The 144179-nt window shown below is 39.0% G+C and overlaps 2 protein-coding genes across 3 annotated transcripts; both read right to left on the reverse strand.

The window, feature by feature from the left end:
- Positions 1-392: 392 nt before the first annotated feature.
- On the reverse strand, positions 393-19457 carry ulk1b (unc-51 like autophagy activating kinase 1). 2 transcript variants are annotated; one of them, XM_072371244.1, is made up of 27 exons: positions 18803-19457; positions 17667-17759; positions 17473-17514; positions 15211-15243; positions 14229-14265; positions 13439-13612; positions 12111-12184; positions 11740-11841; positions 9983-10041; positions 9527-9609; positions 9300-9350; positions 8986-9077; positions 8612-8774; positions 8308-8362; positions 8074-8160; positions 7545-7688; positions 7298-7446; positions 6620-6876; positions 6301-6506; positions 5904-6025; positions 5447-5572; positions 5004-5188; positions 4517-4701; positions 4045-4163; positions 3792-3949; positions 3408-3543; positions 393-3203 (listed from the first exon to the last, which is right to left on the reverse strand). In XM_072371244.1, the coding sequence occupies exons 1-27, from the start codon at positions 18890-18892 to the stop codon at positions 3148-3150; spliced, it is 3078 nt and encodes a 1025-aa protein (XP_072227345.1). In that variant the 5' UTR covers positions 18893-19457; the 3' UTR covers positions 393-3147. The 2 variants fall into 2 exon arrangements, with proteins under 2 accessions (XP_072227345.1, XP_072227344.1); XM_072371243.1 differs by having other exon boundaries at positions 7539-7688.
- A 7709-nt stretch (positions 19458-27166) lies between these two features.
- Positions 27167-113726, reverse strand: LOC140277401 (matrix metalloproteinase-17-like). The gene is made up of 10 exons (XM_072372404.1): positions 113336-113726; positions 69962-70094; positions 68878-69013; positions 57180-57466; positions 48095-48271; positions 47605-47707; positions 44300-44382; positions 41686-41838; positions 41350-41607; positions 27167-31170 (listed from the first exon to the last, which is right to left on the reverse strand). The coding sequence occupies exons 1-10, from the start codon at positions 113471-113473 to the stop codon at positions 30845-30847; spliced, it is 1794 nt and encodes a 597-aa protein (XP_072228505.1). The 5' UTR covers positions 113474-113726; the 3' UTR covers positions 27167-30844.
- Positions 113727-144179: the final 30453 nt, after the last annotated feature.

Genomic DNA, 144179 nt, shown 5'->3' on the forward strand with positions numbered 1-144179 from the left:
TGGATACATTTAAGAAACAAGCAAATTGTAGTAAATGGTGCATCTCCCCAAATATTTTAGTTTCAAATTTGGTTTGAAACAGCATTAGAATTTTGCCTACTAAGTTACTCAGTCATCACCAAGTCCTTTCATGTAACAAATGCTGCATCACATAATTTTGCCCCTCCACTCTATTTTGCTTTGGTTAATTGGTCTCCAGTGTTTCCAAAATGTTCCAAGAATTGATGCAACACTTGCTTTTATCATTTTCCAACTTTCTTCCAAAAGCTTTCTGGATTCTTCCTGAGGTACATTGGGCTTGGCAAGGTTATTAATGACGAAGTAGCTTAGTGAAACTTTTACCAAAACTGCCTAACTGACGGGACACGACAACAGAGGAAATTCACAACAAATGGTCTTTCCTTTCACTTTATTCATAATTCAGCTCCCACACAGTAAAGGCTACATCACACACAGGTACACTGGATAGTGCATCTGTTATGGATATGACAACATTAAACTGCTTTTGCAACAGTAGGAGGAGAAGATGGGTAAGTTTCTTTGGGAATGTACAGGTGGTATGCACAGTTCTCTCCATGCCTGCAGCTTTGTTATTACAATAACAATAACTTAATTTACAATATGAACAGGCAACGCAGAATTAGTCAGGTGAAAAAGGTCAAATAAAAACGTCCTGGTACGTTCTTACAAAACATACAAAAAGAACAGTCTGAATCAGAGTGATAAGTTGTTGTTATATCCAAATATTCATGACGACTATATTTGTTTCACTTCATCTTTGTGCGATACGTTGAACAGGTGCTAAATGCACATCCGAGGGTGTGCCACTGTTTTCTCAAATCTGTCACCCCCGACCCATCATGGCCCCTTTGACTCCTTTCGCAGAGAATCAGCATCAGGATGCCCAACAGCAACGATTGTATGGGACAATAAAAAGTGACACATGCATCAGTTTTATCTGCCACCTGCTTCTTTTTGAGACGCTATGCTCACTGAGCAGAGCAGCGTGCGGAGACAGAGAGCCTTATGGAATGAACTAACACTAGGAATGTACACTCAAAGACACAAATGTTTTTCCAGACAAAAGATAAAAAGGCAGCAAAGTAAATACAATATCTATTTCAATAACTCTTGCAATCTGTTCCGCTGACAGTACTAGTCTACGGGGCCATCGCTAAAACCCCCCTCAGCTCTCACATGTCCACGTCCAATTATAAAATATGCACTTATTCAACACTGAGTTAAAAAAAGAAACTGAAGGAGTTAGTTCAAGCACATTATTAGTGGGAATAGAAGTGGGTTACACTAAAAAGCATGAGATCTTCTGACAATGTTTGAGCTTTGTAAGTAAAAGTGGTAGCCTACCATACTTACTTTACTGGAGTTAAATAATCATCATTTTGCTACAGAGCCAGTTCTGTGCTGAACACATCCCCCTCCACGTTTACACATCAAACAACATCAAATTACACATCCAACCATGCACGCAAAATATGTGAAAGCAACAAGAAGAGGTTCAAATTTCCAATTGGTCCAAGCTCTGAAATCATTTTTTTTTTTGGTGGGTTTATGGCGAAGGCAAACGTCCACAACACAAACAATTCAGGTAGAACACACATTTTCAACTAGCACTGCAAATTAACACGTAACTTTTCAAAAGCAAACAATAGATGTAGCACAAAAAGATCAATGCAAAAATCTTTGTTTTTTTTCTTCCAGTAAATACTTCTTTTTTCTCTTTTTTCCCCCATTTCTTCTTCCAGAAAACTTTCGAAAGGTTTCATAGCTTATACCATCTCCTTGTCAACACCTGCGTCAAACGCACACTACTTTTTGACAGTAACTGCAACACAACTGAAACTGCACTAATAGCAAGTCAGCAGAACTCTCTAAAATAACACATCTACCAAAAAAACTAAAAAAACAACTGGATGAGTTGAGCATGATTGACTCTTTCTGTACAGTACTTAAACAGTGCAAAGACATTCAGACTTCAGCCTTCAGATCAGCTTCAATGTTAATCCTCTAACATTTAGTCTAATATCAACGTCGCTTCTCTCCTGACAGCCCTACATTCATATTTGATTATACTTGCTAAACACCAACATGATTGAAAGAGAAAATATGAAAGAAAAAACAGGGAATGCAATCATGAATCGAAATGACCAGCGACTGTGACACAGAAGGCTCTGCGTGCTGGAGGAATACATCACAGGTTGTTACAGCATTTCTTTTTTAAGCAATCGTGAATGGAAGATGCTGACAGATGACTTTCACTCCGACTTGAATGAAAAGCTACTGTATACAACTCAAGTTGCAGCGGGAGCTTTAGGTGTTCTTTGGACCCCCTTTCTTTTTTTTTTGCCTGTTCACTACCAGCAATGATTTTAAAAACTAGTCAAAATGATGTGAATCCCTTCCACACGACGTGGTGCCAATGACAGGATGTGGTTTTGATATTAAGCAAGTATAGAATCAGTAAAGTGTCAAACAGTTTTTCGTTGTAATCAGCGTATTAACATGCAGCGAATCTACATTAAAACACAAAAACCTAAAAAAAACCAACCATGAAAACAAAAAGAGGCGTAGGACACGACCGTGTGATGAGAATATCTGCAACCTGCCAATCCTCATCAGCGCACTGGGCAAGCAGCAGATTCTGCACTTATCCTCCAGCTTCTGATCTTGGTAAAATATTCAATGCCAGTTGCAAAGTGATAGCATGGATATTTGGCTTTTTTTAATTTTTTTTTTTTTAAAAGCTTTGTGTTCATGTTTTACTACAATGTAGGAATGTGACTACTTGGCAATAACTGCTCCTGCTTCTGTTACCCCTACAGTAGAGGGGCTAAAAATCCTCTTGGCTTTTTTAGTGTCAGGAGCAAAGTCGTCTTTAAGTCCAACACTGGTGACAAGTTTAATCACGAAGAAGTCACCGCCACATTTCATAACTGATGAACTGAAAGATTTTCAGAACACAAGACCCTCAGGTTTCAGCCTACATTTGAGCCTCGTGGTTGTCCTGCAAAAACGGAAGTGTTTCTAGCTGAAACCATGAGACGCGGGGGGAGGTTTGATTAGTCAGTAATGCACTGGGTGCGAATGATCGATGTCATATCCGCACTCTATGAAATGATGCTGGGACTCTCATACGCAGAGCCCTGACTGCAGAGCTGTGAGGCGGCGTTCAATGCACTCCTTACCTGCAGAGACAAAAGGAAGGAAGAGAAAGTCAGAGGTGGGTTCAACATAATGAGTCATCTCTGTGCTCCTCCAAGTCAGGCTTTTATATGAATCAAAATTAAATGAACCACTTCCTCTCCTAACGAATGCTTGATTGACATTTTGAGCCTTCAAGCTAAATGGTGGTGGCTGCTTGTGTTGAGCAGTAAACTGAGCAAACGTACATTTGCCAACACTGAGGATGTCATCCTTCTCAGTAAGCAGCAGAGAAAGGCCCTCCATAAGCAAGAGAGCTTTGTGGTAGCGCAGAACCGATGACTCTCCCTGGTGGAACATCTCATCCAGTGCGGCAGCCTGAACCTGACATCACAATAGGGAGTTAATGAAAGACTAATCTGCATTGATTAAAATAATAAAATAAATAATAATAAAATAAAAAAACTTGCCGCTGGTTCCTTTCCATTCCCCCTATCCTCAATGTTTTAAGAAAAACTCTACTGCATCCATCACACATGTATGTTTTCATGATGTACTGAATGCTAAGACACGACAAATGATTATCTCGTGGCTTGCCTCGCTTGGAAGCCTTTCTGTGTGTTTTGGCTTACCATCTGCACAGTGTGGCTGAAGAGCAGCCGCTCAGCTGTGATGGAAGTGATTTGGTCCATTAGACGGTGCTTCCTGGTGAAGAATTTCTCCAGACGTGAGCTGAGTGAGCGACAGGACGCCACACAGGACTTGTACAGCTCATTCAGCCGTCTCACTACTGTTTATCAACCGAATGGAAACAAAATGATGTGTCCATTACTAAATAGGCACATTGAAAAAGACTCCCCTGTTGCAAGATAAAAAGGCTCATACCTTGTTTGACAGTAGCAGATGGGTAGAGTTTGCCCTGCTTCACTCGCTCCATGGCTGTGTGTAAGGCAGTAGCCAAGAGTTCTGCAGTCTTAAGGTACAAGACCAGCTGTTCTGCGTCACTGAGGAGACAGTTATACACACACAAAGGAATTAATCATACATTGGCATTATTTTCATTCAAATTGGAAAGGCAGGTGTAACAACAATAGCAGAAAAAGTCTCTGCTGGACACAAAACACACAAGATTTGAGGGGTGACTCCTTAATCACTAACACTTTATCAAGATGTTTTGTGTCGATTTAATTTCAGCATTCCTTTTAGTGTTTCTCCAATTGGAAATGAATGGAAAAGCACTCAGTTTAAACCTCCGTTTGCTACCTGACACTTCAAGTCTGAAGAAACCAAACAACCACACTAGCTAAACAACGGCAGTGACATGCACAAACCTATCTGATGATACAGGTGACCCTACCTCCACTCTCGGCTCAGGGAGCTTATCTGATCCGCCACCAGGCTCTGCTGCTGAGGGACGGAGGGATGAGAAATGTCCCCCTGCCCCTCTGCCACCATTGCACCACGGGCTGCAGCCACCTCCATCAGACAATAGGCGAATTCCAAAGTGAAACGCAGGCGCTGCACAGTATCTGTATGTTCCTGCTAAACTCCGACAAAGGCAGACAGAGAGGCAGAGGGAGGCGATTTACAGATAGAATTTCAAACAGAAGACACAAATATTGTATAAAGTCAGGTCATTTGATACATTTCATTATTCCTTCTAATGCCTCAGGCTATTTGCCACATTGTGTTAAGCTCTTTTCTGTTTTTCCTCTCCACTGTCAACAATGTATGGATTTATGCTAGATAGTTTACGTTTCAAGATTACGTTAGAATTAACTCCTAAATAAGTTTTGAAGATGTCTCCTTCCTCACACTCCCTCCGTGGGAAACCTGCTCCTCACCTCCATCAGCGTCTCCTCAGGCAGTTCAGGCGCTTCAAAGGTGACGGGACCTCCCATGTTGGCTGTGATTGGATCAGAGAAACTGTAACGAGGACTGGGAGGGGCCTCGAAGCCATCCAGATAGGTGCCTGTCTGGGGGTAGCGGCAGGTGAAGGAGCCTGCAGGACTGACTGAACTGAAGGAGCCTGCATGAGTTACAAAAAGAGAAAAATATGACCAAAAAAACCCACACACATCGTATTTCCACAACTAACTTAAATTTGGACACTAACACTGTCCTTGGAAACATTAAATGTCCATATCACATGAAATAAAGATGTCTGTTCTATTAGGTAGTGTGTGATGTGTAGAGCATTAATAATGATGCCTACTTCAAACAGAAGGAGAGGGGAAGTAAAAACTTTTTACATGCATTTAGTTCTATTAAGATCTGTACGTGGTACCTGAGCATTTTCTCTGTCTGGAGTTCTGAGGTGGTGTGCTGCCACTTGGTGGAGAACCCACAGTGAAAACAACCTGTGCAGGGCTGCCGGAACTGGGCGCAAAGCCTGCTCCACCGCCAGGAGGCCCTAATTGGCAAACAAATAAATGTGAGAGAGAGATTTATTTTCTTGTCCCACAGATACTGCCAACTTTCATGACATTTTTGAGCTGTAAATACGTGGAATAATTGAGGTTACACCACTGGTTTAATAAAGAAAAAATAACATTATCTACCATAATCAACTGTAACTATAACAAAAAGATTCAATTGTTTGTTCTTAGCATTTGTGAGCATCATTTCAAACGGAAATGCCTACTTGTCGTCCAGGACTGCTGTAATATATCAGCTAAGAAGCATCCATAATAATAGGAGTAGAATATAAACCAGTGAAACCCTATGGAATGAAGCTGTCTAACCTGTTATGTCTATGGCTTTTTCGGACGTCAGGTTCTCTGTGCTGCCTCGATCACTCGCATGTCCACCTGCTCCAAATGCAGCCATCAGCAGCATGTCAGAGAGACGACCAGCACTCTGTGACCTGCACCAAATGGATGAGAAACAGCAACAAGGGCTATTCGTCATCTATAAACTTTATTATGCAAGTTCATATATTTTGTGGAAAAAACAGCTTCCCAGTTTATGAAACAAAAAGTACAGTGTAAAATAAAAATATGCAAGACATAAAAAACTTTAATATTTAATGCTTTGCTGGAAAAAAAAAGTTAATCTCTAGAGGCCTCTTCTCTGTTATACATCTGCAGCCATATAATTATTTCTGCAAATACCACAGTGAGGCAAATACAACAATCTAACCTTCCAAAAGTCTTCGTTTCATCATTCAGTCTATGGATGCAGTGGGCAGTGTGGGTGGCAGGTGTGGCCGCTTGCTGTCCAAGGTCTCTGAGCTCCCCTGGGGCAGTCCTGCTGCACGGCGAGCCAATGACCAAACCTTTCTGTGTAAGGAAAGTAACAAGGTTCGGAGAGCTCGGGGGTTTAGGGAATTCAAAGGGGGGAATGGTCTGAAGAAAGACAGAAAGGAGGGCAAGTTCCCCAAGGTTAGTTCAAACTGCTTGGTAGTACTTCTTGACCTGTGTTTAAAAAAAAAAAAAAGGGTCACACAGAGCTGACTTACCCTGGAGGGGGAGCCCAGGATAGTGGGAAGGGGGTTACGCTGCATAAGCTCACTAAGCCTGGGGGAAGAATGTAGGGGGCGGACAGTCATCAGCCCTGCTGAGGGGGCAGCCACTGGGTCTGAGTGCTGCTTCCTGATTTTGTGCCTGCCACCACCACCACCACACTCCAACAGACAGGGGGCACTGTGGAGCCGTGTGCCAAGTCCTGCAGGCTGTGGGTGTTGCTGAGAAGTTGGCCTCAGTTCAGTCTGCAGAGCTGCAAAGTAAAATAGGACAGCACATATTAAAAATAGTCCAGGTTTCTGACATTAGTCAGTGTTAGACAGCATAAAAAAACAATAAAGTCACCAGAGGGTAGCAAAAAAAAATGTTCAGAGAGTTAGATTACTGTGCACACAAGGTACATGCAACACTACAAACCAGGTTAACTAGCAGATGACTCTTTTAAATACAAACATACAAAAAGCAAGTCATATGTGAGAAACAACAGACTGCTGCAATTAGAATCCAATAGTTCCTGAACTGGATACCACAAACAGCAAATGTCTTTGAATGAAATATCTTACACAAATCAGTGATTTGTAATACAGGCTTATAAGTAGATTTCATTTTAATGGGTCACAAAGCAAAAGCTTGGGGGGGTAGTTTAAAAGAATGAAGATTAATCGCATAACTACCTTGAGGTGAGAGCTGGAATGGTCTGGCACCTCCCAGGGAGAGCCTGCGGGAGGTGGGGGTCGCTATCTGCCCGTACGGGGGTGAGGGTCCAGGTCTAGCGAAGCCCAGCACGCCGCCACTGCTGCAATGGCGCACCGGCGTTGACAGCCTAATGATGTGAGGATAATGCATGTGTCACTGCATTTTAATGAAGGAGTAGAAATGCGCATACAGACTACTATAGACGTGTAAGATACACACACGGACCGTGGCGAGCCATCCTGTTTGCTAGAATGAAGGTTCTGCTCCATACGGTGGTAGTTCTGGACCTGAGAGGGGACTGGGATAGGCAACGACCGATCATGGTTTCCATAGTTGCCACAATAATTACTTCCCGGAAACTCACTGGGCCTGACAACAACAGTGAGTTGAACAGAGAAAGCCAAGAGAACAGTAAGAAAAAAAAAGAAAAAAAAACTGTGCTGCACTCTTAATATAACTTAATTGATTCGAAAAAGCCTGCAAACATTTCAGAACTCATTTGAAAACACAACATAAAATATGAAAGAGATTTTCTCTCAGCTTGGGAAAGCACTGGAAGTATTGAGCTCTATGGAAATATTCAAAGCCATTCAATATGGTGCCGTTTTAAAAACATTTGAATTTAATTTTGACTTTAAATACACAAAATGAATCAATCTCACTTTTATTTATTTATTTTATTTCTGATCTACTCTCCCAGTAACTTTGGACATGACTGGTGTCTGCTTCTCCTTTACAAATAATCAGCCGTTACCTGACAGGACTTGGAGACGCGCTGTAAGAGGGTGAGTGCGGTGGCGTTTTGTCTTGACTGCAAAGACCAGCCGAAGCCAAAAGGGATCTGTTTAGAAATGGAGAAAAATAAATGGGTCACATAATCTTAAAAACTTAAAGACAAGAATCACTTATTTTAACTTATTTTAACAGAATTGGCAGTATTCAAACACATGTGTTGGTAACTGATAAATAACAAGTCCGTGCTTCTCACCCGCTGTTCATCAGGCTGTCCTGCAGCACTTTACTCTCACATGTCAGCTCACCTGCTGGAAAGCCAGAAAGGAAGAAAAAAAAAAAAAGAGCCAAATTAGAAGAGTATTAAAATCAATCATTTATACATTTCAGTATCCAATACACCAAAATGAATGGACATCCACACTTTGCAAAGCTTCACCACATTAAATTCTGAACTGCATAAAATGTATTTTGAATAAATGATGTACAAATTGACTTGAAATACATCAGCAGTGAATATGCTTCATCTCATGGTAAGAAATGGTAAAACGTTTTCTCACTGGTGAAGTGAGCAGGGACTATGACAAAGTCATCTGTGTCACAAGACGAGGAATTCTTGCTGCTTCCACCTCCTCCAGACGAGTCCTTGAGAAGAAAACCAGTGGCCTCCTGGGTCGGGGAGGCCAGAGCTTTGGCTCGCAAATGCTGAGTCTCGAGAGACTGCTGCAGTGATAGGGAGGAGAGTGATGCAGATAAATAAAAGATGCACAAGAGAATATATAAAATAGCAACCAGACAGGGACAGGTCTGACAGATGCGTACTTTAACATCCACTACAACTGCATACTGAAACACAGCCTCACAAATCAGGGGGCAAATGGCACAAAAAAAAAGAAAAAAAGAAAAGAGAAGCAGTGAAATAATGAATACGAACTGGTGGTGAAGCGAGGTGAGAAGTCGACGAGCTGCTACAAGAGCTGGCTGATGCAGAGCTGGGCAAACAGGTCATGGTCGCTGTAGGAGTGGCTGTAACAAAATGCAAGATGTTTGTTAGAAAACTTTTTAAAAAATGCAAGTGCATTCAGGTTACAAACAGTAAATGAGTGTAAATATACACAATCTAATACTGGATCTAATACTATATCTGGCGTCTTTATGTTGAAAGAGAGCAAAAAGTTGTGCCCCTCCTCTTGAGAAAGCAACACCAAACCGAGGTCTATTGAGAAGCGTAATATTTTTTTTACTTACTCTTTTTAACGGACGAGCTCGCCTCCAGGAAAGGATGACAAAAAAACTCACCTGCCAATAACATAGAAAGAATAATGACTATACGAGTACATGACTATGTAGTCTTCTTATCAAGGGGTCTTTTGCCTTTATAAAAGGACAATTTTATTACCAAAGGCCATCTATAAATTATTAAGATCACATGGTCGACTGTTTGATTAATTCCCCCCCGCTAGATGTTCACTGACCAAAGTCCATGCGGTCCTTGTGGTTACGCTGCAGCAGACCCAGCAGCAGGTGCCTCAGATGTTGTGAGGTCTCTCTGGGGATGCTGCAAACCAATATATTAGTTACTACCGACTAAGCACCACTTTTAATTGCATCTCATTTGCTCTAAAAGGAACTTACAGGAGCCAAACACTTTCTCAAAAATGTGGCTTCTTTCACAATTAACAAGGCTGTCTGTATTAGTCAAACAAGCTGTCATGTAAGGTCAGCTGTCATGAGACGTCTACGAATCAAGTAGCAGTCTGGTCTGATCTGCACCTTTAGCAGCACAACTCTGTTTTCTAGCAAGGAATTCTGTCCGAATAATCATGGTCAAAGCTTCACTTTCAGTTAATCAAATCACACATTAAAGACTTTCATTTCCCACGAAGAAACCTAAACAAAGCACAGAAATACATCTCACTGTAAGTCCTTACTTGGGGCTGAGGTTCTTGTTTTTTTCATAGAACAGCCGGAGGTCCTGAGGACTGCTGGCCTGAAAAAGGTCAAAGGTCAAAGTAGAAATCATGTAAATATCTGCAAGTGTAAATATCTGCAAGTGTAAACACACGCGTGGATAACAAGAACACAGTTTCCTTCTACTGTTGATTACCGTCGTTGTTACACCATATGTTGAATTTGAATTGTTGTGCAAAGAACACAAGTTTGAATAAAGCAACAAAATTGAGCTCATTTCAAAAGGATCAGAACACAAAAAATAAAAAAAGCAACTTTCAACAAGGCTTTTTTTTACATATACTTTATAGTTAAGAACTACTTGTTTTAAACACTGCTGTCCCACAGGGTTTCCTTTTATCTCTCCTTCTCTACTCCATGTAAAAAGTTTCATAAAACAGCAAAGAACCAGATCTGAAGCATGTCTCCAATCCACCAAGACCAAAATAACTGTCTGGGAGGGAGAAAGGAAATCAGACAGCAAGGAGCCTGTCTTCTAACCAATTATGATAGAACAGAAGGAAGTGATACAGGCCACAGATGAAATATCACCAGCAATAAACCCAGCTATGACATCTGGTAACACACAGGGAATGTGGTCTACATTTGATGTCTGCAATTCCAGAAATTAGCAATTGTTACAGTTCAAAAAGAACATCGGACTGAATCACCTTCATTTTTACACGACAAAACAAGTCAGCTGTCACTGTTTATCATTGTCACTGTGGCAGCAAGTGGACCTTTTTACTAAAATGCTCTTTCATTCAGGGTAATTCCAGATCTAAAGATGCATCTTGTTAGCTTTTTTTGGCTTGGCATTGGGGAGAAAGCTCCAACCATAACATAAAGCAAGACAACAATTTGTCTTGTCAACTTGATAAAATAACGCAAACTGTTTACAGCCATCATCTGTGAGCTTGGCACCATTCAACTGTGTGACTGTGTCAGGTTCAGTTCCAGGTCAGGCATTTTGTGTTTCTGGCTCAGGTCTCAGATTCAAATATTGGACGGGCTCAGACTAGTTCTGGGTAATCCTGTTTTCTGGTTCTTTTTTATAACCCACAGAGACTTCTACACTAGCTCTCCGCTGTGCGAAGAGACAAGATGAACAGGCTAGAAGGATCACTGGAAACAAAGAACTTGAAGGTCGATACAAATGGTTGATTGGCAGGAGGACAGCCCAGGTCACCCAGCTCCCTCACACATCAGTCCAGCTACTGGCATCTACCAGAAGATGGAAGGTCCCTTCCCAAGAGCACTGGGCTATCAACTGCACTCCATGCATTTCATGCACTTTGTGTGTTTCATGTATCCACATCTTATATCGTGCTTTCACTTTGCAGCACAAATGTCAATTTCATCTAAATATACTGAAGAATCAGGTTTTATCAGCTGATCATATACATTTCTCCTGAAACAGGCTGCACACTGACTGGATAAACGAGGGTTCAGGAAAGGATTCGGTTCAGGAAAGGTCAAATCAGTGATTAGGAACCCAGCAGAGAGGAAGTGAAGCATTGCTGTAACTGCCTGACAGAATGAAATGTAGCTGCCAAGTTAAGATTCTTGTTGTTTTGTGCCTGCTGGTCTGCCCTGCTGTTGCAGGACATTTGTACAGCTCGGGAAAGCTGACAGTTTTGGAGCAAGACAAGAGAAAAAGAAAATCTCTCCAATAGCTCTCAAAGGAAAAATGTTCATTTTACACGAATGCAGAGTTATAGAAAGTGGCTGTATTTACCTGAAAAGGAGCTTTTCCAGTCAAGCACTGAAACACTATGGTTCCGATACTCCACAGGTCAGCCTTGGCGTCGTAGTTCTGGGACATGATTACTTCAGGAGCCTGTTAATGAAAGGGAGTGAGACGTAACAATTATTGGGTACTTTCAAATCATTACCACAGTCCTGTGCCAGGGTTCTGTTGTTTTACAGACATTATTACTTTATATAAGAATGTATGAAACCAAAGACGGAAATAAATGGTCTTGGCCCCTTTTATTCTGTGATAACCTTTGATATGAGCGAAAACAAAGACATCTCCAGATAAAAAGCATTTCAGAATGCCTACACTTATTTGTTCCACATATCTACAATTGTACCAAATCTGTTTACCATGTACATGGGGGACCCGCAGAGTGTAGCCGCCATCATGTTGTTCTGAAGGTACCGGGCAAAACCAAAGTCCGCTGTCAAGAGAGGAAGAAGAAAGAGACGGTGAGCAGGGTATTTAGTGCAAGAGCTGATGTAGCGATCTTCTTACAGAAAAGAATAATGAACTGCTAGAGGAAATAATAAAACAAATAAACACACATGTGTATATATATGATCTGATTCTGAGACTCCAGAATTAGGTGACCTATGAAAGACACAAAAAAAAAACCAACTGCAGCAGCAATCAGGAGGTATAAGATCAGCCACAATGGTCACTCTCACAAAGCCATGAAAAAGAAAAAAAAAATGTAGACGAGAGCTACGAGAGTTAACGAGAGCTTCTGAGTTGACTTGAGGGTTATCAGTGAAAATCTGAGTTTCTATGACAGCTCAGACAGTATGAAGTCTATGGACAGTGTCCCCGCCCACCAAATGAAGGGCTGCCAAGTGCAAAAAGCTGTTTGGCGATGACATTTACAAATGGAACTGAATGTCTGAACTTTGAGATGTGACCCGGCCAAGTTTCTCGCTCTCTGTTTTTGGCCTTTTAAAGAAAAAGGTCACGTGACACAAGAAGAGCAAATGAAAAGTAAAATCTCTGAAGAGTGACGCAATATCTCTCCAGTAAGCTGTACAACACAGAGGAGTAAGTTGGTCAGAACATACGAGGTACTAAATGTTACTAAAAAGGTACTAAAAGTTTTCCGCTGTGTCACCCAACTTTTTTCATTTCACATCAGTTCAACCTTCTATGATCCCATACAATTTTTTTATTTGACCCAGGGGTGTACTCACTTCTGTTTTACACTGTCCTTAAACAGATTTTCAGATTATCTTGGTCATTTTTCAATATACTACATCACAGCTGAGAGTAAAAAAAAAAAGAAAAAATCTCATTTTAGATCCAATCTATATCAATTTCCTGTGACAAGTTCAGCTTCGTATTCGTGAAGCCATAATTTACTTTGGGCAAATCACTGTTAGATCCCACTGCGATAAAACTACGTGTTTTATTGATACTATAAGATTATCACGACTTTCAGACAGTTTTTGCTTCTCTAAGGGATTCATGCACTTTTCTCCTAAACCCAGCAGACTCCGACAAGCTCTGCTCTCTGTTATGTTTTCCCTTCATATCATTTCTGACTATCTTTGCATACCTGGTTACTCATTAATCATTAAAAAGCACATTTAAAGATAGGACAACAGTAAACTGATGATGACTGCTGCACAGACAATCTTGCCGCATGTCCCTGCTTGCTACTTGAGTCTCAACACAACAAACCTACCAATCTTGATGCAGGTGTTGTTAGAGTGAGACTTGCGCCCTGGTGGGTTGGAGAGCAGAATGTTCTGGGGTTTGAGGTCCCGGTGAATTATTCCTTTGGTCTGTAGGACCCTCATGGCCCCTGCTATCTGCTGCAGGAAAACCCGGATGGTGTCCTCACTCAGAGTGCCTTTGGCTGCAGGCAAAGAATCCGTAAATGTAGGAAAGGCTGATTAGCTCTGGGGAAACTTTGGTAAAAAAAACATAACAGACTGGTGACCTGAGCAGTCTTTTGGTCAGAGTCTAAACTAGCATTTCCCTTCAATAAATGATAGCTGGAAGAATAGAGGTTTTGCAGTTTGTGACTCTTGTATTCTCAAGTGCTAACTGCTTTAATCCAGTAATCCCACTTTGTCAGCTAAGGATATCAACCTTTGGGTCTTCTGAATAACATTATCTGCAGCACAAAACAACCATGAAACTACTACTGAAGTTTTCAAGAAGTTTTTTTAAAAAAGACAAGGCCCTTCACTCTTTCAGCTAACTGCTTCAAAAATGTGACACCTAGCATAAGAAAAGGTAGGTGAGGTATTCTGTAAACATGGGTGCGGGTGCTCCAACATGCTCCGTCAAGTTGCAACCAATCTGCTCTCTGAACAATTCCTCCTTAAACCAATATTCAAAACAGTCAAAATACCCCCCCCCCCCCTTCTAGGAAAGCACAATCGTGATTCCATGCAGCACAAAAGCATGTACATGACCATTTTCCATGAAGAAAGATCAAGTGGTAGCAGATACTTTGTTGCACTTACAGTGAAGGTAGTCAGCAAGATCACCGCCATTACAGTACTGAGAACAAGATCAAGTGAGACAGGGTGGGAGAAGAGAGATAAAAAGGAATAACATTAGGAAACACAGGACAACATGAAGGGCTTCTCTGCAATGACTTTAACTTTAACCCCATCTCTGAGCCGGCAGGAAAGCAGCAGAGATCAGAGGAGTGATTTGGTGAAGACTGACACGCTCACAGATTTACACCCCTGTTCCTGTTCCTGGCATTAATATGAATGAACCCAGAAATTGTACAGGGTGAGACGGGCGAGGCTCTTTATTGCTGCCTCACAAGTCATTTCCTCACTGAGACTAAACTAGAGTTAAGACTAACAATAGATAATGTGATCTGCTTCAGGAATCTCAAAAAGCAGCAACCATGAGACAGTATGGGACTGCTCCATATGGACATTTTGTTTTCCACTACAGACAGTACCACCTCAACACAAGCAAACACTTTAATACATCATAGAAAGTATCTTTTTTCAACAGCCAAACTCAGGAAAAGTCTGCATTTCCTGGACTGACCATCTTTAGAGCAAATTACTTCATGGACCACAGGGGTGAATCCCTTGTCTTCTTTGCTGCATAGTTGTCATTTTAGCATGCGGATGTTTGTGTTGGAGTTGTGCTCGGACAGGTTTTTCTGCATGGCTGACAAATATGTTGCATGCACTTTCAAAACACGCATCACGTCGCTCCCTCTCTGAAAATATTTCACTGAACATTCATCGTCACTGATGTTAGCAAAATGGAGACAAAAGCAAGGAGTGAAATAATTCTTCCCTGCCATTCCTCATAAGGTTAAAAGCACTGAGCCACAGCAAAAGCAGTATATGAGTGTTGCTGGCAGCCATTTGCCCCCATGATGCCTGAGGGGTTAGTTAATTATAGCTCAGGCCCTGACAGAGTTGAGACAATACAGCGCTGAGCAAACAAAGCCAAACATCACAGCAAGCTTACCTCCATTACCAGGTACACTGAGCTGGCAGTTTCCTAAAAGAGAGGAGAGATAAGAGTGGGAGTAAACAAACATGTCTGTGACAGACCAACGGGGAAATGGCTCATCAGATGGAGACAGAGGTTATACTGTAGAATCACACAAAGTAAGAGTCTGCACAACTCACAGATACCAAAAATCACCAATTCTTTGCCTGGTAGGTTTGGTTGAACGTTCTGTAAGAGATTAAACCATCCGAACCTCTGCACCACTGATACTTTTTCCTTTCTATGTTTCCAATAATGTGAAATCTGGTTAGAAATATCTTTAAAGGAGTATCAAAACAAATCCATGTGAGAACATCAGCTTGTCACCATAGTGATGAAAAACAGATCGAGAAAAGAGTCAGTAACATGGTTGGGTTTTACAAACAAAATAATAGATTATCTTCAGCTTCTGAAATTCTTTTAACATCAAGTATTTACTGTTACCCACAATCCTTTCAAAACAGAAATAGTTTTAGAGAGGAAAAAAAAAAAACACATACTGCAGCCAACTTCAAAAAGCCATCTTATCACATGGCAACAGATGACTGCTGTCTCTCACTCTGACCTCAATTCAGTATCTATTCGAATGCAGCGTTCAGAGGCCAGCGTGTTTTCAATAGCTCAGCTGAGTCAGGGCTTCTGAAGTTAGTTGCCTTTCGTTTTCAGAGGAGATGGACAGCAGACAGGCAGCCGGTCAGATTCAGAGAGAGCCGGCAGTCTGGCTTCACAGTCCCTCTCAGAGAACACAGGCACCACACCTCTGATAGAGAAAATATTTGGCCTCGTCACTGAAGCTTTATCAGGATAAAGATATCAGAATAATCAGGCTTACAGTGCTATGGTTAGCAATTTTATAAGTTGGGAGAGGATTCAGCAGAAAGATCTGAAATATTTGGCGTTTCATTCTGCTGTAACTGAGTCTTCGCTATCAAAAATCAGCAGATCAGAAAACCCTGAAAACTCAATTCAAGCCCCTTTAGATACCAAGAAACAATATGGAACGGTAGGGACATTTTGCTGATTGATTTGCTTTGGTGTCAATCGATCGAAGGATCCCCTGTTAAGAACATCTGAGGCCGTCTCCCGCCGTGCCGCAAGAAACCTGTAATCTTAGAGGTCAGTCTGGACCGTCCCCGTAACAGAGCGCGTCTCTCATGCACAGACTCACCACTGTGAGTGAAAAGTGAAGTGAGCCCTTCTTGAGTTCGGCGGAGGTAGAGACACAACAATCTGTTGAGAGTGATTTTTCTCGAGCTGCTGATAATGACCTGGCAAAGCTGTCAAACTCATATTTGCCACCAGCCTGACGACGGCACAGGCTCACAGGGCTCACACGATTGCAGGCGACTGACCGTGACGAGAAGGCCATCTAACATTTCCTCTGCACTTCAAAGACGTTCTCAAACAAGAGGTTTCTTATGAGAGAAAGAAGAGCAGCAAAGAATAACAGCCTCGCAACTGAAACTATTGTGTGTGGGAAATAATGGAATCTCGTATGAAAATGAGTATCCCGTTTTAAAGCTGTTGGCAGTCTATTGATCATGGATTAAAAAGGCAAGAGAAACACCTGGTCAGTTCAGATAAGACTGTGCGTGAGGGACGTGACATATCAGCTATCCAGCAGGTGCTGCCATGGTAAGTGTTAGTCTGGTAACTAGGCTACAGGCAACAACATGGCAACCACTGAGGATTCCCTTATGTCAACTTTCAAAGTAACAGCTAGAGCGACGATGAGTTCAGGGGTTATCAATACTGACGGTTCCAGTATATCAGCGTATGTACACGTGCAAAGGCCGTCAATAAACATAAAGCTTTTTGTTTGTGGAGAACCATGAGCAGAAATGTCTGGGACGGGAAGAAATTGGCACTACATTTCCCAGAAAGCCTTGATCACGAGGGTTGGTATGAACAGGCTACGTGACTGCTGGCAAAATGTAAACAGAGGAAATGATGACTGAGATCAACAGAACACAAAGCCAAAGAGCTCAAACTGAAGATTTTCTGCATGCTGAGGGGCAAAAAACAGGAGCAAAGCAAGGTAGAAAAGCTTAATTCAATGAAATAAAAAAGTAGGAAAAACAAAGCTGCTCAAATTGCATGAGACAGAAGTGGGTCATCCTGAACAGATACGTCCAACAAAGCGTCTGCTCTACATCACAAGCACAGAATTAAGGAAATGTGGGACAACAAGAGGTGTCATAGTGTCCTATGTAAACAGAGGCCCTCGACACCACATACCTGAAAGTCCAGTAATGCAACAATGTTCTCATGTTTCAGTTCCTGCACAGATGAAGGAGGGAAAACATTACTTGGAAACTTGTTTTACTTATTTGTCTTAAACACATATGCCTTAAATTGGATGTCTAAACTGTCCTGCACACATTTGCATCGCTAGACGTCTCCTTTTAGTACCATGATAACTTTTGACTTGCCTTCAATATCTTGATCTCTTTCCCCAGCAGCGTCTGAGATTTGGCCAGGTTCTTCTTGTTTATACATTTCACTGCCACCTCCCAGTCATGTTTCTAGACAAACACATTACATTGAAGGGGGGGGGGGGGGGGGGGGGGGGGGTTTGTTGTTGTTTTTTTTGTGGAAGACAAAGCAATGTACTGTGTGGGGCTGTGCCTTCTCTTGGTGCATACAGTTGACAGTTGCCATGCAAATTTTGGTCAACCCATCACTGCACTGCATGTTTGACAAAACGATGGGTTCCACACACTTGTTGTGCTCGGAAATGTGAGATGCCACCCAAAAGCAGACATTTGTCAACTACTCTGCAGCGCTGGGTCACATTCTAATGATATGTCACGCTTTGCTCTAAGAGTGTAACAAACCAAGTGCTCTGACGAGGCTTTCTTCACTCTGACTCTTGTCGTAGATCGTATTTCCTGAAACTCAAGGCAAGTGTCCATATCAATAGATTTTCTGAGCATGTAGTCAGTTTAGCTGTATTGCTGTTGCTGCGTATTGCAATATGTGTTGAGACATACTGTGGATTAAAAACTGACAAGTGAACGATTTCAGTGTTGAAGCAACAACGGCCAAATGTTTCCCCTTCGTGGCATATTTGTCTCAGCAGACGCTAGAAGATCAAACTACCCGTGTAATCACAGCCTTTTTCCTTTTATTTTTTATATGCTTTCAATCCGGGTATAGCACATGTTTCAACGTGCCTACTAATGACCACAGAGGGGGGGTTCTCTAAAGGAAACAATACGAGTGTGATGGCCTATGCTTGGGTTTGCCGAATTGACGAGCAACATCTACACCGCAGACCTGCCGAAAAATAAAGACAGCCACGGAATTCCTATCCATGCATGTTGGCAACGTGTAGCAAGGTTTAAACAAGTGTTTTGGCGTTTAGCGTCTTCCTTTGCTGTTTTTCAAGGAATATCCTGTGCGTGCCACCAGGCCTCTTAAGGCCGTACAATAACAACAAACGTTACAGATGACTAACAAAAGGCGAGCCATAACACCATAAATGCATCAAAATGACTTCTCATCTGTAAATGATTTTTCACAGCATGTATGAAAGGTAGTGTAAGCAGTGCGGAGGGGCAATCACCTCTCGATGTCTGCCTTTGAAGACGACAGCAAATGCGCCATGTCCTATCAGATCCTTCCGACTGAACTCAAATTTCCCCACCGTCTCCATGTCGAAAGTCTGGTTTTCTTCAACTAAGACTTGGATAAATGACCGGGAGGCCTCAGGTCACCCTTCTTGTTAGCGAGTCCTTTCTCCTCCGTCAAGTCGGGGCAGCTGCAGGGATATTCACCCCCTCTTTCGCTTGCCATGGACTGGCTTCCCAAAAACAAACTGTCTTCTCCTCTCATGTTCGCACGGATACGTTTTGGAGTTTAACTCCTAACAAAGCTGCCCGACTATTTCCATCTTAGACGGAGCGGCCAACAAGAAGTTAGCTAAGTTGACCAACGACAGTCGGACGGGATCTGCTCCTTGCAGCTGTTTTCGAAGTGCCACCTTAAAAAGCAGCTCGCTGCATTTTGTTTATATACGGGAGGTCTGGACTTCTGTCGTCTACAGAGTCCACACGGTGAAAGGAGCGCTAACTGTCAACTTAAAAGTAGTTAACAGTGTTTAATGTCCACTCAGCAGGTCACTACTCCCTGTAATGTCTAATATGTTAGCAGCTGACTCGCCGAAAGTTACAGCATCGATGGTCCCAACAAAGCAGCTTCCAGTCTAGCTTTACCAGCGCGCATGCGCAATACATTAACAGCTGTAGGTTTTGACGTCACTCATCGGTTTTGGGTTGAACACAAAACAAATGAACATGGCATCTTGATATCAGCGTGTCAGACACACATACATGTGTAAAGTCTGAAATGTTGCTATGACCGAACCCTTGCTCCCCTTTTATAAGATAAACGTAAAAAAATAACAAAACAAATTATAGCCAAAGTTATTTGAAAAGATGCGAAAACTAAACTAAAAAAATAACAGGTCAGCCCTTTTCATTTGCTTTTTTTTCTTCTCTAGCTGCTCTCCATGTTTCTTTTTTTTTAAATGAATATTGGCACTGAGGTATCTAATGCAACAATAATTTGAAATAACATTTCGAGAAAATTGTTTCCCTCCCAATGCAATCGTGTTAACAACATGTTTTCTTGATTCACCCTGTAAATGGTGACTACACAATAATGTACAATAGATCAAAATAAAAAAATAGATAGCGCTTCAAGGTAGGAGGAAGAACCATCATCATTACAATTATCTTTATTATGATATGCATCATCGTTGACAGCACCATGAACTGATTTGTAAGCCGAATAATATTGGAAAGACTGTGATAACACAAAACAAGATATGAAAAAAGGAAAGCACTACCGAGATGGTTGAAAAAAATGTTTGCAAGGAGATAAAATGCAAGAGAAGACTATCTAGAGAGCTGTAATGGTAGGACAGTGTCCAACACTGAACATTATGTAGAAACGTGTCATTTCAACTTGTGGCTGTGCTATAATCAAAAGTGTGAGACAGACATTTTATCAAGTTTGAAATGTTTTGGGCAGACAACTTTCCAAAAGTCTGAGTACAGTTGGATCATCAGGGAAAATACTGACTGATCACAGAAAAATGAGCTATGAAAAGCTTTTTTGGTGTGGAGCAAACATTCGACCTTATGTTTTTTTGTTTGATTTCCTAAAAAAGACAATTGATTGGACTTCTCCATTCTTTTTAAAATACACCAAAAAAAAAGAACCCTTCACCGGACACACTTTAACATCAGAGAGACTTAGAAATTTTATCAGTACTTCATGTGCACAATTATAACAACCACAGCCATTCTTTTACACCGTATGGTCAAGTATCATCTCTTCCTCATGTAGTAAAAGTAGTAATGTCAAGGAGCTTTGAATTGCAGACCTGCAATCTCTATAAATGCTTAACATCCTTTAAACGTTTCAGTGTGTGCTGTATGCCCCCATCACACTCCGCTGTCTTAAGCCCAGACATGAATGTCAACACTAACTGCAAGGTCTCAAGAATAGAATGCGCAAAAACGATTTATAGAGTGATTCTACCCTATAGATTTTCATTTATATGGCTGAGGTGATGAATTTCTGATTTGCACTGCACTGATTGGCTATCACAGTATCCTTGGAAGAAGGTTCTTCCATAAATGTAGGTGATGAATGTTATCATAGTAATGCTTGAAACCTGCGGGTTATTAAGAATTTCAAAAAGAATATGGCTTCGATTACTATTAGATTCTTTTTTTTTTTTTTTTAGAAAATCCTAAAAGTAAACGAAGACAATCCTGTTAAATATTACAAAAATGTAATTGTTCAATTATTGTTTAAGGAACAAGTACATGTCACTGAGTCCCAAAAGCATGTGGGTTTAGTGCGATGTTGTGTGTTTTAGTGTATGTTGTGACAATAACTGTTGGTCAGTACGGCACATTTGCTTTAAGAAATTTTGGTCCACTTATTCATACAAAACAATTAGCCTGACATGCATGCTTTTGGGTGGTGGGAGGACTTTGTATGGATCATGTCACATTTCATAACACCCATTCTATCCTTTTAAACCATTCTGTAGCAAAACAACTTGAGCGGGTGGATTTGCTCTGTTGCTGCATGGTCTGCTTTGTGTTCATGGAGTCCAAACGTTAGTGATGGTTTTTATAACTTTTTGCAGCTTGATGAGAATCAACATCTCACACTGTATAAGGTCCTCCAATATGCATGCCACAAAAAAAGACCTCCACAGACATGTTGTGAAGATCAAACTTGGACAAGTTCCTCTTCTGTAAACACAACTGGGCATCCACCATACCTGAAGGCCATCCCACTTATTGAAAAAAACATTTGACTTCTATCTCACCTAATCTCAGAAGGTCATATAAATTTCCACTCACATGAATATTATATTGGATTAGATTCCCAGTAACCAACCAAATGGGTCTCTTGCCCAGTGCACTTATTGAATGTAGTAATATATCTAAAAGTAATACAAGCAGTAATACATTTTTTGCTGGAGATGGGTGATGAATATTTAGAGATCATTGTGTTAAAGTAACAGATGAGGGCAGTAGAGGGCTGTAAAAGAGATCAGTTCAACTTTTTTCATTGGTGTTAAACCTTCTAGGGGAATTCAAACTTTTAAGCAATATTCTAATCTGATCATTCCTTTAATTGTCTGTATAGTACTCTGAGACACCCGTAGCTCTGCTTGATCTCTGTAAGCTCATTATGAGAGTGTTTTCGCCTTAGATGGTGGAGAGTGCAACTTCAACTCCTTATTGTGTGAAACTGCTGCAGTCATAGTAATTCACTTCAGCCAAAAAAAAAAAACCAATCAGAAATCTGTCCATGTAATGATGCACCACTGATCACAGGCTGCCATCATGTGTGTATAGTGATGTATTTATATATTGTTGAAAAATCATTCATTCACCTTTCACTTTACTAGCCTTCAGCATGTTTCATGGTGTCAGACTGTATAGGACAGCTGGACTCTTCTGCTGAAGGCTACATTGCAGGTGTGCACTCTGCGGGAGTTTTGCCCTGGTTCGAACTGCTTCTGCTGGTCCAATAGAATGATTCATTGGTTGCTCCTGGCCTACTTTATGCCTCTGCTTGTGTCTCGTGTCCAAGGCCTTCAGGTGTTCACTCTGCTTGGAGAGGGGACTTTTAAGCAAAAAAAAATTATGCATGTGCACTGCATATACAAAATATATGAAAGATGCCCATCAAACTCCAGTTTGAGTAGAGCTGGAAAATTGGATGCTTACCAGGGTGTCACATCAGCCTTTGTTTTAATTACACATTTTAATCAGTTAAGAGGTGAGGAGACAACGTGTTGTGTACATTCTTGCTCAAGACAAGATTTCAGCTGCTTAGCAGTCCGTAGTTGTCTGATTCTTGGGAAAAGAACTGTTCCCGTACCCGGGAAAAGGTGTCATTTTGATGTTATTAGTCAAGCCGAATACTGATGCTCCACCATACCGTCACAGACGCTTGCTATTGCACCTTCGACTGATAACAGCCTAGATAATCTTTCTCACCTGTAATCTGAAGAATGCCTCATAAAGGTGTTACTTCAGTGTTTTGTACATTTTCCAGTGTTTCTCAGAAACTCTCTATTTTCTAAATGCAATAAGGTTGGTCAGTAAACGCTCTGAAAATAATTACCCTTGTACTTGTGTCTCGTAAATAAAAGTTCAAACAAATTAACATTAACTATTCAAGTTTTTGAGATATAAACAAAAAACTTCATAACATCTCTGGAAATTAGGTCAGATTCATATTATTATGATTCATAACTGTTAACTTATTGCTGCCAAGTAGTTGTTTTTCCAATTGTAAAACACTTTTTGCTACACACCTGGTGCATTTTGAATCACTCTGCTGCCTCCTCCAAGGCCACTCTTTATGCAGCTACCATCAAGTAGTGTGGTGCTGCTTCTTGCTCATCTCTTTAGCCTTTCATGCAGATGGATGGCTACTAATCTCACCATGAAGGTCACTGCTTTTTCAAACCCACCATGGCATTGAATGCACATATAAGACTTGATCAGCGTAACAGTTTTGTCTGCACACTGCATTGCTATGCTGAAGCTTGTGATTCCCACCAATAGGTTATGGCAGATAATTAAACTGAGAATCTCAAGGAAATCCAACACTCTGCAATAAACCAAGGAAAACTTACAGATGGGGGAGGACATTTGTAGTCATAGAGTGGATGCAAAGCTTTTCTAAAGCAGCTCTAAGTCCTGCTAAAAACACAAGTTTACACATGGCTGAGGTCTGTTTAGCCGAGCTAGTTCCAGGGTGCTTGTGCTGGGTATGCTGCAATTAGTCACCTTTGACTCTACTCTCGTTTCCTTTCAGTTCGAATAAGACAGGTATTTACTAAATAAAATATATATCTGACAGGTATTTACTAAATAAATATATCAGTTTGTCCACCACAGAAAAGCTAACCCTTTGTCTATTCTTTGCAACAGCGGTGCATACATGTCCATTAAGGTGAAGTCTCACATTGTCCCTTACTGTCACTTTGTCACACTATACATCAACAGTTGAGGTGATGCCTCTTCTTTTGGACTGATTCCTGCTGTATGCCGTCTTGTGTGTCAACAGGAGTTGAATCCAATATGACCTTTAGTGGAATGTGACAGCAGAGGGCTGCCAGAGCCCAGTCTGATGAGTCTGCCAAACGACTCTGTCACTATGCAAGCTCCTTCTGCAGATACTCTCCTCAAAAACACTCCCACGAGAGAAGGAGCAAAGACTTCTGACAGCAGTGAAGCAGCACAGTTACATGTTTAACAGCACATCACCCCCTCCAATGGCTATTAGCATTGTCTTTTTACTTACTGTGTTACTCAAAGTTTGTTAGCTTGACATCTGTCTGCCAAAGGCCACACAGATCAGAAGGAGACTGTTGAGCACTCATCATGTAAACACAGCACGGAAACCTTCTCTGAGTTGCCGAGGGATAGTTTTGGGATTAATCCATCACATTTTGTCCACTTGTTGACTGCAACGGTTATAAAGTCTTCCCATCTGTCTGTCCAGCTGTTCAGGTGCCCCTTTTATTTGTAAATCTATTTTAATTCCACCTTGTATAACTCAAACTTTGTCATCTGTAGCAAGTGTATTAGTGGTTTTGTTAATGAGTTCATCAAGATGTGTATCAAAATGGGATTAGGCCTAAACATTTGAGAAGTTCTTATGTAAAGCACCAGGATAAAAGTGAAACATGTTCTGTGTATCAAAATCTTCCTTTCGTCACATAAAAAAAAGTATTTTTTTCCTCATCATGCTACACACAGTACAATTCATTTTACTTAAACATACTGACTTCTGGAAAGACACAGCTGAGCTCTGGTGAATCTTACTCCCATTGGGGGATCTTGAGATGTTTCTGCAAATCATATTGTGGCAGCTGAATTCTGTGGGCATAATAAAGAGTGTAAACAGTAGCTTCACAGCTGATAGTCTTGATGTCAGCGTGATAATCTTAAAGAACTGTTGGTAGACCTGCAAGATAGGATTGTGTCAAGGCACAGATTTAAATGTCACATGAAACCCTGCTGGGAATTTGCCAAAGAACACATGGATGAGTCTCAGACTATCAGAAGCTAATTTTTTTGCTATGATGATGAAACAAAGTTTAAACTCTTTTGCCACACTTCCCAACAGTGTGTGTGGTAGAAACCAGGCACTGAGCGTTGCTTCATTATCATCATCTTCCCCACAGTCAGATAAGGTGACGGCAGCATCATGGGGGGATCTTTTTGCTGTGATATACTGCAGTTGTTAGACTAGAGGGAATGATGGATGCAGAAATAAATAAAACACAATTAAATAAAAACTTTCAGCTGAAAACATTGGGAAAAGTCTTGGAGAGCCCCGCTACAGTCCACCAGAACCTAGCAGAATATCTCTGAAGAGACGTGAAAATGGCTGTGCACTGATGCTCCCTACCCAGCCTTACACTTGCATAACTCAAGAAGAGTCGGAGAAACTTGAAGCTGTCATTCCTGTCAAAGGTACTTAAATGACGAGCAAGTCATGAAAATTAATGTAAACTGGACATTACTGTCTTTTATTTGTAATAAACTGAAAAACAAACACATCAAAAGCCTGTTTTTTCTTTGTTATTGTGGAAAAAAAATGTTCAGGTGAGTCAGAAACAAAATGTGGAAAACGTTCATGCCTATAAACTATTAATAAACTTTAGATCCTCAAAATATGAAGGAGTTATAGTGGAGGTACATAAAGAGGCAGATAGGACAGTGCTGCAGATAAAGACCAAGTTAGGCTTTGATGTATTGATAGAATACCGTAAATGTCGGGTTGTGAAAATAAAAATCATTCTTTCAAAATTTGAATTTGACAGTCAAAAAAACAACTATTTGAAATAATTCTTATTAAACGTATCTGATTAAATAGCTACAGCATATATAAACAGTCCTTCCAGCTCAAAAACAATCAGATGGAAAACTTACCCGTTCTGCCAAGCATGCGCTCTCCTGATGGGCCTTTTAGTCGCACCAGTTAATTAACACCACTCAAGTGTGTCAAAGAAGGAAAAAAAGATTGCTGCTCTTAGTGGTGTCACACCCCAGCCTCCCAGGCTTGACCAAATGGCTATGTATAGGGAATAACAATGAATTATTTGATGATTATTTTTAGACGTGGTTCTTAAGGCTCCTTCCAATCTGCAGCAACTGTGTGATGTTTTCAACACTAAGGTAAAAATATTTAACTTAGGCCGTTTAAAAGGCAGCATGAGGTTTATTCTCAAACTATAGTTAACACAGAGCAAAGTCTAATAGCCACTTTTCATTTCTTTATATTTTGCTTCTATATATTCTTGTAATTTGTTTAACATGACCTTCAACAATAGTTCTCCATGCTTAGTTCTTTATATATTCATTGGACATTGGCTGCTTTTTCCACTCATATTCAGTCTTAGACTTGTGCCTAATCATTTTCTAAGAATTTGTTGGACCTATGAGTCATTCCATCCTCAAAAAGATTGAGGAACTAATGGATAAATGAAGGAAAAAAGTAGTTACAGGCCTTAAAAGAAGTCTATACACGCATATATGTGCATATATATATTTATATATATATTTATATATGTACATGTTTGCTTAGAATTAGTCTTTATGGAAGGCAACCTGTCAAGAAGCCATTGTTCAGGAGGGAAAACAGGGAAAAAAGGTTGAGATATATCAAATAAAAGAGTTGAACTGAAATTCTGTTCTCAACAGGTCTTATGGAGTGATGAAGCAAAAGGCAGCCAACATCCAAAGAAGAGCTTTGGGATGTCATTCAACAGGCCTCAAGAACTATACCTGAAGACGGTTTAAAGAAATACAGAGAAAACTTGTTTTACAGGGTTCAGATTGTGCTAAAGAATAAAGGATCTTATACCACATATTTACTTAAAGCTTGTTAAAATTGTAAAAACATGTTTTTGCCTTAAAAACTGTATTTCCATATGGATATGTATTTAATAATTTTCTGTGCCTATTTCCTGTCTCTCTTGAAATATACAAAGAAATTAGGGGTGGCATGTGACCTTTTCACAGTGCTGTAAGAGATAAAAGTGTAGAATAAAAAGTACGGTACTATAATCCTCCACCAGTATATTCGTTCATAAAGTAGACTCAGAGGAAGTGTGTGGTGTGATCAACATGATATTGTCTGCATTCTTGATGAACAGAATGACCATTACGAGAGAAAAATCATGCCTAAGAACACCAGAAAGACACACAGCAGCTCCCAGTTGGTGGCTGCAAGCTGTCATGTTTCCTTCAAGCCTGGATTTCTTTTCAATGGCACTAGATAATTACACACTCAGCCAAAAGACAGAGCACTCAAAGTCATCGCTCTCATTACGGTTTCACATGACCATAATTAGCCAATGAAGTCATTCAGATTCTTTATTTTTTTCTACAAAAATATTTTACATTAGAAAACACAGCTTCAAATATACACAGCCCACTTGGTTTGCAGTAACCGTGGAACATCTCGACTCAAATATATCTGTGTCTATATTCAAATTGTAGGTAAATATTCCAGCAACGTAATAAATCTAGTTGCTGTCTTGTGAATCTGTGATGGACGTCTCCACTGGGGGCTTGAACTTTTGTAGGAAATACTCCATAAGGCGCCATCTCAAAGCAAAATGGACTCACGATAAATCATTACTCATTACAAAAAAAAATAAATAAATAAAAATACAGCAAATCAATACTACCTCTGGTAATGCCAGGGGATGCATCGGGTGAAAATGATGAATAGTGTAGATGCGGGAGATTCACTGCCTCAAGGACCGTGGGAGTGCAGGTAAAGGATTTAAGAAAGGATAATGTCACTAAGTAGAGGTGGAATCTTGGATTTGAACTATTTGTCTAACATTAATTCATCTTATGTGACATTTTCTTGGTGGTATTCACCCATCTTCCCCTTTACAAGCCTAAATGCCACTCATCTACCTGTCGACATCCGGAGTGCTATTCATGTGTCTTTCTTGTCAAGATCCCATGGGGGCATTCATCTGTAAACCTAACTATCTATCTATACCACATCTCAGGGTAGTTGGCAGCTGTCTGCAATGACAGGCGCCACAGTGTCAGCCTCCTGTCTAACTGTGATAACTCAGGATGTCATTCTTCACCTTGGTTTTATTCTATACGTGGCTCAGAAACAATCCTATCTCGTCCTCTAGGACTGGTGGATCCATATTCCAACTGTAGCCGTGACTGTGATGTTAACTCTAGCCAGCCAAAAGCTACGCAGACTTATCTGTGAGGTATAGAATACTGGGAGGCAGTTTGAAGTCTGGCAGGGAGTTTTGGTTGTCAAACTCCATTTGAAGAAATAGCTTGACTTTTTGTGAAATATGCTTCTTTACCTTCTTGCTGAGTTGGATGAGAACATTTAACGGTTACCCACATAGAGTATTTCTAAAAATGTATTCTATTATTTTTGCTTTGTTTTGTTTTCCAGAGTGCTTGATACATTTTTAACTCCCTACATCCATCGAAGGATGCCAATCATTATTGCTGCAAAATTGTACATCACTTTTGACTCTGTTTGAGTACTGCTGAATTTCATGTGCACGTGCAGGTGCATATATTTGGACACTGACAGTTAAACTGACATTGAGCTTTGAATGCAGATTCAATGTTAATTTCAGAGAATTTCAATCAAAGTTGATAGTGTGTAGGATTAAGAGCTTTTTACGTTGTAAAACCTGTAAAAACTCCAATGTTATCAATTGTCTCAAAGCTTTTTCATGCGAGGGTGTGGGTTATTCCTTTCTTGTTTTCCCTTAACTAAAGATGGTAAAAAGTATATAGTTAGGTGATATTTGTATTTGCTAAATGTGGTCAATGAAGCTCTCAATGTAAGTAAAAGAGGCCATCCATAGACCAAAAAAACAAAACAAAATGTCAAATCCATTAGAGTAGGAACATAAGGAAGGACACAATGGTGAGCTTGGTGATATGAATAGACCTGGATGTCCATGGAAAAGCATGGTACAATCGTAAAGCAAAACCCTTCAGGGGCCGGGGATACAGTGCATCATTATCCAAATCTACCATAAAGAGAAGACGTAAGAAAAGCAAATGCTGAGCGTTCTCCACAAGGTACAAACTATTCATAAGCCTCAAGTATAGAAAGATCAGATTAAACTTTGCTGAAAAAAGAAAAAAATTAATCCAACAGGATGGTGAGGTGAAAAATGTATAGAGAAGGACGTAATTGTTAAGTATATCATGGCACTTTTATGAGCCTCTGGCAAGTGATGTGCTGTCGCTGACTGTGCTGAAAAGCAATATGTAAGATGACATTAAATTGAGACGTTGACTCGCTTATATGCACCCGCTTACTATTGGAGAGGCAAGCGAGCAGGTGAGTCCACAAAAGTTCAACAAACAACTGAGACTTTCCTCATTACTGTACCATTTGTGGTGTATAAGCCAAAATTCTTCCAAACATCGCCTCTCAGATTTATTTGGGTGTCATGACTGCCCTGCTAATAAACAGCATAAGCTATTTTTTTTTTACCAAGGCATTTACCAAGGGTCGTTCTCATGAGCTCAGTGAATTTCAGCGTGGTACCATGATAGGATGCCATCTGTGCAACAAGTCCAGTCAGGAAATTTCCTCATAACTAAATATTCCACAGTCAGAGGTATTATAACAAAGTGGAAGCAGATGCTGAGGCACATGGTGTGCAGAGGTCAACTTTCTGCAGTCAGTCACTAATGACCTCCAAACTTCATATTTAGACAGCTTCATGGAATGGGTTTCCATAGCCGAGCAGCTGCATCCAAGCCATACATCACCAAGTGCAATGCAAAGCGGCGGATGCAGTGGTGTAAAACACGCCGCTCTAGACCAGTGAAGACACGTTCTCTGGAGTGACAAATCACGTTTCTCCATCTGGCAGTCTGATGGGTCTGGGTTTGGCAGTTGCCAGGAGAATGGTACTTCATTGACTGCATTGTGCCAAGTGTAAAGTTTGGTGGAGGGGGGATTTTTGTACGGGGTTGTTTTTCAGGAGCTGGACTTGGCCCTTTAGTTCCAGTGAAAATAACTGTGAATGCTTAAGCATACCAACAGATTTTGGACAATTTCATGTTCCCAACTTTGTTGAAACAGTTTGGGGCTGGCCCCTTTCTATTCCAACATGACTGCGCACCAGTGCACAAAGTAAGGTCCATAAAGACATGGATGAGCGAGTTTGGTGGGGAAGAAGTTGACTGGCCTGCACAGAGTCCTGACCTCAACTCGATAGAACATCTTTGGGATGAATTAGAGCACAGACTGCAAGCCAGGCCTTATCATCCAACATCAGTATCTGACCTCACAAACGCGCTTCTGGAAAAATGGTCAAAAATTCCCATAAACACACTCCTAAACCTTGTGGAAAGCTTGCCCAGAAGAGTTGAAGCTGTTAAAGCTGCAAAGGGTGGGCTGACATCTTATTAAACCCTATGGATTAAAAATGGGATGTCACTTAAGTTCATATGCGTGTAAAGGCAGATGAGCGAATACTTTTGGCAATATAGTGTATAAGGGTATGTAAAGTGGATGTATTGAAACTTTTCATTTCAATCTGAGACTCTGCACTTTAAAAATCACTCATGGAAGCGTAACTTGGTGAACATCTAAAATATCAAAAACTGTGTCAGTGCCCAAATATTACCAGGTAAAATATATATCAGAACAGTGCCATTCAGTTAGCCCTACAAGCAAAGATGAGGCAATTTAGCAATTCAAAAAGTAAGAGAAATAACTTGTGGTTCTGTGCAACTCAGTTTGAAAAGCACAGCATCAGTTCTGTCACTGTCAGTGGACTGATGTCTACCAGGTGTACCTAGAATGATAGAACAATAATGGTCTGTACCCATACAGCAAAGGCGCTTTAAATGACCTTCAAATGGCATATGAAATAAATAACAATAAAAACATCCCCCAAAACAATCAGTATTCATATGAACAAATTATTCCACTTTGTTTTGGCTGAGCATTTCCTGGCACCTTCACAAATAAGTCTCTTTCTCTTGCACCCAGCGCGAGAACTTAGCCCCATGCTCTTGCATCATAGCAGTTCAGAGTGGAGAGCCACTGAGAGCGTCCAAAGCAGTGACAGCAGCCAGATAGGAGACGGGGAGGGGTGGGCGCCTAAAGGCGAGGCTGTGTCAGAGGTGCAGGAGCACACCTCGTATCCATTCTCTGCATGGTCTGGCTGGCGGTGCACGTTGACTCTTGTCTCTGTGCTTTTAGCCTCTGTGTCCGGAGAGTCCGACTGCATCTCAGTGCAAAGCAGCCAGTCCTTCGCAATGAGGCGGGGGTATCCTGCCTCCACCTCCATGTCACTGCTCGGCACACGCCAGTACTCCTTCCCCTTGAAGAAATAGGACGAACCTATTTTTAGATAAAGAGAAGACACAGGGTTGGTATTGTGCTTTATTTTGAGAAAGAGTGAGGTAACATAACTGAACATGGAGCAGAAAACAATAAAACTAAAATTCTCACAAGATGGAAACTTTATTTTCTCCCTCAAACCTGAAAAGGAATAAAGCTTCAGTTTCTGTATAAAACATCAGGAGGCATAAATGCATTAGCAGGTGAGGGGGAAAAAATTACCCACGATGACTCATAGTTTTACAAACAAACCAACATAAGGACCTGTTTTGCGGCTAAAACTGCAAAACTGAAAAAAAAAAATAAAAATCACACCAAAGTAATGAATGGAAAATGGTCATTATCCCTAAAAAGGTAATGCAGTTGCTCCCTAAACATACATAATGAGCTATTAGCATGAGTGGTCTGGTCAGACACTTGGACTTTGTAGAGGCTGTGAGGTTTTGCACTGAAATCTGCAGGAATGAAAACCTATTTTTCATTTCACAGAGGCACTGTGGGTGTTTAAGGCTTTCTAATAAATACTGCTAATGAAGTCAGTCTCTGTTTCACATGTGTTTAGAATACCAGTGTGAGACTTGCTGACAGCTGATAGAGGAGCAGACGGATTGCTTTAGGCTGAAAGTGTAGAATGTTGTTCTGCTTCTAATTACCCAGCTATGCAGAGTTTTTCTTTCATGATACCATGCAGTTGATCAATAATACTGATTAATTCAAATATTAACACTGCCTGTCAATGCATAGGCTCTGCCTGATAACACTGCAGTTGAGTCTCTCATGAGAATGTTTTTTCAATGTGTGGAGATAACTTTATGGAGGCAGCTTGAGGTTTTTATGTTACCCCTTTTAATGTAGACTGCCAAAAGATGTGTACATAGTTTATGTGGATGCATTGCAGTTTAATGAAATGCATTTCTTCGTGTCCTATCAGTCAATTTGAGATTTTGCATGAACTATCCCTGCTCTTGTATTGTTGTTTCTACAAATGTCATGGAGCCTGGAGCAGGACCACTGATGCTGGCAAAAACTCGGAGAGATGTGACAGAAAAGAGCTTCCACTCATTCAGCCAGGACTTATTGCAAGGGAAAGAGAGGATGTTTCCTACTCTTTCTGATGCTGTTTTTCCACCAAAAGTAGCACACTCAAACTTTTTTTTTTTAATCCTGAATACACCTGCTGAAACGAGTTGATTGTATCCTTTCATTTAGCCAGCGGCATGTTTACTCTCAGCGCTCTAACATTAACAAGCTGATCTAGTTACTACTACTATTTCATGAGAGGCAGGCCTGGAATCATGACAGAATAAAGGTAAGGCATTACACTGTAGCATGCAGGATGTGTTGGACCACAGTTTCTGATAATCCCGTCTCTGAAACTATGAAACCATCCAATCAATAGTGGCAACGACAGTGTGTACAAAGGGCAGAGCCTTAATCAACGCAAGCTCATGACCCGCACTTTTCCTTGTTCATGGGAAACAATTCAAGGTCTGCTGTAGCTGAGTAGGAAGTGATGTCATCTGCAAACTGGAAGATCGGTGGTTCCATCTGACTCCCTCCAGACTACTTGTTGAAGTGTCCCCTTCCCATTACCTCCAATGCATCTGTCATTGTGTGAATGTGTAAGATAGAGAAAAAACACTGAATAGGCTAAGACATGAGTGTGTGAGTGAATAGATGAATGTGGCCTGTGAGTTATCAACCAGACAAATAAAAGTCTGGTAAAATCAATCAGGTCTGCCTCTTTTTGCCTGCAAGTTGTTGCTGCTAGTTCCAGAGCCTCAAAGCAAGACATTTCATTTGCCAAACGTTTATTTCTGCAAAGAAAATGTGGGCTGTGTTGACTTTTGCAGCCCTAACTGCACCATAATCAACGATAATTAGCGTCAACCTGAGTGTTGGGTTCCCATCTATGCTGTTCCATACCATGCCAGGGCTTATTAAAATCTGCAACTACTGCAGAGTCATCTAATGACAGGACTTCATAGAAATTTAACACTTTCCTATTGCACTTAAAAACCAGATGCTGCTGGGCATTAGTGTTTTTTTTGCCAATTATTTTTTATTATTGTGTTTTCCAACAGTAATGAAACAAAGATCCACAGCAATCCATATATAAATAAATAGTCTATGACGTGAACTGCCTCAAGAAGGCTGAATGAAAACGTTGTTCTCTCAAAGGTCCAGGGATGTAGTTCCAGAACAGGGTTCCAATTATCCTGGATCTTGTGATGGACTTTGCATTGGATTAGGCCTTGGCGGGAATAAACAAAATGTAAGGCCATGTCCAGTCCATTAACTTTACGTTTCGGACATACCTTCATTAGAGTGAGCGATCTTGAGGTAGCTGACCACGAACAGTTATGTAAAACAGACATGCATTCCTTCTGTTTGGGATCCAATGAGTAAAGGGAATCAGTTAGGCTTAGGGTGGACAATTCAGAAAGTGAAGAAACTGATCATAAACAAAGGCTCTAATCCAGAAGAAACAAAAGAGGTGGTTGTGACACAAGTGGAATTTAGATGATAGCAATTTGTGTTAGTCAGTTGTTTGACTAGAGTAAAATGGGTTTGACAGCTGCCTAAAATTCAAGTACCTGCTGTTAAATGAATTTTTTTGCCTGGTTCCTTATCAAATACAAAAAAGCTTGACTTGACAACAGACGGAAGTTTATTACTGTTTTCAAATAAAAAAGCAACAACCCTGCACACCTGTCTGCTATTATTGGGTGGTGGCTACACACTTCTACCCAAAAGCTACACCCCATGAACATCCCAAACACAGCAAAAATAATTCAAAGAAAAAAACTGGTAAATACAAACCGAGAGAAATTTCTCTGGAGACAAATACACCACCACACACCTCTAGTCCTCCAAATTAAGCATTTTTTAAAAGATTTCTGTTGGAAAGTGCTCAGTCATGAAAAGCACCTGGTTTTGACTCATTTATCAGTGAATTTAAAGAATAAAAAAAATATATATCTTACACTTGTATTCAGACTGGTGACCTGTCCAGGGTGTACCCTACCTCTTGCCCAATGACAGCTGGGATGGGCTCCAGCCCCCCCCTGCAATCCTAAATTGGATTAAGCGGGTATAGAAAATGCATGGACGGATGCACTTGTATTCAGGCAGGTAAATTTGAACTACAAATTCCAGCATCACAGCTGGCAACCCAAAATTAAATGTCAGCACTGTCACATTCCACTCATACTGAGGGTATTTTGTCTGTTACATATGAATCAGCAAAAAACACATCTATCCATGCATCCCTGATTTCTATGCAGCTCAACAGCACGCCGTTTTCTACATGCCTAACTGAATACAAAATTAAAGTTTTCAGTTTGACTCACCAATCTCTCAGAGGGAGAGGGGGGAAAGCCTACTTTATCTGCAATCAAACTGAACATCATGTGGAAGAACAGCTCTACAGCTGTCTTGCTGCTTTTTTGCTTTCGGCTAATCGAGTCCAGCATGTCCAGCTACAGTTAAAGCTTACTCAGTGGGAGATAATCGGACATGTAAGTAATTTAATTTAACAGACGTTATCTTTAAGTGATTAGAATGGCAATTTTGTTAGAATATGCTGCAATTATAAAGAAAGTTGACATCTTAATGATGGTCGCCTGTCAATAGAAACGGAAAAATATCTATTTAATGTATCTCTATCAAAACAATCTACATTTTTGGTGTTATGTAAACATGCTTAGTGACATTCATTTTCACACTTGCAGAACTGATTTGTACAAACTTTGATTGGGACGCGCAGATTTGATCCATACACGCAAATATGTAGATTTGATCTGCACTTATTTTCAAACATTAATATATGGTAAAAGTTTAAAAGTTGGACACTTACTGCCAAATCCTAGCTCCATAGTAGATGCAAAGTGAAATGAGGAGTGCTTTCACCATCAGTAGATTTTATCTACCACTTAACTTCTTGCTAAGAAAACCTAAAACAAACTAATATAGCATAAACATTGCTTCTTCTACATGGACTTTTTTTCAGGACAGGAAGGGGTTTTCTATTTGATTCTCATTTCATGTCCTTGATATTGGCATATGTGATCTTTACTGCTGGCAGCTGGCTAACTGATTCATTTCTTTTTAACTCACTAAGTCTCACACCTTTCCATATCATCCCATAAGCTGGTCAGTGATTAAATGGAGCTGTAAAATGGCTTCAAATCGTTTTGCAAGAGAATCAGCGAGCTTATAAATGAACTTTTTAAGCTTTGATTTTAAAACAACAGAAACTAAAGGCTGACTAGAATTTTTATTCAATGCAGCTGAAATACAGTAAAAAGGAAAATATTTAACAAAGAACCCAGATAAATCAAACTATTTGATTTGGGTAAAATTGTTCAATTGTGTCAACAACTTCCATATATTCTATGCATCTATTTACTCAATACATATGAAAACCTCTTGCATACAATATTGTTGAGTAGTCCATTTTTGATTACATTTGTATTAATTCCAGTTCACTTTTCTGTACAGACTAATAATATCTCATCATAATGGGTAATGGCATGCTAATGCAATGCATAATTACACAGTGCCAGCTGTGAGCTCACACACACACACGCATGCTTTCACACTCTAGCATACTGTATGTGTGGGTTTTATAGAAGGCACTAGACATTTTATAGGTAAAGCAGCAGCATGTTTTACAGGCACAGATGCACATAAACTGTAAACATTTCTGACATGGCAGACTCAGGCGTGACATGCTCTAGTAATGATCAAATTACCTCACCTCCTCCTGTAAAGCTTGGCACTTTCAGAGAACCAAAATGAGAATAAAAGAACCGGGGAGGTTAGGAGGAAAGTTCATAGAGAGGTGAAGGAGAGCGATAATACACACAAACACTACATCCAACACACACATACATACATACTGTATATATGTGTTAAACTGATGCTGCTAATTGGCGCTTCAGCTTGGTTTTCTGTTATGGCTGTACCAATTTATAATACTAAAATTTTGAGTGCTTGGACATAATAATGAGACCTTCTCTGCCTCCCCACCACCCCGTCTATCTCCAACAATCAGGTAAAGGAGCAGCTGGAAAGGCAGCATTAGAACAATCCAATTTACAGTCTTTATAAAGCACATTTAAAATCAACAGTAGGTGACCAAAGTGCTGTATACTAAACTAATTAAAAAAAAAGGCTGCAGGTGCAGGGGTGTCTTCCCCAGGATCTTGAAGGCCTGTGCAGAACAGCTATGTGGGATTCTAAAGCACCTCTTCAACCTCAGCCTGAGCCAAGAGAAAGTGCCATTGCTCCTGCCATGTTCCAGAACCTAAAAAATCTCATCCATCTGCCCTTAGTGACTAATGATCAGTTATCCTAACATTCCACATCATGAAAGTTTTGTAGAGACTGTTATGGGCTCACCTGAGTAGGCAAGTGAACACTTTCAGGACCAACTAGTTATCGTAGTGTGGTTGGAGTTGAAGATGTCATCAAGTAGCAGAAAATACAGGTGGATGCCTCCAAACTGCTTGGATTATTGACTAACTTATAACAGATCAAAAGACTGAAGAGAATAAAGGTGGTCAGCACCACAGCAGAACCATAGGGGGGAGTACTCTCATCATCTCTCTTCATTCTGTATACCTCAGACTTCCTGTACAACACAGAATCATGTTGAATCATGTTGTTTCGTGTATCAGTGATGGACAAGAGGGTGAGAACTGGGAACTGGTCAATCCCTTTGTAGCATGGTGTGGAAACAATTCCCTCATCTTGAACATGAACAGAAGAAAAGAGATGATTGTGGATTTTAGGAGGACCAGAAGTAAGCCAAACACTTTTTTCATCCAGAGAGAAGAGGTGTAGGTGGTGGAGGACTACAGATACCTGAGAATTTACCTGGACAGCAGACTAGACTGGAAATGCAACACTGAGGCTGTCTTAAAAAAAGAGACAGAACAAACTGTACTTCTTAAAGAAACTTAGGTCCTTCAAATTTCTGCACCAAGATGTTGCATATCTTCTACATCTCTGTGGTGGAGAGCGCAATCTGCGTTGCAGCCATCTGTTGGACCGTCAGCATCAGAGCCAATGACTAAAAAAAAAGTGAACAAACTGATGAAGAAAACTTGCTCTATTGCTCAGGACTGCTCTGCAGCCCCTGGAACTGGTTGTAAAAAGAAGAATGCTGCACAATTTAATGAACATGCTGGACAATACTGCCCACCCTCTGTTAAGTTGGAGGCTTTTTTCAGCCTGGCTGCAACGCAGAACAATACAGGAATTCATTCTAGCCAGCAGGCATAACCTCATGACAGCTTATGATGATTGATAGGAAAAATAAATGAATTAATTAATGACACATTTTTCCATTAAATTTCCATTTTCAGTATATCAGTTGCCTTACAGTATCATTTGACCTATGAGGATATTAAAAAAATAATGTTTTGTATACTAAACTGAACATAAAATCTGTGCCCCACACAGCTTAGCATACAGTGCTTAATTTATAGTGTCTTGCAAAAAGGCATTTTCACAGAAGCGTGCACCTCCTCATCATAAATGGGACCACTTCTGATACAGTTAACAAAAGGTCACAATATGCTGATTTACATTTGAAAGGGCCATCAGCAGCTGTGATGACTTTTTCAAGTAACCGTCAAGCTCTGGGTCAGTCTATCACAAAAGCAATGAGCCGACGTGTGCTAGTTAGCAGAAAACAATTCTGTCACCCATCTGGCTCTGAGACCTCCTCCCTGATGTGTTTACAGAAGCATCACAGAAGATGATCATATTCTGGAACCAGATTAATTACATAAAAACAAAGGGCAGTGTACATGATGCCAAAAATGTAACGCTTTTTATGCTTAACACCTCACTGACAACAGATGAGCACGACATCTTCGAAAACAACACAGACATGGCTGCGAGCACAGAGAACCAGAACCAGCTGTAAAACGCTAACATATAGAGATTCAAATGACTGCATGACTTGCACCAATTTCTGTCATGCTTCTGTATTACAGCTTACATTAATTACTTTCAGAAATGAAAGAATACAAATCTTTAGGTTCAATCAACAGCCATTTTTTCCACCAAGCAGTAAAAACACTAAAATATGATCAATCAATACAGCTGACTTTGTCTGTCCACAATCTCTAACAAGCACTGCTGAGACCTGTGAGTGAATCAAACTGTGGAGTCTCAGGCTGTAAAAAATGCGTTGAAAGATGCACAAGTGCTCACCACAGCTGAGGGGAACTGCAGGGTTGAGTGACAATTGTCTCAGTTTGACATTAAAAGTAAAATTCTTTTTCATTATCAGTATGAAAAATATCGACTCCGACTTTAATAATGTGATTTACTTTTCCAACAAGATCAAAATATCATTTCTGCCACTGTCCGATTGAAGTGATGTGGGACATTTAAACAATTTAAGACTCGCATGAAATTAACAGATCGAAGTAAAATACAAAACAACTGCATAAAAATGTTACCAGCCAAAACAGCTCACGTTATCTGCACAAAACATTCAGCGATAGGTGGTATATATTGTGTACATACAAGCGTTTGTGAGAGCTGTGATTGTAATAGGAGGGATGCTAATGAACTGGATGGCTGCAGCAGAATAAGTGATACTGAACTGAGAGCTGTGAGCAGCCTGCAAAAGGCATTGCTACCAAGGAGAGGAGTAAAATCAACAGTTGCCTTTTTCTTTCTTGCTCTGTTGCCAAAAGACGTTTAAGGAAGACTACAGATTAGGATCGACTGAATGTGCCAAAATAGAGGCTGCAGAGGCATTCTCTGTTAGACTTCCTTGATTAGATTGGAGATCTGGTTATCTCATATTGTTTTTTAATTTTTATCACATTTCAAATCTGTGCTCCCTTTGAGTCTGAGGAGTCCAAGGGGCAGCTTGTGGATTCATAACACCCTCTGCTCTCTGTTATGTATGGTGTAAAGGTCAAAGCAGTTGGCAAGCTGAGATGCCCATCTTGCCAGCAATTTTGAATTTTGAGTGACCCAGTGTCTGCAGTCAAAAAAGTTTAGTGTTGGAGAACTTGAGCAACAAGCAGTAGCAGTGTTAGCATGATCCCAGTGTAAGACAGACATACTGCCGTATGTTTGACTTTTTTTTAGTGGGTGAAAGATCTGGATGGAAGGCAGCTCAGACCAGTCGCTGAGTTCCAAAAAAATTTTTCAATTTTCTATTTGTCGAACCATACAACAGTTTTCCACTTTGCCTCAATCCATTTGAAATAATTTCAAAAGTTTTGGCCGAGACAAGACTACGGTGTGTCTGGAACTACATTATTATCAACCTGCATTTGTAGATGGCACAATGAACTGTATTCACACACAGGGATTTTCTGGAAGTGCTCCTGAGCACATGCAGTGATTTCCATGACAGAATCACATCTGTTTTTAATGCTGAGCTGCCTGAGGGTCTGAAGATCACAGGCATCCAATATTGATTTTTGTCCATGTCCCCTCTGCACAGAGACGTTTTCAGATTCTCTGAATCTTTTGATGATATCATGTACTGTAAATGATGGAATATTCAAAGTTTTTATAAATTCATGTTGAGGAACAGTATTTTGAATTTTCTCATTTTCACATTACATGGTACGGCACTGCACAGTATGATCCGACTCAGCGTGGCTCTTCCATGCTTTGTCTTTCATTACATACAGCATTTCCTTAGTGTGGGTGCATTGTGTGAAGCTGTAACAAGAAAGAGGGCTTCTGGGTCTCCTCTGTGTTACATTACATTAATTTAGCAGACACTTTTATTCAAAGTAACTTACAAGTGAGGAGCACAAAGAACTCATAGCACTGAATGAGTTTGTGGCAGGCTTTCAGTTTAGAATGCTTTGACTATTTTTTGGGAGTGATCATTAATGACGGAGTTCAACTCGATTGACCTTTTAAATCAATTCTCCCAGTTAATAAACATGTTAATGTATTCATTAGTAATGAAAACCTATCTGTAATCTATGTGTACAAATGAGATATATCCATGATCTGTGCTGATAATTATCTGCAAGACTTTCAAACGACTTCAAGGAACAAGAAAGTGTATCATGTGTCTGTAGGTACGTTGTTTGTGACCAGAAGTGATGATCCTCTCTGACCATACATGTTCTGAAGTGTTTTACCTGTATAATTTTGCTTCAGCTTGGTTGGAACCTCAGCTAAGATAGTACCAAAAAGTATCAGTAACATTGAACTACACACAATAGAAATCCCTGCATAAAGCAAGCTGTACCGTATGATATTGTAATGGAAAAGCAACATTTGTAGACACAGTTTTTGTTGCAGATTGATGAACCTCTGCAAATCTGATATGTTGCCATTCAACCTATTTAGTGAATGTTCCTCTAGTTATTCCTTGTTAATACCACTTACTTTTCCAGCCTTTTGTTGCTTTGAGACAGTTTGCAGCCATCAAATGAATGATCTGAAATCATATTTTCCTTGTAAATACAATGTGGGTTGATGAGATTTGGAAATCATTGCATTCTGTTATTAATGACATTTTACATAACGTTCTGACTTTTTTGGAATCAGAGTTACACAAAATTATGTTATTAGTTAGTAGTTGACAAAAAGTATCTCTAGCTTCAAAATTGTCTTCCAAATTGTATATAGCTTCATATAGCTTCAGTCTGACTTTGAATCCTTTTTAAGAAGCTGATCTGCCAGTATGTTTTAGAAGCCTCTATGAAATTCTTCCTCAATAGTCTTTCTTATTAAGGTTGCTGTCTCTGACCTGTAGTCAAGTTTACCCGTATTTTCTCCATAGCTTTTATAGATCCCTTAGGAGCTCCATAAAGCTCCATAAATCTGTCTTCACATTCTGATTACTTTTCCAGCTTTGGTTTATTTCAATGGCAAGGGCAGAGCTTGAGCTTGAGACAGCAGAATTTGATGACACTTGATAAAGAGGTGGAGCATGTGCAAATGAAGAACCTATTGAAACCTGAACACAAGGGCCTTATGCCATGATGGAGGGCTCTGTTAAATCTGTAGTTATAAATAATTCACTGCTTTTTAAATATTACTTAACATTGATTGGTATTTTTTCTCAAACACCTGCTAAACTTCCAACTAACCCACTCTGGAGCAATCTGTTAGTTAGCTGAAGTAGAGTGAAAACTAAAGAACAAAGACATTATTTTTTCAGCTTCTCACCATCAGACCACCTCATGGCATCATCCAAATGTGGTGGCAGCCCCTTCCAAAGAGCACTATCTTTAGGGTAGCCCAGGTCCATACGTCGCAAGTGGTCATCGTAGCGCCAATAGTGGTTGTCCTTGAAGAAGTAGGTTTTGTCATTGTGTAGCCAAACAAAAGCTGCATCCACTCCTTCCACTGGGAGGCCAAAGTCACTGATTGGACGAGGGTAGCCCTCTTCAACATTATTGTCTTTAAACAACCAATACTTTAGACCTAAAATGTGAACACAGATTTAACAATTATAATAAGAAACAAGACAACAAAATCTTTGAAACAGGTAGATATTTTCACCTTTGAAAAACACTATTTTGTGGTCCCCTGGCCTCTCATACACAGCATCCACGCTGTCTAGATTGGGAGGAAGGCCCCTCCAGAAGCGATGAATCTGAGCTGGTCGAAGAGACACCAGGTGCTTCTCTCGTGTTAGTCTCCAAAAGTACTTCCCTGTGATAGACAGGAACATGTTTGATTAAAGCTTCTTTACTATTTGACATGACAGAAAAGCCCTGTTTTGTTTGGTAGTCAGCTGGCACACAGTTTACTGTCTCTGCACAACCTTATTAAAGTAGTAGTACACATTTATAATTCTTTTTTTTCTGGCCTGTGTTATCTCTTTGTATGTCCTCAGGGATTGGTCCTCGAGCCATTGTTGTTCTTTGCTTCTATTATTTCTATTGGCCGATAAGTACCTGAAGCAAATCTGCACTTGCATGCAGATGTCACTGTTATTTATTACACTGAACCAACACAAATACCTGCCTTAGCTGTTCCTGCAAATCAAGGCACTATGCACCATTAGACAGCAAGCTTCTTATCAACTCCAAGGTTCCATCATTGACAAGTCTTTGTCTGCTCAGATCTATATTCAGCAATTTGTAAGAAAAATGAAAATGAAACATACAAACATTTTTTTAATTCCTGAAACAAAGCCCCCTTCTCCTCACTTTTAGTCAAACAGAGACTTATCTCCACCACTGTCCTTCTTCCTCTTAACTTCTCAGCGCTAACATTCCTTGGATATTGTATTTCATGCACATCTGATATTTTTTAGAAAACAAAGAAGCACATACATTATTGTTCCTTGTACACCTGGGTTGGCTGATCGTCATCAGCCTATTGTTTTCATCTATAAAGCCATTCCTGGGTTATGGTCATGTTATTTAAGGTGCAGAATATTTAATGTGCAAATGCCATGATTTACAATATGTATGTATATAGGTTTGACTCATACATTTTCAGAGTCTAATGCTGTTGATGCTTCAAAAAGACCAAATGAATGTTTTTGCTAATGACATTCCCAAAGCGATCTGCCTGGCCAGATCATGAGTACTATTTGACTGATCAGTGACCACAGCACACCTCTAAAACAATACTATTGCTCCATTGCCAGTAGAATCAGATTACAGGCGTCAAACAAAAACTCCCCATTAAAAATGGTTTCCTCTTAACCCTGTGGATGTCACAATGTTTTGTCTGTGACCGTGTGAGGAGTATCATGCCTGTCATTAAATTCAGGATGCAGCATAAACCCTTCAGCACTGAGCTTATTAAAAAAGTGGCCTGTGTTATCTCTTTGTATGTCCTCAGGGATTGGTCCTCGAGCCATTGTTGTTCTTTGCTTCTATTATTTCTATTGGCCGATAAGTACCTGAAGCAAATCTGCACTTGCATGCAGATGTCACTGTTATTTATTACACTGAACCAACACAAATACCTGCCTTAGCTGTTCCTGCAAATCAAGGCACTATGCACCATTAGACAGCAAGCTTCTTATCAACTCCAAGGTTCCATCATTGACAAGTCTTTGTCTGCTCAGATCTATATTCAGCAATTTGTAAGAAAAATGAAAATGAAACATACAAACATTTTTTTAATTCCTGAAACAAAGCCCCCTTCTCCTCACTTTTAGTCAAACAGAGACTTATCTCCACCACTGTCCTTCTTCCTCTTAACTTCTCAGCGCTAACATTCCTTGGATATTGTATTTCATGCACATCTGATATTTTTTAGAAAACAAAGAAGCACATACATTATTGTTCCTTGTACACCTGGGTTGGCTGATCGTCATCAGCCTATTGTTTTCATCTATAAAGCCATTCCTGGGTTATGGTCATGTTATTTAAGGTGCAGAATATTTAATGTGCAAATGCCATGATTTACAATATGTATGTATATAGGTTTGACTCATACATTTTCAGAGTCTAATGCTGTTGATGCTTCAAAAAGACCAAATGAATGTTTTTGCTAATGACATTCCCAAAGCGATCTGCCTGGCCAGATCATGAGTACTATTTGACTGATCAGTGACCACAGCACACCTCTAAAACAATACTATTGCTCCATTGCCAGTAGAATCAGATTACAGGCGTCAAACAAAAACTCCCCATTAAAAATGGTTTCCTCTTAACCCTGTGGATGTCACAATGTTTTGTCTGTGACCGTGTGAGGAGTATCATGCCTGTCATTAAATTCAGGATGCAGCATAAACCCTTCAGCACTGAGCTTATTAAAAAAGTCCACTGTGTAATTTAATTAGTCCCAGTGTTTCAGACAGCTGAGCTCCAGGTCACTATACCAGATGCCCCTAGACTTTCCATCTCACCAAAGTAAAGACTCTGTTGCTCTCAGGTTTTGAGTAAACTGTCCAATTTTCTGATTATTTAGATCTGATCTGGTCTCTACGGAAATTAGTGTTTGGTCGAAGCCGGATCATATATATTACTTGCATTGCTTTATTTAGGCATTGTGTGTTTTTAGCACTTTCAAAAACTGCCTTTCATGACTCATCAGCACATCATTGCAGTAGTAATTCCAATAACACTAAGTAATAATCATCATAAGTCTACATTTCATAGCTCTGTCTCCGTCCTACTCTTGCCTGCGGTCTCCGATTGGGTTAGAATACCTTTGAAAAAGAAGGCCTCTCCTCGTATTTGGGCAACGGCATCAAAGTGACTGGTGCATCTGTCTGGGGCATCTTGTGCCAGCCTGGCAAAAACAGGTGAGTCACAAGGACAGTTGAAGAAAGGGTGAAAAAATAGTTGAAGAGAACAGAGGAGAAAAAGGTGAGGGTTGCACCAACAAGATATTGCATTAATATTCTGAGCACTGCGTTGAAGACTTTATACATGCCTATAAAATTCTCACATTTAACACAAAATAACATTGCTTATGGTAGGTATAAAATTCATGACCTGAAGCCTTTGGCATTTAGTAAAAAAAAAAATAAAAATGTTGTAATTGCACTTACCTACTGAGAGATGCTGAATGTGTGCATGCATGTGTTCCCCTCAAATAAATTGGCTAAACATGAGGTGAAACGCTGTCAAGCTTAGGTAGAGAGGTCTTCCAGTGCATTTAGCGCTAGGGCTAATAAGGGATTTAAAGAAGTGACGTGGTCAGCCTGTCAATGATCAAGCCATCAGCACCACAGGCCTGCCACTGTGAGTGGGGGGCCGAAAGCCTTCGTATTTACAACAAAGATCCTTATTCAGAGCCCTAGTAACAAGGTACGACTCCCTAGTGTCTGCATTTGTGACCTTTGTCAAGCAAAATCGAGCGGAGTGAAATATGAGCGATGATAATGTAAAACCAAACTTATGATGGAAGGTGGGTTTTATATGCTTGTTAAGTTTGATCAAATTACATAGCCTTCGTTTGAAAATACATATATGCGAGAATCAGGAATCATTGAGGATTTTATCAGTGTAGTTCAGAACATAGTTTAATCTCTCACTAAGCAACCTGCCATGTCTCTACAATATAAGTTCAAGAAGCAATAATACAGAAACTTAATCATTCACGCAGTGGCAAGCATAACACAAAAAACTTGTTCACTGCTGGTTCATTAATGAACAAAACTGTGCAATGCTGGATAGAATTAATAATTTACTATTAGCCTGCTAAGACATGGCAAAGGCACATAATTTTCATTGTACCACATATTATAGCTTCAGAGTATAACAACAAATGAAGACAGCCGAGACAAGACAGAATAAAATAGAAAATCTAGACCCTTAATTTCACATTTAGCACCACACATTTGAAGGTGATCACATCACTAAAAGTAGAGATTTGGGCTGTTTTTTTAGTTAACTGTTCCAGTTACTTCAGATTTAATGGATGTCTTGTCCCAGTTGTGGGTTTCAGTTTTTCCAGAGATGTTGAGGTGGATTAGAATCAGAATTTGCACATTTTGGGTGCAGTTAGATGTTTTGCCTTCTTCCAATCAAAAAAAGCAGCACCATGAACAAGGTATTGTTTGACTTTCATCTTTGAGTTCAGTGTATTCTGCACCTTGATTCATTTTCTACAATTCTAGCTGTCCTTCTGTTCATTCTGGGATCAGTTTTCCTTTTGCAGCCAACTCAGGGGCTCTGGCAGTAATCCCATGGATCTTCCACTTTCTAATAAAATTAGTAGCTGTGGTAAAAGTGTTGGCAGACACCTCAAAATGATCTTGTAGCTTTTACCTTGACCATTTTTTGCAATTATTTCCTTTCTTCCCTCAAGAGAGAACTCTCCTCTCTCGTCTACGCTTGGTGTGATGCAGACAATATCAGACAGCACAATGGGTGCTTTTCTCCATTTAAATTGGTTGGGAGATTATAGTTTGCTTCAATGAAGTCACCTACATCATTGTTAATTTTTTTAAAAACCTCTGTGCAATAAGAGAAAAATTCCCTCTATTCATGGGATCTCAGATGGGTTCTATTCAAAAACCTTTAAGGTAGAGCATTGCTTCAAAGTGTGAAGATACTAACACTTTCAGCCATGCATGCAGAGCTTTTGACATGGAGTTGCCAGCCAAGTAGAAAAAGTAGCAGGGAGCAGCAGGGTCTTGATGCATAACCCTTTCAGAAAAGTTTTGGCCATAAAAGACCAACTTTGGTGTCCCCTGACTCATTCTAATACATATTTTTTATCATATACACAATTTTCTAATTTTTCTATATCTCAGTGAGTTAAGGTATCATAAAGAAGAATTAGACTTCTCGAGCTTTTTAGCCAACACAGTCTGTAAATAGCAATTTATATTAAAAACCAGGTCTACTTCTGGTAGACTTAGAACCTTTGTAATTAAGACTCTTCTGACCTTTTTCTTTATTTTCAGTTTAGTCATTCATAAGGTTTGGCAGGATATGCCACAACGATGGTTGATGTGTTGCTTTACTAGCGTTATAAATACAAACAAACAAGGAAGTCTTTTCATTTATTTATTAAGTCAGTGGGTTTGTTGCAATACATATTATATATATTGCATATATATATATATATATATATATATATATATAATATTGATAAGTACTCTTACTTGATCATATCAAAACTGTATCCCTTTAGTGTTCCACTTATTGTCCACTGAACCACTCAAAAACCTTAATGAAATCTGTCCTACTCTCTTAGCTTAATCTCCACTAATATATATTCACTAATCATATTCATGCTCCATTGCTTATTTCTGACCATTTTAGCTGGTATGATGTCTTTTCTTAAGATACCCTGAGGTGAAATGATGAGTTAACGCACAGATGGACGCAAACTTTGGAAAATTACTTTGTGTCGTGACCAATTAATTGCCTGCAGGACCATATATCCATGACATATGAGAGCATCCTATTATAACCTCTTTAGATAAAGAGCTATCAATTCTTATGATTTAGTGAACAATAAACATGCCATGGTTAAGTCCATCATTATATTATTTTAATTCTCATGAAGCAGTGGCTCCCCATCAGAAGTAAAAAAAAAAAAAATGAATAAATAAAAATAACTGCAGTTTGATCAGACATTGTTTCACACACAGCTGGAGCAGCTTAAGACCACATTTAGTGGTTCAGAGCGCAAGAAAACTAGCAAGTAGCAAATGAGCAAAGATGCTGAAACAGAATTTTAGTTCAGTTAATTAAATACTTCAAAGCATCTGGACAAGTTGTGTTGAAACTAAAAGGGTTGTAAGTTTAACACAAAAAAAGATTATGAACCCCTGTTCCACAGGCTCCACATTACAACATTTAGGGGCTGCAAAGGAGCATTTAAGCTTTATTTGGCTTTCTGTGTTCATCCATGTGGAGCATGCTCCAATGTCTTTACCAAGGCCGTGGACAAAAACCTTGACAAGCTGCGAAAAGTGTGCACAGTGTTTGAGAGGGCCAGAAAAGTAGAAAGTTATGTGAGTGAAAATAAAAGTCAACTAGAAATCTTACTTACAGCGGGGTGGATCGGTTTTCAGGAAGGTCTAACAGCACAGGAGGCTCAGGTGTCTGTGACGGGTTTCCTGGCTGATTGGTGTGGGACACTGAATCTCTGACACCTGGAAAATTCATATGAACATACCAAAGACCAGACAATCAACCAAAATATTCTGTTGCTCTGAATTACTGTGCAAACTGAATTTTATCTATTTAATTGTCTTGTCTTATTGTGTCTGTGTTTATCTTTAATTTAGCTCAATAAAAATCATCCTCCTCCTTCGCAGCCCTGTCCTTCAGCATTCATTCACGCCTTCATGATCATTGGTTTCTCCTCTGCACACACCCACTCTCTATAACAGGGAGTGGTGTGATAAGGTCATATGCCATAAGGAGGTCCAATTAACTGCATCCATGTTTTCATTAATCAATAAGCTCACCACGCAGAGCTCAATTCCTTTCTCTTTCACACACAAACACACGCAGAGTAGCTAGATGTTCCTTTGTACCGTAGAGCTGCCAGACACGGACTTTGTCCTCATAGGGTAGATCGTATTTCAGAGGGTCTCCCACCGGACCCTGGTAATATGGTCTCATGATGGACTCCATGGCTGAGGTGTGGACCAGGCCGATGGCATGACCGAACTCATGGACTGCAACCGCAAACAGATCCATCCCATGAGACTCTGAGGAAAACGTTGAGAGCAAGAATGAGAAACTCCCCTTTACATATTGTACATATCAAAATTGGATCATAATTGGGACTTTTATTTTAACACATACTGTAGAAATGGACTAACACTCAACAGAACACAGCGAAATGTGAGGAAACTGCTCTCGTTATTTATTTTGAATTACCATGATTTCACTTTTAGAAAATGACATAGCATTATTACTTTTCATAAAGCATAAATACATTTCATTGTAGACTTAACCTTTACTATAATCACTTGCAGCTTTGGTGAATATCACATTGCCGCTGAAAGCTTATGATTTTTGTTGAACTGGCTCAGCCTCTGTTTGCACATTTCTCCCTTTTGAGTGAAGTCAATATGCTGGAAGTTAAGAGGCATGACAGACAGCTCTGGTGGCTGTGAGTGCTGTTTGGGATGTGGTGCTGTGAGATAACTATGGTAATACCACCTGAGCCCCTGGGCTGCCAATCAAAACTTGAGTGTGGAAACACACCTAAAGAGGCCACAGGCTATTAGAGCAAATTTCCCTGGATGTTCAGCTAAAAAACTCCTTGCTGGCTCTGCTAAGCAAGACAAAACCTGGGGTGTTGAGATTTAGATTTGCAAACATTTGAACACGAGCGTGTTGAGCCAAGCTAGCTTAGAGCTCCTTAGTGACTTGGATCAAATGTGTTATCCTCACGCTGGATGCTGACTTCGACTTAGGGACATCTCAGTGCTGTGCTCCATCAAAAGACAGAGGACAAGTGGAGAGGTGCACTTGAGGTTTCTTAACTTGGGATGTTCAGGGGCCACATGCCAACTCTAATCTACTGGAGCATAAAGTGGAGGGAGGAAAGGTGGGTAAAAGGAGGGAGGGAAAAGGGATACTTCACCTTACTGCACCCCTTCTTTGGATAAGACATGATGTAAACAGAGTGTGACAAACAAAGGCTGCGGCATATGTTTAAAGCTTAATGAGGGTGCTGTTCTATATGAAAGATGGAAATAACAGAGAGCCAAGCACGTAATTATGCAACCCTGCATAACCTGGTGCAATGAGAGAGTTGAGATTTCTTACTTTTTTAAATGATGAAATGTTCACGGAGCTGGAATGACGGAAAATACTTCATGTGGACATGAATGAAATCCTCAGAGTTTGATGGTAAATCCACGGAGGTGGCAAGTGCCACCAGGAGTAAAAAAAAAATATATATATATATATATAAAAATATGACAGATTCTTTACTATTTTTTAAAAACATATGGTATTTTCTCATACTGTACACTTCCTCTGAACCTCCTGTCACTTTCTGTCTGAAATATTCTATTTTGGCTCCAGTCTTTTCAAGAGACCTGAAAGGCCACATCTGCTCTGATGGGTCAGTTTATTGGTCTTAAATAGTAGAGTACAAGATGCTTTATTGTCCTTTGCTTGAAATGTGTCAAACCAGCCACAAAGCATAATGCATCAAGGTGATGCCATAAAGTAACAAGAAAAGCCTGGACAACAAATTAGTGAGAATATTTAAATGCAATTCAATTCAATTAAATTAAATTTCTCTTTATTGTCCCTTGAAGGGAAATTAGTGTTGCAGCAAGAGCACACAAAAGACAAGGTACACAACGATAATACTGGCAATATGAATAAAACCCAATTAAAAGTCTAAAAATCAATAATAAAAGTCATAATAAAAACAACACAATATAAGAAGCACCATACAAATGCACTAAAGCTAGCAAATGTTCAGTCCAGAGCTCCTACCAAAAATGGGAACTACTACCAAGAGTTATGAAAAGTGCAAGTGCATAAATGTGCAAATAAGCAATAGCAGTGCAAAGGAACATAAACAATCCAGGGGCTACTTGCCATTAAGTAAATAAATTGCAGTGGGAATGAATGAAACCTGAAGTCTTTTAGTTCTCCTTATAGGAGCCCTAAAACGACGACCTGCGAGCAAAAGCTCAAACTTGTTTAAAAGTGGATGATTAGGACAATGCAGAATAGCATTAGCCTACCTCAGTACCTGTCTGGTATAAATGGACATGGTACGGGCCTGCAGACTTCCTGAGATTTTTCCAGCAATTTTAACAAGACGATGAAGACGATTCTTGTAAGACAAGTTCAGGTTTCCAAACCATGCAACAATACAAAAGGTTAAAAGAGATTCAAACATGGAATGTTCTCATTTTCCCTAAAAAGAACAATCTTTGCTGAACCTTTTTGGAGGTAACATCGACATGGGATTGGAAACACAGTTTATTATCAAGGACCACAACAAGATATTTCTAGCTCTCCACTATCTCAACATCAGCACCTTTGATAATAGTTGGTGGTGGAAAAGAGGTAGACTTCCTAAAATCAATAACCATGTCTTTGGTTTGTGACACGTTTAGCTCGAGAGAAGACTCATCCCACCAAGCTACAAAGTCATCTACAGCAGGCCCATGATCCTGCTCATCCCCCTGAAGAAGACTAACTATAACCGTGTCATCAGCAAACTTTAAGATGTGTCTGTTACAGAAGCTGCTACGGCACTCGTTAGTGTACAAAATAAAGAGGAGGGGGCGAAGCCCACATAGAAAGCTTTGCAGATTGGTGGTAAAATACTGGACAATTAATCACGCAGCTGACATTTGACCATTTCACAACCTTAACTTTCAAATTCATGATGATGAAAAAAAAACTCAACAGACAAACATGGGTCTAAAAACATTTGTGTGTTCTGCTATTTGTAAGAGAGGCTGATTGCAAAGGCTTCAGAATGGAGAGCTTTCTTTTCTCATGACAGGGTTTATATTGTTAAAGAATAGAGGATTTGCATGAGTTTTTAATGCAACCCTAAAAATCCATTGTGATAATATCCGCAGCCACAGCTGACCTGAATATTTTGCTCCATTTTAAATCAACCTTAGATTGAGGGTATGATTCTTATTATTCTATTCCTTTCTCTTCCTTTCTTGCTTAAACTCCTATTGATATTCCTTAGGAGGAATGGACTCGAATCATTAGAATTATATGAAAAAGTATCCAGTGAAATGTAAAGGTTTATTAATTAAAATAAATAATAATCACAGTTTTACTGAACTCCATAGGCCCTCTAAGAAGTGAAGCCAACTTTTAATCCACATTCTTGAGCTCTTGGGAATTAAATAATTGTCAACGAACTATGCAGAGTGGCATGTGATTAAAAATATTTTTTTCTGCTCTCTCTGGTTGACACATCAATGTAATCTCTACATTTCAACTTGTTGTTTGCCATCTGCAGAAATGTGCAGATAATCAGCCAATAATACACTGTCCTGGCGCACTGGGTCGGGCTCCTCTACTATATATAACCCTCTATTTCCAGCTACTCTGAAAGCATTTTGAGATAACTCTCTTTTCTAGGATTTTGGCTGCAAATGTAATATATATACAACAGATTATCCCAAAGATTGGCAAATGAGGAGAGTTGGGAGTTCCAGAAATATTTTTATTTAAGCCATTAGCTGGATGGATTGAATGCTATAAAGATATAGATTTTTGAAAATAATTTTGAATAATATAGTTTCAGTTTGTAACAATTAGTAACAATAAAAATGCGAATACATCTCACTCAAAACCATGAATATGTACAACTAATGGAGCAAGAGGAAGGATGAGACCTGTTGACATGATTCATGTCATTATTGATTCTCAATAATCCCGTCATAATCCAGTATATTTAGGAGCTAAATGGCTACTTTCAATGGTGGTAAGAGATCCCTAACCTTGTCACTCTTGATTCATGTGAGTGTACTTATTCGCAGGATAGCTAGATGTGTCAACAGTCCCCCAAAATGAATTGTAATTGAGGATAATTGTCTTGGATTCCCCACGAGTCTGTAATGCTGCGCTTTGTTTATGTCAGAATTTGGGATTGGAGCTGGGCATGGAGTCAGACCTGAGCATATTATGTTTCTGTGGAACAAGTCAGAGAGCCCTGTGGGGGTTTTGACATCTGATTTCTGACTTCCCTGTACAAATGTAACATACCATTAGAACAAAAAAAAGTCCCTTTGGATGAGCGCTGACATGTCTTCAAGAATCTAAAACAAGTTCAGTTTCCTGCTCTCAGAGTTCAACACAAGCCAATGTCCATATCACGCAGACATCGTCTTGTTGCTTTCCATTTATTTGCAACTATTTGAGCCATGTGTAAATGTTCTTTATCACCAAAAACAATCTTAATCAGAGATAAGTAAGCAGCCTCATCTTTTGTCCACAGTGTGTGGTAAACACAGGATGTCATTTTCACAGAGAATTTTTTTGCATTATATGGTGCCTGCTCTAACTGATCGCAGTTAGAGAATCTGCTGCAGTCTTGCATATGTGATCAAACAGGAGCAGAAAAAGTCGGACATTCTCTAGAGTTATCGTGTCAAACACCGGTTAAGAGTTCTCTATGGTTCAGTATCATAGATGTTACCAGAACTCATCAAATATATGTGAATATGACACAGACAAAATCAAGAGATCCCTTACACAGCAGACATTGTGACTCATCGCAGTATGAGGAGTAGAGGCGTAATGAATGACATTAGTAATAGCAACGTTCATTTCAATGCCTCTGTAAAACTTGATAATGAACCAGCATGTACAAGAGCAGGACCTTCCCCCAAGTGGAAGGCAGCCATCATGAATACATCTATATTCCCTTCTGTGACATGTCAAAATGTCCGCTATGTTCTTTAGGAAGGCGTTAAAACATCTTATCTCGTTCTGCAGAACGTCACAGCTGAAAGAAGATTTGTTTTAGAGTTCTTTTTACCTTTTTGCTTTGGCTTCATGTCTTACAGCTTTACTCTCATTGCTTTCATCAGCTTTATTTACCGTCACTACTGGAGTTTGAACCTCTAAAACCAATATATTGTATCTGTCCAGCACCAAACAGCCAATGGATAAAACTAGTGACTTGCTAGCAGAGCACTTAGGACAGCAAGGGAAATTGAATTTTGGATTTGGTTTTGACTTCTGTTGCAAGGCGGACAGAAACACAACTTCTTATGAAATACTAACTTTTCTCCATGTCACCTAGAAATTGTGCAAACTGGCACAAACAAAATGTTTAACAGTTGATACAGATTTAAAATAAACAAAACAGAGAGTTGCTGTTAAAGAATGCTTGACCGATCTCCTTATTAAGAAGAACACTACCTCAGAGTAGGATTTGCAGTGTATACTGCGGGTCACTTACTGCCTTTAAAAGTGCATCTTTTGTCTTATAAAATTTGCTAAATGCCAGACTGAAACATCTGAATACCACATTACTCAGGAGTTACACAGTTAATTGAGAGGCTTTTATTCTTTACAGTGCATGAGAAAGACGGAGATGATTCTAAATGCTATATTTAGTAAGAGTCCTGACCTGACCAAGCAAAGGAGCTGTACGTTCTTTTATAGCATAGAAATAACAAGAAATAACAGCCTATCATCGAGATATGAAAAAAATCGTATAAACCTCACTTCTAAGACCATACGTGAAGATGACAGTGACCTGCCGTGTGGAGTTGTTTGTAGCCCCAATATTGAGTACAGATACATGGGAAGAGACATATGCCTGACAAACAAAACAAACTTTTTTAAATGAGTTTCAGCCTTCATCACAGTAAGTGAAAGTAGCCTTTGAAAGTAGGTATATGTGACAAGGTAAGATGATTCACAAGCAGCAGCCTTTTTAGAGTGACGTGCTGTGTTTTTAACACCAAAGCTGTCTTCCATCTGCCCCTCACCACTGCTAAGTAATTTGTGGATACAGACATAATTCTTTTCACAGAACTTTCACTCTTTTTTTCTGTGTTCTACATGATAATTGCATGGTTTGAGAAGATAAATACATTGGGATAATGACGACAAGAACACACCTCTGATACCGCCCTGCTTTTACTGCTCTGCTCCAATTAATCAAAGCCCTGTCGATACAAATGCTGCTGTAAACTACAACAGCATCATGCCTTCATGTCATAACAAGCTTTGCAGCCTGCTCTGAGATATAATTTAACTCACCTGTAATGGGGTAGAAGTCAAAGACTGAAATTAACATTGGTCCTGGCTGTGTAATAATGTCTCATGAGCAACATTTACACCCTGACTCTAAGTTTTCAACTTCATCTCTTAAGAGTTGGAACACTATATGCTTGTGAGTCAGTAGCGGTTCATCTATCAGGTTACAATCATAAATGTGAGGATTGTCTCTGGAGAAGAATTGTATTTTCATCCAAATTGAGCAATCATCTTGGTATTTGCACACATAAACATGTTTTGTTTTGCCAACGAAGAAACTATAAAAATGTAGAAACTACCTCATCCTGGCTTTTATAAGGCAATAACTCACCAGTAGTGTCATATCTAAACCTTTTTTTTATAAAGAAGCTTGGGATTTTAGAATATTATAATCTTTCTTGCAGACAGTTAGAAAACTGTTATCACGTTTCTTAGCATATGGACCAGAAACAAAGAGAAAAAGCACACAAAGCTGTGTCCAAAAATATCAAATTCACCTCGGACAAAAAAAACCCCAACATATTTGCAACCTTTTCTTTTTCCAAAGCCAGGTAGAGTATTTCCGGTCTTAAATGTAAAAAAGGCAGCTACAGTGCTAGTAGTAACCTCACATTTAGTGAGTATCAGTTTTCTAATTTAATTTTGAGCATGACAGCTAATCAGCATACTTCTTAAAATTTAAAACTTTCCTGTGGAGTGCTACGGTTTGAAAATACATCATTAGAAATAAAAGTCCTGCAAAATTTAATAGGGACCTTTTAAGCATCATTTATAAAACAAGATTCTTATTCATATGAGCAGCTTATATGCCTATCAGCCATGACATTATTATAATATTTGTAATGATGATTGTCTTGTTACAAAGACAACCGTCGGGGAGGGGCATATATATATTAGGCAGCCACTTCTGAAGTTGATGGAAGCACTGAAAATGAGCAAACATACGGATCTGAATGACTTTGATGAAGACCACATTTTGAAGGACTGGGCCAGCACAAACTTGTGAGGTTTTCTTAACATGCAGTGATTACTGCCAACCAAAACTGTTCCAAGGAAGTATAAACAGTGAACCGGAGACAGGGTCATGGGCAACCAAAGCTTAATGATGCACACAGGGAGCGAAGGCTGGCCCGCGTGATCCAATCTGACTGAAGAGCTACTGCTTAAAATGTTAATGCGGGTTATTATACAAAGCTGTCAGAAGACACGGAGCACAGCTTGCTGTGTGTGGTGTTGTGTAACCACGGACTGGTTAGAATGCTCATGTTGACCCATGGCACGGTGGAATGACATGGTCTACTTTGATGAGTCATGTTTCCTTTTAAATCATGGAGAAAGCTGGGAGTGTGAGTGACGTTTACCTGCTGGAGAAGATGGTAGCAGGATGCACTGTGGGGGAATAAAAGCATGTCGACATGCTTTAGGCAATGTTGCGCCAAGAAACCTTAAGTCCCAGTCTTCAAATAGATCTTACACTGACACTTACTGCCTGTCTGAATGTTGCTGCCCACATCTGAGCCATCATGCCAACAGCTTCACCCCAAGCAGTTATTCTTTAAGACCACCACAGGTTTACGAAAAACCACAGAGATCTAAGTATTGATTAGGTCCGCAAATGTCTCCGATCTCATTCTGATGAAGTGGAATGTGCTGGATAAACATATATGCGAGGTCCCACCTCACAACTTACAGGATGTAAAAAAGGACCTTCTGTTTAATGTCTTGGTGTCTGACACCACAAGACACCTTCAGAGGTGTTGTGAAATCCACGCTTTGATGGATTACATAGTAATTCTGATGTCATAACGAGAACCAGTACATTGTCAGGCAGAGGGTTAAATGTGGCTGACTGTTGTAAACCTAGTAAGGATTTTCAGTTTAAATTACTTTATTATTTAATCTGCTCTGTATTTCAGAAAAAAATGTTTTTATACAAAACCTTTGCCATGCGAAAAACTATTAATGATGTAAGTAAATGGTAAATGGTAAATGGACTTGTACTTGTACAGCGCTTTTCTAGTCTAGCTGACCACTCAAAGCGCTTCACTACATGAATTCTAAGTATAGTAAAAAGAAAACTGAGAGGACAATAAGGTGTAATTCAAATATAAATATGAAATTCAGTTGATACTTGAAATACACAGGCTGAGCATGAGTACTTCAGAACCGCATTAGCTTTCTATCAGCTTTTTTTTCCTCTCAATAAAGATAGATTGACACTTCAGCACAAAACAGTGTCCACAACCTTATAAGTGTCACCGTTTTACTGCATCCCAATCACTCTTTTATTGATCATCACATGTTGGTAGAGCTGTGAGGTGACTTCACAAATCCTGGTGCTGCTTCAAGGCCTGGTAGAGACACATGCCTCTCAGCTTCTAATACACACTTTAATCACTCTAAACGTGGCACCTTTTCTTCGCAATAATTCAAATGGAAAAGACCCAATTTCAGTGAAAACCCAGTGGCATGATAAAGTGAGATCGATAAAAGTCGACGGTAAAATTCAGTTCCTTCTGCTAAAGGCAAAAAAAACTGATTTAATGGCTTTCAGTGGGCATACGAATGGGAGGTTAGTTTGCAACAGCTACAGGAAATGAAAGGAAGTCCTAATAAGCTTGGGATAATAATATGTTTTGCTTTAGTCACTTCATTGAGGCCATTGTATATTAAACTATTACTTCAAACAAATGAAATACTGATAACAAAATGTGGAGCATGAACAAAGGGGGGGGGGGGCACAGTTTTATAGTCCTCTCAGAATCTCTCACAAAATATTTACCCAGAACCCCACTCTATATCATCTTTGTCTTTTATGGTTCTTCTTCTGATTCGCACACATTCACACTTCCCTTCAACGTGTAATTCAATAGACTTTAAGGCTATTGTCCTCACCTGGTGACCTGAAGGTCCAGGCCTCGTCATCATCAAAGTGTGTATCTCCAGCTGTGAACCTCTCACCAGGGAAAAAGGCGTGCGCCACTGTACCTCCTGGCCCATCAAAGGGGTATCCATCGTTGTGGTCGGCTTTAGTGAAGTCGATCTGAATGTCCGCATCACTGCCAGCCACCTCGTGGAAGTTCAGCGGTGCAATATCGCTCCAGACTTTCAAGGCGTAGTACATGAGGGCTCGGACGGTGTCCCTGCCCAGTAGGGCTGAGTCTTTAGGAAAGGTCCTCACTCTGTAAAAGCAAAAGATCACATACTGAATAACGGATGAAAGAAAGATTATGTGGGGGTAGGGATTATCATGAAGTAGATCTAAACCCACAAAAGGTACGTCTAGATGTTTATTGGAAACAACAAAATAACATCGACGTTTGTGATAAAAGATAAGCAAATATGTCAGTTATTTTGAATTGAAATTTTTTTTTCTAGTGTCTGCATTTTGTTTTCAGTGCAAAACTTTTCAGAGCCAACACTCCTCCATCTCTTGTTAAAAACAGCATGAACGTTAGCTTACATTACAGTGTTCCAGGTCAGAAGTTACCTGAATCTCACCTTTAACAGATGACAATGTCCGGTGGGATTGTCACATAGCAGCTATGTCCTCCACTGTTAAGATAAATCTGTATAATATGTCCAATAGTGCTGTGAACTATGTTATACCTCTTTAAATTTCCGTAATGGAGGATGTTGTTGCAGTTACAAGATCTTTTACTGTATTTGTCACTTTTCCCCTGCAACTGTGAGTGGATATTGAATAATGCATCAAACTTTATTTAAAATGAGTAAAATAATCACTTCGGAAATGCTGGATGTGCAATGATGGTAAATGGTAAATGGACTTGTACTTGTATAGCGCTTTTCTAGTCTAGCTGACCACTCAAAGCGCTTCACTACATGCCGCATTCACCCCACTCACACACATTCATACAGCACGTCTTAGGGGATAACTACGTGCTTTCTAAGCATTCACACACATTCATACCCCCAATGATACACTGGGGGAGCAACGTGGGGTTCAGTGTCTTGCCCAAGGACGCTTCGACATGTATCCTGGGGAAGCCAGAGTCGAACCACCGACCTTCCGATTGGTGTGCGACTGCTCTTCCTCCTGAGCTACAGCCGCCCCAAATGATTTGCTAGGAAAGTTAAATCACTCTTACAGCTACGGTAGGACTGCTGTTACATCTTTGAGGCACACTCCTTATGAACATTCTTCAGATTCAACCCAATGTCACAGATCAGACACATCGTAAAATGGCCATATTGGGCCCTTGTTCCCTAGACAGACATAGCTTAAGTTTCAATTTATCAGCATGATGATATCATCTACCTCCTTAAATGTTCCTACATAGAGATATACTCTTTTAATTTTGTTGCTAGTGTTTACTTGGTCACAAAGGCTTATATGGAGGAGGACAAAGGCTACGGTTAAAAGCCACTAATGCACAAACCCTTGTGACTGTCCCAATGTGTTAGAGATCTCTGGTTTGACACTCAGCCTGTACGATGTTCTCGACGGCCATCATACTTTCATTTCTCCTCTTACTCGCAATCTCTTACTTTTCTACTTCATTCTCACCCATGTCTACATTTTACAAAATACAGGGTTAGACAGTTCTAAAAATCTACATGGTAATGGTTTACACATTTAGATAATTCTGTGATTCCCATTATATCACGTGAATGCTGTCCAACAGGAAACAACAGCTGTGGGATACATTAACAATCTCAAAATTTGCAACCATGGATTGTGACACTATCATTCTGATTAAGTTTGCAAAAGTACATATCACATTTTTTGGTTTTGTCTTTTGAAAAGGCCTACTCCTTCTGCCTAGTTTATACTACTTAAACCACCATACTTAATCAAAATCTAATTCTGGATATTTATGCTATGACTTTTGGTATTTCTGCCTTTTATAGTTTTTGAATCATCAAGCATTTAAAAAAAAACATTAAAAATGATTGAATAATCCTTGATTTGTGAGTGGAGATTTGTTGCATCGTGAGTGACTGTACACGCATGGTTAGTGACATCTGCAGTAAACACAACACTTACTGTTGATATGAGTCAATGCAGGAAGTCTAGGTAGGGCAGCTGGTTAAATCAATGCCCCATATGCAGATGTCAAACCTCCCTAACACAGCTGGTCCCTATTTGTGTCACTGCTAGGGCTATTTTCTTCACACTGTCCTCATACAAACAGCAGCAATACAAAAAGTCTTAGCATGAAGCTCCAGAATGAGCTGAGAAGTTTGATATTTGAATGCCTTATACAGTATAAACTATCCAGAGGGAATAGTTTTAACAATACAGCACATACAAAATATGTAAGAAAATAAATATTTGCATTTATGAATACTGATTGCAAAGTAAACATGCTTCAATCTGCTGAGGTATGTTTAAGTTCTTCAAGTTTCCTTTTTAATTGCTTTTAAACAAGTTTACACTTACTCAAAAAGTGATTGACCACGCATGAACACTCAACCTTAGAACAACAAAATCTCCTGCCATAAATCAAGGCTTGTCCAATCATCTTATTGCTTTAGTTAAAGAGCAAATTCAGAAATTTTAAGTTCTTTAAAAAAATGTGTTCATCTGTTTTTCAATGCATCCATTCAGCATTCACACTGCTGTTTTGCAGGAACAGCGTCTTCTTGCATAACGTGAAATGGAAACGGTCGCCTCCAAAAACCACAACTCTCGAATAAGAACGCCTTCGCTAAACATCCACAGTTTCACTTCACAAAAGAGTTGCATTCTACTCTTACCACACTGTCCTCAAAATATCTAGTTATGCAGATCAGTTCATTAGTGCAGTTAATTAATGCATTAATTAGCAATCATGTCCACTTCAACAGGGTGTCACAAAACAGATGGACAGTATTAGCTTAGATGCAATGTTAGCTTAAAGCAATAATAAAGTGATAGTATGAAAATTGAGTTTTAGTCATTAATATGCAAATGAATGCAGCAAGCAACTTCAAAAATTGAGCAGACCATCTATTTTGTGGGTAGATCTGTGGTGTACATGAGACCGGATTTGTCTTGCTTCGATTTGTTTGCAAAAATATTACTTCACAGTCCATTTATTCATACTGCCCAAGTATCTGACCGTCACTGCTAACCACAGTTAGACAAGGTCACTGCAAATGGCTCAGCCTCCACAGACAATTCACCTACTGATTAGTCCTAATTCAAACAGACGAGGGTGGGCGATTGTGTATGTCTGTGTTTGGTAGAGTGTTTGAGAGAGAAAGATAGAGAGGCAGGGTGCACGGTTTTGTCAGCTGCAAGCATGTATCTGCATCTAAATGTTGAGCGCAGCACCTTGTGAGTAAGTGTTTGTGTGCGCGCGTGCGTATGTAATTGTAGGTAAGCCTGCCAAGGTCAAATGATTCCTGCCCTGCATCTCAGATGAACTGAAGATTCTCTGTAAACTGCTGGCATTCACATGCAGAGACAATAGGTGCATCAGAATAGAGCAGGTGTCATTTCCCTGTGCTGCCGCCTATAAATTTGATTATCTTTACAAACCACGACATGGAACTTAACAGTGTGTCAATCAAACACCTTCCATATATCTGCCTTTCTGATTATATTTCAATCAAGCAACCAACTGCAGTCAGATGTTATGTTTATTAAACAGCTTGTCCTCAATAAGCCAAGGTCATTATTTGCTTTTTTATAATGTAGTTGTTTTCTCATCAACTTTTATGACTAAATCCAAAAAATTAAATTATTCCATTCCAATAACTAAAATAACACAAAATACATCACTGCTTGATCACTGGAGTTTTATATTAATAGAATAAGTTAATATTCATTCCAAAATTAAACTTTTCCAAATCTCTACTTTTGATTTGAGAGCATTTCAATAAACCCACTTCAGATTTAACAAGACATTTAAGTTGTCATTTTTCAATGAATGTAAAACCCACAAGCAATCAGCTAAAGTCTGCTGGTACTCTCAAATACTTCTTTTCCTGCAACATCTATCCAATGCATTTTCAACATGCTTGTAAATACTTTGACATTTTGGGTAATGCGCTTTTTCTGCTTTTTGCCTGCTCGATTCCCGCGAGGTGCCAAACAACCCCAAGGTAATGGTGGCTCTCCAGGAAGTCAGTGCATCTGGCCGAGAAAGCTATTCCAACACATGATTCCCTGTAAAATCCCAATTTTGTGGTTTTTACACCTCTTTACTGCGTTTTTGTGCAAAATAAACACACACAATGTGATGTGTCAGCTTTAAAGGAGCCAGAGGTCTCAGTTTCTTAACTCTGTGTAGCATCCCCTGTCCAGTCTTCAGGCTAAACTGAGCGGACTGAATACTAACTTTACCTATTTTTAGTATGCAGAAACCACAGAGTTATTGAGTCTCTTTTTTTTACATGGAGACAAACTGACTGACTATATATCCAAAAACCTCACTGTTGTTTTAGGCTACTTGTGGTCTGCTTCCCTTTATTGTTGCATGCCTCCTGCTACATGGTTCCAAGCATGGCCTGAGAGCCATATCAACACTTACCTGTACTGCTGCCGCTGCTGCTAATTAAACCCCACTTCAATTCTCACATCCCATGAGTTATTGTCATCAAGATCAAGGCTGAGGTGGCAAAATTTGTGTGAACTTATATCAATGAAATCATCCCTTCCTTGTGGGTTGTCTGTTTGACTTGTAATTAAACAGTTTCAGCCATTGTCTTACTATTGTCACCTGAGTGGAAAACTAATTTAAAAAACAGAAACCTGACTGATAATGACAAAAGTGACAGTTTTTTTTAACCAGCAGCAGGTTTTATCACAACACGTTTTTTTCTGTTCAGCCCTAAAAGAATAAATATGTAGCGGATCGAGCTGCATGATCAAAGCACAATCGTCCATTTTCTTTGAAACATTATGAGTGTGACTCATGAGTAGTTAGAGAGTGATGAGTGCATTCGCCAGCACTGTTTGGTCAACAAAAAAGTGCAGATGTAGGAGATTTTGGCAGCGGTATAAAGCAGGAGTCATCAGCAGCTCAGTGGCTGGAGGGCTGTTTAGTAGCAACCCAGCTTCGGAGTGCGCAACATTGACTTACAAATAAACATCTGAGAACAGAGTGTGCTGTCGGACGCATACATCAATCAAATATAATACCTACATAAAGAACTGCTTACATCGAAGAACACCCTGACACTACTTAGCAGTCCTAGCCAAAGTTACGCTGCAGAGCTTAACTGGCAAACTGAGGACAGAGGAGGAGGAAGTAGGATGGGGATAAGGAGAGAGAGGCACATTGTTAGAGGCTGATGGGAGTGAAAGAGAAAAGAGAAAGAAAAGAGAAAGAAAAGAAAAGAAAATCGAAGTCAATGTCACACGGGTGTTGAAGATTATATGGCTATGCATGCATTTGTTCAGACTTAGGATATACAATAAATAAACAATTGACAGAGACTGGTCAAAGTCTTTGATGTCTGCAACATTTTTATTTTTTCACAACCGAGAAGCTGGTGCGTTATTCTACTTCAGTCAGATGTTTTTGATTTTAAGACATTTGATTTGATTTAAAGATGTAGGAGGATGAAATCAGGGAAGCTTCCCTATGCGTCCAAAGGCCCTCACAGACGAGAAAGGTCATATGCGCAAGTAAGCCATTCATCTACTATATCTGAGTCTTTGGACCGACATCGGTTGCCCTTTGTAATATCTTACCAGACCTGTGATAGATCAAATTATCCTATCACTGGTAACATTTTCTAAAGCCTGGAAAAACTCAGGGGATGTTCCGTGGTCTAGTTTCTTCTCAGACTATTTAAATTATTACATGTTAAAAGGTCATTGGAATGTTTACCCAGAGATACTAAAATATTATTTCCTAAATCAGTTTTGAACGGACAATTTAAGTTTAAATATTTGCAGGAACCCAAGACTATCACTAAAATATGACAAATTCTGCATTAAATATATCAACTGTAAAAAAAGTTCGGACTTGAAATGTCCCTTCATGAAATATATGCATCTGGAAGGTTTCCCTTAACTGGTTTGGAGTGAATAAACTGAACAATGTAATGCCATCAGTGTGATATGGCTTATGTTGCACATGGCTGCAATATACAAAGTAGTAGCACAAAACCACAAAAAAAATGCACAACACCAGGTACTTTGGCCACGTGCAAGAGAAAAATATCAGCAGGCAATAACCATATCATTTAGATGATCCACTGTTTCAGTTGTGATGGTAACACCTCACTACAACTGATTTGCATCAAGCATTTTCATCTCCCACCTTGGAAAGGTCACCAGTCCATCACAAAGCCACACAGAGACAAACAACCATTAACACTCACACCTAGGGTCAATTTAGAATCACCACTTAACCTCGCATGCATGCTTTTTGGTGGTGGGAGGAAGCCAGAGTACCTGGTGAGAATCCATTGATGTATGATGAGAGCATGCAAACTTGACACAGAATGGCCCCTGACAGGATATGAACCAATGACAGATGCTCAGAGACGACAGTACTAACCACTGTGTAGCCCTTCTACTTAACCTTTTAAGTTGTATCTAATGTTTTTTGTATAATTTACAATAATTATACTTTCTCGGTTTTTGATGGATCCAACTCGCACACTCACCCTTGCAGCTCTTCCTGTTTTACAAAGGCTGCAGTCGCACAGGGAATGACTGGTTACAGAAATCAGGAGTTGGACGACAGGCCAAAAACACACCCAAGCATAAAGCATACTAAGTATCTTGACAGCATTTTCACAAGGTTGTGAGCAGCAAGCATAAACTTAGCTTGTTTTTGTAGTTCAAAGAATTCCCAATAACAGTGTCACTGCAATATTTCAAATTGCAGTCATTTTCATGCTAACCTTTGTTTATTGTGTCTCTTGTATCTTTTTTGGCAAAACAGTTACTCCCAAAATATCACTTTAGTGAGTAGAAACTAGAGTTTAATCCTAATTGAATGAAGTGAACAAAAGATAAACTAATAAACAAAAGATCTACAAGACATAACATCTACTGTTAGTGAAAGGTCAACTGAAGATTAATTACAAATTACTGCAACATGTGTTCATCACAGCAAAAAGAAGCTTTTAGTCTCAAAATGTATGCAAGTGAAGCAAATCAGGACAAAGAAGAATAGGCATAGTACCGTAGGTAATTGTAGTTTATTCTTCTATACTGACTTAAATTTGTAATCAGTTGAAATAGTGGATATACTGAGAGGAAGATGAGCAGCAGAATGATTGCAGTTTACTGTGACAGACATTTCTGCTACTGTGTAAATAACAAAGCTGCGATGAAGTGTAATATTTTCACTGTGTGCAATGTACAAAGGAATTTTTGAAAATCATAACAAAACAGAAAATATCTGTCTAATAAGTAATCACACTTGTCAATAAAGAAGGAAAAAATTAGCTGAATTCCGTACAAAATCTCTGGATGAAAAAATATCTGCAATAAATGATTCACCTGACAAAGCACATATCTATAGAGTATCATTATATAAATATAACTTAGATTTTTTTTGGCATTACAACCTGCAAATAGAGGGTAAAAACAGATCAGAAAGGAAATCAATGTAGAAAAAAAACATCTAACGGAACTTATATTGTTCCTTTTTACTGTCACTCTACTATTATAATAGGAGTGTGTGGAGTATCTTTATGTCCTATGTATGTTGTGTCACACAATGGCACAGAATGGAAGCCTCTCATACAGTGAACGGATCTGAAATCAAACAATCCACATATTTATGATAAAAACAAAATAAATATAATATCAGTTTCTCAGCAGGAGCTGCAAGCTGTTCTTTCCTTTTTAAGAAAGTTCACAAGGCCTCTTTATTACAATTTTCACCGATGTGAAAGCAGAGATGTGGCTTCCTTGTATTGAAAACATAGGATAAACTTATGAAGCCAGACTGAGAGTGCTGCAGATCACGAGGTGGGCAGTAGTTGTTTGACACTTGTAGGCTGGAGAAAAGCAGAGTTAGTTATAAGAAAAAAGCCAAGTGTTGCAGTTATTCAACAGAAGACCCTGAACCCCGAAGGTCTGAACTTCCGGCCCCCTTCAGAGGATTTTTGACTTTGCAGCCTCAGTACAGTTTGCAGTGCTGGCTAACTGCCACTGTTTTTTCCAGGTCAGTTGAGACCATCCTGCATTCACATCCTGACTCCCTCAGAAAATGTTTGAACCTGTGACTGAGAGCCTCCAGTGATGTGGTGGATTATTTCAACAAGGTAGTGCCACAGGGACAAAGTCTCCGGGTAATTTGTTTTCAATAAGCTGTTGCTATCCTGCCCCTGGTGACATCTGATCCATCCCTCTGAACTCATCACTCTCATGGTCTGAGCAGCTGCTGAAAACACTTACTCTGCTTAGCTGATCTTGGCTGGATGAGCCAGACTTGTATCCTTGGGAACCAGGGATGGATGATTTTCCTCAATTTCTGTCCAAAGCTGGCATTCAAGAGTGATATAGCATAAAGGTAGCCGAATGGAAAGTTTGGCTGTGGCAGCCAGACTGACTTTCACAATTTTGGACAGCCACACATGCCAGCTATTGCAATATTTTATAGAGGTAAAATTCAAAGTACTTTCACAAAGTTAACGTAATGTCAAGAATTAGTTTCTTCATAATTCATCCTGTTTATGACAAATGATTTCAAACCCACAAACGACAGCCTCTCTCCGTGTGTTGAGACTCAAGCAAACCTGAAGTGACAAATTAAAGCATTAATAGTGAGAAACAAATAGTTCGAATGACAAAATTTATTTGCTTCCAAGCGCTGAATTAGCATGGGGTAGTATCTTTTCTTCAAGTCTCAGTTCTTTTTTGTTCAGTTCTTAACCACCAGAGCCTCCTCACTCCCCGAGCCTCACTCCAACAGCCTTCTCCTCAGCTGAACATTCTTGCTCTTTGACCTGTTTCTTCAATCCTCCTGTGCAATGATGTCCCGCTTTCTTGCTTTGTCTCACTTGATTTTGCTTTCCTTCTGCCCTGCCTAATAGATCTATTAGTCTCCTTCTTTCGTCACTCTTCGCCTGGTCGCTCCGGGCCAATGACAGGTTTGTGTCCCACTCTTCTCAACTGCAGGCTGGTCCGGCCAAAATAAAACTTCATTCAGACAGTTAAAATCTTTTTCTTCTGTATCCATTTCTGCCCTTCATTTCTGCTGAGCTGCAGTCTGTTTTACCCATACCTCTGCATTTGTTTTATGTTCTGTAACTCTAATTTGTTTTCCTTCGCAGTAAGGAATGAATCCAGTGGGTGTGAAAGTGTTTGTTAACTTGAGTGTGGAGGTGATTGGTGGGGTAACTGCTCACTTGAAGATGATCTTTCTCCACTGGGGAATCACTCATCTCACTCCTCCATGTGCAAGGTTTTTTTTGCTTGTTAGCCCGCCGTCTAGCACAGACTGAAATGCTTTAAATGTGCAATCCACTGCAACAACTTGAAGTGAGGCAGTCCTCAGTTAACATTTTCCAAATTAATTAACTGTCTCAATCAATAGTTTTATGTCCTCTTTAATACAGCATGATGGTAATTTGTATCATGACTGCATTTAGAGGAAAACTTATGATAAAGGAGGGTATTCTTTGTGGAGGGGAACCTTTTATTAATGTGTCACTACTATATGGGTATAAGATCCTCCCCTCGCATATATATCCAGTACCAAAAACTAAGATGGTGATGGCCACAACTCCAGTTTTGAAGTGCACAAGTCTACAAACTCGAGGATGATGTAATGATGGCAACATCCCCTTCATCAAGCTTTTTGTAAATTCGATAATAATCTATTCCTTCTTGTCTGCCCTACCTCCCACTGGATATGGGCTTTCCTCCTCCTCTTGTCTGTTCTGCTTTCCTGTGCTAAAAAAAACAAAACTCACTACATTGTTAATTCTAACTCTTTTCACCTAAAACTATCAGTCATGCCCCCATCCTTCAAAAATTAATTGCTTTTGTCAGTCCTCCTCCAGACTGCCTTTTAATTCAACCCTCGTCCCAATCTTCAATCTAATCTGAAGTCTCAACTGCCCACTAACTTTGCTCATCCACCACCATCAGCGTAAAGACGAGGGACCCCATCCTATCCCCTTCCTACATTTCCCTACACTCAACTCACTGCTCCTCCATGAGGTTCAACCTAATCTAATCACCAAAACATTTCCTCCTTTGGATCGATCTTTTGTCAGTCATATTTACAAATCTAGTGCTAACCCTGTCAATAATCCTGAAAAATAAAGTCTCCATCTTTGTAAACAATATATCAACATAGTATATACTGAACACACTGCCAAGATTTTCACAACCTACTTGCAAACAGGGAGAAGGTATCAAAAGCTGGAGCTACTTGAAGCCCTGACCCTCTACACAGAATTCCCACCAGAAGAAAGAAAGAGAACATAGAGTGAAATCCAGCCTTATGTTGGAAGGAGAGTGTAGGTGTATTTGTATTTGAGTGTGGCTCTCTGGGTATGTGTGAATGCGTAACAATACAATTTTTTTTTCTGTTTGTATTTGCTTCTGAGCCGCTGCATGTTTGTATCTGTTGCATTGAATTTCACTGCATGGATAGACACACATTACACAAACTGGCAGACACTCCACCTTCCAGAAGATCTCCTCACTGAATCACTCCTGATAGTGAGCAATAATCAGCTCATGCCAGCCATACTCTATGTCTCGCTGCCTCTTTCCGAACACGAAGGCATGGATACACTTCGTTTTAAAGCACACACTATCGACTGCATCATGAACACAATTGCATACGTACATAGATATATATCATGCGCATCATTGGACGAGTCCACTAAGGAGCAAACTAGAAAAATCCTGAGCTTGCACGATGAAAAACAAAAACATCCAATTTTTTCCACTGTACACCCAAATAATAATCATAGACTTGTTGCTATTTATTCTTGCAGGTTTTCCAAAGACTTCTGAGATAGTGTTTGAGCTTGTTGCTGTTTGTGTATGTTCACTCCAGCAGCATGTCATTTATACATAATTACTCTGCCTCGCAGCCAAAATGAATTGAGAACCAGAAATATTTCTACCATGTAAAGACTGACAATTGGGTGAATCAAGGGATGTGAAGAAGGAGAAAACAGTAAAAATGGGTTGGTTCTTCCAGCTCTCAGTTTTGCAACAGATTACACTGAAATTGATATAACAGTCTTGTCTGAAAACAGACTGTAGCATGGCTTTTTACCAGATCACACTTGAAGAAACAGCATTAAGGTAGCAACCTGTAGTTTACTGCACTCTGGATTCATTTCATTCCCCCAAAGCCTTGTAGGAAGCTGCAGTAGGTGATGACTTCGGACTGCTTTTTAATAGTTTTGAACAATTATTTACAGAACTTTTACATTTGGGGTACCAAAAAAGCCTCTTGTATCCTTTGGAGGTTGGTCAACATGATCAAAATGAGCACACACAGGATAGGTTGTTATTTGGTTGCCATGGAACAGCAGAACTGCAATTTAGTGATCAAGATCATGGCACAATAGTCTTATCTGGGAGCAGCACTCTTGCTTTCTGCCTATTTACAGATGTAACTGTTGACTGGTCTTGGTTCAGCATGGTTAATGTCTGAAAATATCTAGATTTTGTGAGGATTTTCAGTGTCTTAATCTTCCCTACCTCCAGGACAGATGCCTCTTATTCCATTTGTTCTGCAGGTTCAAGCTTCGTCTCCTACGTCCCGTCGTCACTTCGGTGTCAGACACATCTGGCAGAGAGCATCTGGGTGTTTTCATTAAACCTAGTGTGGCTTGGTCTGAGGGACAACAGAGATGAGGAGAGATAATTGTGATGCAAACTAAAGAAACATTTCTTTCATTAAAATCTAAATCCGCTAGGATATTATTATATTTTAGGTTGAAAGCATTGTGCATTTTTTTTGAGAACAACATAGCTCAACATCTGTATAGAGACATCTTCTCCGGTCATATCTTATATGCATACATACATATATTTTCATCCACAGGGGGGGTTTGAGAAGCCATTTGAGTCATAAAATATACATGCTCTATAAGATACCCCCCTTACATGCACAATGATACTCTCACATATACTTATGCTGAGGCTAAAAATATATACTGTGACTGCTCACAAACGTACACCACTCAAAAAAAAAATAATCACCCACATACAGCAGCTTGCACTACTTTCTATTACTGTATACATTATGTGAGAGATAAGGAATGATACTGTTTGAATAGGAGAACTGTGGTGCGAATGAGTGAGTGGGACTGACACTCTGTTCTGCAGGAAATTATGAGCCTGTGAGAGAGAATGGAATACACACTAATCAATATACTGTTCTGTTTCACACATACAAGCATCATCAATCACATACAGTGGGAACGTTGCAGCATTGTCATTCCACTCTCTCGCTCCTGTGTGACAACAAGTATGATTTATGTTTACAAGGTGTCTTGTGGTGTGTAGACAGCTGTGCAATGTAATGCTATCCAATGCATTAAACAAAAAAATAAATATTACCTTTCAGTGTTATGTCTCAGTAATATTGATTCAGCTTTTTCTAATGCCACTCTATGTGTTTTCGATGGAAAGATTGCATTATATTTTAAGGCTTATACTTTCTTCCCCAGATACTTAGTCTGACAAACTCTGTAGGAGACATGATAAACAAACAGAACCGCAGAGCTGCAGTCACAGTGCTACATCCATCCTGAGTCTTGTATACAACACAGCCACATACCTAATACTCCAGTCTCCTTTAACCCTCCAAACTTCTGCATGGCTTTGATGGCCTTCATCAGGGCCTCCTTGGTCTGAAGCTGGCCAGTCACCGGGTCAGGGGGGGGAAGGTAGCCAAATTTACTCAGCCAGTCCTGGAAGGGAAACAGTAGATATAGAGTTCAACAGAGATCAACCCAGACATTAGAAGGACTAAAAGTATCCAAATGCTCTGACACCTGTTTGTGTCTACTGTCTGTGGATACTGTGTCTCTGTGGGTGTTTTGTGTCTGTATGCCGATGTTTACCTGCTAATTCAAAGTAAACACAATCTGAAGCCATTTCATTTCATTTTCATTAGCAGACACCATTTTGTAGTGCTGCTCAAGTTTTCCAACTGTACATTTTCAACATGGACAAATCATCAAGTGGTGCACCAAAAGTAGAGAAGAGATGCTGTAGCAGCTATGGAGTTGGTGAGTAGGCTAAGTTTATTGTTCATTCTGAATCTTTAAATTGTTTTTTGTAGGTAATACAAATTAAAGATAACTTTATTGAGAATAATTATGTAGCTACAACTGTAGTCAATGCTTATGTAGGGGGATAGAGTGAAACCAGAAAGTGTTATGGGTGCACACAGCAAAACTGTGTGCTGTCCTTCTCCTTAGATTTAGTGCTCAGGTCATCTATCCTGCCAATGCTTCTTTCTGTGACAAGGAACTATGAATATCAGGCACATAATTATGAAGCAATGTTGCATTCAAGTAGAGTCCCTATTCTGCCCCTATTCTGTAGTGTGTCCTCTCTATAGTCAACATTATAATATAGTGGGTGAGCGAGCGGACAGTCTTGGTTTGTCTGTGCCCTTATTAGCTTTATTCACCGCAGACATTTTGAGCTGTTACAGCAAGAAAAGAGCAGGTGAAACAAATTTCCTTAATGATGGCTCTGCTCCATCATCTCTTCCAGTCTGCAGTAAGCCAGGATCCTGGATTTTTTTTTGTTTATTTTTAGAAAAATGAAAGTACTTTCTTTTTAATTTTTGCAATTATGACACACACACACTCACACAAAAAGAAAATAGAATCCCAAGGTCTCTTCAGGAAGATAAGAGCGAGTACAAATACTTGGCTTATTTGCTTTTTCTTGCCAAGTACATTTTCTACTTATTACTAAATGGGATTTAGCATTTTAAATGATCATTGTATTGATATACAGCAGGTTTGTAAAGAAAAAAAAGAATGGTTTAAAAAAATGCTCTATTATAAAAAGTTCCTAATTAGTATATTTTCAGATCTGATTAATAAAATCAAAACTAATAATCTCCTCAAGGTTAATTTTCATGTCGTGCCAATTATCATCATCCCAAATGAGAGTCAAATCTGCCCTCTTTTTTGTTCCAATTGATTGTGGATGTTCCTCTTTATATCTCTCTCTCTCTCTTGTTCTCCATCTATCTCAGATTTTACTCCCCATGATCATAATAGTAATAGCCAGCCTGATTTTTTCATTCACTCATTTACTCTGTGATCATCTTAAGTTACAGAAGCCAACAGAAAGGCACATATTTTCTCTTGACAACACTGTTTTGATGTTTTTAACTGACTTCAGACTTTACAGAATTACCCATACCCAATTACCCACTGCATGAATAATTGGTCTGATGTCTAAAATATAACTCCCTGTGCTTACTAAAATATCTTATTAGAACATTAAAATGAAAAGAGTTGTGTAGACACTGTTTATTTTAATAACATGGCAAATATCAGGGAGATAGGCGTCTATTCATTCCCACTTTAAACTAAAATCACTGCCAATGTGATGATGGCCTTTTAGTGTCTGTGCACATGCCAGATGGTTGAAACTATATCTGATAATGGATTAAGGGTTTTGACATAACATCAGAAAATCTTTCTAAAAGGCTGAAAACAAAAATATAGTGAAAATAGATAAATAATAGGCAAATGAGGCAACTCAAAAAAACAACCTGTTCAAAAGTCAGAACAAGCTCCTGATACAGCTGGCATTTATTACATAGTAGTTTTGTTCTGGTTCAAAACGAGTGCAATTCTGGGGCAGGTATTGTTGAGCTGGAGATTCCAGCGAAACACTTTAAAGTTCAAAAGCAATCTATCTCTCAGAGACTGAATCATATGCCTGCATTCAGAATGTTCTGGCAGGATATGCAGTCAGTTTAAAAACAGTAGAGGAGCACATGCAGTACAGTCTGTAACAAGCAACACTACAAAAATCAGCAGCGTATGTAAACCATTCCTACTTCGAAATCCACAGATCTGTGAGACACTCTTGATGCTAAGGTGCCTTGGAAAAAATGCCTGCTGGAGGATTAAATTACACCGCCGGCTATGTTTGATTACACTAGACTCATGAAGAAAAAGAAGGAAAGAAAAAGGTAGCTCGATGTGAGGGCAAACATCTCGCAGTTATCTAAAGCAAGAAACGCTGTATATGATGAAAACTTGGAGCTACCCATGAGTTCATTCTCTCAAAATCTGTGATTAACTGAAGCATGGTGGGGCTACGCACACGCCTGAGACTCCGGTCTTCTTTAATCAGGTGTTACTAAGAAGCACAAATAAAGAAAATGACAGCACAAAGTAATGTCTAAATTCCAATATTCTGTATCAACAGTGCGAGAGAAACACTCTGCTAAGCCTGCAGTGGCAGTGAGCTCTTTGAATAATCACTTTTTGTATACTCTTTCTGTTGTTCTGCTGTTGTTTGGCACAGAATTGTGAACTCTTCATTTCTTGTCAGGGTTGTAGAACAGAACCAAAGAACAGTGGATACAACAACATTCTGAAGGCTGTGCAGAAAAATGTAAAGACTTCACCATTTACCTGAAGCTGCTCAGCTAACAAGCACGTGCAGATTTTCTCTGCATGAAACTGTTTATGTGCACAGCATGTGGATCATTGTGCACTGCAAGTTCTTGAATAATAAATGCATTTTGGTTCCAGTCTCTTGCTGAAAGCAACGCCTCTCGAACTCAGAAATTGCACCTGCTAAAAAGACCTACTCATCCTGCCACTTTTTCTCTCCTCCTACCCTCATTTACTTTGAACCAAATGTATGTGCCTTTAGAGAACAAGTTGGCATTTGGGATTAAAAATGACAACTGCGGCTGCATCAAGACATGCTAGCCCTCCCTTTCACGCAGACATTGATTCGACTACCTCCTCTACTGGCCTGAATAAACAACAAAAAAAACAAGGTAAAAACAAGCATATGGACAGTTTTGCAGAACTGACCATGTTGTGTTTGTCCTTGGGGCTGTTTCTTCGAAAGTGGTTCATCACTGCGTTGTGTATTTGCGGATACTGAGCAAGGTTGCTGTTCTACACTGTCAACAGTCCAAAACTCTGTCATCAATCTAACTGTTAGAGCTGCCTGCTGTTTACATAGTGACTACAGTAACTGGGACTACTGTTGGGCTACATAGTGTTTGAGCAAAAGTGTGCAAGAGGGAAAAAATAAAGTCAGAAGTTAACTTCATAAAACATTTCTCATGGTACAGAGACACAACAGGGTCAAAGAAGGTTAAAATGGAAAAGAGAAAGATGGAGAAGAAAGAGCGAGCAAATGAAAGGGAGTCCTCTTACGTATAAACATCAGCTCATGCTCAAGAGAGCTTTCTGTTGTACAGCCTTGTAAACATCAAACCAGACCCCCGACTATGATTTCACACACCACAAGATAGAGCAGGAGTGTGTAAATGTAAGCCATGCATGAGCAGCATCAATAGCAGCAGCCAAAACGGAAAAAGGAACATCACGGAGAAGCTCATACATACACAAATAAAAAATATCCCAGGTTTCCCATTGACCTTGTAGAGCTTTTCAGAACAAGGGAGGACGCCAGGCCTGTGTACAACTAGTAGCTACACCTCCTGGGGTGAGTTCTAATATCCACTGAGAGTTTTCAAAATACAGTCTCTTGCCAGAGTTCTTTTACAAGTTCCTATATCCATTTGACTGCTTTTTCCATCGTAAAAACATGTTTTCTGTCCAACGACATGAACCCAAGCAGAACATAACAGTTTCTTCTTCATAAAAGTGGGCTTTTAACTGTAATTTCTAAGCCAATAAAAGCGGCGTATTTACACTTATGAGCAGATTCAGGGTTTTATTTACAGTTTTACATTGTTGACTTGCCATTTAAAAACTATAAACAGTCAAATAAGAAATCCATTGTGGAGAAATGAGCTAAAACTAAGAAAGCATTAAAAATTTTATGAAAGTGTTTCAACTGTTCTGGACACCAAAAGTGTGTGAGTTTAACAATAAAAATGCAGGCAGAAAACAAGCTGTTATCCATTTATATTCCAATAGATTTGACATTTGTAAAATAATTGTATTTGTTGTTTCAAATGTTAAAGTAAATCTTTACTTAATCTACTTGTATTTACAAAATACATACAATAAAGTGCAACAAATCTCAAACAATATATGGAGTTAATTCACAATTAACTGCTAGCTGTTCAGGGATGAGTGCATGTTATGGTAACAAGTGCATTTCTATTTGTCCCATATTTTGGGACCAATATTTGGTCCTGTTGCCCTGTATGTTTTTTGGAAGATTCCCTGCTCCAACACCCCTGATTCAAATGAATGGGTCTCTTCATCATTGAGCTCTGAAGAAATGAAGAACATTTTTTTTCTTCTTATCTGGTGCATTGTAGTTGGTAGCAGTCTAAAACATGCAGGTTTGCAAAGTGTAGTGTTCAAATCTCAACTGTCCCAGACCATTGTTAACACAGCCTTGAGAGTAACAATAACACAATTTTCTGATAGTGTCAGAAATTTTTGTACAACCATCCTCCAGAGTGTCTGCCGCAACACCCTATGTCTAGTGACCAACTGATACTAATGCACTGACGTTATGATCAACACGGTGTTGCCAAAGCTGCGCAGTGTCGACAGAAGCCTGACGAGATAAATGTAGCTTGAGGAATTAAAACAAAGCAGCGAATCCGGTTGACTTGCTGCAGCAGGGTTGCTGTCTTTAAGCTGTGTCCTCCAGCTCATAGCATAAAAAAAAACGCAGGAAATTAAATCCCAGAGGAATTCCATCTACTTTGTGAGTAGCAACTTGGAAAATATACAAGTTTAATGCACACTGTAGAAAACGTGTCAGTCAATTTTCAACCCATCTGACCATTTACTGTGGTCAATCTCAGTTTCTTGCAACAATAGCAAACACATTAACTCATTCTGAAACAAATGGACTCTGAATAATGATGATGTCTACAGTAATCAAAGGTCCGAACAGATATGTATATATTTTTGTGACTTGCAGCCCATGTTTGTAATACTCAAAGGTTGTGGAATTAAGGAGGTATGAACAGATTTTTTAGGATACCCTGCACTTGGCATTGTGGAGTCATTTGTAGTATGAAGAAGAGTTTTTCTCCCAAGCGTACTTGTTCCTCCTTGGAGACTGGCCTGTTTACAGAGAATTAAAACAAGAGTCTTGGACTGCAATGAGAGTCCAATTACACAAACAGGATTCTTTAATCAAAAGACAGATGGATTCTTTGACAGAGGATGACATGAGGGTGCATCAATCGTGCAGCAGGATAGTAGGACAGCTCACATCTTAGCTGTACACACAGTGATATCTTGAGATGTATTAAGAATAAGGTTGCTTCACCACAACGGAACAACTCCTGTCAGGTGAAGTGAGTAACATTGATCATTCGATATAATGCAACGTTCTGCCCTGGAAACCTTGGGTTTAAGTGATCATGTGGATGTCACTTTGACATGCACCGTCCACTTAAACATTGTTGCTGACTAAGCATGTTCCTGAACAGAATCCAAGCTGAAATAAAACAAGTTCTGCCATGGTCATCAAACTTTTTCACCCTCAAATCCTTTCCTGACCCCGTCACTCTCCATTTCTGCCTTCTCCTCACACACTGACTCAGCTTTGCTCATGATCTTGACACGAGGTCAGCCAAAAAAAAGACGGGGTTTCAGTCAGTTTCCTATTAAACAGAGGCTCAGGGGAAAAAGAACAGATACGGAGTGGAAGGAGGGAAAGACTTAGGAGAACACAACAGCAGACAGCTGGGTCTTCGTACTGCTCACAGGTCAAGATGGAGGAACGAGGAGATCTCAGACAGGAACAGTGACAGACTTAGGCTGACTGACGAGGTAGACATGGATCTGATGCGTCATCATATAAAACAGCAAACAAGGGACCATATATCACATTCTGGACAGGAGTATGAAAAATCAATTTAGATCACAATGAGCAACATTATCATCACAGCTTTGTGCAAATGACAATTACCATGATTTGTTGTATATATGCAAGCCGTGAAAACACAAATGGAAACTCATTCTACATTTGTTGGGCACTGTGTTTTGAACAAGAAATTTGATTTCTATCTTCTATAATTTCGTCATTCATCTTGAACGGTAGATGCCACATTTCCATGAAAGTAATAAAAGTTAAGTGTCACGCATTCGTAATCCAAATCAACAAGAGAACAATTGAAATAAAACAAACAACAACACAGCTGATCTTCCACCAGCTCACTGCTTCACTAAGATGTTACACATTCTGCCTTTCACAAGACAGCTGTAAGAAACTGTTACACTGTGCAGCACAGCATATTTCACACTGCTCTATATAAGAGAGCAAGACTAGATGTATATCAATCTCCAAAACAGAAAACAACATATATTAGAAGCTACCTGAACACACAACTGCATACTATATAAATGCAAAAATCCCAAATAGGTATTGCTATGGCCATTCAGCATGTAATTGCTCATTTCTAATGCTTTGGACAAATGCGATTTTGAGAGGAAGCTTTGGCTGCATTTTTGGGTAACGATTTTCAAAAAACGACATGATCAAAAGAAAAAGTAGATAAATATATAAAGACAAAGATGTGTCAAACAGAAAGTGGGCAAGACAGTGAAGGACACTTCCTCCATGCAGAGGAAGTGTGATTTGGGTACTGGGATGTGATGGGATGTAGTCATTGCTTACAAACGTGCAGTTCTGGTATATTCACTGTGTAAATGTCTATGAATGAAACCAGTGTTTCCCAGTGTTGACAGGATGATATACTGTTCAGGAAAGAACTAAAATAAATCAGATTTGTGTTCTATACTTTTGTTACTAATGTCATAACAGTGAACGAAGAGGTTTTAGATATGTTGGACAATAACAGGTGTCTGGAGAACTTCTCTGTTGTATTCCAAGTCTTGCCATGGCAGTGAAACGCTGCCGCTTAGAAAAGCATCATGTTCATTAAACTGGTGGTGACACACATGAAAATCAATTAACCAAATAGATCATTTTGCTCTCATGGCCACTAGAAGTTGTGTGTTCTTTGAGGGTAAATTCAATCAATTTTGGCCGAAATGAGCACGCGATCAATGGGTTCTTGATATAGTTATATTTAGCAGACGCATCCAAAGCGAATTACAATCTTACTGCTACACTATCCAGGGTTCTTATTAAGGAGGAGGACAGTCTTGTGTAAACAAGTGATATATCAAGTGTAAGTTATTGTTTGGATAAGTTCCCTACAATGATGTTGTTGTGGCCTGTCAACAGGGCCAATATTTTACAATAAAATGTTTAGGGATAATGAACTATTAGGTTTTCAACAAGGTATTTCACAAACTCGTTACTCACATGACACATCCTAAGTCCACATCAATATCCGTATTGGCTGTGATTTCTACTGCTGTACTAAGAGTATTGTAAGTGTCCTGTAAGCTAGCATTGGGCAATTAGACAAATAGATAATCTATCAGTGCCAGGTCGATTCTATTGCTGACTCCTTAATTTTTTGGGTGGTGGTCTACCCATTTTGTCCAATACCGCCTGTTCTATCTTGTCTGTCCAAGACTGTGATGTCGTTTTTCGTCAACACAAAATAATTGTACCTGAATTCGTTTTTAGGTGCCTAAGAAAATAGTTGAATTGCATGAATGCATATAAAACATATCCCACACAAAGTGAGTCAGGAGGTCGGGGCTCAGTCAGATTGGATTGGAAGTATGTTTCATGAGACACCATCAGATTCTTTGACCAGTATTATACAATTATGAAGATGACAAAGTACTTCAGTTATTCATTTCTTTTAAAATTCGATTTCTGCTTTGTCTAGTTTAAAACGAAATTGAAGAAACTGGGTTTTTTTTCCAATAACAAGCAACTATTCTGTCTTTATAATTTGCTTTAAATTCCCTTTTGAAACACCTGAAACTGAAATGTTTGTGTGTATTTCATATAATATCAAAGAATTTTTGTCATTACACTCAAGACGTGGAGTACCTTGGCTTCACTTGCAAGTCAAAAATGAGAGGTCACAAGATTATTATCAAAGAAAAAAAAGGTTTTCTTTATGTCTGAAATAGTGGATTGCATAACTTCTTACTTCTAAAACTATTCAAGCAAAAAAAACAGAACCATCACTGAACATTACACATCCTGTAACAAGGTTCTCTTGGGTTCATAGAAAGAAGCCAAAAAGGTTGTTAATGGCTGTATTAGAGGACACAACTACTGTGATTGACATGTGCTGCTATGTTCCAGTAAAGTACATTCTCCATATTCTTCACAATAGCTTACATTAGTGTATACAATATTGTCACTTTAGTTCTGCTGTGATTTAATAGTTCACACGTAAATGCATTATTTATGCTTCTCAGAATCTCAACCTGTTAGAAAATGTCAAAGTGGGTATTATATCATCCGAGGGTTTGTTTGCTATTATTTCATGTGCTACATTGTGTGAGGCAAAGTTTGTTTGCTCTGAAATACTCACTCCCGGTCAATGTAATTCAATTACACAGAGACAACAGCAGATAAATGGCCACACACTGTATTTCTTGTTCACTTTCATCTCTCAGGCTTAGTTTTTCTGTTTCTTCCTCTCTCTTCCCATTTTCTCTTTGGTCGTTGACCTGTCTGGGCAATATCTCACATAACGTGGACACTTCTGATGAACATAAAACTGATAATCCCCACAGAGATTAAAGACTAGAAAGCTACGGATAAAGGGTGCAGACACTGACAAAAAGGCATTATACATCTATTTCAACTACATTCCCTCATCCTTCCGTCACAGATTAAAGTAATTTCAACATCATACAACGCTTTCTGTCAGATGAGATGAATTCCCTTTCTGATTCCCAAGAGTTCATTGCTCACCCTGGCATCCTCTCTGCCTCTACATAAAGCTCTAACAGTTTCATCCTCCTGCTTGTGGGATTCTCCATCTGACAGAAACATCCCTCTGTTATTCCCTGATGAATAGCTGCAGAGTCTGTTCGACCTCAGCCTTACTGACATAAAATGAGTCACCAGAAGACGTTTAACCCCACCACCATTATTGTCCTTCAGAATTCAATAAAGGAACAGTAGCAACTTCAGTGTTTACAATGTTCTTCAATGCTTCCGGGACAAAAGTGAACCTCCTCTCTCTCGTCTGCCAGGAGCTTATCAAACAGCTTGATCCTTCTTCCAGCAAATTCCAGCAATAACCTTTAAGAGCAGCCTCAGGAGACAGATGTATACGGCTGCATAATCTTACGATTATTTTGCATGCACAATACTGTAGTCACGTTATATGATGGAAAAAGACAACTGAAGCATATTAACTGCTGGATACAACAGAAAAAAAAAAAACTTGAACGGTTCTCATTTTCCATGACTAATCTACAAGAATAAGTCTGCTGACATGATGTAATCCAATTTAAGGTAACTGGAGGAACCAATGTTTTGTTATACGTTACCACTCATTACACCATTTGTTGCTATTGAAAGACATGCAGGCTCTGTGAGTACAGAGTGAAATTAAAGGAAAGAACACAGAAACCAAAGAAGTGTTGAAAAACTTACCAAGGAAAAGGGTTACAGCAACGTCTGTCTCCCTTTTCCTTATATTTTTCAGCGGTTAAAGAGAAATTACAAATTGCAACCAGCTGAAAACCCCTCACCTAAAGCCTCCAAGCATGTAGGAGAAACAAAATAATCCTCCATCCCGTTTGTTCCTATGATTAGGTTCAAGTATCTTGCCATCAGAATCAACATGATCTCCAATAAGGTGAAAGTGGTGTTTCAGAATGTATTTCAGTTTGAAGCATGATTGCTTTCTAACCCTAATCAGCTAGTTTTGATTTCTAACCATAATTTTAGCCACAGTGTTTGAACAAACAATTTGACTTAATGGTTTATTTTCTTGTAAAGAAATACTCAACTCGGACATTCTCCCTTTGAAATAAAAGGGAAATTTGGCAGTTTTTGTAAATTCTCTGTTTATGAATCTGTATAAAGAAATGATTGTGTCCTTTTTAAACTTTAGCCTGGCCTGTTAAAAACATGACTTCATTCTTTCCCGCCACAGTATCAAAAATTTGATCAAGTATTTCCCTTTGTATCAATATGAAGGTCAGTATAGTGACAACCCTAAACTTGAGTAAGAAATCTCTTATAGCAGCTAAATAACATTTAAACTAAGTGCTGTATATGATTAATATACCCTGATTAATATTAATAAATAGCTGAAAACAATTTGTGTAGGATCAAAGAAATCCCCCTTTTGTATCACATATATCGTGTATCTAAACAGTCTCTCCATAACACCCTGGGAGAGTATGCAATAGCAATAGTGATGCTAGTATTCTCTAAAAGCAGTTGGAGCAGCTCTCCATTTCATACCACCAGCTTATTTTGAGAAATAATTTACTTAAAGCATTAGACTGGGATGTTATAGCGGCAGGCGATGGCAGCTTGTGTGTTTGACGAAAGAGCTCATAAAGACCGAAACCTTCAGCAGAATTTTAGAGCAAATACCACTTCCTGAAGAAATGAGGGGTTCGGTCTCACCTGTGCAAACAGAACAGGTGAAATATGTAAGGATATAAGATATCGCAGGGGAGAGATATTGCAGCTGACATATGGGGTTAGTTTGACATCCATGTTTGATCACCGACAAAAAACACTGAGGCCACAAACTAAGCCTAGACATAATCTGTTGCACATCATGAACGTTGTCTCAGATATCACAAACTAATGGGACTTCTGTCTTCATGACGGGAGAGCTGGAGTCAGAGAAAAAAAAGCCTCACTTTCTCATTCTAACATCAACACAGACTGCAAATAGAAAGTCCCCCATAATCTCATAAGTCATCATGGAAATAACCACTGCCAAATTAACTCTGCCCTGCTTGACTATGCCAACTAATACATTTAGAGAAAAAGCTCAGTAAATTATGGTGATTCTTAGAGGAACTTGATGTGTCGACAAAAGCATAGCATTATCCTTAAAATTAGTGTCAAACTGAGATTTTTAGCTAGATTTGTTCTACAAAGAGGAGATGAAACTCAGTTGGAGATTTTTTGGCTTGGCACATATCTAAATGAAAGCCAAGATGTGGTATTATGAAAACATAATGGTGCAATAGTTTACAGAAGATGTGAATGTGATCCAATCCAATAATAAAAAATAATAAATAAAATGATAATTTCGTTCAGGTTTGTGTTGCTTGGAAAACAATGGGACATGTTCAGCTCTGTGACTGTTGGCTCCCTCTGTATTTCTGACAAAATATGAATGCAATGAGGGATATAATCGAAAATATATTGACCAATCATCTTTTTCTTAAATGGGCAGGCAGTTTGATTACCAAATGTATGGACAAGTTCCAGCTGATGTAGAACAACTTATAACAAAATTGTCCATTTTAACTAGAAAATATCACTGGCGAACAGAAGACCAGCCAGTCCGTTACTCACCATAACAGCAGCCAAGTTATTAGTCATACAGTTCTCAACACTGACTGCAAAGCTGGAGTTAATCACCAACAGAACTACACCAAGCTGAATTTGTAGCAAAAAAACAAAAACAAATACCAAAAACAACAAGTCTTTTATGAAGCATTTCAAATCTATGAGCTATGTAGGTAGGTAGGTAAGTAGGTAGGTACTTTCTTAATCCCGAGCGATTCGTACGGATTCGGTACTCGTGGTTGACAGGATCAATTAGAGTGTAAAGGCTTTTCTTCGGGGATTGTTTAATATTTGGAAACAATAAGAGTTTTCCAATTTAAAAAGTTTATCCAAGTCAGCCTACTACCATCAATTTTTAAGTAGTGCCATCATTAAATGGTAAGTAATTCAAATTTTGTTCCAGCTGTTTTTAATTCTGATTCACGTCCCGTTTTGTAGCCTGTGTTAAAGTAAAAATAAGCTGATGATCCCCCAATGAGGGAACAAGGGTCAAAGGACAAAAGCCATGGAGGAATTTGAGTCAATAGATTTACGCAGCTGCCACCACCTGGAAAGTCAGTATTTAAAAATTATATTAAATCTTTTTTAAATTCCCTCCATTTTTCAAAGAAAAACTATTGTCTAAACAAGCAACTGAACACAAAAACACAAAACACAAAAAGCCAAGTAAATTAGTTCACTGATTTGTTACTCCAAAACCTTGGATTTCTCCTTTTTGTGCATCCAAAGCCACGATGTATCAAGCCAACACGAGCAGAAGTATGAGTCATGCAAGTTACCTCAAAAGACATGACAAAACTATTTTTACCTACTATACGTCATGTATATTAAAACACCACTGAGGGTATAATCTTACAGCCATTAGTTTGGACTGCAAATGGGCTGACACAAATCCACGATGACATATACTGGCTATTTATGAATACTATATGCAGAATATGGTAACTCTGGTTTCTTTAGTCATTTCTATTGTTGTACCTACTCTACTTTGAAACAGCATTGTCTTATGTCCTTGCTTGCATGCAACATTTTCTTAAAATCTATTCAATTCATGTGACAAAAAGTATTCCATCTTCTAACACATGACATCATGTCATTATTTTAAAAAAAACTGAAACTAAATGTAGAAGCAGCATTGATAAAGAATGAGTGTACTGCTTCCATTGGAATTAAGAGGCTAAGTGGCAACTAGGTGCCGTTAATCAAATGCATTTGATTAATTGATCATTAGCAGCTTTGAGCACCTCTATAAAATGCTTGTCTGGAACATTCAGGTGTGTGTTAATACAATGTCGAGGAGGACAGACATCAGCAATGATCAATGTCAAGCAACTGTTGGTGCCCATCAATCTGGGAGGGGTTATAAAGTCATTTAAAAAACTATTTGAGGTCCATCAATCAATTGTGAGAAAAATTATTGACAAGTGGAAAAACATGTCGATTGTCAAGCTCTCAATTCTCCCAGGAGGGGATGACCCAGCAAGTGCAACTCAACCTTCAAAAAAAACAAATGGCTAAATTTAAGACTCTACAGGCCTTGGTTAGCATGTCAAATGTTATAGTTCATGATGGCACATTTGGAAAAAGACTGAATAAGAATGGCTTGTTTGGAAGGGCTGCAGGAAAAGGACTTCTTTCTAAAAAGAACAACATAACGACAACATAACAGAAGCAAGGTGCTGCAATGGCCCAGTCAAAGCCCCGACCTCAAGCTGACTGAAATGCTGTGGTGGGACCCTAAGCGAGCTTTGCATGAATAATGACTGTCCCTTCAAAGAACTGAACCACTGATCTAAAGTGCAGAGTGGACCAAAATTCCCTCATAACGTGAGACTGATAAAATCATACAGAAACCAATAACTTCAAGTTACTGCTGTGGTTCTAAAAGCTGTTGAATTTACAGTTTACTTAATTTTTCCACACACTTTTTCCTGTGAATTTGCATGTTACCCCTGTGCATAGGTTGGTTCTCTCTTGGTACTCTGGCTACCTCCCACAGTCCAGAAGCATGCACTTTAATTAGTGATTCTAAACTGACCCTGGGAGTGAGTGTGAGTGTGAAGGGTTGTTTGTCTTTTCCTTAAACTGTGTGGCCCTGTGATACACTGGCAACCCATCCAGGATGTACACTGCCTTTTGCCCAGTGGCAGCTGGAATACACTCCAGCCCCCGTACAAACTTGAATAGGGTGAAACACGGATGGAAAATGTATGAATGAATTAAAGAAAGACTCAGTGAATGTACTTAAAGAAGTCATTAGTCAAACTATCCTTATTGTTCATCTGAGTTGACCTATTTTTTAGCCCTGACAAGGACCAGATGATTTTTTTTTTCATCATCCAATGCCTAAAACCTTTAAATTGAAAGAGGGTGTACTTTCTTTTTCACATGACTGTACATTTAAACTTTAGCTACATCACTTACATCTCTGGTCTATCTATATTCCTCTGTCATGTTACTTCAATGCCAACTCTAAAAATAATAGAGGTCACCTAGTCACAATGGTCCTGAAATCTTTAAAGGTATGGTACATGTTCAAAATGGTTTCAATTTCTAAAGATACTTATCCTTTACACTACCCTACACATTATCTATTTTCACATCCACTGAGATTTATTACCTCGATAATACCTACATTCTTCGGCCTCTATGTTCTTAGAGTGCATTTTGAATGTAAAAATATCCACAACATAAATCCAAAGAAAACCAATTACCGCCTATAATGTAAATGAATGCATTAGAGCCAGAGGGCTCCTGGATGCTGTGTGTGAGTGTGTATCTGGTTACAGTGGGCGATGATACAGCGTGTTGAGTGAGAGACTGAAGCAGTGGTGATGCGACTGCACCGCACTAACAGCATATGTTAAACCCCGGGTCACCTAATCCGAGATGTTCCAACAGGATGTGCCTCTGAGTGTGTCGCTGTGTGTGTGGTTGTGACTTTCACACTTGCAAACTTGATGTCAGATTATGTAAAGGCAAATGGAATGAAAACTTAAGAGAGTGTAAAATCACTTCCTAATCTAATAGTTTATCTGCTTTAGAGGAAAGAGATCGCACAAAAAGAGGGTGAACAAGAACTGAAGATTTTAAACTAGTGAATATTATTCCCTTTCTTGCAGCGATTATGTTTCTTTCTGTCTTTTAAGATAAATAGATAATATTTGCTCAACATCTCTTTGTCTACATTGTACTAAATTGCTTGGTGTGATAAGTCTTACCATGAGACAAGAATATATTCATCATGTGGCCAGAAATACAACTCAGCACGAATGCTGTCTGCTCAATGTGTAAATAGGAATGGACTCGACATGAGTCTTTGCTTAAAGAATTATGTTGAGTTTTTCAGCTACTGAGGACTAAAACATGAATTACTGGCAAAACTTCTCATTTCTTTAATCACCTTTCATTAGAATTTGTTTCCTTGGTTTAAAACCACGCAGCCCTCATTCACTTATGAGCTGACAGTTGTTGAGCTCAGGCAATCCACAATACAAAGACGGAAATTGAGTGAAGGCCAACGGAACAGTCAAGGTTTGAAAGGGAAAAGAGAGCAAAGGGAGATTTAAGCCCACCGCCCTACCATTGTCTTCTGGAATATATATAAACTCAAGAAAAATGGCATGTAAAATGGAGGAGCTGTCTTTGAAAAACAATGAGTATATTGACAATGAAGATTTTCTCAGATAAATGGCTTCAGGACTACAACTAAAGCAGCAATTTTTCAAAAAGTGTGAAAAAAAGAGATATGAATAAAAGACCCAAGTCTTATTATGCTCTTTCAAGCCATTTTCCATCCCTAACTGCTTTTTTAGTGACTAAGCTGACTCTCTCTGACTGAGGATGAAAAAAAAATAAATTCCACATCTTTGTCAAATAAATATGAAGGAAATCTTTGAAATGCGATTGAAAAGACAATCGCGTAGTCTATTAATTTGTCTGAGGGGCAAAAACTTCACTTGAGGGTGGTGGTGAAAGCTGCAATAAACAGAGAAGGAGCTGTTGTGGTCATACACTGGAGTTAAAACCTTAAAGAATAAGACAGGAATACACAGAAAGAGCTGTACTGGCCATCATTAAGAGAGAGAAGTTGAGATCTTCAGCCTTTCTTTTTAATGAGAGAAGATGAAAAAAAAAAAGGGTTGACTGAAGGCTTGAAGGTGTGGGGTCAGTTTTATTGCTGCGCCACCGTCAGCTTTAGTTATGGTGTTGCTGCAATATGTCGAAATTTATTAGATGAGATTGACCTAAACTCTGATAACAATTTGACATTCTTTTTACCTTTAACTTAACTTTTTCATGGAGTAGCTTAGGTATGTTTCCATTCAAAACACAGAGAAGCTCGTCAACATGTAAATTTGACTGAAATATGCAGAAAACGTCACTTTCGGTCATCGGAAACAGTGATCTCTGTGCAGCTTTGGAGGCGCATAAAACATTGCATAAAATGACCAACAAAGAAGTATTTATAAAAGGGCCTTGGCATTGTTCTGTACCTTTCCATCAGTTTTCGCCACAAAAACAAGTCTTTCCCTTTATGTCTTAAATGGGACATCCATCAACATCAGGGTCACACAGAATATAGCTGGCTACAAAATACTGCCAATTTGTTGAAGCTCAAATGGTCTAAACATTTTTGTTCAGATAAGAACACCATATTATACTTTTGTTTGTGACCAAACCCACATCTGGGATTGCTTTCCCATTTGCTTCGCAGTGGTAGTGCAGGCGTCTTTGTGCATGGGCTTCACTGAGTGTTAAAGGCTTGCAGAGGGAGTGCTGCTCTTATCACTGGAAAGCATTGATTGTTGTTTGTGCAATGGATTGACTAAGTTTATGCTCATTTACTTTTCTAAGATAAATAGACTTGTATTTCAAACATTTGTCTCCATGTGTTGTTGCAATCATTCTGTCATGTTGTAACATAACTTCTATGGATTCTCAATCTTGTACACACCTTGGGTAGTTATGAACTGAATGGGAATGTGTGTTTCCAAACACATGCATAATATGGTGCAAGGTACATGTACAAAGGGCTTGCTGACTCCCACTGTTTACAAAAATGTACAAAAGTCAATTTTCCAAAGGTGCTACACATGGAGAGAAACTTAATACACAAGAACGAGCAATCTGCAAAGCTATATACAGTAAATAAATCCAAACAAGACAGAGTTTAATGTTAAATAGAAGGGGAATGGAATGCAAATAAGTTGCATTGTTTGTGGGCCATACATTCAGAAACTGAAAAAAACAAAACAAAAAAACAAACACAGTGGAGGAATTATGGGTAACAGCCTACCATGATGGGAATTTTTTAATAAAAAAAAAGAATTTCAATTTGGACTGATTTTGTGTCTGTTCACAACGTGCATAATAATAATAATCATACTTAATTACCAAAAGCGCTTTTAAAATGTTAAATTCTAGTCTTCACACATTGAATTGAAAGTGGCTGTCAGATCCATGCAAAGCACATAAATTGTACAAATTAAGATTTACCAAGACCGAGACAATTAATTAGTTTAGATTATTGCCCTACACTAGGAGTCTGCCAGGATACAGCAACGCTGGATTGAAGCCAAACCCACGTCTCTTCCGTGGTTGGTTTTCCTCTTTTCAAGTTTGCTTTTCAACCGGCTCGTTCCGCCATCTTCCCATTTCAGGCTCCTTCTTTTGCCGACACATTTCCTGTTCCTGGGTCCTGAGTCCATTCCACCAGGCCCATGTCCCTTCCAGTCGATCGAAGCCAAGCATTACGACATTAAGAATATCAATACTTGAACCTGTTTCAGTTACTATAAGTCATGTTACATCTGCATATATGCAAGCAACATTTTTTAAAAGCTATTTACATTGTGAAGCAAGAAGAAACTGTCTTGTTTTTTCAGGATATATCAACAAATGTCATCAAATTTGTATATGATAAACATAATGAGCTTATAAAAGTGGACAAGCAAATATCCACTCTAGGGCTCTGCATTAGTTTCTTCTTGCTGTCATTTTAATTTTAAAATATTTTTCTAGATTTTATAGCTGCTGTATAATCTGTAAATTCAGTGTAGAGGCCAGAGAGAGTTTACTCCCATTGATGTAACATCTCGAAATACACATCAACCATTTCTGACCTTCTCCTGTCCTCTCCTGGCAGTGAGACGAACAGTGCATAAAATTTTAAATTAAATCATTTATTTATTGGATCATTTCTTTGAGCCGTTTCCAGGTTATGCAACATTAACAACATGAGGGGTTCTTTGCATGGTTTGTACAAATCTGAAGCCTTCTTCTTTTGGATCCAAAGTAGGAATGATGAAAACTCTCCCTCTAATGAAGCCAGGTTTTTATTCTTCAGGGGAACAGGGAAGGTAGTTTAACTTTAAGTTTTTATCTACCGAAGTTGTTGGCCTGGTTTGTTGCCATCTACGTGATGTTAAGATTTGCTTCTAACGGTTTGAACTTACCAGGGTGCTTACTGTTGCGCAAACTTAATTTCATCACTTCTTTCATTCTGTGTTATATGAATGTAAAATGACAACCTTCTCTGCTATTTCATTCTCAATATAAATGTGCATAAAAGAAAAATAACTCCACAAAATGAATACATAGAATATTGCCTCCTGCCACCTATCGACACGCTGTCAGACCATAAACCCATTACTTTGTAAATTTACATAAAAATCCTCAAAGTTGCTGGAAAACAAACTGTAGCATGCTGGGAGGATATTTTCTTTAAGTGTTCCTTCCAACATGAAGGAAAAGCTGATTGTTAGCAGAGGGTACATATGCTTTCAGTCTGAATCTGATATATTGCAGTCCTTATCTAATAAAATGTTGGCATCAGAAAGGATTCAAATAAGCTCTCAGGTGCTTGTAAAAGTGGACACCAGAGAGCAAATTACAGACTCTGCACTGTCTCTGCCTTCCAGTAAGCGAAATGGAAAACAGAGATGGGATGCAACCATCAGTGTGTGCTGGTCGAGCAACATGATTTGGCCCATATGCGTGTCGACTATTCACTTCGTAATATGGGAATTAATATAATTCAGCAGCTTTAGAGCCATGAGCCCTTTGTAAAACTTGTTGAAACTCATTGACCATGCAGTTGTACTCACGAGGAATAGAGAACAATAACGTTATCAATCTGAGGAAAAAAAATTGCATCTGTAAGTCCTCCCAGAGCCACAGATTTCTCATAACAACAATGCTATTGTGGTAGGGAATTCAATACATTGATACACACACATGTATATATATATATTTGAACACAAGCATACATACTCAGTCAGAGAGCAGCTGCAGCTCACTTTTAAATAGTCTAAAGTAAAAGACTCGGTGCTCCAGCTAATCATCATAGGCAAAACCATGGAGGAGGAAATTTTGGTCAGCACTATTATTCATCTGTTTATTCATGCCAATTGCTAGAAGATCAATAGAAAGTTGCGCTTGTGCGAAATTAAAACAAAAGTTCAAATATTGCAAATTCAAGAAAGTAATGCATTACATTTGCTTGCAACGTGTGTTCTATTGTACAGTAAATATTGCTAGAAAGGGGGTCAGAAAGGGCAGGTTTCTGAGTAAGTGATCAGGCTCTCCAACAAAAATCAAAGCATTTTTTCCTGTGTACTGGATCTCACTATTCCATAGGATAGTAACAAAGGTAACAGTATTGAAACTGGTAGGCCAGTATTTAATCTTAGATGTCTTGCTGAGCGAGGACAGCATGTTGCAGAGGCTGTGGATGTAGAAGGCATTGGTTGGCTGAAGTAAAACAATATCATATTCCTGAGAGGGGTTTCAGTAACAGATGGTAGAGTGGAAAGGGTCAGCTGACCACATTCTTGCTGATTTCTTGGTTTTGCCCTCATGCAGATTCTAAGCTCAGCAGTTTGTAGCTGGTTAGCCTCTGCCTTTTGTACAACAGTAGGTACCATGCTTTGTCCTCAGTGCAAGTGCAGTCCATGAGAACCTTATCTTAACCATACAGTATGACGGCTTATCTTCCACTGGTGGGAGAGAAGGCTAGACATGCTGGTGGCAGCATGCCACCCTCACAGCTGTGCTGTTGATTTACAGAGAGAGATGAGGTGGGAGGTTTTCACAGATGTCAATCGTCAGCTAAAGTGTTTTAAGTGTGTTAAGCTGTGTGAGTTTTTACAAAGCCCAACATCTCTGAGTGGGACTCGTATCTGTAAGGCTGTCAGGGTTGTGTCACCGTCAAAATATACATTTAGCATAATCAGTAGCGTACCGGAGAAAGTAGTAAACAACCCCATAGAGTTGGCTGCTGTTTTTTGTAGTATCTGAGCACAGGGCCAAAAAGACCTCATGAAATCTGTATTATCACCAGCAGGGACGAGCACTGGCCATCTTTCTTTTTTGTGTTTGGTCTGTGTCCGTGATGCTTCCTAACTAAATACTGGCTTTACTGATAAAATATCCTTGGGGCATCATAACAAATCAAGAGCCATGCACGCTGGCACATTCAAAAGCTCATATTGAATGAGTAAAAAAAACAAATGGCACAGAGCAAAGACAAACAGAGAGAAATGATGACAAAGCAGGACCAGCGAAACGCTGTGGGAGCCAAGGTTGGCATCGGAATCTGTGAGTCACTGTTTCAATGTTTGTCTTCCATGGTCAAGAACCATTTCAAGGAATCTTCATGATGTAATTTGTTGGATCGCACTCATTCTACAATATTAGCATTCTCTACTGCTTCTTCTTTGTTTTAACTTGTACATTCTCCCACTTGCTTTCAAAACTCAAAGATCTAATCATAAATAGTACCTGCATTTAGAATATTCTTCCCTAACAAAGAATCAAAGAATATATAATTTTAATCAAATCGACACCACACTACTCAACATGCAGGGCACTGAAATTGTGCAGACAGCAAAGGACTGACATGCAGTTATAGTCATCTGTTAGATTTAAAACCATGATGTTGCAAGCAGATGGCAAACACCCAGCTTGCTGAAGTACTCAATCACCTCATTAGACAAGTACCTCCATCTAATGTGCTTATAATGGAACACATGGCTGACTTATTGTTAGGATAACTTCTGCTCGATGTGCTTGCTTTCACACCAAGTTTCCATTCACAGTTCAACATTGATGTTTAATTACATATGCCTAACTCTCATATTTTCAAAAATAATTCAATTTAGAGCGCCCACGTGAGGCAACCAAGTGTGACAGTGACAGTGACAGTGCGACAGCAAGGATTAACATGTGGCTGGTAAGTGAATCATTTAATCCAAGGCTTAAAGACAGCTGGTTCTGCAGAGAGGTGAGACAACTGCAGTCTGCTGGCTGAGGCAGAGCTGGAGGAGAATAAGAGTGACTGGCAGAGTGACAGAAGAGGGGAGAGATTTAAAAATGTTACGCCTCTCCTCTAGATCTTCTGCACTAAGTGACCTAGACATGTCTGGTTAATGGAGCTCGCCATTTGGACAATCCTGTTAAATATGGAGCAATGAAAGAGGGAAAGCTAGAAAGACTGAGGAAGAGGGAATTGATCTGAGAGGCTGCCATGCTGGGGGTAACTGACAGCGACACCAATATAATGTAATGCAGTTAATGACTCTCAAGCTGTGTGCTCGGGGCAGAGTGATCTAATGATTACAGAGAGACCATCTTGTGACTATAATCTAAATATCAGAGCCTTTGTAGCATTAATTTCCATAGCCATCTTCAGACGGATGGTCTCTTTTACAAATTACTTCATTAAAGCTTTAAAAAACACTTAATTATATTTTACATCTTTGACTTATAGTAGTAGTTGTAACGAAACAAATAGCTAAAATTCCTCGTTCCATCTTAAAATGACCATATTCTTTGGAACCACAACAACTTGCATACACATAAGTAAATTTCCATGTGAAAGGTGACGACTGGAAAGTATCGATGTTCATTTTAACCACAAAACCTCCACATTTCTGTCCCAAAATAATAGGCATAAGAGGCATTAGGGATTTCTATGTTTAAAGGATTAATCTTTTACCAAGAAAAATAGACAAAATAAAAATTTGAGCAGGAAGAAAAAGAAAAGAAATTGCTTTCTGCTTGTCAGTATCAGGTCTTTTTTCAGAAGCCTGATGGAGATGAAAATTTGAAACCACACAAACTGCCTGCACAATCAAGTGCACTCACTGCACATGTATAAAGTAAACTGCAATCAATGCAAGCTCTGCAAGTCTTGTTGTTCTGTATTTCACAGTTTGAGTTCCATTTTCAAAAAGTGGGACTCATTTTTTATGCTGTACAACCAAATAAAAACACAAAAGGATTGGCTGTCTCCGCTGGCAGGAGGTAAGCATTGCATCTTGTGCACATGTATGAAACATGTCCGTATCTGCACCTCCTTTGCTTTGAATGCTTAGGAGCTTGTGCAATACAGTAATTGACATTCAAATCTGCAACTTGAGAATAGTGATCTGGGCTTTAAAAGGGCCAATACAGAATATTTAGAGCAATCAGCAATCTATCCTGGTGGCTGTGGAGGAGCTTCATGTGTGACGACACTAACCGATGACAGCTTTTACTCAGTTATGGGCTCCATTTGTGCTTTGTTGATCTGACTGACTGAAGTTCACTTGTGGCAATGGAACATATATTTCAACCAATTCTTTTTTTCTCTAGAGGACACGGAGGTCAACATTAAAACATTAATATTATATAGATTTTGTAGTAATTGACTATTTGCTCCCAAGTGCTAGCATGTAACAGTGAACTTTGTCTTTTCTGAATATGGGCCGATACATCTGTTTGGTGAATCCAAAAATGAAGCTGACAGGACAGAGCTTAAGGGTCAGTGAGAAGTGCCTCCGTTGTCACAACAAGGTCTTGTTTCTACAATGTAATTTTCTTGCTTTGTTTCATTCCCTATCCTCCATCTAATGCTTCCTGTTCTTATAACTTCCAGCACAGAGGATGCCTGTTCAGTATTAGAGCACACTATGATGAATATCTCACGCATAAGATGCAAACATTGTGGTTCAAGCTTTGTTTCTTTGTTGTTTTTTTATTTTTTATTCACGCTATCCAGTGGATGCCGCAACACATGACACGCATTCAGGCAACAACCATAAAATGGTGATGTCGTTATTGGTTATATTTGAACGAACTAACAAACAAAGAAATTTTGTTTGCACAGTACTGCGCTCTTCTTCCTTTTGATGGTCAGAGGGATTATCCGTATCTGCACATACACCATGTTTTTCAAGTTAACAGGAAAGTGCTACACAATACAGAATTTACACAATGACACACAGATGAAAGCAAAGAAGCTATGTGAGGAACTACTCTTGACGCATCATCTCAGACTGTGACCTCAGAACAAGTTCTTCAGTGAAGAAGATTACTTGTTGTGAAACATATCATTCAGTAAATAAAAGAGAGTCCGAGTCTTCTAAGGGAAACTAATAAAAATAAAAGGTACCAGGGTAGACCTAGTTATATGGTGATGTGGGTGGACCCATAATCATCTTTCCTTGTGCCAGTGTCCTGGTTCTCTCACTGACTGATCTCTGCCCACAGTCGGTGTGTCTCTACGAGCTATTCCCTCCCTTGTAAAAAGGACACAGAGAATGGGTTGGAGTTCTTTCATGACCCTGGGAGTTGCCTCACTTTTCAAGATGTCAGCTCTAATGACAGTCCTCTGTCGGTCCCTCTGTTAGGGGGAGTTCAACTTTGACCACATAGCTTGGTGAAAAATCAAGGCAGCCTCATGCCTCACTGATATTGACATCAGTGTCTATATTGTAGGACAAGTTAACTGAGTACAACAGCCGTCAAAATTCATTGTCTTAAGTCTTATGCCTAGAAAGCTACAGTGGCAGTCCAGCAAACACAACTCTCAATGGTACATGGAGTATACATGCTGCAAAAAGAAATGTTGAATTTGTGTGTACACACATAATGGCTGTTTAAAACAAAAAAAGTCTAGTTTGCCCAGCACTGAGCTCTTCCTTCCTTTTGATGGGCAGAGGGATATACACCATTTAATTTCAATTTTAATGGGAAAAAAGCGCTTTATAGCACATCATTTACACAGTGACAAACAGAAGACAGCAAAGAATCTATGTGAGGAACTACTCTTGTCGCATCATCTCAGACTGTCACCACAGAACAAGTTCTTCAGTGAAGGAGATTGCAAGTTGTGGAATCAATCAATCAATCAATCAATTGAAAAAAAAGTCAGAATGCTAAGCTAAGAAAAAAAGAAGAAAAGCTGTTCCAGTCTAGACCCAGCGGCAGTGCTTCTAATTCTAGCAGTCCATGTTTCAGAATACCATGTAGTACATTAGCTGTGCTGACTTTCAAAGTGACATTTCCCCCGAATCGTTTGCTTTTAGTAAGATGGTGTTTGTGCTTATAAATTTTCTTTATTAACATAATTTCATCAAGGTTTTTTTTGGAGATCAGTGAGGACTAGAGACATTTTTAAGCAGACAACGTACATTTCATTAAAAGTTAAAAGTGCAGCCGATGAAAAGAATGTACCAGACACTGAGCCTCTATTTATGGGTTTATAGGCCCCATCAAAGTGTAGAGAACAGCAGTATACAACTCCACACTGCAGAGGTGTCCGTTTTTCCACAGCTGTCAGAGTCCTGTAGACGTTTGATGAGCACTGGACAAAATTATCCAACAAATGGCATATTTTATGAGAGCCCCAGAGGGGAATTCACACAGTGAGTGCGTGCAGTAAAAATAAATCAGCCTAGGTTTGGAGATAAATAAACTGATGGTTTTTGCAGTCAATTAAGACATGCCCCTGTAACTGAAGTTTTATCATAGCAAGCTGAATATTTAGGGGCTCCCAAACCTTCTTTGAAGTTTCTCTCTCTGTGGTCGGTAATGTGGCATGGCACCCAGCCAAAGCCCGCAAACACAGGGATTGAATAACGCCTGCCCAGTGTCCCTGCTGAGGCTTTCATCCCATATGCCACAATAAGACAGAAATATGCAAAGTCACACGCAGAGATATGCATATAAGTACATACACACACACACTTGACTTCTTGACAGATCGACTCAACTGCTCAACATATGCAGCTCTCTGTATAGAATAATTTCAAACTTTCGAGTGTGGGTCAGAGAGGGTGAATTCGTGAGTGAATTTCAGTCTGTGCATAGCACGTGAAAGTCAATGTTAGATGCGTTTCTTTCCTTCTTCGCTCTGAGTAGATTTATTGGCTCATAAAGCATTTATGTGAAGAAGAGAATGCATCTCTGTCAGCTTTCAAGTTCAAATAAACTGCAGGAATATAAGTGAGGGTATTTATGGATCTTGTATGTAATTTATAGGCCTGAGGGTTTAGTTGTTGAGCCAGTAGGTGACAACACACGCTGAGGGCTGGCGGCAACTGGTCGCATGTACACAGACACAATCACCGAGCTTGTTCCAAGTTGGATTTTCCTTCCCCTTAAAACCCATATTTACATAATAATATTCAACCCAAAACTGCCCTAAAAATGTATTTTGGTATATTATAATGGCTAGCAATAACATAAAATGAAGGCTAGCAATATAGTTAAATATGTCAGAAAGAGGAGTTTTTAATATGCCAAAACAGAGATCAGAGGTTCGTGCATACATGAACGTTATGTTTGTGTGTCTCTGACAACTCATGTGTGTCTGACAACAAAAACAGAAAATATCCTGACGTGTCAAACAAATCTCTCACCTTGTCACCACATAAATAAACCTTGTTACCTGTTGCAGTGCAGTGTAAACAAAAAAAGGTCTTGAAAGAGCAACAAAGAAGTCAGAATCTTATTTAGAAACCCACACAGCTCCCAGTAGTGCAAAGTACATCCAACGCTGCTTGGTGATGAGGAGCTTTTGTGACTCTGCTGAAAGGTTTTCTGCGAAAAGATGAGTAGTACAGTACCAGAGAGGAAGAAGAAATGGGATGTTACTGTGTGTGTGTGTGTGTGTGTGTGCGCGCGTGTGTGTGTGTGTGTGTGAGTGAAAGAGAGACAGAGTGTGTGCTGCACCTGCAGAGAGACATGAAGTGTCTGGATATGCGCCGTTTCATTAGGGAAGAGAGGCTGAGAAGGGCTGTACAGTACCTACAGCAATAATAAGCCTGCAAGGAAATGGTATCCTGGCTGTGAATCAAGATGACCCTACACAGCCAGATGCTGAAACCCAAAGCAGCGAGAGGGTAAAACTTCAAGCTTGAAGAATGGAAAGATCAATTGGATAAAATAAGGGACAGCAGGAGTTTTCTTGCCTTGCGATTCAAGGCGGCTATAACCTGGGAAATGGGGTCAAAGTTCTCACTCTAGCAATACTTCTGGCCTGGGGAAAAAAAAAAAAAAAAAAAAGGGGCGCTTCTGGGAAGAAGCTGTGTCTCCACAATAGCACAGGTCCCTTTATGAACCACAATTTCCTTGTATAGTTGCTACTCCTCTACATCTCCATTTCTTGTGCATCTCTTTCTCCATGCTGGATGTCAAGGGGGTGGCAGCGTGTGTTCTCAACTCACCTCCTCTGGATAACACTGTGATGCCATAAAGTAATAAGACGCTTATCTAGCAGAGCACAGCACAGCTGCATAGCTATGAAACTGAGTAGGCGAGAAATCCAAGTGGAGCTTGTGTTACACTAATAACAGTCTGGTAGTCAAGGGAGAACTCTATGAGTTTAGTGACTGTTTCATTTTTACAATGCTCATAAAGGCTACAACAATGCTAAAAATACACATCTAAAATGACATGATTATGGTCATCTTATGCACACAAAATGAAAAAGAAATGAAACATGCAAGTTATGAAAAAATGACTTAAATTTGTGTCGTACCTATTGTAGCGGTGTTACATTGTGATGCTGCCATCACATTATTTATATTCTACTAAACTCAATAAAACAGCAGAAATTGGGAAGGATTGCAGCTTGCAAGCATTATGAGCAGCAGTAAAGATATACGAGTAAAAATATTAGCGAAGCATCAATCCCTTTTTATCCCCAATGATTCTGAGACGTAAATTTGAATGGCTGCCGAAGGTGATACATTCCCATAACAGCACTGTTTTACTGGAACATCATTCTGAGTTGTCGTAAAACATATGCCACTTCCTATTAAGGAGAGCAAAAGATGTTTTTAAAAGAATTAAATTTAATGAGCTGTATTTCAAACTGCTGACCTGTCCAGGATCTCACCCAGTAGTAGCTGAGATGGGCTCCAGCTTGCAGTGACCCCAGAGAGGATAAGGTGGGTCTGAAAATCGAATGAATGAACGACCGCATTCGCAGTCTCAGTCTTTTGCGTTTCCTTATAGTACAGTGTATTTTGCTGTCTAATGAATGTCCAAAGCACCTTTCTGAGAGAAGCATCAGCCCAATATCTGATCAATGCATGAGGTCAGTATTGAAACCTGATAACAGTATTGGACTGGATGGGTACCAACTCTAAAAAATAGAACTAGAAATGGTACTGAAAAACAGTCACACCAGTGATATGCCTACAACTATAGAGGCCTGGCAGGCCACCAAAACATGCATCATAAAAGCTAAAAAGATAACATTAGACAGAAATCAACAGCCTTACCATATTAAGAAAAGAAAAAAACTGAAGATAAGGGACAATAGCACTGCAGATTACACACACACACACACACACAGACCGAAGGGAGAAAGAACATGTACAACCAGGACACAACTGTCAACCTACAATATTATAAAACTGTATTCCTTAAATATCAATACAAATAACACTGGCATTTTATGAATGAGTTTGCTTGAATGTCTCTACTACTTCCTCTTATCAACCTTAACAGAATTATCAAATTAATTCAACAACAAAAACAGCCAAAAACATAAAACATAGAACTGCCTAATATCAGCTTAGTCAGAAACGCCTTATTTAACTAAATCTGCCTGATAACGCACAGTTGGAAAAAAAAAAAAAGGAAAGATTCAAACAGAGTCTGTACTCCTAGAACAAAGACGGAGAAAGCCAGATAAAAAGAGAGAAAGAACCCTACAGTCCTGGAAGATAATGACTGTTTTATATCATGTCAACAAAATGTGATAAGAACACTAGACATGTGTGAGGATGCTGATCGAGATCTGAGAAGTATAACAGAGTTCTTTTCAATCTCAGCAGTACTTCAAACAACAGAACAGCTTTAAGCAACCACAGTAATAAACAGTATCTGTTAGTTTCTGCTGTGATGTAAAGCTACACCTTTATTCTGATTCAACATGCATTAAATATGCATTAAAAACTCTAACACCCTCCAGAAACCACCCTTTGATATAGACAAGAAAATAAACTGTGACACATGGTATAAAGTTGTCTTTTAAATGACTGGTCAATGTTTGAGGGCATTTTTGAGGGCTTTTCTTTCAAATCAGATGAACCTTTAAAAGGAATAATGTCCAACATGTATGGCCGCTGCCACAAGCTTTTTGAAAAAGGATTGCTTTTTGGGTTCTTTTTCCTCATAAAACTAAAGCAAAAGACAACACAAAGCTGTGTTTTTGGTAATATAAAAAATTACACCAGAAAGTTACATTTGTCAATATTCTGCAATAAGCTTACATCTGTAGTCCTTTCACTTCTGCAGTTCCTTCAGCTCAGTGGCTCTACATGCTACTGTGTAGTACGATACAAAACACCAGTCCAAATAAAATCAATACACAATCATAAATTGAGTTACATGGTTAGATTTCTTTTAAATTGAAAGACCACAGTGGGTGAACTAAAGCAATGTCTATTTCCGAAAATAATGTGTTATTACCTGGGTACATTAAAATTTGATTATGTTCATTGAAGTGTGCCCAAGAAGCACTATCGTTTCACTATTGTGCTCCATGTTCAACTGCATTGATGAAAAACTACAGGAATCAGCTTGCATTTTCATTTTGGAATGCTACAGTTTTAGGTCGCATGTTAAAAGTCAGCATATTCTCCAACTGTGTGAATATTCAACAAGACAAAGACTCTGAGCTGCTCAGACACTTGACCGTTTTCTGCTTTGCACTGACAAACCCTTCAGCACCGGGTAGAAATGTGCGATGTTGTGATGCGACTGCTGGTTGGATAGCTGAAATATCTGATCTTTTCGCAAAAGAGTTTGCACCCTGCATGGCTTCTAACCAACTTCCCGTTTATATTTCAATTTGTAAAATGCATCCATTTTGATGATTATAAAATCTCAAAAGGTTGGTCTGGGGGAAGTCATACTCTCAGACTAAGCTGGGGTCAACTTAACTTTAAATTCAGTAAACATAATTAAAATGATTACATAACTCTAGAAACAGTCTCAAAAAAACTTGGTTAAACTAAACTGCTTTAAAATCATCAAATTACTTCAGATAATAACTTTGTTCTGCTCCTTCTGCGACACATATTTTCATCTTGATGCAAAAATAACAGCACAGACTGAGCAGGTAGTTGGCTGTTAGGACGGCAGCTGGTGCTTGGGGAACTTTTTGAGCTCAGTTTGAAAGGTTTTCTCCACCTTATCAATTCTGATGGAGCTATCATTTTCCACACTTCTAAAATAAGAATGAGAGCATTTTATTTTATCAGAAGTGCACCAAATCACTTGAAACTCAGTTCCATTGGATGAGTTATAAAGTGATTCTTTATATAGCAGTAGGTCTCAGATGTACTTTTATTTGCAATATCCAAAGGCTTCCTAGCTGGCCTGCTATCATCGTTCTTCTAATCATTTGATTTTTTGTTTTGCTCCTGTTAACACACAATAACCGGACTGTAATGTTGGTCAACTGTCCCTGTTGACCAACATCACAGTCATATATTCCATCTACAAGTGTACAAGCTGCTACCCACTTCTGTTCTTTAGTAATCAGTTTCAAGGAGTTCATAGTATGAAAAAAAACAAACAAAAAAAACATCTGATCACCTAATTATTTGTTCCTTGGGAGGATATCTAATTAGTTTAATTGTCACTAAGTGTGAGACATATTGAGAAATAACTTTTTGTTTGTCTCTCATGAGTTGGAGAGAGAAAAAAAGCCACTGCAAGCTTCAAATTAGCCAGTGAATAATTGCTGAGCTAATAAGCATCTCGAGATACAATATTGGATGTAGCATTCACTCTCCCAACTAATGTGGCTGTGTGCTGTGCGATGGGACAAAGTGATCCCACTCTTCATGGCAGAGACAGATCTTTACGCCTTAATGCTTATTGCATCCAATTCTTATTATAATTCTAATAAACACATTACTCACAGATGCTGGCCAAACACTAAAAATCTTCCTGTTGTGGAAATTGTTTCTAGGTCTGCCTTTCCCTCTCTTTCTTAATTTAACTTAGATGAGAAGAGTAAATGCAGCTCACATTGAGAACATGCACTATCGAGGGTCAGTTCCAAAGCACACTGCAAGCCCTCTTTTTGCCTTTCGCTTTGATATAAAATAAACCAAAAGCTAGGCCTCCCCATCACTCTTCTGCCAAATTGTCAGAGTTGGAAAACATCAATCAGCATTCTGCTGCAGAGCAGAAAAAGACAGTCTTTTTATCCCCAACACACAATCAAAATCATTTATTCCAATACAGATATTTTCTGACAGTGAGCTACAGTGAAGTTCTCCCATTATTTTCGGTTTCCTTGAGTTTACCACTGGGGTCAGGAACATGCTATAACTTTTCTTATTTCTATTCAAAAGAAAGGACGAGTGACAAACATAGAAACGATAAAACAATACAAGTGTCATTTCAGAGAGCATGAGCACAACTCCCATCCCATTCGTCCCATCTCATCAATCCCGAGTAGCATCTTTCAACATAACAAAGAACTACAACAAAATATAATAATAATAATGGTCACGGTAGGTAAAAACATCCGAAGAAATACAACAGCTGCCTTAATCTGCTGTAATTCCTTCCATCACACACAAGTTTGGTAAAGCCTGAACTGGACTGGACACAGTCGGTTCACAAATTCACACACAAAAAGAGGGAGTGTTATACATTCAGCAATCACAGGAAGCATTTCTGAAAATCCAAAGGAGCCAATTTAATTTCTAATGTTTAGTCAACAACTTACACTTTAGATTTCCATAACAGCTCTTAGAAAGAAAGAAAATTCTCTATACACAATGCTGGGCTGTGTCAGTGCATGTCATCATCTCTCATCATTTCACTATCATCAGTGACTGGGAGGGATTTTAATTCATCAAGATAAGACAAAGCTGCATTCCTAGAGGAGTGAAATTTGTCCCAAGATCCCAGAAGTGTGCATTTGATCTTCTCTAGACTTGACACAACATCTCTCATCTACAGGGAAATATTTGGTGGTGTAGAGGATTTCAGGATTATCTTAACTTTATCATGCAAAGCAACACAATTCCAAAGACAATCACAATTCCAATCCTATAAATAGCATTGGCAACCAAATCTTTGATCCGATAAGTGACGAGAATGGTACGCAGTGCCTCAGTTAGAATATAATGGCCACATGGAATTGTTAGTGTTTTCTTGGCAAAAAAAAACTGAGCCAGTTACAGAAAGTGATGAAAACAGAATGAGCCAGCAGCAGAAGAGGATGATGTTCATTTGAGCAAAAACAGTAACTCCTGTTAAACCGTTTACACAGCTTGATCCATTGTCTCTACCAAAACCAATCAATTTTTTTACGAGAGCTAAGTACTTGTGGTAAATACAAACACAAGATGAAATGAGGCTTACAATGTAAATGAACTGTTTTAATTCTACCATTTCTAGAATCATGTGCATTCAAATAAAAAAAGTCAAGCTTTAATCTGATTAAAGCAACAGTGTTGGTATTTCAGTCTGTAGGTGTCCATTATTATGCTTTGTCTATTGTCACATCTGCTTTACATTTATAAAATAAGTTCATTAAATCCCCTCAGGCATCTAAAGCCAGCAGGACAGAGATGCTGACAAATATTCTGCCCCTTATTTGAAACTTAGCACTGTACCATTATGCTCTGTACCATTTATTTTGATTAAATCAAATGCAAATGACAGCAGGCTGCATGGACACTTTCTCACATCTCTGTATTCTGCCTATTTATGCACCAGACAATGGATTAATGGGCCTCATCAGTTGTGTGCATTTTTGCCTTTTCTCCCTAAAATGTTGTTGCATCACATCAAACATGATGTAAAGTGTCATACAGTAACATCATGGCTGAAAGGGTTTGGAACTGTTGCACTAAAAACTACTATTTAGTTCAACAGTCCTTTTTTCACTTTGTGCTGCTGAATACACGTCTGTAAAGTATCATGAACTGCAGTTCAGTTTATGAAAGTATCACTTTTTTTTTGTCATGTATGATTATTAATCCAAATGCAAAAAAATAACACAATAATTGATTCCCCTTTTAATTCAGAAATGTATCCAAAATTAGCAATATTTAAATTAAATAATATAATCAAACACATACTTGAGTCTATAAATTTGGCCACATACTAAACTTGATATTTTTTGCATAATATGTTCCATCCAATTTCAAGAAAATACTGACATCATCATGTGCTGTTCTGCCTGGAATTAAAGACAAGCCTAAATATTAATACGGGTGCTCTTTTTGTTTCTTTGAATGCGATATTTTGGAAAATGTCAACAGATAACTTTGAGCAGACAGAAACACACACTTGTAAAGCGAGTTATCATTGACAGTTTCTTTTTGCTGAGCGCTGTGTACCAACAATCAACTTGACATACAAGTAAAAAAAAGATTTCTCTCAAATGTCACCAAATGCTGGAAAGAAAGCATTTCTGCTTCTAGTAAACACATCAGCAATAAATGTAGTGCTTCGAGATGAAACAGAAGTTGAAATGCAAGCACACATAAAGGCTGTTGAAACAAAGAGATACAAAATACTAAAATATAGAAAAGCTTAATGTGAATGTAATAATTACACTGACGTTTACAGTCTGAGTACAAATTAAGGTACAATTGAGTGAAACTAACTTGCGGGGTAAATTGATCATTTTACATGCTTGATTTGATACGCATATTCATGGTATTAAATCCCAACTTGGTTTCCTAGGCCGTGCTGCATCAGCAGCCTGTTAGCAGAAATGTGTCTCAGGAGCTTCATCTGTGACCAGGGGGCATTGAGGCAGAGTACCAAGTTACGGATCACTTATGTTTTTTAGCCTCAGAGGGTAAAATCATTGCAGCCGGCTCCTAGCCATGTTTTACTTGTGCTCTTTGACAAACAGCACAAGTAAAGCATGACAACAGTACATTCAGTCTTGAACAGAAGTTTTGAATTCCTGAACAAAATAAAATTGATTAGTTTCAGACCATTACAAATGAGTTCTGGGGCGTTATTCTGCTTCTCTCAGTGGTCCTTTCCTTCCAACTTTACTTAAGCACATCTTTCTCTAAATAAAATATCTGGACATAATTAACAAGGCACATACCTGCCAATAAAAGGTCTCAAAGTTGAGGGTATATGTCAAAGAGGAAACCAAGCCATGAAGCCTCCAGTCATGCAGAATTGGGTTATGGAACAGATCTGAGTAAGGACAACATTACACTTACAAAATTGAAAATGTTCAAAAATTCTCCATCATTATGAAAGGGAGGATGTTTGGAAATTCCAATATACTTCCTACATTTGGCTGCAAAGTCAAACTGAGCCATCAGGGATGAGTTCCCATTAGCACAACAATCCACAAATCAGGCCTGTTTGGTAGAATAGTCAGAACCCATTTTCATTGAACCCATTCCTTGCTAAAATATACAAGAGTTCCTGCTGGGAGTTTGCTAAAAGGCACCTGAATGGCTGTCATAAGCTGCAGAATCCTCTGAAGTGATAAAACAAATACTTTTTTAGCACCACCTGTGTATGCATTAGAGGGCTGCATTGAAATTGAGATCATGCAGGACAAAGCTTGCAGGAGTAGACAGTTTTAATAATGCAGCAAGCAATAGGGTTCGGTTAGAAAATAAACTGCATGTCTCAATGTGACAACAGCTGCTGTACTAAGCTACTTTGAACCACAATGTTTGAATTAACAAATAAAGTTGAGAAGAAGATAAAAGTTTAAATTTACAATATAAAGGGGAAGCTAGATTAATCTGTCGGAATGACCAACAAATAGAACAAAAGTTAATGGGTAATGTCCACCCATTCAGTTATGCATTACATGCTATACAGGCATTGGTATCCTGACACAATTTATCTGACAGGAGCAGGAAGCAATGGTCAGAAATCTGGAAATAACAGGTAGGAGAAGAACATACACATTGTGAGAGCAGGTGGTAAAAGACAGAAATCCAAGCTGAGAAGAATTAAGAAAACCTTCCAGCACACGGCTTTGGTTTACATAAACTCATTAACACCATCCCTGTTGTCAAACATGGTGATGGCAGCGTCATTCTGAGCTAATGTTTTATGCAGAGAGGACTTGAAATTACTTAGAATAGAAGAAAAGATGAATGGTGAAAAAATGGTTGTGTTAAGTGCGAGGAAGGTTCACGTTTCAACAAGACAATGACCTGAGACATACCAAGAAATCTCCTCCGTTTTCACGTTCCCACTGTGCATGCGTGGGTTCACAGCAGGTACTCCGACTCTCTCTCACAGTCCAAAAACATGGATACGGTTTGTGAGCAGTGTGGTTGTTTGTCATGCATGTCACTCACCCCGTGGCAGCTGGGCTAATCTCCAGTCCCTCCCGACCCTGAACCGAATACAGCAGGCAAAGAAAATGGATGTATGGAAGCCTTTCCCCATTTTTGCAAGCATCAAGAATTATAGTTCATATAGAGTAAGCTGAGAATGTGACCAGAAATCTTACAAGATGACATTGACTCATGAATCAGCATGAGAATAGCAAATGGTTAAGTTTGGATGTGTGCTGCCAAATTGATGTGATCATAGCATGAAGTCTCACAACTGCTACGCATCAGTGCCACACCATCATCCTACAACAGAACCCAATGAGGTGTCAGACCTCTTGGGATCCTTTTTGAACCGATTTCTGAGAAAATCATCAGCTACTCAATAATGCTGACAGTACTCCCAGAAATCCTCATGTCTCTGCGAGCTTTAATGCTTAACACGGCCGAGGTGACAGACAAGATACGAGTTGATTGAAGGACTCAGTTTCTTCTTCCTGTATAGCTGAGAATGTGCCAGATGTAACGTGCTGAACAATCATTTTCTGTCAATCTTTATGGAGAAATAATATCCCTTCAACATTCAAATCATCTCTCACATGACACTGTTCCTGAAATAATCTCCTCGCCCCAAATACGAGTCCCATGATGCATTTCTACACACAGGAGGTCACACTCGTTGGTGGAAGTAGGACATCAGGGCTAATGATCCAGGCTGAGCAGTGTAACAGATTTAGGTGAAAATTAGTGTTCAAAGTGCTTTTCTTTTTTCATGTTTAATCATTTATGATAGTTCATCAAAAGGGATGTACGTTTATATATATCCTGAACTAGGACTAAGCTACAGAGAGTTACTTGAAGGTCCACAGGACCGAGTTTTGAGTGTCCACAGGTTTTTGTGCGCATGACCCCATTTTTGGGGCAGTTCTTACTGTTGCTAGGTTACAAAACCCATTTTGCCTAGATCTCTCCTCCGCCATTTTTCTTTTTGTTACAAAAAGTGTTTGTATCAGAGGTTCTGCCATTTATTCTGACTGATCAGTAAGAAAGAAATTACAAGGACAAGGATTTAAATATTGATCTTCACTGGATTTGTAGGACAACAGACACTGCCAGCTCAAAAACAGCCTCTTGCGAACAAAGGGCCATCATCTAATATTTTTCCATAATAACGGTATTTGTAAATGTTCGGTTGTCATCTGTGCTGAGCAAGAAGCATCTTCCATCAACCCCAGCCTAAATTAATGTAGGAGTCCAGTGGATTAACTGTATATCTGAGCTTCATGCTTTAGCAAGAGTTAGCAAATGACTCTGTGTGTGTGAGCGTGTGTGAGCGTGTGTGAGCGTGTACCAAGCACTTTTCATTGAACCATTTTCCCAACTTTGGCCCGTTCATCGTTGGACTTCATCGTTACCTCAAAAGAGAGGTAAGTTTCAACTTTCAGTGGCAGAATGTCAGACAAGGGAAATGTAAGTACTTTTTTTTAGTATAGTATTTTTTTTCTTTCACTGTTTAGCACTCGCGCTTATAGATTCTCTTGACTCTCACTCATTTCAGTGGATTAATCCTCGACTCTCACTGCATCTGGTTTTCTCTTTCAGCGCCACAAGGAATCATGATTTACTGGTAGGCAGCAAAGAAGAAAGTCTATTTCTATAGAGGCAGAGTGAGAGAGAGAAGAGGAAGAATTCAAGATTGAGGAAATGTACGCAAATTTAAGGGAAATGAGGTGCTAACGAGGGTGGTGGTACCATTGGTGGCCAGATTGTTTGCCTGAATACCCCTCTGAACAAAAACTGAATTATTAATAATAACATTTTCCATCTGGTTTTTCATATTAAAAGCCACTGCTGCAGGGTGGAGGATTAATGGCACTTGAAAGAAAATGAGTTGGGATTCAAACAGCATTGTGAGTGGATCTTCTTGCATGAACATATTTGAAGCTACAACTTTGTTTCGGAGGACAACGCTCCTTTACTCACTATTCTGCATCTGTCACTGTTCCGCAAATAACTGACCTCATTACAAAACGTATTATGGGTATTAGTGAATCCATTTGATTTTCTTTCCAACCATCTTACAAATTCTAACCATGCAAAATAACCAAGCTGGGTTATAAATGTATCAGAAAAGCTTGTTCAAATTAAGGTATTTCATCTTTGTTCCTTATCCTTAAAACACAATTCCCCAAAATAATAAGATTGTTATTCCTTTTTTTAATAAAAAAAAAAAAAAAATCATAGCTCTGATATGCAATTGCCAAGACTTGATCATTTTCATTTTAAGTGAGGGAGGAAGGGTGAGTGGTGGAGGTATGAGAGCAGAAGCAGGGAACCTGCCGCCCCAGAATAATTGGTGCCAGATGGCGTTCTCATTTAAGAAATTAAACAGCAAAACACAAGTGAGAAATGGATTTAGCGGGGTGTGGTTGTCCTTCCTGTCACGCACTTGCACATTTTTAAGGTTTTAATATCATCACTTAAATTTGTAATGTTTGGGTTTCTTTGTTAAAAAAAAACAACACAAAAAAAACCTCAAAAAAAGCAAAAGTCAACAGGTGAATGAATATACAGCAACCATCAGCTGCCAGTCTGGCCAGCTCATGCCCCCTAACCAAAAGGGAAGCCTTGTGTTTGAGGGTGAATAGCTCTCATGGGAAGCTTTCGGTTATGTTTCAGTGGAGAAAATGCCCCTCAAGACGAAGATAACACAATGAGCAGAAAACACAGAGCACATTACATTTTACTTGTTATGACTCAGTTCCCTCGAGTGCTGAAATTACAAGTCAGAGCCATGCAGTAATATATAAAGCTCTATAGTAGCTTAGCTGTGTAATGAACATGTCTGATCTGTGCTTGAGTGAGTGGCTGAGCTACAAAAGTAACTCAAAAGTGGGGTTGTTGGGAGGACACACCCCATAAAAAGGACTTATAATGTTAACTAAGTGCCAACTGTAATGGAACTCGATAGTGCGATAGTAGCCAACGGATGACAAATTTTTCTATGGTTGTTTCTCTGTCTTGAGTCAACTCATGCTTACAATGCACACAATAATACATCAGCTGGTGAAAGCGAATGATTTGTTCAATCATCTGATAATATCTGTGCTTTATGGCTTTTTCCAGTGGCATAGAAAGATATTCACTGCGTGTCCTCTGGCTCCCCAGTGACAGGAAATCAGTCACCAACCAACTAATAATCATCTGAGCTGTCTGCTCCGATTTGCTCTCAGCCTTTCATGATGAGCAAGTAGTAGTAGTTAGATTAGATTGTTTAGACTGACTGCTGTTTCTGATCAAACACAGAGCTTTGTTTCTTTTTACACTGAATATAGCAGACAAGTCTATAAGCATGTCCCTCTACATTATCAGATGTATAATCCCTCTACACAGTTCAATATCGAGCTCTACTTCACACATGCTTTCTCCTATAACTGGGAACAGAATCAAGAGTAATCTTTGTGCCAACAGGCTCAATTTGCACTCCGCAATATGGTCAAATTTATAACTATCTAACCATTCATCTTATTGTAAAAGTTACAAAAATGTAAAGTTTAATTTAGCTGTTCCCTGATCTTCAGAGGGAAGGAGTCACATGAGCAGATAGAGGAGACGGCACCTTTTACTTGGAGCTTCTACACAGGGACTATCCCCACGACTTCACAAGACAACAGAGGAAAAAAATTCTGTTGCAACTACTTTCTTAGCACCCCAAAAAACTAGAAGCATAACATGTCCTGGACTTGCAGAAAAAAATCTCTTCCACCTGGTTACTTCTAAGAAACGGTCTAGCTGGCTTCAAAACAATAAACTTGAAAGGCACTTTCATGTCTTTGTGGTTTCTGGGCACAGGAGGTTCCCACATTTTACTTTAAGGGTGGATCATAAGACTAGAGAGAAATAGTTTTCAGCTATTCCCACTTTTTTGAAAGTGTATGGTCAAGAGAGAAATACATTACAGAGTACATAACACAATGCTAGGGAATACGTGTTTTCTTCAAGTTGGTAAGTCTCTTTGTCAATAGCACCAGCAGTTCACGCAGCACTCTTACCCTTGGATTCCATCACAGATGGCTCAGTCACATTCAGGCTGTAGCATGGCCCACAGCCGCTGCTCAAGACGATCAGTATCAGAAGAATCCAGAAGAGACTCTTTGCTTCTCTTAAAATAGTCTCCGAGTTTATTTTTGATGGAGGACGAGTCAAGTACAAACGTCAAACAGGAAGTCTGAGGCAGAGATTCCAAAATACAATAATCTGTGCAGTAAAATATAACTTATAACAACAAAATAACCACCAGAACCAATACAGAAGCCGATCAGTCAAATTGTTTTTTTTTTTGTTTACCAACCTTCTTATGAGAGAACAACCGGAAGCTGATTCACCAAGTAACTAATTTCCCCGGAAATGTGATTTCGTCATGGATGAAAAAAAAAGGTGCTTTATTTCTGAAACACTTCCCTGTGTGATCTGAGGCTATACAAAGAGTAGAACAAATCAACACAGCAGCGTTTTGAACTTGCCAGACAACAGAGAAGGTGAGCGTAACTGAAAAAAAATTTAATCAAGTTAGAAAATTAGATTTGTATATTTATAAATGTCCCTACATCTGGTAATCTGAGCAGCATGGTAGGACAGTGGTCAGCTGTGTTGCTATATAGCAAGAATGTGGTGAAATACACCAAAAAAATGACCTCCTGCGTTTTTCCTTAGAACTCCTTCCTGACGTCATTAGAAAACGATGTGTCGTTAAGAAAAAAATGGGGGGAGAAATGCATGAGAAGTTAGGAAAAGACAACCTATATTGTGGTCGGAGGCGGCTCAAGAAATTGCAGGACAAAACAATCTTTTCTCAGTTCATCAAGTATGGTCCAGTGTTTTTTTATGTCCAAATAAAGATTACAAAGGAAGCAGTGATCTCATTTTGTTTCCATTCATAGAATCTAACTAGCACTTATCATGACTGTATAGGTACTTCCGAAACAATTCACTCACATAGGAACTTTTCTTAGCGTAAAAGACTATTTGATTTAAAAAGACTAATGGTTTAAATCTCAGATCGGTTTTGCCCGGGACCATGTGGGTTTCCTATAGGAGCTCCACTTTCCTTCCTCAGTCCAAAGATTTGCATGTTGAACTGGTGATTCTGAATTAAATGCATGGGTACCCATGCATGATTATCGGCTCCTATTGTATGCGACTCTTGTGATGAACTGGCAATCTATCCAGGGTAAGACCTGTCTCATGCCCAGCGGCGACACTTATTTCCCCTGCAACCCTGAACAGGACAAAAATGGATTACAGAGTGGATCTGCAATTCTTCTAGATATAAGACTTGAGCAAATTTAGAAGCCTTAAGTAGAAATTGAGATGTGTCAGTTGTAACCGTCAACCATCTGCAAACATTGATGAGAGTCAGAAAAGTTTTTCTGGAACTAGCTTGAAGTGCAGATGAAATACAAAATTTGATGAAACCAAACAAGATTTTGGTAGATGCTATTAGCATCGTTTATTAAAACATTGAGCAGGCTAACCTGCAGCCTCTACTTGCCTGTGGACAAAATACGGTTTGAAAGGGTTTCTTCAGCACAGAAGCTGGGGAAAATGTAGCTTCATATCAAGAAAAGGGTCATTTCTATTTTAAATATTGAGTGTACTGCCTGACATCTGCCCGAATAAATGTTTACATCAGGTCCAAACATATATGGATATATTCACAAAACTGTAAATGTTATTTTTAATTTACTGGAGCAAAGCACACCAGATTTCACAAAAGAGTAAAGCCCCTCAGACTTCAGGCTGCAGAGAGGCTCAGTGGATCACACAGCTCCGTCTTCAGATGCAGGATAGCTTCCACTTTGACTACTATTATCTCTCCTATGGTAACAGCTTCTCATCTGGTGACACTGCTGTGTTTCTCATGTCTTTTCACATCCAATTCTCCAGAGAAGTTTGTGCAAGAGTTACTGCATAAAACTGCTGCTGTTCTGGTGTTCTTAAGTGAACAGGAATTAAATAGCAAAGACAGCAATGTCCAATATTAATGTTCAGCTGTTTTCATACATGCACTGTGGCAAAGACTTTTTCAAGATGTTATCATGAGGGGGTGAATGTGACCAAAATGTCTGCATCATATAGAGCAGACTTTGCACAGATTTTAACTAAACAGCTCCTCGGAGTAAAATCTGCAAAACATTTAAATGTGTGTTAGCAAGAGACTGTCTGGCAGATTCTCAGCAACTGGGAGTGTTGCTGATGACATTTGCTGCTTCAAACTGTTTTATGGTTGTTTGTATATTGTCTTCTGCTCTTTTGTCAATACTTCAAATACATCCAAACACAGGCAGAAATGATGTCACCTTAAAAAAAACAAAAACAACTGTCTTTCTTACAGATGAATCAGTTGCCTCTTGTGCCAACATGCCATCCTGTGCGCTGGTCCCTTACACCTTTGGAACAGTTTCAGCACTCTGAACATTTCTCACAAGGACAACTGCCTGCTGAGTGAATATTTCTAAATTCTTTTTATTGTCACTGCATCCTTGTCTTCTGCAGGATATTGACACACTCGCCCCCGTGGAAGAATATGGTTGGAACTGTCTTACTCAATCTGACTACAAAAAGCAGCGTTCTGCATATCAAGGGGAACACTTGTCCGGGATGATGTCAGCAACTTCCCCTCTACATTTACCTTTCTGTTTGGCCTTCAAACCTGAACATTTCAGTATACATTAGGTACATCTTTGAGACTGTTTAAAGGTGTTTTTGCATCTTGGTTTGCAGTGCACAGCCACGGTTCAGGCTTTAAAGAACCTTGCTGTCTTCAATGCGGCTGTGGTATTTATGCTCATCCAAAGTCTCCATAATATCCATCTTTTTTTTTTTTTTTTGTACCTGCAGCCATCCCATTCTGTACACGCTGCTGCTGCAGCTGGTATTGCCAAATCATTTGATAAAAACATTCAACCCAATCTATTAAAACAAGCCCAAAACAAGTGATGAGGCACTTTAAAAAGAAACCCAAAGTTGCTTAGAATAAGCAGACCTGACAACCGTAGAGATGAGTGCATGAGTTTTAATCAGAGAAATTACAATTAAGGGGAATGCATGTCTACATAATGACCGCAAGATCGGCATACTTCACAGAACTACATTCGATTATCGTTTTCTCAAAAGCAACACGTTCTTCTGATTAAGGTGATCAGAAAATGTTGTTTACAAGCAAGTCTTAATCAGTTCAACATCGGAATATTGCTGAGCATTTACACACAGCCGCTGTCACTAATATGCTCAATGACCATTGTCAGCTTTGCATTGCTGCTTTCCAACTGAAGTTAATGGTTTCTTTACCTTTTGCCTATTATGTAAGAGTCAAAGGGGATCGGAGTTCTGAAAAAAAATTAATAAATAGAGAAAAAAAAAAAAAACATGAAAAATTGCCAGATCACACAAAAGAAGACGTACATTACCATTGGTATTTCTTTGGTATCAAATTTATTTTCTCAATACTATATGCTCAGGAAGTAGCAGCATAGCTTCATGTTGCAACCAGAGAGTAAAACAAGCCATAATGCTTAAGTTAAAGGGTCAGAGAGCTGTCCTGTTTATGTTATTGGTTGCTTCAAGGCTACAATTGATCATGGCCAAAGCTCCACATCAGAAAAAGCATATAGAGGTCATGGTGAAAAACCTATAGGTATTACGGTGCAACACATCATGTCTCTAAGTCAGTTTTGTGAGAATATGTGAGCAATGTAAGTCTGTAAGGCGTCTTCCATTTACATTTTCATCTATTATAGAACTTCCTTTACTGTTGGAAGCCTAAATTGTACTGTAATTGGTTGAGCTTGTCCATTCATGGTAAAAATTAAACTTGAAGCAAAGAATAGGTAGAGAAATAGCAAAGGTTCACTTTCATTTCACTTGTTTGAGTCTCTCAGAATAAAATGGAAACCCTAACTGTAGGGGTCAAAAAGAAGAGTTTGGACACCAAGAAAGTGACACAGAGAGACTAAACTAGGGAGTAGCAGCTGCAAAAACCAATGCTGCCCTGAGGAGTGCAGTTAAAGAAAAATTCAGTTGAGGGAAAGTCACCTACAAATCACGAACTGATTCTTATTGTGTGAAAATGCTGCATACACATGGTACTGTCCATAAAAAATAAAAATCACTACAGATGCCCAATCACACACTGAGCTCAGACACATCTTTAAAACTAGTTTGAAACAGCCATCCTCACTCTATGTCGTGCATGCTGCTGTACTGTGATGATCCATCACGTAAAGCAAGTGCAGCAAGGATTTCAGACGGCATCACATATCCCACGCATATGCACGAAACACAACGCATCCAGTATGCGAATGATTTTTGGAGAAAAAAAACCTGGGTATAAATAAAGACTGTCATTTCTTTACAAAAGCAGACACAGCTCAAATGATTTGTTAGTACTTTCCAGTGACGGCGCTGGCTATTTTGTGAATTCATTCATTTCTGTTATACACTAAAGTACTGGATGGTCGGTTCTAAACGCTTTCAGACGTTGTAAAAAAAAAAAAGCAGCATATAAAGTAACATATCCTACATGGAACGAGTCTCCCTATAACGTGGAAGAATACTGAGAAGGACAGAACAAGCCTCATCACATGAATTTATTTACACAAACAACTCGATTGTTATCATTTATTTGTTTCAAGGAGATTATTCCCACGTGAGAATAAGGTCCATATACATGTTTAATATTGGCGTTCGTACGCGACACCGCCACTCTGCCTGTGAACTGGTCTGCAGAGCGGTGTTAAAATTCAGAGCAAGTATGTAGAGGGACACTCGCTCTTCGCTGGACGTTCAAGAAAAGCCCCAAGAAGACAGGAGATGAAGCCTGCCGGCTGAGTGTTAACAGAGGGGCAGAGAAAACTGCGATGAGGTTGGAAAACTTCCGAGCGTCGTTTTTCTGTAAGTAGGTGGAAAAGGTAAAAAAAAAAATAAGGAAAAATAAAAAAAAATAAAAATAAAGGAAAAAAACTTACCACCCCCATGTCCAGCTGCTCGGTAGTCAGAGAGGGAGCCCCTCCAGCCAGGGGCAATAGACACAATATCGGCACCAGCAGCATCATCATGTCAGGGGAGGTATTCCTCATCCACTTGTGGAAAAACAAAGAAATCATGATGCCCTATGACATGCCGATCCTGCAAGGCTCAGACATCTACCCCGACCACCACATCCACGGGATAAATCACACGCCGACACCGTGAAACCTGCCCGAATAAGTCTACCTCACTGTTGCGCGTAAACACATAAAACACATGTAAACTAGCGCCAGTAGAAACAGTTAAGACCATTTGAGTACTTTCATCCACGCAAAACTTCTATCTGAACACCCGAGGGCCTCTTGTGAGGGACACAATTCTTCTCTAATGTCAAGTCCGTCAGAGGTGGGATCTCTAAACGCGAGCTCCGCGCTCAGTCTTTGAGTCTCCTGCAAATGAAAGCAGCTGCTACCAGCTGCGTGCGATCACTGTCGCGCACTAGAGCCTCAAGCCCGGTGTAATAATCTATACAATTTCCGGAAAGAATCACCAAAATAAAATATTGTCGTTACAGAAAAAAAAAACATACAACATGTAAACTAAATGACACGTGGGATTAAACTAAACTAAATCAAATCCCTTAATGTGAAACATATCCCCGATAAAGCCTCTGAGTAATGACGTGGGTTGCCAGATAACAACATTTATGGTGATTTTGGTAAAAGGTCAAGCCTTTAATGTAGCTGGTATTCAGAAAACGAGTCCCAGAAATGTTTTGTTTTATCATCACAAACTATGTGGGTCATGGACTCGCTGATGACAGAGATAACTACAGGGATTATAATCTGCACCTGCCTCACCAGACTATATCTTTACTGGTTTGTTCTTCATAAACTCTCTGAAGACACATTTCAAGTCTGTGATTGACACAAAGAAAGACAGCCATCATTTGATCATTTAGTCTAAATCTATAAAACAGCTCAGTCACAACATGTTAGATGAATTTGAGTGTTTCAGTAATAAGAATATTCAGAAATGTCTTGCAAACTAAGTACTGGTTTACATATGACCCTCACTCACATTTGATTTGCATGATAAGGTATTAAATCATTTTCAGCCTATTTCTTTACGGTCTATTTTACTTTGTGCTTTTACTTTGAACTTGGATTCTCTTACTTCCGTTGAGCTAATTATGAGTTTTCTTCTAACTTGATCTAAACATCTGTGAGATCATTTGAATTGGGCTTGAGAACTCCATAAATTAATTTCTTTGGACTTTTATCATGATTTATCAGATAGAGAAAAGTCTTAAAGACGGTAATTAAGAGATTGCTCCATTGTTACTGCGGTCTAACTATATACTGTGATATGATGTTGGAAAATTAATGATGTGCTGCTGATTGATCACTGCTGCTGCTAAAGCTGCTTTATGAAATTGCTACCATGATAAAATTGGGCCAGTTTTTTTAAACTTGTTTTAATCTTTTTTTTTTTTTCGCTTACTCTAAAAAACAGGGGAAAGGCTATCACTAATAAAGTGTCTAATTCTAGATTTCTTAATGTGTCTACATTAACATTATAGGCTGATGATTGTCGAAAAAAAAGGTTTATATGCTTTAATATCCATAGTAAGTTTGCAACCTTTACGCAGTAAACCCTGACAAGGCATATTTGGAGGTGTAGGAGGTAATATCTTCTGTGGGACATCATTACTCCCTTTGGTGTAGACTTTGGGCTTACCGTGTAATGTGCCAAAACCATTACATCCAGAAAAAGCCAGATGACACACAGAAAGTAAGAGGAAAACATAAAAACCATAATATGGCTTTTTAAAATGTAAAGTAAAGAGGAATAAACAACAAGAAAACTTTTTTTCAGTTTAAAACTTAGGACATCATGGTATCTAAGTGACAAGCAAGTAAGTTCAGCTGGAGGATCCAAGTTCAAGACCCCAATATGGTGACTGTCCACCCACATGAAATGCCCTCATGTCAAAGAATCCTTATTAGTTCTAGTTGGGCTGACCTGAAGATGACATTGCAGCACACCACTGAGACATTCCAGTATGTTATACGTAAAAGAGTGGTTTCAGTCAGTTTTCAACAAAGAAAATATAGTGTGTTTTTGCTCAGAATCACTGTTAGTTGCTTCTATAACATCTAGTTGAATTGCAGGTTTAAGACTTGACTAACACAGCAGATACACAAACACGCACACGCCTCCTTGCCAGCCCACATTCACGCACCCATATGCCAGCATCTTAACATTTGTGTCTGCTTTGATAGACAGTCCTCTTAATCTAAGTAAACTGTCCCTAGTGATTCACAGCTCTTCTTTACTGTACCAAAGCCTCCTGACTGGACTGCAAAGACATGCATAATGAATGCCTCGGCAGGCGCGCCCACATATACAAATTAACCTTATCCATCTCATCTACTGCTGAAGCTATCACATCTCCATTTCTTAATGATTTTCTTTGTGTTTAAGGCATTTATTATTCCTTTCCTGCAACTAACTGGTGCCATTGAAGTTGTGAGGGAATTGCGAGGAAACACTTAGGAACATACTGACACCCAATTAAATGCGCATTTCAGCACCGATGTGTTTCTTTAAGTGATAAAAGCGCATATCCATGAAAGGCTGAGATTTTGTTCTCCTCATTACACTAATACATTCAACAGATCTTACTCGATATAAAAGGAAAGTCCAAATATGCCAAATACATGAGGATATAATCACCAGGAAAACATTGTGAGGATAATGCATTGCACAGCTCAGTATTCTCACTCTTATCTTCCTCTGTGAAAAGAAAAATTGAATAATATACATCTTTTGTTAATAATTGTAAACATTTACCAGATTCATTTTAGATCAGTCAGTCAGTCCAGAAAAATGGTAAAGTCAGGTGGTGCACACCTAAGAGAACCCATCTTCCTAGTGTGGATGTGAGAGGAACTAAGTTTATTGGCTGCTTTTGTAATGCAGTCCTTGAGATAACTAAATATGGCACACCATCAATAAATGTCATACAGTGTAACTTAGGAGCGATAGGGGGGTTTATATGTGACTTACTGAGATGTTCTTTGACTATGAAGGCAGTGTTTAATGATAACATCATTGATACCATATGTATTTTATATTCACATGCCACACTCTGCTTAATTTGCTGTCCAACCACTCCCATCAGTCATATTAACTTTGTGATGTTAAACACTAAACTCCCTCATTAGTCTCTGATGTTATTTGTGCGGGTGTGTCCTTTAGTATATTTCATTTGTAAGCGTTAGACTACTCTACTTATTTTTTGTTCATATTTTGATTACTGCAACATTTTAGAGACTACTAGCGTCGTAAACGTTTAAGTCCATAACTTTTGTCAAATTATTAGCAAAAAATAATTGAGATAATACATCAAGAAACTGACAAAACATCCTATATCATGATAGAGACGTTAATGCTGTTGTATGTATAAACAGATAGGTCTTAATTAAAATGCAACTGAGATAAAACTGCCCATGAATTATTTGTCAAAATGATTGAAGTCCCCTGTTACTTTTTATGCCATGCTTCTCTTATTGCCTTTAAATGTATCCCAATATATAATTACAAACAATCAATTCAAGGCCCTTTCTTCTTGGATTAATTAAATGTTTCTTATAATTTATGGGCATTATGCTCAATCAGATTTCTTCCCCACCCTTAATCTAAAAAAACTTCACTTACTCCTGCTCCAAAGTAAATTAAGTGTGCCCTTCAATATTAAGTTACCAATTTCTGCTTTGTTGGTGAGCATTTGGTGAGAAAATCAATCTCAAAACTTTCAGTACACTGTGAACCAGGGACAGATAGCCTGGTTTAGAATAAGTCTGGAAACACAGGTTCCTTACACAGATGAAAACAGATCAAATCTAATAATTATCATATTTTAGAAGTGTATTTTATTGTGTATTTTAGATTTAGAAGCTACTCCACAATGCATAATGGAAAGATTTCACTGAAAGAAATGATAAAATCAATCATAAATCAAGCATGTAAAAATGAATGACGGTCCCAAAAACGTAACCATCAGAGGGGTGTTTGTTAAATACACACTTGTACCAGCAGAGCATGCTCCCGTCCTTGTCTGTTACGGTTGAGGTCAAAGCAGCAAAAAGGCACCCACACTGGCTCCCATCTGGTTACAGTCACTACTCTGATAGAAAACGTGCTCTGTGTTAAGAACTTGCTTGTCTCATTTGTAGGATCTCGGCGTAAGACGCCAGTGAGAGTTATCAATGATTTAGATCAACAGCCCTCTCCTCACTCCTTCACAGAATCTGCAGGTGTGCTGGCACTATCATTCATCACTAAAATATGATCAATTCTCCTCCAGATTCCTATGGTAGCACCAACAGCAATTGTCCTTCATTCCCTCACTGCTTCCCTGACAATGTGTACATCTGCGTATCAATCATGGCTGCTAACTGGCACAAGTTAAGTGTTCAGAGATTTGTAGTTGATAAGCTGTAATTAAAAGTTCCGCTGATGATAAACCTTTTGGCAAGATTCTCGTCAGACTCCACAGAATACTTAAGTTTGCTTCTCTACAACTTTGGGAAACGTTTGAGACTGGAACTGGGGACAAAAATGACATAATATGCATCATAGACTGCTCAACCAATGGATGCATCTGTGTTCAGACAGAGCCAAGCGCACGGTCACCTTGAGGAATGTGCACAGATTTTACATTTCAGACCATTTGCATTTATTTGCCCCTAACAGCCTAAATAAAGTTTACAAATGTGATGTAATTTGCAAACATGCTCAAATTGGGTGAGTGTGAGAAAGCTTAAAGCTTACCTGAAACTAATCTGTTCAGTTGTTTCATGAAAATCTGGGCTTTTACATCTTAGTCTCAGGCTCCATACTCCTCTCTCAACCTAAGTAAATTCCCTGTCAAATTTCCTATCAAGAGTGCAGGTGGAAAGTTTTCAAATCCTTTCAGGTTTTCCACATTTTACCATCTTCCAAGAACAGCTGTCTTTACATCTTTTAAAAAGCACTAAAGAACAAGAGTTGAGAAAACTATTAAAAAGATTAGAATCACAGACATAATATGTAGGTCTGGCTGCCCAGCGAAAAAGAAGGATCAATGCCAAAGAGCCTTGGTCAAACAGGTAATGATTACTCTGATAGTGATCCAGAGTTACTTTGAGGAGAAGCTAGAACCTTACAGAGGTACGTTCATTAGTGCAACTATGCACCAGTAAGGCTATTACAAAAGTGGCCAGACAGAAGCCACTCTTTACTAAAATGCACATGACAGCCCCCTGGGAAACTACTCAAAGTATCAGAACGACACACAGACCTTGATCAAAGTAAAATCCTCTGCCCTGATTTAACAGACTGAACTATTGGGAACAATTTCCAACAGTTTGTGGAGGACACTAAGCACCGAACATCACCTCATTAATACCATCCCTACAGTCAAACAATGGTGATTGAAGCAGCAGCATTCTGTTGGGATAGCTCTTTGTGAAGACTGGGATCCTAGTCAGATTATATAGGAAAAACTGATGCAGAAAGACATACAGCAGAGAATCTTTTCAGAATAAAGAATCTCAAGCTGAAGCAAAGGTTTATATTTTACTCAGAAATTAAAGGAAGAGAAACTGCCAAGAAAACACAAAAGTGACTTCATGAAAACTGAAAATCCTTGTACAACCAAGCCAACAGCCTGGGTTCCTGACCTTGTAAAACATCTTTGTGGAGCCATGAAAATGCTCACCATCCAATATGGTTGAGCTCAAGAGCTTCAACCAAGAAAATGGAGAAAACATCTTCAGACAAATGTTTTTCTAGGTTTTTCCAATAATTTCATAGACAATTTGAGGCTGCCTCAGGGGATTTAACCATGTTCTAAGTGAAGGGTAACAATTTGTATGTAGATGGAATATTTCAGTCTTCTGTGTTTACCAAATTTACAAAACACTCCAAAAAGCTGATTTTCCATGGACTTTGTGTAAATGAAATTAATTTCAAGATGGGTCTGACATGCAACAAAATGCAGAAATCTTGAAGGGGTCTGAAAACGTTTCTGTGTGTACTGTATATTTGTATGTGTAACATTCATTCAACTGTCTCCAGACAGACTACTAACACCTTACACATTGCTTTATTTATCTGAGCATTGACTGAGCTGGATATCGGCCCCAAGATTCCCAAATGAGCTCTTTGATCCATTTGCTTCAGCAAAGTATGATCCACTACACTGAATCCAGCTGTGCCAACAAGTTGTCACTCCCATGTTGTTATACCAACAGAGACCACAGTCTTCATTCCTCAGAAATATCCCCACTGCCCGTCTATCATCCCAGACTAAGCCTTGCGGTACAATGGAACTGTTTCTTTTATGACTGTCATATCCTCTTTACCTCCAAACTCACCTGTCTTCTTAAGCCCTAAAGATCCAATGCTGTTTCCTCATACATGGTTCCACCCATGATTTCAACCCAGGCACTGAGGTCATTTGGGATTTATCATTTAAACAGTGAATAAACTTCCGGCCAAAGAAGCTGTGACAGACATCATTATGACTCCATTTGCAACCACCTCATGTGCTTCATCGACACTGCTGCTCATAAGAGGCTCAGTCATTCTTCCCTCCATACTTCCCCAATAGCCAGTATTTGACACTTCATCCTTCAAATGGCATATGCATTGCACAAATGACATTGTGCTCATGCTAGCCAAATTCATTTTGTGAGGTGAGGATATTTTGTCCTACCTAAATATATTAATGAAAGTGTAAGAATAGTTGACATGGAAACTATAATTGCTAATTCTTGGCAGTTAATTTACAACTTAGAAGACAATTTACAATTGTATTACTACATTGATCTCATCCTCACTTACTTCTATTTAAGTGTTAACTTGGATGAATGTGATGAAAACAAATGTAAAAGGGTTCTAACAGAGGTCTGGAGCATAATCAGAACAGAGAGAAAGGACTGACTATCAAATCACAAAGTAAATACAATTCTTTGTAAGTAATGGAAATTTGGTTGCTTTTTTTATTATGCAATGAAAAGCAAAGCACCTTTTTAATTCAGTATAGCATAAGAACCTGACATACTAATACCGGTGGAAATCCTGACAGTCCAGGCACCTGGCAGCAAGGATGAATGGGGTGTGGCGGTTGTTTAGAAATACTTCCAGTATAGTAACAGTTAGGTTTGTGTCTGAAATTGAGAACGTTGCCTTTTATTTTCTGCGAAAAAGCTGTTGGGGTTCAGAGAAACGACAACAGCTAGTGTAAAAATTTAGATATTTGAATTTAGCTTTACTGCTGCAGAGGAAGCCATTATCAGTTTTACCCTCTAAGCCTAAAGAGCTCTATTAGAGGGATGTATCTTTTTTAAAAAGGGAAATTAATTATGCAGAACAACTTTAGCTCTCTGAACACAGGTGGACTACTCTGACCAGCTTTCCATTGCTACTCCATTAGTTAAAGAGGATTTACATTTGGTCAGAGACTCTCACCCTGAAGGGCTATGCAGAAGAGAAGATGTATGTACAAGTGGACACAGGAGCATGATCACAGACAGTGATTTAAAGTTGCTTACATAGCATACTGACAATTAATAGTTATTGAGTTATACAGTTACAACAATAGCTGAACCTTTGCCCCCTTCTGCAAATAAACCGTTTTCACCAGCAAACATAGAACATGACAGAAAAAGAGCCAAAACAAGTATAAATATTGGTGATGCCTTACTTTGCTGCAGACAGTTTTTGGGCAGTAAAGGACTGCAATTCTATTCAGACCTTGCAACTTTTCTTTTGGATTGATAAGTAGAACATTTGTATTGCTAACATCGTGAAGGCAGCTTATGTTGTAGCTGTAACTTTTTTCAGCTGATTCTGCCGTGTCATCATAAATCGTAAGCACACAACACGGCACTGAGCATCCTCTGTTTGATAGGCGTGAATTACCAAAGAGGAACAGTGTCAAGTTAAAGAAGTGATATAATCATTGCTGATAATGTGAACTCGTATGAGAAAAGGTTATAGTGTTACTATGTTTGCTACGAAGTTTGTGCTAAAAAAAACCAACACAGATTAATCATATCATGTAAACTGCACATGTGTAAAGGTGGCTGTGTTACTGTGCTCGGCCGAATATTATCAGCAGCAAGATCAAAATGATCTTTTGGGCATCTTATTGTTAATTGTCTGTCAACTTTTTCTTGATAATTTTTCATCTAAAACGAAATGAGCTAATAGGAATTAACTGGCAACAGAGCTGATGAAGAAGAGTTTAAATCCCACTCTCATTGTACCAGTTGGCTGAAAAAAAAAACTTGTGTATCTTATTTAAAAAGTGAAAGCATACGCCACATCTGGTAAAACTCTGCCCTCTTGTGGTGATGATTTTTGAATAACAAAGTGAGATAATCCACCTTTAACCAGCAGCCTGTTAAAGATGCCACTGCCTGTGTTATGGGCTCTGATTATTTTAGAATCGTTCTCGATGTATGACATTTATTCCTAATTCTACTTACCTTCTTGTTGTTATTGAAAAGTCTCCAAATCTTTGTTTGAGTGCTGCCTGCACATCCCTGAGACCACATATGGATCACTTTGCAATATCAACCAGTGCTGTCGCTGCTTGCCTGTATGTGTACACTATAAGTTTAGACATCGGGTGGTCTGTTAGGCCTAATTTATTCAGTGCTAATAAATGTCAACACAGCAAGGACTAGTTAGCCTTCCCTGCCTTCCTCTGTGCGGGGACTCTGACAGATAACAAACAGCTGCACCATAGGGGATGCAACAAACCAATACATCATGGAAGCAATAGTGCTCCCTTCTTTTCCTCCTCTATATTCTCCGTTCATCTGCTCCTCACATATCGCTATTCCATCACAGATGCCTTTCTCATAATTTCAGTCTGTCAGTATTCACTGCTTACCTTTGAAAGCCTGCTGTGTCTTGCCTGCAAAACAACAAAAGTATTGGGAACAAGTGTTTAACAAGTATGTATACACAGACAAATCTCATTTGTGTAGGTATCTACTCAGTGTGACAGTGCCACATGGTTACATATCAGCTCACAGGTAAAGAAGTTCTGCTGTCCAAGTACTTGTGAAGAAGAGTAGTTAGGAATGTGTAACATGAGATTAACCATTTACAACAGTCTTAAAGTTCCAGAAAGAAATGATTAAATAGGGAAGAAAAAGAAAACTGTTTACGTAATCTATTTTTATGAAAGCACAGAACTCAATACATCGTCCCCTAAAATCCTCGCATAAAATACATGACTACACCAAAGTGCTGCCTCACTTTCTGCAGAACAGACAGAATTAGGGCATGAAAACACCCCAGGGAGTCCTATTAGATGCTCTAATATTAGCAAGTAACAGTAAAAACAGTGGGGTTAACAGATATTTAGTTATCCAGCTTAATTACCAGCCTGCAGCATTCTGTCAGTACTACTGTAAAAAGCTCAGCTTTACACAGCAGACCTGAGGCACTGTCAGGTGCACCTCTTATCCCGGCATTGACTGCAGGAGGCACAATTTTGCTCAAACACCACAGTTTTAACCTTGTGAATGAATAATTAATTCAGTTAAAACCTGTATGTTTTCAGAACTGAAGGGTGACAATGTGAAACAGTGAGAAAAGACAATGAAATGAAAATGGATAAATGAAAAGATATGGTTGGATTTGACAGTTTTTCAGACTTGTTACAGGCTCAGAGAGTTTAACAAATGCTGGTAAGACTGGTAAGCATTAATGTCATGTCTCAAAAGACAACAATGGTGTAATTAAATGTGATAAGGTTGTCAAGAAAATGCTGAAAGGATGTTCTCTTTATTCTAGTCATGGAAGACTTATTTTTGTAGTTGGTTCATTTTCTCACTTAATGGTATTAATTAACACATACCACTTCTGTTAATGCATGTATTGTTTGTTTTGTCCTGAAATCTAGGTAGAAATAGAGTTGTCACGATACCAAAATAAGTAACCACGATACCATACCAGACAAAGTATCACGGTTCTGGGTATTATCGCGATAGTGCAACCTTTTTTTAAAATTATTATTTTTATGAACTGCAATGTATTTGTACAAGTTATGGATACTTATTAATTATGTATGTTGTTATGTGCATGATAAACATAATACTAATATAAATAATCAACTTAGGATAACAAATCCACTGTCTTTTTTAAAAAAAAATTGACAATAATGCTTCTTCTCCAACATAATAAAACAGGGGACAAAATACAATAAACAGGAACTGATTCCCTGTGAGAACTATATTTTTATGTATTTTCGAGGTGCTTTAACATCTTTTAACTCTTCATTCTTCAGCCTCTACACGGAGTATATAGCCTAATATTAGCCAATTACAAATTAAACAGGAAATACTAACCTGGTATTGGACATACACATCTGGGTGACGACACCGCAGGTGATTTATGAGGTTGGATGTGTTGCCTCCTATAGCTTGGTGGTAGCGCCTGCACAGTGGACGACTATCGTCTATTGCTTTACCGTCTGTGCCTTGTTTAAACCCAAAATAGTTCCAAATGTGCTTCTGCCATGATGTATGTGTGTGTGTGTGTGTGTGTGTGTTGTCTCGTGTTTGTGACCGCTGTGCGCGCGTCTGGGCGAGACAGAACTTTAGTTTTGAAGCGAATTTCTATCGCAGCCAATCAGCTAACAGATGGGCGGAACCAGCGTGCTGAAACAGCTGAAAGGAATTGCACATCTTCCTCTGTTAGAAACAAGATTATTGTCAACTGAAATTTTAAATAAAGTTAATTGTTATTAAATCTTCCCTAACCTACTTCCACCTGAATGTTAGTCAATTGCTTACTCAATAAAGGCCAGGGAAGTCATTCAGAGTGTGGTAATCACAAGTTTAAGGCCACAAGATGAGATCTATTGGCATCACTAATAAAATATCAGAAAACATTCCACAAAATCAAGCTATCTAATTGGAATATGCTCTGTATGTACATTATAACTGAGAATATGTAAATAAAATGTAAATTATATGCATAGGACTGATATACTATTTTAGATTAATTTAGCTTCAAGACCTAACACCTGCACTGAGGATAATAACTTTGGCTCTACAAAAGCATAGATTTTCAGGATACAGAGTGAGGGAGAAACACCAATTAGCAGTGAGTTGTTTCTTCATTTCTTCATGCATTTTACATTTGCATCTATGCTGCAAACCTCCTGTTCCAGCTCAATGAAACGTTTCTGTTTGGACATGGGTAACCAGGCACAAGCCACTGTAACGTGAAGTACAAAATCATCCTGTGCATTATTCTGCAGAGAGCATTCAAAGGGGCCGTGAGTGATTAAAATTCCCTTGAAGGTGCACACACAAAGAGGGAAACGTGGACAAATCCTGGCATCTACTTGGTTTTATTAGTTAAGGATAAATCAGTGGCATTTCCTCTGGAATGCCTCTATATGTGACCATCTGGAATAAAGTACAGTCATGGGGGTTCTTTTTTTGAAGGAAAATGTGTTTGAAAAATACCCCTGCAGCTTAGAAAACAACGGAATGAAATGCAGTGCCATACTGTAAGTGTTATCATCAAATGGAAAACTGTAAGTGCAATTTGGAATGAAGCTGAGTCATGTTGAAGTGCAGAATTGCAAGCCTTTTCAATTAACTTAAAAACACACACATTCACAGAAAGCCTCCTTTGGGGCGCTCCCTTGTGCGAGAAAACACGACACCATGACGAGTGCCCTTTAAATGAACAAAAATGCGGCGAGATAGCATACGATGTGAGGGTCAAAAATGTGAAGGGCTCTTCAAGAGAATAGTGTGGCCTATATGGGACACTCACAATGGAGCACCCTTGCTATTGTGGTTATGATAAGTGTGTCTTTTATATTGGCTGGCCAGCCAGAAAAAAAAAAAAAACACGTAGTTGTTCTAGATGACATTACTTGATTAATCTGATTTCCATTCTTATCCATTCCAGTGGCAGAGTATTAGTCACTGATTCATCCTGCTTTTAGTCTGTTTATGTTGTCTTTGTTCCAGTATAAGTGTAACCTCAATCCTACAGCATGTAGTGACATAGGTCTCACAGCAAAGTGGGTGTGGATTAGAAATGATTAAGAATGCTTTTAAAGAAGATGCTTAATGAATTTAAGACTGAGTTGGTTTTAAATGTAGAGCTAAACAAAACTTTTCTAACACACTCTACATGGGTAGCAGCTTACCTAACCACAGTGGTCACAGCCACTTCAATACTAAAAGTAGATACTAATGGCAAAAGCACTTTGTGGTGGAGGATAATAAGTTCTTCTCTCAATATGTGTTTACAAGCCTCATCTCACATTACCATACTCTTTTACAGGTGTACATTAAAGTTTGAATATCCTATGATTGCAAAATGCCAAAAAAAGAGAATCTGCAACAGCTGATCGCACATTGCCAATTAGATATAAAAGCTATTGTATATTTTCATAATCTAATAGTATTAAAATCCAGAAAGCATTTGAATCTCCTCTTATGCAGGGAAGAAATGTGTGTGATGCCAAGAAACACCCCCACAGCATCACAAGGCAGGATAATTTCCTATTGTTGATGCTTCCCCTTAACCTGCTAAAATAAAATTTTCTTTTAAGCTTCCAACAGTGCTGTGCTCTTCTGTGCAGCGTTGGCGTATCCACTTCATATTTCAGTGTGTCACACCTCTTGAGTTGGGCATTGCACGGTTACAGTAGTTTTGTTTTTGTGGGTGTACTGCATTATTATCCTTATTACTGGCTGGCAATTGGTCACTTGAAGTACCACTTTAGTTAATGTCAGAGCAAATGTTTTTAAATGTCGAATAGGGTTTTTATGGACTGTTCACTGGCAATAACCTTGTTTCAACTTTGAATGTGTTAGGTAGTACAACAAAAGGGATGGATGGATGGATGGATGGATGGATGGATGGATGGATGAGGAAAAAAATAGATTAGGTTCACCCCTGAACCTGAGTTAATAAGTTAACCTTATTAGTATTAATTTACCTTTGAATAAGGTTTGCCAGGAATGTCATAGGTTCTTGGCAGAAACACATTTATGGACTAAAATCATCATCAGATTACACTGATGACTTGAAACGAAGTGCCAACATCTGTTACCGGAAATCCCATGAAATGGAAGCATGCTCTGAAGTCACCACATCGTTTGTACTTGACCCTCTTCTATCGTACTTCAGCTGTTTGTGTCTCTAAACTATGGTTATTGCTATCACCATAATCAATCCCTGCTCCCTAAATAAGATATGTTGGGTTATACAGTATGTATGTATGCATACTGTATTTGGAACCTCAACATCCTGCATCATTACGACAACTGCTGACCTCTTCATCAGGCTGTCATAACAGTGGAATAAAGTGGCAACTGCCAACTAAATGTTTGGTAGAAAGAGACCTGGCTCAGTAAGGGATTATTAGAAGCTGAGGTCATTCTGGACAACTTTACTATCTTTAGGTGGAAAAGGACAAAGAAGTCAGGTGGGGTGGTGATTGCACCATTTTGGTGTGGCATCATCAAAATTCATCCTTACATCTGCTTGTGTCATGCTCACTTGGTGTCCCCTTCCACCTAAAAGTATACCCAATGGTTGACATTAGCAGTGGGTTCCATTTCCTTGATTTGTTCAACCACAATGTTATTTACCTGCTTCCACGTTGCAAACAGAAACTCAAATGTCACAGACTAGTCCCAGACTTCCATAGCATCAGTCAGTGAATATCTGGGTTATATTTCAAAGCCAGATAGAGTACCAGCCTGCACTGCCTGTGAATTTTGGTACAGAGGCTTCAAAGGAAGGGTTGTTCTGTAAGGCAGCTTCATTATCCTTTAAGAGTTTCAAAGTATAAGCTTGGATACATCATCAAATTTAATACAGTTAAAGAGAGAGACAAAAATGTCTTTAAGAAGGAGAGATAGGCATCCAATGAAGACCTAAGATTGACATTTAGGTGAATCTCAAACACAAACACAAAGGCCCAGACATTTTAGATGTGGGTTTGTAAAAAGTCTACATTTATGAGAGTTTATTGGGAGTTAACTAAATTAATCAGTTATTATTTCATCATACTTTATTTCTTCATAGTGGGTCAGTCAAACATGTTTGCAGCTCATCTTTTGTTTAACTTTGCCTCAAGCTAGCAAAGTTATGACTGCTGTGCTGTTTTGTGTGATTGTCAACAATGAATAATTGTGTACTGGGGTACTGAAGAGTAGCTGAGGCTAACCCCTGCTCTTAAAGAGATTGCTTTCTTCCTTTTTTGTTTGGTTGTATGAGGTACTTTAATCATGAATACTCTTGTCTTATGAGTGTCTTAGCCTACCTGAAGTAGAAAGTTGTCTAAGCTAATAGCTGAGAGATAAGCTAACAGCTGCTCAGACTGGGGACAACAGAAGAGCAAAGGTTTTGTCATGTAAAACAATACAAAAAAAAAATAATGCTTTTAATAATGCTTTTGGAGTTTGAAGGAACTAGTGTAGATTTTTACATAACCAAAGGTGCAACATGATTGCAAACAAATCGTTCTTGATTCTCCAAACAGAGCACTGGCTGATGTTTCGCTTTGATGATTAACAAACAGAAGGGCTCAGCACTGTATCAGTGTGTGCTTACACACAACAAGCCCTGGTCTTGGAATTTGCTTTTGGATGGTGGGAGGAAGCTGGAGCACTCGGAGAGAAGCCACGCATACACGGGGAGAACATGCAAACTCCACACAGAAAGGCCCCAGTTGGGAATTGAACCTGGAACTCTGGCGACTGTGCTAACCACCACACCACCATGCAGCCCCAGGCTGTATTTTACTCTTTTTATTTAATATTCCTGATGTACAGCACTTTGTTTCAGCCATGGCTGAGTGAATATGCTTTATAAATGAAGTTGGTATGGTATCATAAACTTATGCATCTGTTCAAGTTTACACAGCTTACATAAAATTATTATAAGTCATTATTCAGTCTGTTAGTCTCAAATTTTAGAGGCACAGTCCTGTTTTAATCTTGATCCCTGAAAGCATATTTATAGGAGAATGCTACACATATTTTTAAAAAGGTGTAAATGTTAACAAAATACCTTGTTAGTCTTTCAGTTTGATAGCAGAGGTTCATCCTATGCACACAAGAGTGACATGTCTTAACCTTTTCCATGATTACATTTTCATATGAACATAATTCAAATAAGTCTGACCTCCTCTGGGCTTCTGAAAATATTCCACTTACTATTTTGATTTCCCCTTTTGAATTAACATTAATGAAAGCATCAGAGCGGAGGTAAACAGAGTGCAGCACGTCTGTGCGCCTGAGTACCCAAAACTCTGTTTTTGCTGTTTATCCATCATCTTAGTGTCTATGCTGCTTTTACGATTAAAACACCTTTGACTTTATGATTATTATCATTACTATCATTTATAATAAGTGGATGGCACTGACTGGCCGTCCACTCATTTTTAATTTTTTTTTTTTCTATTTATCTTGACAAGTAATATTATTCTGGATTCAGTCCCTCACCTATTCCCAGTCCAGCTGATCAATTATATTTACTTATATATGTGTCCAGAGCATATATTTGTCGAGACTGGTATAAGTAGGAACACATGATTAGCAAAGAAGTAATATTTTTGGCTGTTTCAGTCATCTGTAAAAAGAAATCCTGGAGTCAAGAGAAACTGTTCCGTGGAACCATATCTGCACAGCTCTTTAAATGCTCAGATCCTTTTCCATTTTGTGGTTATGGAGGTGTATGTGTAAAGGCTTAACATTCTTACTCAAGGACATTGAGAAACTTGTCAATTTTCCAGCATTATAGTTTAAGCAATGAAAGGAACTCTTCTTGATGGTTTCACTGTAAGTGCAGCTTTATCTTTGGGGTTCAAGGAAATGTGGATTCATACTCCACTTTTTTCCACATACCCCACATTCTTCCACCATAGAGATTGTACTTTTCACCGATACACAATCCTTCACTTTACCCAGACTCGGCACTCAAGCCAAAAATTGTCTCTTTTAAGCTCCAAATCCTAAAGAGCTTTACAAATGCCAGTTGTACTGTCATGTGCTATCAAGTGTTCAAAATATTGACAATTTATCTTGATGCTGCGCTCCAGAGGACCACAGCTCCCCTATTAAAGTGTCCACTGGAGCCTTAGTTTTCTTACTTAAAGTTTTGTCTTGTCAGCAATAGTTTACAACTTTAATTTAAACTTCAATTTATACAGAACAGATCCCTGCAATATTATTGATATATATATATATATATGTATATATATACATTGACCTGACATAAAAAAAAAAATATAGATATATATTTTTTAATGAGGTCAAATAATTCCTTGCCTCAAAGAACAAGCTTTTACTGTAAAATACATTGTGAATAATAACATTATATGCAATTTTCTTAAACCATATTTAACCAATTTAATGCTACTCTCTTGTGATGAAAGTCCAGAAAATTTCAAATAAATCATTGTTGCTTTGGAATAGTTTTAAGAATAAGCTACATTAAATCTCCGGTCCTTTTATGAAAACATGTTTTTTTAAATCTGTCTTCTCATGAGGCTCCGTCTATTACCAAACCTGATATAGAGGACATGGTGGCCCCATGCTGGCATGTGATGCTTTTGTGAAGATAAATGTGCCCTTTAGAAGGGTAGGACCTTCAAAATGTCATTTATTTGATGTAGTGTGGCACTAGCAATCTTCAAGCATCTTCTTTGAGAAGTTGTCCCTCGTAAATCTACAGATTTAGATGTTCTCTGTGCTTTCTGTGAGACGTAAATGAGTAGAAGGAGTGTGTTACGTAAGCCAAAGATATTTTGTGACACAACTCAGCTTGCTTCTAAATTTCCGTATTCTAAAAGACGACCTGATTTTTCCATCTTTTAGGGTTTAGATTGTGAACTGGGACAAAAACCAGCAATCATACAATGGGCTACAACGTTATCTAAATCGCAAATTTGTTCAGTTTAAATCGGAGCTTGAAGAAGATACATCAAAGTGGCTCAAAATATAAACTTTTCTTTTGGTTATGCTGCAACTTCTGCCACCAGTACTGTTGGCTGCAATGAGGATGCAAGCAGCAGGAGCATACTGCTGACATGGGTGAGACAGACAGCTGAGATCAGTGAAACTGGTCAGAATTAGAGCCACAATAGACCCAAAGACCAGGCAAAGCACCCCATCTTGAAAATACCACAAAACTGTACAAAACAACCAGTGACAACATGTCACACGCGTAAAAAAAACCCAAAGAAAGCAGACAAACAAATGTGTGGCAAAATCTGGTGTTGGAGCACCACCTCAGATATAATCATACCAGTGGCCGTGAAGCACACAGTTGAGGACAAAATTGGTGAACATGCAGCTCTCCTCCCCTGAACCGGAAAAAAAAAACCCTGTCAACTGACACGACAGGTACTCTCATCTGGCTTTCTGCAATGCAAATCAAGATATCAGATTCAGTTGGTAGGCCTCAGTTTTTTTTCTTCTCTTTTTTAAAATTCTACTCTGAAACCTGTTTTGGTACGCCACTTTCTGTCAGTTTCTGTCTTGCTGTCTAAAGTAAGAGTGTTGCAGTACAGTTCTGCACATATCTATAACTACACATTTCTGAAATTGTCCTAATGCTATTGCATTAGTTGTATTCATGCCTATGACTGGTGCAGGAATCATTGCAAGGTCTTTGATGTGTACCAGAGCATATACCTATGGGCTGCGTGCAAGCATAATATAGCATGACATGTTCACTGTTGACAAAAACGCTGTTCAATGCTGTGAGACAGAGCTGCACTCACTTAATATTTGATAGCAAAAAACTGCGTTGAACAGTTCAAATTTCACAAATAGTATGAAAGCCACTTATGAATGCACTAATCTAACCTGCTCATGGGGAATACTGCTAAAGAGTTCTGCAAATTTTTACCATGTTTGTATTGATCTTTTTTTCTTTAAGGATTCACTTCTTTTTTAACCCCAACTCTGAATCTACTCTTACTCATGTATACTTTGCTGTTTTCCAAAAACAACTAATTTCCCATGAGATTCAGACACTAAACTTGAGGGAGACCTTTTCAGTCTTTTTGGAATTCTATCTAACACTTCAACAACCTGACCCTTTCAGTGTGTAAAACAAGCACTTCCACTTAGCCATAGCGGCCATTTCATGGTTGCCAACAATAGCACTCTCTATCAATACAGGCCAATACAAGCCAAAACATAAAAAAAACATTTAGACACGAAAAGAATTTTGAAAATACCAGGGTGTTTCTTTATGATAGACTGGCTTCTGTGTAATGTCATCATGCTGCTGGGGCAGGAGCCTTCAAGCCAACTTGTTTGGCAAAGTTGAGCTCCTAAACAAGATAAGTTGGAAGTAAACTTTACCAATCTTCCAAAAAAATTGCTGAAAATTTGTGATCACAACCAGTTGCCAAAAGCAAAAGAAGACTGTGCATTCACATCAGTACAAAAGCAGACTGAGGTCCTGCAAGGCCCAAAGCCAGCAAGGTGTCTACAATGTTTGCTCTGTGCTTCAAAATGCAAAAAATCTTTCCTTTTTTTTATTAAAACATTCAATCACTTCATGCAATTACTCATGGTCGGAATATAATATATTTGAATATAAGGTCTCCCTCCTCACATTTCATTGCATCCATGGCAACGCCCCTCCATATCTCACAGAGCTCCTCATCCTATACACCTCAGCATGATCCCTCCACTCCACCAACACCCACCGGCTCAACTGTCCAAGGACTAAGACCAACACAATGGGGGACCACCCTACCAGACCACCCTACCAGCCCACCCTACCAGACCACCCTACCTGACCACCCTACCTGACCACCTAAGGGCTCCACAGACAGTGTCTGGTTTTAAAACATTTCTCATTTCACTAACTCTAGAATATCTTGAAGAATAAATTAATTGCATGATAAACCCCATGCAATCATTTTTTAAAGCTTTTTCAATAGTAATTAACAATACTGATCCCAACGTAACACTATGGACTGTGTGAGAAAACATTCTACACATTATGTTGCCTCTAACATTTCCTGCGGGAGATCATCATTCGTGTAAATATAGCTGAACTCATTGCACAGACATGTTCAAGTTGTGACAGCGAATTAGCACTTACAGAGCAATTTTTCAGTATGCTTCTGCTTACCTCCAACCTCCAAATTTTCTCAGTCAATAAAAAATTAAATCTGCATCAATGAATGTTACACATAGATAATTTATCCCAACAGTCTTCACTAAAAACAAGACAGTGTCAACAGTCTTTAGGAGACATTTTAATCCTTAAAATCTTAATTTCTTTTTTTACTTGTTTTTATGGTTTTACTTGTTTTTATGGGTTTAACTCCTGTAGCACTTTGAGATTCTCAAATAACATGTATTATCATTATTATTAGTCTGTGCAGACTCTATCAATGAAGGCATCATCATGGAGTGCTTCAGAATGCTGTACGTTGTATAGAGGCAACAAAGGAATATTGAATAAACTATACTATGAATTTGAGATCCCAACACTATTCCTAACAATGATGATTTGAAGTGTCTTGTACTTGTTTCTACTAGATTATACAAAGAAACTGTTGGTGTTCTACACTGTAGAATAAACAACTTCAAGCTGCCATCACAGCCATTTTAAGGGCCAAAAATGTTTCTGAGATATTGCTTATTACTTTTGGTGATAAATAGATTTCAGTACACTTACTACTGTGAACTTCAGTAAATCCAATTGCATGATTTTCGTGTAGAGACCTTGAGAATATATTAAATAGTTGGGCCTTGTGTAACCAGAACTGAACTGACCTGTCTAAACGCTACTAAACTCATATTTTCAAACTGTACCTAATTCTGTTTTTGCACCTGTATACTATCACAAGGCGATTATGAATTTTCACTTAAAACATACATATGCCTCATTCCTGTGTGCCCAGGGCACAAACTTGCATCTTTTCATGACTTGTTTGTTTTATGGTCTCTAAAAACAAGTTTTATGTGCATATATGATAAAGTCAAGTAGAATTACCAGGAAAGGAATCCTAATTTTGTAAGGAATGAACTTTTTACAAATATGCTGAGACTGGTATCTTTTAAATCAATTTCAACAATAGTTATTGATTACTTTTACCACTTTTTCACTTGTCATAATGCTTTCCTAATAAAGATAAAAATAGATATTTGGGTACTACACACAGAGAAAGAAAAAGGTTTTTATTTCTTGGGATTTGCGCTCTTGCATCGCACAGAGTTTGTGATTTTGCTGGGGCCTTTATTTGTGGACTTTGAAAGGGACAGGCAAGAAGTTTTTGGGACTATTCCTTAATTTCTTATTGTGTTGGCTGGATAAATACATATTTATGAGTCCAATATAAGCAAAATTGGGAACATCATATTTTTCCCTCCATCTTCTCCAGTCAACTGGTTTGGTCCAGAAATTGGTCATAGAGCGTGATACACGCATCGTCACATATGCTCTCACTCTCATGTACTGTAAAAACCCAGTAGCTTCCCTACCTGTCCTGATGACACCTTAACTGTTCCATTAAACACTAAAGGACCTACACAAAATAATCATTGATCTATGGCCAAGTGTCACTAAAGCACTCTTAAAACCCTGCTATTCAAATTCAGCCCGATTTAGTTAAATATGCAGCATGAAATAAATGTTAATTTGCATATCATGGGGGCAGCACTATTTCAGCAGGGCAAAACTGAGGGAAGTATTGTCCTCATTCAGATTTAATCACATAAACTATCATGATGCATAAATGTAAGAGAGGATTAATTACAGGATGAAGGAGGATCTAGAGTCATTCCCATTTTTCAATTTAACTGGATTATCATCATCTTCCTTAGCTCCATGAAATTGCCTAAGCTTCCCAGAGTCTGATGCATAGTATCTGCCCACAGACAATTGTGCCCTGTCGTGAGCAATAGAGAAGAGAGTAGAGGGGAGCCATTATCTTCCACAAGAGGATCCCACATCTACATCCTTTTCCTTCCTGCGGTCTCAATTTTAATGTTCCACTGGTGCTCTCCTGTTTCCAATCTGTTTCTGTCTGTTCCTCTGTGAGCCTGCACTCCGATCTTGCTAAATCTCTTTATCGCTCATTATTCTTCTCTCTCCCTTCCACTCATGTCTTTTTACTATCCCTATCTCTTTACTATCTTTACAACTGTCTGTCATTCCATCTCAACTCAGCGCATCTCATCTCACTTCTCTCTTTTGGCTGGGATGGCGTCTCTCCCCTCTCCCTCCATCCAGCCTTTCACATTCATCCAATCTTCCAAATTAATTTAGATAATGGCCCCTGTCTTTGTGCAACTGAGCTGAGCAAGTATTTCAAGTACATTTTTTCCTTCCACCCTGCAAAGAAAAACTAATCTGCATCTTTGCACCAATACTCAAATGCTCAGGCACACACACTGAACAAAATGCTAGAAACTTAAGGAAAATTCTACTGCGCAGAGACACTCCTGCTAACATTCAAACACTTATAAAAGGCCAAGAACACCAATTCAGAAACATATAATCTCTCTCTTTTCAGAATTGTTAGTCTGACGATATAGCCAGCATCCCATGGGAATGGAAGCCTTTTATTTATTCATGGAGTGATTTGATTGGGTGACCCTTTCATAGCACTTCATTAATTAGCAGCTGGATAGGAATAAATGGCAGGGTGGAGCTTACCAGTAAGTACTGTTGGGGCATTCGGGCTTTCCCCTTAATTACCTCAGTCATCTAAACATCTAAAGAGACACGAAAGAGCATGTTTGATATTGTTCATAACCAGCTCAAGCCAAGCAGCAAGCAAAGAATTTCTCCATCATTTGTCTCTTTTCAGCACTTGAATTTCTGCAAAGGCTCCTGTACCTTTATTCCCTTTTCTGTCTGTGGAGCTGCATGTTTCTGATCCACACTCCCGGGCCCCACCATCCCTCCCAGTGTTGGAGGAGTTTAATGTCTTTACTGTTTCAAAGCACTGTTCAAAGGGGAATTGCTGGGAAACCTTTGGGGTTCTTTCGATAAGACCAGGTCACAACTGAAAGTTGTTGACTTTACAATGTAAAGTTAATTTAAATGAATTATATTGTGATTTGGCAAGATGTAAATACGACTGAATTCAATTCAAACTGAACAGACTTTTTTACATGTGGATCAAACTCTTAGTCAGGGCCCTTTAGTGTTTTATTTTAGCACATACATTGTAAGTTTTAAGTGTCGTTTAACACCTGCGTAAAATTCCGTCAACATCTGAAACAGACTTCCTTTTTTAAGTGTGTCTGTGATTAACATTATCGAAGGAACTCTTTTGACTCAAACTCCACTATGCTTTCTTAAATCCAACCAAATATTTTGAAATAATGACTGGAAATAACCCAACAACATACAAAAAATGTTATTCTAAAAGTTTTTCATAACCACTTACTTCCACACACCCATCAAAAACTTCCTATTTAATTTTTCATTTGTAGATATGACTGTGGTGCTGGAAAGTGACAATGGGAAACTTTTTGGGAAAAACTGCATCCATTGAGTTCTATTTCTTACTTAACTCTAGAATATCTTGAAGAATAAATTAATTGCATGATATACCCCATGCAATCATTTTTTAAAGCTTTTTCAATAGTAATTAACAATACTGATCCCAACGTAACACTATGGACTGTGTGAGAAAACATTCTACACATTATGTTGCCTCTAACATTTCCTGCGGGAGATCATCATTCGTGTAAATATAGCTGAACTCATCGCACAGACATGTTCAAGTTGTGACAGCGAATTAGCACTTACAGGGCAATTTTTCAGTATGAATTTTTTAGTCCAACAATCTTTAATTTGTTCACAAAATTTATAAAAATGTTCTTTTGCATCAAAAGAACATGTTTGTGTGGAGGAAAACTGTCTCTACTGAGAAGGACACATTAAAACAATCAGGGTAGGTTGTTAAGAGGTCACACTGCAGCAGACATGGTGGACCCTCTGTCTAAAAATACTCAGTGTACAACAGAAGCAACAAAGGCTACAAGAAATGATAAGAAGAAATAAAAGAGAATTCTGATATTGAAAATGTTGGATGTACTAACTGTGCCCTGCATTCTATTTTGTTATCCAGGGATGTTAAATAGTTTCAACAAGCTAGCTGTCTTTATGGTAGTCACTGCTTGTGGTTAGTCTATTCCTTGAAAATGGTCAAAATAGTGCATGCATTTGTCGGAATATGCCTCAGTATGTTTATGATGATCAAATGATCAAAAGAAATATGTCCAAATCCTCTTACAATCCTCTCCAATTTTACAATGAATAGACTTGTTCTGTGACTTCTGCTTACCTCCAACCTCCAAATTTTCTCAGTCAATAAAAGATTAAATCTGCATCAATGAATGTTGCACATAGATAATTTATCCCAACAGTCTTAACTAAAAAACAAGACAGTGTCAAACAGTTGCATTGGAGAAACAGCCCAGAATAAGAAATTACTCTGGCATATGACTAAATAAGGCAAATTGCCTCAGCAGACGGTGATATGTGTATATATCCATACCACTTCATTTGTTATATGGTGGTATTTATGGGCTCCCTGGCATTCATGCTGCCTTAATGAAAGAAGAGATCACAACTAAACTTGCATCATCAGTGCCGCCATGATCTCTGTCTAATGAGTTAGAGAACAGCTGCAAACTCATGGTTTTCTGAGTAATAGATCTAATGGGCTGGTGACTCCATCACTAGTTTAACATCACTGGACATGGGTGGAATGAATCTGAGTTACACTAGCACATATGTGATAGTACATGCTGTGAACTAAAGTAAAGTGATCTTAGTGAAACGCTGCCATAAACTTATGCCGTAACACACAAGCTCAGATACATGCGATCCCTTAAACCCTTAATCCCAAAATGAGTTGTGGTTTGATCTTTGGACATGTGTCTAGTTGCATGTGTACTACTGTGTATTACTGTGACTTTGTGTGAAAATCCGAAAGCTCATGATTGCATCTGCGCTTTCCTCTTAAAAGGATAAGTTGCCTGCATGCTCTATGAGGAATGCATCATCCTTTATCAAATTCCCTTGTGCTGGCTCTGCTGGCAGCACACGGTTCCTGCACATTCCACTGATCTAATCCCTGTGATTAAGTATCCCTTTGGACACTGTGTACAGGAGCTCATTTTCTGGGCTGACAGTAACAATGAAAACCCCTTACAGATGAAAATATGTTTAATGAAACTGTGTCAATTATGTACCTGCTGAGAAAAAGTGATTTCTTTGCAGTGACTTTGTGGATTTTTCATGTGTTAGTTATATTCTTCTTCAGTTAGCAGAACAATGACATTTGCAGTTTTGTGTGAATATCTTTTTTTTTTTCTTGGTGCATGTAAGCATGTTAAGGAAAATGTTCCCAATCAATATTTTATATCTTCTGACTAATATATTTCTTTAGGCAATTAGTGTCCATATTAACATGAATATAATAATTGGAAATACTCGACTACTTTTGCTACAAATCATTCACATGATTTTTGATTGGTCAGATGTGCACCCTAAAAAATGCTTGGTTGAAAAGATGGATTAATAATGGACAAAGCCATCCACCAACAGATTCAAGGTATTGGGTCCAAAACATGGACTGGAGCCAATCCCAGCGGTCATCGGGTGAGAGGCGGGGTACACCCTGGACAGGTGGCCAGTCCATCACAGGGCTAGTTCAATAATCGATAAGTCAATTCGTTTACATACAATTTGTGGCAGCTTTCAAATACATCTTGGAGTAAATACTGGAATAAATGCAAGCTGGGTTAATTCAGTACAGAGAGATGGGTTGTTTGTTAAACCCAGCAATGGTATTGGCTAGCTTCCACAGCATGTAATCCCACCCTCACCAAAAACAAACCAACGCAAATAGTTACAGTTCATATCAATCTATCCCATCTCAGTTCAGGATCAGACCCAAATCCCTGAACTCCATCGGAGGGGGGGGTGAATATGTGTCAAAGTTGATCGCAGTCATGGTTGGGAGGAGCTGCATGAACCCAGCATAGTGAAATTAAACATGCTGAAGTTATTTTTCAGTTCTAGAAATAAATCAAATTGCCAGAGATGTGTTAAGTGTCATGGGTGACTGCTCTGTTACTTCTATATTTGGCTCATTCTAATAAGATCAGACTCAACATTCGACCTGTCATCGACCTACCACTGAAACCAGTTTTGACAGTTAATAGGACAGAAAAGTTTGGTGAGGGTGTCACACTGCTTTAGTTCTGGGAGAGCACATTTCATGACCACAAGAAGACGCTTACAGAGGGAGCATAAAGGGGGGTTGTATTGAGCATTTAAACAAGATACTGTTGTTTCGGTTCACATGCTTAAGGGGTTGTTCACTCTGATCCTCTAAATCAGCCTTTACAAATGGCATAGCAACAAACTGGATATAGATTTTGTTAGCCCATCCTCGTACACACTACAGTCTGCGTCAGTTCTGTCTGTGATCCTTTACTAGAGCCAGTTCATTTGTGAAAGAGAAATCATTTTGTCATCCCTCATAAGCCAACATGGAAGAAGCAGCACTCTATCTCTATTGAACTAGGTATCAATCCATCATAAGACTTTACTCAACATCAAACAACAAACCCAAAACGATAACAAAATGCTTTCATGATCCACAGATTATTACTCAATCATCATAGATACCAACAGGTAGTACCTCGAAATCAACAAACCGCAGCATAATCTCCTACATCTCCACCAGAAACAGCCAGGCTTTCATACAAAGGTGTTATTAGCAAACTCAGTCATCTGTAATTCAATGCCAGACTTTGTAAGAATCCAGCAAAACAGAGTATATGTTTAACTTTGATTGGAGTAAACATAGAACACTCATGCACCTATTTCATTTTCTAAAATTGTATCGATCTTTTGAACCCCATGAGTCTGTGTGAGCAATCCATCAGGAGTCGATAGGGTTATTCAGCTCAAATTACAATTGATCTTTTAAAAGTTGAGTGCAGGACGTCAGGGAGTAAAGGACATCTTTTCCAGCTCAAGGAGAGCTGCTCTGTGAGTGCTATAGGCGGGACTCATGCTCTGTCAAGTGAGCACCTCCTCAATTAGAGCTACACCTAGGCATCAATGGAATGAGGGTAAAGGATTTGACACTGCTCCTCTCCTCTCCCTCAGTTCATGTGGGATGGTGTTGCTGTAGCCACTGACTGTTTCCCTGAACAGATGGCTTGTCGTCATTCTTTTGCATTTTCAGAGACAGTCCATGGTTTATCCATTTGAAATAGTATTTTATTTGTTTGCAATTAAACCAATAAGTCATCTTTGCCATGGAGCCTACCTCAGCTGCCATTGAGCGAGAGACAGGGAACACCCATGAACGGTCACCGGTCCGTCACAGGGACATGCCCGTTGACGCATTTTGATTTGAACCATGTTTTGTCTCGTCATTTCCTGTTTTATTTTGAAATATTAACCTTCCCTCTCTTTTCAGGTATCTTGCCCTTTCCTCTTGTGTCACATGTCTGATTGTCTTCCCTGATCCCAGAGTGTTTCCACCTCTTCCCCATGTTCCCTCATGTGTAGATATAGTCTGCATCTCCCTATGTCCCGTGCCAGTGTGTTGTAACAATGTTTTGAGAGTTCTTCATCCTAGCCTTACCACGTATTCCATAGCCTTGTATTCCATGTCCATGAGATTAAGCGTTCCCTCCTACAGAGTGGTTTTTGTTTGTAAGTTTTGCATCATAGTCATAGTCATAGTCTCGTTTACCTTTCACAGCCTGTTTGGTTTCCTCCGTTAAGGAGTGATCGTTTGTTCTTGTTAAAGTTTCATTGCACCTCCGTTAAAGGAGCATTTTGCTTCAAGTTAATTGTAAAGTTTCAAGTTTTCGCCGTTAATGGAGAGCTTATAGTATCTTGAATAGTTTCATAGTGCCTCCGTTAGTGGAGTGATTTTGAGTTGTTATATTATTCGTGCCTCCATTTACCGGGAGAGCGTACTTTGTTTATTCCGCCTCTTTAGAAGATTGCGTCGTGTTTATTTGTAATCTTCTGTAGCTCTTTCTGTTTTCCTCCTGGAGTTTTGTTTTTGATAAAGTTTTATAGTCACACTAGCCTCAGCCTAGTTGTTGAGGTTAGTGTGGTAGGATTTCACAGCCTCTTGTTTTCTCTGTCCTGGAGACCCATAAGTGGTTTATTTACAATAAACTGACTTATTCTGAAAAGACCCTGCATCTGTGTCCTGCCGGTTTCTGACAGGACAAATGAGACAAACAACCATGCATTCTCACTCTGAGGGTCAATTTCAAATGAATCCATACATAAGTGAACCCAAATAGCCCTAACTCTCTGCATGCACAGAGAGACATGCAGACTCCAAACATCCAGTCAGGATTTGGACAGGGGAACCCTCTTGTTTTGACAGTGCTAACCACCACACCACCGTGCAGCCCACTTAGAATACTTTTTTTCAAGGGACCTGGATTCTTTATATAAATGGTAAACAATTATTTATATTCTTTTTTAGAATGAAAATGTTGGTCTGCTCACCATATGTCACACCAACCTGTCTGATCAGCAACAGGGTGGTTAGCACCGAAATTGAGGTAGAGTCCTAATAACTTGTTTGAACATGTTTTCATGGTATTGCATGAATACTGTTCCATGCCTTGTCAGGCACATTTTTAGTGTAATATATTAGCATTTTGAGCTCTTTGTGTATCAGTCCATGTTGTTAAAATGATGTGGGTTTAGACTAAGATATCTAAACATCTGGTTAGATTAATATGAAATCAGGTACATTCATAATTCTCTTAGAGTCATAGTGTGGTAATATATTGAATTTATTAACTTTTTTCAAATGTTTTCTTTTTGTTCTTTAATGGGGTGAAAAAAGTCTAAATTACTGAATCTAGATTAGGGCCTGAGCTTTTGGCTTCAGTATCATAAGTTTATTGAAGGTAGGACTGTAACTTAATCCATCACAATTTCCTTAGAGATGCTTGCACATGCATATAAAAGCAAGCTTATAAAAGCAGCGGCTGAAAACAGTGAACAATACCAAAGGAAGGTAGTCGCTTTACCTCAGCGATGTGACGACTATTTTGGTTTGCAACCTATGATGTGGTTTCACATAAAGAAAATAGCACAATAAATCTTTTGAAGCACAAGAAATAAAAGCATACTGGAATGGGAATAATTCCCATCTCTGTAGCTGGCTCACCCTGCGTGGAAAGACAGGAAACTGTTTGAATTAAGTTTTTCTTTTCATTGTTTTTACTATATTGCCACACATATATCATCACGTCATTTTTATTTCTATTACCATGCCTGTTTGCATCAGCTTCAGACAGAGATGGTGACTCGAGTCGCACAAACAAATACTCAAAGACATGACTTCAGACTTGCCCTCAAAAGACTTGAGACTTGACTTGGACTCGAGGCTTGGGACTCGTAAACAATCTTCATTTCATGAAATTATTGTTTCTGATCTTTATTTCAATAATTTCATTAATGTATGACAAGGCTGATGGCAGGCTGAGCGCAACATAGCCTCACGCATGCGTGCAGCCATGCAAAATTACTGTAACCATGGCAACGTCAAGCTCATCTGGAACTGTGCCATATGTTGTCACATTTGCTTATAAAGCGTTCACATAGACAGCAAATGGCCACTTGCAAAGTGTGTGGTATCAGGATAAATAATGCCGACTCAACTGCATCCAACTTCATCAGGCACCTGAAAACGCACAAGGACAGGTCAGTCTCTGTAATGTGAAAGGGAAACTTAGCATGTATTTACAGGTACCGCTAGCAAACTGGTTAAAGTAAACAGTGTTGTAAACTATATGCAGATTACAGCTTCATTGTTCACTACACGGCGTTGCTGATTTATCTGCAGCAGCCTGTGAAATTTGGGAAACACTTTGGTTAAGTAGCCTAGGTTAATAGTTACCAAATCAATTGCAAAGCCAAGTCTACGTGGATTTAGTTACGTGGATGCTGTTTTAGAATAGCGTACTTTTACAATTTCAGGGACATCTGATAAAATTCCAGGTTGACACTGTCAAAAAAACTGAAAAATGCACTGAAAATGTGCTGAAAAATGTTAAGCATGAGAAGGTCAGGCTACACAGCCAGTTATTAATATGTCTGTTAATGTATCCTGTGGTGGTGATCAAGCACACATATTTCCAAATACATTTATATACTTCAAACAAGCTTTCGTGGCGTTTCTTCACATTGGATTGAAATAGCCCTCTCAAGTGACCATGCTCTGATCAATTTTGATCCTGCAGTGTATAATGATATTACATATATTGATAATACAGTACATACTTTCACTCCATAACATACAGCAATGCAGTCTTATCTAAACCAAATGGCATGTGTCTCATGATAGAATGTTCATTTCATTTGAGACTTGAGACTTGACTTGGACCTGGGTCAAAAGACTTGAGACTTGACTTGTCATCAGTCCTCAAAGACTTGAGACTTGACTTGGACTCAAACACAAAGACTTGAGACTTGATTTGGACATGGAAAAAATTACTTCTGGACAGTGGCTTTTAGCAAATGCTAGTCTTTGAACAAAGATGAAGATGGTGAATATTACAAGTGCTAAACCTCAGCATATTAGCACTGTCATTGGGCGAGTGTTAGACTTTGCCACCATGGGATGATATAACCTTGCAGAATGGCAGAAACGTTATCTTGTTAACTAAGAGAGTATTCCTTAGAGTGGATAATCATTAATTGGCATGACTGCAAAGTGTAGAAGTCTGTGATCAGAATAGGCTAACAAATCAGGCCACTCAAGGGGGATACCAGCTTATAAATCTTAAGGCCCCACTGGGATCCCCTGAAAAGCACAAGATTGGGGAGGGTGGAAAAAGGATTAAAGACAAAGGAAAGGGGTCACTGGAGAGTTTAATATGGAAACATTATAAAAAGTTTGAAGTGGGAGATTAAAATGCCCCAATTTTTTTTTTTTAATGTATTTACAAAAAATTTATATATAGTTAAATATTTAAACAGTTAGAATTCGTGACAATCACTTGTAAGAAGATTATCCGGTCAGATTATGACAAAATCAAGTAGTGAAGATGTTTTAAATCTGTTATATATTAATCACTTAATTTCCAGTAACCCAACGTTATCTCCAATCTGTCTGTGACAGTCAAACCCTATCAAAAAGGAAGATTATAATCTCTGCTTTTCACATATTAAAGGAGGAGCATTCCTTGATCTTTCTCACACCATTTCAGTTATATGAAGCGAGCAGAAATACAGATACAGGATCAACATTCTAAATCAGGCCTACATTGTATAGATAAATAATGGATGATATTCTAAAACCAACCTCTTCTTTTTCTCAGTGTTTCATTCCAGTTTTCGGAAACTTGTAGCTCCTCTACCATATGCTTTGGTTACAGCACAGTGACATACAGTATAAACCATAGCAATAGCTGACAGGCTGGCCTTTCACTGACAGAAAAGGTCCACACAAGGAGGTCGGAGGGGTGGCAGAAGTTTAGAGCCCTTGATTTTGGAGACCAGTGTCTGACACCTGTCTGAGACAGTTGTTTGTTGTTGTTTTTGTTTTCTTACATGTTGTTTTCTTACATTTTCTTGGCCTGAAGGGAACTTTTTCTTCCTTCTTCCACCGTTACTCTGTACTTGGTTTGTTTAAAAAAAAAAAAAAGCATCTTATATCTTCATTCAATATCTCCAACTCTACATGTTTAGCAAAGTCATTTTCTACGTTATAATCTAATCTTAACTCAAACA

Source organism: Leuresthes tenuis, unplaced genomic scaffold (genome assembly GCF_036924035.1).
Source record: "Leuresthes tenuis unplaced genomic scaffold, fLeuTen1.0.hap1 SCAF_19, whole genome shotgun sequence".
NCBI lineage: Eukaryota > Metazoa > Chordata > Actinopteri > Atheriniformes > Atherinopsidae > Leuresthes > Leuresthes tenuis.

What these genes read in the sequence shown, in the direction of transcription:
- ulk1b (XM_072371243.1), bottom strand. Translation starts at nt 18,892, where the DNA reads ATGGAGACGGTGGGGAAATTTGAGTTCAGTCGGAAGGATCTGATAGGA. An exon ending in AACAAGAACCTCAGCCCCAA is followed by an intron (nt 9,610 to 9,982) that starts GTAAGGACTTAC and finishes ATTGGTTTGCAG; the next exon opens with CATCCCCAGAGAGACCTCAC. An exon ending in ATTCCAGCTCTCACCTCAAG is followed by an intron (nt 6,877 to 7,297) that starts GTAGTTATGCGA and finishes TTTACTTTGCAG; the next exon opens with CTCTGCAGACTGAACTGAGG.
- LOC140277401 (XM_072372404.1), bottom strand. Translation starts at nt 113,473, where the DNA reads ATGATTTCTTTGTTTTTCCACAAGTGGATGAGGAATACCTCCCCTGAC. An exon ending in AAGAGGCATCTGTCCTGGAG is followed by an intron (nt 57,467 to 68,877) that starts GTAGGGAAGATT and finishes TTGCTTTTACAG; the next exon opens with AGTGAGGACCTTTCCTAAAG. An exon ending in GAAAACCGATCCACCCCGCT is followed by an intron (nt 44,383 to 47,604) that starts GTAAGTAAGATT and finishes TGTTTTTGCCAG; the next exon opens with GCTGGCACAAGATGCCCCAG.